Genomic DNA, 143337 nt, shown 5'->3' on the forward strand with positions numbered 1-143337 from the left:
GTTTTTCCTTCCCCAATAAATCAAGTTTAAATTTTCCTCGAATAAATCAGCTGAGGCAGGAGCTGAACTCTGAGCTCCAAGGGGAAGAACTCAGCTACTGTGTATGCATTCTGTATTCATCTTTCTCCTATTTATTCTTGGCAGTTAACCTGGAACGGGTTGTGCTGTCAATTTGGCTGTTGTCTTGACTGTAGCTCTCATCCTAAGGGAAGACTCTTACCAAAGTTGTCATGTTTGGTTCTCGGTGCTGCTGTGGATTTTTCCTTGGAAAAGTTCGTTCAAGCAACGGATACTTTGATGAAGGCAGGGGCAGACTTTGATAATCTTTTGCAATATGGTGCCCTGTGCGAGGCCAAAATTTAGTGCCCCCAAATGAATCTTCTCAAACTTACACCCCCTTGGCTCAATGCCTGGGGGGGGGGGGGGACACCATCCACACTGCCCTAAATCCAGTGCTGGTGAAGAGAAAGTTAAAATGTTAGATGATACAAGTGGTTTAGATATGGGCCCTTCTGTAAACATTAATAGCAGAAAGGAAACACTGTCTACTTATGGGACAAAGGACAAGCCTTTCTGAGCAATTCAAAGCTTATCATTTTCAGACATTGGTTCAGTGGAAGGTTAATCACTTTTTTCCTACTGTTAGGCATCCCTAAAACTCCTGCCTTGGATGTCAGGCTAGACAAACTGAAGTGTGTTTCTCATTCCACAGTCATGGCACTATAGTTGAATTTCGAAAAGCTTAGAAGCTTGAAAGCATCCTCCTCAAAGTGCCTTGCAATATCCTCATCTTGGCTACTATTGAGAAACAACTTACAATGGAGAATGCTCCTCGTTTGACCAGACTGGTGTGCTTATATGCATTTATTAAGCATGCAGCAAGTGTATGTCAATATTCTGACTAGGCAGTAGCTGACTGATCAAATCCACTCTTTTTATATTGGGTGAGCTTCCTAACAGAAGCAGCTCACAGGGTGGGGCAGAGCAGCTGTGCTAGCTTCCTGTCAGATAGGTCCTTGCTGCTCACCTGGAAGGAGGCAGTGAGGTGGTAGAGAGGTTGGCATGATGCAAATGCGCCAGCAGAAGCACTGAATTGGCTCCGCTAGTATGTTTGCACAATGCAGTTCTGCAATTTCTCCCCTTTCCCTCCTGTGACCAACAGTGATCTGCTGGGAAGCTAGTTTACCAAGCAAGCCACTTCTGTTCCCTAATGCACAAAGCTGGCAAAAGGAGAAAAATTGTAGTGTGTTCAGGTTTGCAAGCAACCAGTTTTCCCTGTACGAAAATATCCCTAGCAACGGATCACAAGTGATTTATTCTGGAGGCTCTTGAAGCAATCTAATCAAGAGCTGCAAGAACTAGAACTGGAAATGCGTGGATCTTTCTGTTAGAGATGCAGTAAGTAACACGATGGGACTCTTCAGTTCTGGGACTGAGTCAAGCAGGAACATGTAGAATAGCTTTTATTTTTTACTTTTTTTCTCATCTCAGCATTGTTTGTAACATTATGACAATAACAGTGAGTAAAAGATTAGGCTGTGCCCAATCCGTGTGCGGAGAGAAATTACAGAGTCTGAATATCCGGTTATGGGTTGCTAAACACTTATCTGTGCTGCAGAACATATGTGACAGCAGATTACAGCTAATGAAAATGTGGCCCCATGATCATAGGAGATACAGTAGTACCTCGGGTTAAGAACTTAATTCGTTCCGGAGGTCCGTTCTTAACCTGAAACTGTTCTTAACCTGAGGTACCACTTTAGCTAATGGGGCCTCCTGGTACCGCAGCGCCACCGCCACGCAATTTCTGTTCTCATCCTGAAGCAAAGTTCTTAACCCGAGGTACTATTTCTGGGTTAATGGAGTCTGTAACCTGAAGCGTCTATAACCTGAAGTACCACTGTATGTGGGCCCTGCAAGGTCTCCCCTGTTTGATACAATCTTGGAATTTTGATGGGGATGTGTGTGTTGGGCATACTATTCTCCATGACATTCCTCCTCCATTTAAAATATGTAGTTCAGTGCAGTCTTCTGTATATAAATTTCACCTAGTCCTTAGAGCAGTGGTTCTCAAACTCCCCCGCCCAAACCATTTCCAAATTGCTGGGCATCTTGGCTTTATGATTTTTCTACCTCTTTTAGCATTTTTAATTTGCCGTGCTAGACACTGTATGGTTTTCAATTTTATTTTTACTGCTGATTTTATTACTTAGATATTGTATTGTAATTACAATAAAATAAAATAAAATAAAATACAATTCAAGAAATAAAAGCAATACAAATACAACTAAAAACCATACAGTGTTTTTTTTCCTTATAGGGTGCCTCAGAGAAAGGAATTGTACACTCAGGATTAGCTTTCACCATGGAATGTTCAGCCAAGGTAGGTGTCTATTCACTCAATATTTTTCTCTTTTCACTATTTGCACAGGACAAGCCATCACTATCCTACAGATACCTCTCTAATATCCTTCTCTATGCTTCTATAACATTCATTATAATATCATCAGAATAGTGCTCATTGGCATTAATTCCTTGTAACCCACCATTTTCTAAGTTTTGGCTTAGGACAAGAGTACCGGGACATGCTAATTTCTATTTATGTTTTATCTTCTAGAAAATCATGGGTGCAGCCACAAGGTATAACCTAGACTTGGACTGTTACCTGTTACTGCACCGTTGAAAAAGTATTTTAAGGTTTACAGTGAGTCAAGTTTCACTTCTTGAGACTACCATTCTATTGACCTTCTGTCTGTTGCCTGAAGAGGAAAAAGTGTGTGTTACCTTTGAGAAGTTAGAACAGTGAGTGAGGAGACCTGAGGTGTCGCTGTGAATTTCTGGAAGCTTTCCCTTCTGTTTACATCTTACTCCTCCCTTTCCTGTTCCCAATTTCCTTGATATTTATTTGGAGAGCTGTTCTTTTTTAGACCTGTAGATGGTGCCAGCCGTTTGGAGAAGCTGTTGATTTACTGAATTATACACTGTAGCTGTTCAAATTAACCATCTGTTAGAGTTTAATGTCTTATTCTTTTATTTCATGTGGCTTGCCTTTACCACATGCTTGGAATGCCCTGATCTCCTTGTTTCAGGGTTATGTCCATATTGTAGCTAGCTCAATATTTGATCCTAAACATTTAATTGCTTCTTGGACTGTGGTAATGGTGCTTTTCCGTCTGTTCAGTGGCCTCTCTTGCAGATGAGAACCATCTTTGCAAGTGAATCTCCTTTATTTCTTCCCGCCATAAAGGAGAGATCCTGAGTTTGTGCACATATTTTATTGCAGGCTTGTCCTAGCAAGCATTATCTGCACTATACTCCCCATATACATACTCTATTTAAATGCCACAATAGAAAATCCACACTAATGTTTTCTGTTCTCTCTTGGTTTGCACCCTAGTTGTGGTGTACCCTTCATTGGCATTCCTAGTACCTGAATCTCTTTTTTCCACAGCTATACTAAAGGCTTGCTGTTGCCTGAGTCACAGCATTTTCTCAGAATATGTTAGTAAATCTCCACATACTCTTGCTTGATACAAGATACTGAGCCTACCTTCCTGTTGTCAGAATCTCAATTAGAACAATGAAGTTACTGTTCCTCACCCACTTCCAGCAGAACTCCAGAATCAGTCACACCTTTGGTTTCAGCCTGTGTCCATCCTGATAGCTGGCCAGAGGACATCTTACTGCATTTTTTGTCTTAACGGCATTTGAAGGGTTGGAGAGCTCTTAGTACAGGTTGTATGTGTTGGTGCCCAAAGCTCTGGATAAGAAAAGAAGATCTTAGTCTTGGCTATATGAGCATCAGTACACTTGTGTGGCTGTGGGGTCTTTAACGGCATATTCTTTACTGGTGAGGCTGCTTGCTCAAAAGGATTGAATTTGTTGCAAGTATGCTTGCAAGGCTGAGTGAATAGGTGCCAATGAAGTGTTTGTCCAGAAACAACATCACACATGTGTAGTCTAGTCAGCCTGCTGAAGTTACTATTGTTTGTACAATGATATCCAGTCAGTTTGCCTGTTGGCTGAAGGCTGCTTCTCGTATTGCAGTAGGCTTAGGACACAGCAAAAGCCAGGGGCAGTTATGGCACCCTGTAACTGTGATTCAGGGAGGATGAATGACAAAAAAGAGGAACCTCTGCTTCATGACAGACCTGCTGCTCCTAGGCAATGGGGATTGGATGTTTAGAAAAGATTCACATTGTAACTGTGATATATTGTCTTTTGGTTTACCAGTGATGTGAAGATTATTGGCCCTTTGGAACAGTTCAGCCTTTTAAAAAAAACCTACTTTGAAAGAATGGTGTCCCAGTATTGCTGTTCTAACAAATTTATTGGCTGGAATTTTAACTCACTACTTGCTAATTACTTATGGTGTTTCTGTTCGTCCAGGTTGTTGGTTCAAGTTTAACTTTGTTTTATACTGGATGGGCACTTCTCATCATCACAGTTGTAAATGGTGGCTGATAGGAATGCCACTATGCCATAGGTGATGTCAAATTTGGGCCGTATCGCTTTGAGCTTTACTGTGCTGGACAGCTCCTCCTTTCTCCCAGCTGGCACATAGTTTTTCTGTACCTTGTCACCTGCAGTTATCCAGCTTCAGCCTTACACACTGGATTGAAGAGCTGTTGTTTGTAACAGATTAGCAATATCATATGCTCACTAGAGAGCGAGGGAGGTTATTTTTGAACCATGGAGCTAGTCTTATGAGTGTTTTAGCATCTATGTTATGATTGCAGATTAGCATGATTTGGACAGGCTTGATTCCCCCCCCCCCCCCCATATGGACTTAGGCTGGACTGGGCTGTGATTGGATGTATTGAATAATTCTGAAAACACTGGGATGCCCATTAAAATTCCATTGTGAGATAACTACAAGAATTCACTTCACTGTGGAGGAAAATGTTTGCATATGAATCCTTACTTCTGTACATCTATCCCCAGTTCTTTACTGAATCCTTTCCAATACATCTGCAATCTCTTTGGAACGTGAACATAAGATTGAGTGGCTAGTGGAGACCTTAGTATCAGTTTACTTCATGATTTTACTGAAACGAAGCATTCTGTGCTAATCTGAATTTCAGCAGATTTGGCTGCAAGCCTTGTCACGTTTTAGCAGCTTGGGGCCTATTTAATTGGTAGCAGGTGTGCCAGGTTCTGCTGCTTGCTGAAAAGGTTTGCGCTTGTCTGCTGCGTTTCTTATGGTAAAGCTGGAGGAAGGATCCTTTCCAGCAGATTCAGTGAATGCATCACTGGAAAACAACCAGTGCTTCTGGTGACGTGCAGCCTCCATACAACTTGGAGTGTTGGGAAGAAGTGTTGCTTGCTGTCGCCCTGAGCTTAACTGCTCAGTCATGCTGCAGAAATTCACCCCAGAAAGACATTGCAGTCAGCATGGCAAATGGCTTAGTGCAGGAGGAGGCACTGTTGACTGCCTCACTGCTGCTGGTTTGTGTGCTGGGAATCCACCACACTGGCTGATAAGAAGTTTTTGGCTAATGTGCCAGAACTGGAATCTGAAACCAGAGACGTTCCCTGCATGATTTGTTTTTTTTTAAAAATAATATTTTATTAGAGTTTCCCAAAAAATTAACATCAACAAAAATCAACAGAAATCACAAAAAACAGAAAAAACAAACAACAGACATCAAAAATCTAAACAGAAAAACAGAAAAAAGAAAAATACAAAGGAAAAAAATTTAGCGTAAAAAGAACACTCTTTCATATTAATAACTTTCAAAACCTTATTCTCTTTGCTTCCACCCGCCTTCCCTTCTTGTATTCTACTTTGAAAATTAGTTCAGCAAGATCGTTCATTATTCATTTTAAACCTTTATCCCTCCCTTTATAATCTAATTTATCTTAATCGCTAGAACCCCTTCATTTCATTTTCAGAGCATTCAGCATTCATAAATTTTACAGTATTTTTGTAGATAAGCTTTAAACTTCTTCCAGTCCTCTTCCACCTGCTCCTCTCCTTGATCTCGGATTCTGCCGGTCATTTCTGCCAGTTCCATATAGTCTATTACTATTCCCTGCATGATTTGGACTAAGAACAGCTTTCATGGACTGGAGTCTCTTCATCTTGCTTAGGAACAATACTTTCTAGGATTATTCTCAGCTACCAGGCAACTGTATTAATCGTTTTGAATATTGATATGCATAGTGATGTGATATTTATTTATTTATACAGCAGCATCAGTGGTAGGATGCTTTAAGAGTAATGATCACAAGAGACCTGGAAATAATATTCCAAGAAATGAATGTATAGAATTTCCATTGTTTGAAGTCTTCAAATGAAATATGAATCAATCTATTAATCTTAGGGATGTTTGCAAACCATCACTTTATTCACCTAGTCCCTGTAAAAACATTGGTTAGCTCTTTATGTATGTTTGCATTCTCTCTAATATAGTTCCTTGTTCAAACACCTTCACATTGGCCTTAGAAATCCAGAATTGCTTTTTGAGATGGACTCTGCATATAACCATAGTGAGGCTATACAGTGTGCCTTTTTCCAGCCAAAAAGCGTAGTAGGAAAGCAGACTTGGTAGACTCAACCCTCTTCCCACAATAAACTAATACCGGCTTCATTAGTTCAGACTTTCCTCCTTTGCTTGTGACCTTGCTTTGCAATCTGGGCAGCTTGGCTCTGGTTGCTCTCCAACAGGGATTGCTTTTCTACTAATAGAAGCAAAGTATCAGGCCACTTTCAGTCTGATAGATCAGGCTGTCGTTGCAGATGTCAAATTAGTTAATGCCACTTGAACCTAAACTTTCTTTGGGCTGAAGAAGAAAGCAAACCCTTTCTTCCCTCCAAGTAGACTTCTTTCTAGCAGTGTCCCATCCCAGTTGCCTGTAGAATGGAAAAGGGGAAGCCGCTAGTGTCAGAATAGGCAAGATATGAGGTAGCTTCTCGGCTGTGCATTATGTGTGTCTGAATTTCTGCACTTCTGTGTGCTGGCCGTTCAGTGCACAGGGAGCCAGACTTATATGTAAGTTTGTGCATTCTGTAAAAGTTCTTAATAACTGTGGATTTTCACTGTGCTTGAAGTCATCCATTGGCATGCTAGCAGTGTGCAGTATTAACATGTATTTGTATCTTAGAGCAATTTACAAATGTACTCTATCAAGGCCACGAACTTACTGCCTGTTAGTTAAGAACTCTGCTAATGCTCTTCCTCCTTTCGTGGTACAATGAAATTGTACAGGTACTCTTCTCCGCTGCTTTTTATCCAAGGGTGTTTTTTCTGAACACCTATAGGGCTCAGGAAAAAATCCCAGATCGCATAAATGGACCTCTGTGGCAATGTATCTGGCAGTGACCGTAACATTTTGTTAACATGCTCATTTTCGGCACTACTTGCAGTGTGCATTTTTTGCTGAATAGCTGCAAGCTTGTCTAGACACCGTGCTTGTTAGAAGGATTGGCATTCCCACAGCAACTTTCCCACTCTTATCGTTTAAATTAGAACAACTCACAGCATGAGTCACCACCCTTCACATTGTGAGTTTTCCTACCCTGTGATCTACATCAATGGCCTTCGCTGTGGGCACCAATTTTTTACAATTCTCAGAATGTAGTATTTTTGCTTCATTCCTCTTCCCATACTACATATTATGACCATTGTTAGCAAATCACTAATAAATGGAAAAATATAGGTATTATCTGCACAGATACTGAATGAATAAAGGAAATTATATTTCTGGTCTCTTAGGAGTATTTTATTCAGTGTTTTATCTGATGGTCTTAGAGAAAGACCTTAGGTTAGGGGTTGAGTTATGCAGATAAACTGACTTCATTTGAAAAAATGCATAAAATGCAGTAGTTCTAAGTGTAAAATTACGCATTTGGAAATGTTTACTGGGGACATCACCCAGGTAGCTTGATATTAAATTTCTTTTATGTATGCATGTGTGCCACCACTATGACCCTGGTGTATGTGCATCAGACAAATTTGTTGGTGCTTTACTAAAAACCACAGTTAATAGCTGTGTACTGTTACACAGCACATTAAGCCAATAATCAACATAGCATGTACTAAGTAAAGCCAGGCCTCATTAGCCGACTTGAGTGTTTGAAAGCTCTGAAAAATTGTGGACCGATATATGTCAGGCACTGGTAAAATCAAAATAAGAGGTTGGAACATGGGCCATGGTGGAAGAGACTTAGACATGTTTATCCAGAAGACCTTTGCTATTGATAAGGGGCATAGCGTTAGGTTGGTTCTAATATTTGTGTGTGTTATTTAAAAGGATTTTAATATATATGGCTAGAGGTTTGTGCAACCTCTAATAGACCAAAACAATGCAAAAATTGTCTGCCTCCAGAAGCCTTTTCTAACATTTATTGTAGCAATAATACCAGTGTTGGCTGGGCAGCTTAGCAGAGATTAACCATCACAGAAGAGAGCCCATACTTGAAAAGGATGCATCCAACAAAACTGTGTTATATTAAACATCTTGCAATTTTCAGAAGCACAGAATTTATTCCCTCTGTTGCAGCCTGCCTGAACAACAGCTTTTGAGTGGGCATTTCACTTTTCCCAAATGTACAGAGAGGTACATTGAATACCTTACTCAGCAAGAGTTGTACGTCCTGTCTTCCCTCATCTGCTACATGGACAGCACTGCACTTGAACATGTAGTAATTAGTGCCTGAAACACTCTCAGCAGCTGCCTTAGTGTTAGGTTCACTAGATGTAAAGACTGAAAAGGTTCCTGTATCTTTTTAAGTACTGATGTGTAAGAGAGCAAATTTTGGCAGGTGCAGCTTAAGCTAAGAGCCTTGCAGGTGCAGGGCCTGAGGCAAATTACACCGTGTAGGCTTCGCTTCTGCCTTCATTTCCCAGTATCTCCGACACTCCTCCTCTTCATGGTGATGGTGCAGTGACCTCTCCAGACATACATTTTGCTGCTGCTGTAGCGGTGGCTGTGCCAGCAAGTTCGTCTTCTTCTACCTCCTACCTTCCAATGTTGCTCTTGGGAGGTGGCAGTCCCGGTCTAGGCAATAGGCCTGGGGAGGTTGTCCTGGCCTTGAGACAGCTCTGCCTGGTGCATCAGACTAAAGGTTTATCTATCCAGTATCCTGCAACCTTCAGTGACCAAGTAGACCCCTTGTGGGAACCTACAAGTAGTACACAAAGGCAATAACCCTCTCCCATAGCGGGCGGCACTATGGGTTAAACCACAGAGCCTAGGGCTTGCTGATCAGAAGGTTTGCGGTTCGAATCCCCGTGACGGGGTGAGCTCCCGTTGTTCAGTCCCTGCTCCTGCCAACCTAGCAGTTCGCTCCAGTGGGAAGGTAAATGGCATTTCTGTGTGCTGCTCTGGTTCGCCAGAAGCGGCTTAGTCATGCTGGCCACATGGCCCGGAAGCTGTATGCCGGCTCCCTCGACCAGTAAAGCGAGATGAACGCCACAACCCCAGTGTCGTCCGTGACTAGACCTAATGGTCAGGGGTCCCTTTACCTTTTTATAGTTATTCCCTAACAACTGCTAATTCAAAGGCGTAGACTTTCTGCAACTGGAGGTCACCATGTCTTATAGCCATTGATAAGACTTGTCCTCCACAAATCCCCATTCAAAGCTATAAAGCTAGTAGCCATCTCATCCTGTAGTAGCATATTTCATAAATTAACTATGCACTGTGTGAAGAAGCACATCCTTTCCCCATCCTAAAACTTTGTTGGGTGATCCTGGGTTCTAATGTTAGGAAAGGCTGAAAGTTTGGTCCATTTTCTCCAAACTTTGCATAATTTGATAAATGTTGATCTCCCCTTACTTGCTTTTTTAAAAATAAAAAACCCTCCAAGCTCCAAATGTAGCCTTTCCTTATAGGAGTTCCAGCCCTAGTTATTTCTGTTATGCTTTTCTGCCTGTTTTCTCACTTCACAATATCTTTTTTGAAATGTGTTGACCCAAACTGTACACAGTTTTCTAAGGGTGGCCACATCATAGGTATCTATAAAAGCCTTTATAACACTATCAGTTTTATTTTTTATCTCTTTCCAAGGTTGCATTTGCTGAAATGCCTGTTTCATTTTAAATATTAAAAGGAACCTTGTTGTCCTTTGCATCTGGGTACCTATACGTGAGCCTCCACTGGTGTTGAATCTGTTTTTACTTTTTCCGTGCTAGAAGTGATGCCTCTTCCTAGTCCTAGGATATATTTATTGCACTGTTTCAGAGTAGCTACAGGAGACCTGGTCTATAAAAGCCACCCCTGGTTGCAGCACACAGCAAGGCAACTGCTTTCCTCTTGACTTGTGAACAATGTGGAGGCAGACAAGAAGGTACAGACAAGAGTTGGCTTTATTCATGGACACAGGGGCAGCTGTGTCACTGGCAGTTGCCCCAGGATTGCACACACAGCGACAGTGGGAGGTATATATCCATGCCACAGTCACAACACAGAGCGCTGGGGGCAGGAGAGGGAGGGTATTCCTTTTGTTTGGGACACACAGACACAACTTCTGAACCGTCAAAATCAGGGAGTCTCTGTTACAAGGCCAGGGGCGGGGGCTCAGGAAAGGGACAGATCACAAAGGCGTAAACAATCCATTCAGAGATATAAAAAAAAGTTCCACCAATGGTAATGAAGCGGAGTTGGCGTGATTCACGTGCAAGCAAATGTACAGCAGGCCCAATGCAGGGTCCTGGCCGAGGTGATGGAATGCTCTGCTTAAAAACGGAGAAGATACAACATGCTTCTTACTGACACAAGGAAGCCTGGCCTTACTGCGCTGGGAGGGAGACAGGGCAGTAAGGCTGGGCTCGCAAATGTGCGCGCACACAAACCGCTGCAGCCAGGGTTTGCCTTCAGAATTCTTCTCTTAATGCTAAAGACCACGATACATAAAACACAGATCCCGATGAGGTCCCTTGGAGCAGAACTGGAGGAAGAACTCATGACAGGACGGGGTGTTGGGGCTCCTCTCCATCGCCATCTGCATCAAGGCCTTCCTTTGGAGAGGTGGAGGAGGGATGGGAGGGGGAGGGTCATTATTGTTATTGTGCTGCTGGTGGAAGTGTCGGGAACAGGGGTAGCCATTATGCTTCCGGCTCGTATTCCTGATATTCCTCCTGAAAAGAATAAATGTCATGAAGTGAAACGAGGATGTGAGTCAGAACAACCCAGCACTGGAGGTGACCAGGTAGACCCCACATGGATAAGCTTACCTGAGATACAGGCCCTGGGCTTACTCCTATATTGCCCTTGCTAAGCTCCTGTTAGGTTGGCTGTGCCAGTTGCATTAACTACCATACGTGATAGCTGTCCTCAAGCTGGGCCCTAACCAGCTCAAACATACAGCCTTCCCCCCATTCTGTTCAGTTACATTTATCGGCACAGATTAGACCAGTAAGAGCTTCTGTGAATGCAGCTACTCTTCTCTCCTGCATGACCATACAACCAGTTTGCTTCCTCAAATTCCCAATGAAGCCTCCCAGTACACAAGACCAGTAGTCCATCAAAGCTCAATATTGTCTACATTGGCTTTCAGGTCTCTCCAGGGTTGCAGGCAGGAATCTCTCCCCACCCTACCTAGAGATTCCAGGATTGAACCTGAGACTTTGCATGCAAAATGTTGTGTGTATACTATAGTATTTCCCCTTTCCTCATCACCTGCTTGCCTGTGACCTCTTAATGTAGATCACACCCATCCTGCATCCTTAATGTAGATCACACCCATCAGTTGTTAGGACGTGTGCAGGTCTGTTTCACAGGGGGCTGGTGGGAGGCCAAGATACTTTATTTCCCAGCATTCCCCCCGCCCCATTTGTTCATCAGGTTGCCTTCATTTTTCCACTCACCTGCGGGGGTTCTTCGTAGTTCTCACCCTCAGGTTCCAACAGTGGCTCTATCAGGGGCTCCTCCACGGCTTCCTGACCAACCTCCTCAGGCTGTGGAAGGAATAGCATCTTATTAAGCACTGGCAGTCTCCTTCCCACGTGTCTCTTCTGAAAGCCCAGCAGAGCCAAAATCAGCAGGCTGCAGATGCTGTGGGCGGTGTACTGTAAGATGTGAGCACCTTTTACAGTAATATTTTAGAAAGCTTTTATTAAGAACAAAAAAGAGCAAGTACTTGGTAGCACTGAGCATTCCTGACACTATGGAAAGGAGAGGTAAGTAAGCCCAGTGGCCCCTAACAACCCTAGTTAATCAGTTGAATACTAATATAATTAGTATATTAGTTGAAGAGGAGGAGTCAAGGGCCAGAGTCCACCTCTGCAGTGAAAGGGCCCTAATAGCTTTTCTGACACTCATTCTGACTCTGTTGCAAGTGTTTTTACAGCTGCAGGGAGGCAGGCATTATTTTCTGCAAAGTCCCAGGCAGGTTTATAGGCAGCAGCCCCCAAGATGTTTTTTTCTAACAATTAAGTACCTAGGAGATTTCTTGGAATACCTCTCTGGATTCTCAGGTCTTGTTCTTGCAGGTTTGGCCAGCTGCCTTCGAGACTCACCACCCTGGAGGAATAACTGCCATCATGTTCTGTATTAAAGTAGTCCCATTCTTATAGGCTCCTCTCTCCTCGAACTTTGGGGATTAGAATCGGGTGGCGCTGTGGGTAAAAGCCTCAGCGCCTAGGGCTTGCCGATCGAAAGGTCGGCGGTTCGAATCCCCACGGCGGAGTGCGCTCCCGTTGCTCGGTCCCAGCACCTGCCAACCTAGCAGTTTGAAAGCACCCCCGGGTGCAAGTAGATAAATAGGGACCGCTTTCTAGTGGGAAGGTAAACGACGTTTCCGTGTGCGGCTCTGGCTCGCCAGATGCAGCTTTGTCACACTGGCCACGTGACCCGGAAGTGTCTACGGACAGCGCTGGCCCCTGGCCTCTTAAGTGAGATGGGCACACAACCCCAGAGTCTGTCAAGACTGGCCCGTACGGGCAGGGGTACCTTTACCTTTTACTGTAGGAGGACAGGTAGTACAGGAATAGGTCCCTCTGGGGCTGGGAAGACCATCTCCACTTTTCATTTGGGGAGGAGGAAGGTCCTCTCTTTTCAACCCCCAGGTGACTCCCTGTCTTCATCACAGGCAGACTCCAGCATTTTATGAGAGCCAAGCAGCAGCCGCCACGAAGTGGCAAGTCAAGCATTGGGAGAGTGGAACAGAGAGACCTCTCATAGCTTGTCTTGTTCTGATTCGTAGCTTGGCTGCATTGGCAGGGATAATTTGTCCCCTTACAGCACACTTTGCCTCTTTCCTGCATGACTAACGTCAGTGGGAGTTTGAAGTCTGGACCACTTCCATAGAGTGCCAGATAAGAGGAAGAGATTCAGTACCGCTGTCTATGCTCACTTCCCTCCTAGGCTTTCAAACAAAATGCCATACAGCTCCTCGCTGCAGGAAATATGGTCATGGCAGATCTGCACAGGGACGCCTTGGCGGGACCCCCCCCCCCCCCACAAGTGTTGCCCCAATGGGACAGGGTGGGAGACCACTCAGGCAATCAGTGTCGTCTTCTCCAAGGAAGACCAGAGGGCAACAAGAGTCAAAACACTCCCCTACCCCACTGCAGTGAAGGGAGATAATATCCACCCTCACTTTGAAATTCCTTTGGATTAAAGCCACATTTGGCCACGGCCTCGCCCAAGCATGCTGTAATATTCCCAGAGCAAAGAACAGAGCCTCAAGCAATACATTCCCCACAGGGCTAGAGGGAGATATCCCATGCATAGCAGCTGCAGAGGTTATCACAGCCACGGGTGTCACAATACATCTCACTTCCTCACACTCCAACAAAAGGGACACTGTAGGTCCAGGAGATGCTACTGCTCTCATTCAGAATCCTTGTTTATTTGTATGCTGGTTTCCCACAAAATTGTGCCCACAAAAAGTGGCTCACAATGTATTGAGTGCTCAATAAGTATAACGATTCAAATAACACTTTAGAAGCAATTAGAAATAATCATAAGTAAATAGAAAAAGTAAATATATGAACACAAACTAACTTAATTTAACAGCTTCAGGGTTTCCCAAACTTGAGTCTCCAGCTGTTTTTTGGACTACAACTCCCATCAGCCCTATATAGCACGGCCAATGATCAGGCACAGAGGGAGTTATAGTCTACAACCTCTGGAGTGCCACAGGATCCCCATTCCTGCCCTATGGAATGATTTGGAGGTTCACCCCACACATAAGAGGAAAGATGGTGTGTTATTACTGCATATTTTTATCAATAAATTCATTTTTACTTAAGTCTGTAGTCTGCCCTTCAGAGGCCCAAATTCAATCTGTTGCTGCCTCTGTGGGCTTGTTTGTTCTAATTTAGAGTTGTCATTAGAAATGTTGCCTTGGTTTGAAGTGTCTGGGGGTTGAGGGGAGGGGTCCCTCCTCCGCTAAACATTAAAACTGAAGAATTGCCTTCTTGACCCTGGAGGGGGGGCAATCCCCACACTTATGAAGAACAGAAATTGTCACTGGTACGTATAGAATTTCCATTTTAGTTCCATGCCCAGAACCTAACTTCAGATATGTAGTCCGGCTGACCAAAAATGGCAGGTCAGGTGGCCTGTATTACACATGTTTTGATGTCTGGGTGAAGCCTTAATATATGCTCGATTATTCTATTTCCCCAGTTCAATTGCGAGAGTGGCTGGTTGATCTACAACCTTCCGTTTGAGGAAGGGCTGAGCTGTGATTGGCCTTGCACAGTGCTTCTCATCGAGGGACAGGAGCTGTTCAGTGGGGAGAAGGGGGGACGCTGCACAGCTCCCTTCCCCCATGCTGAGTAGAACAGAGTGCCTGCTCCTGCCTGGCTGCGCTGGCCTCATTTCTTCTTCAGCTGTTGCTATTTTAAGCTAAGCTGGAAGCAAACGGCTCAGCTCGTTGTGGCAGCTCGGCTGCAAGATTCGAGAGACCTTCCTCAGATCGACCAGCCCTGCAGCTGCCAGACCGTTTCAGTGCAGGCTGCCCGCCCACCCACCTACTGTGAGAAACACACTCATTCTCAAACGTGCACGTAGGCAGGCTTCGAAGCACATGCCGGCACAAACGTACATGTTCGCACACAACATGAAGCACATCGATGCACACGGAAGTGAGATGCCGACATAAATGTATGCAAACATCCCTCTGGAATGTGCAGTTGTCACTGGCCTGGAGACTTACACTGTGCCCATGTGGGCATTCATTGCATGTTGTTATGTAGCACACAGTACACATACTCTCATGCAAGGGCATTTGTTCTTCTGCCCGTGCATGCCTGTATCTGTCCACACTGCTTATGTACCCTCAGTCTGAGAGGTGCCAGGACGATGGGCATCCTGGACATGTTCATGTCACCGTCGCACAAGTTTTTTGCCTTTCCATCTTCTGCTGCTCAACCAATTGTGCTTATCTTCTGTCAAGAGCAGGATACAGCAAAACTCCATACCATACCCAAGATTCTGTTTTGTGGGATCTTGCACCAATCCCAAATGCCCATCGTATCTACTGATAGTCTCAGTAGGCTCCAAGGATCACCTGCCTTTCTATGGGAGACTTTTATATGGCCACGGGCTACGGGCTTTTTCTCAAGGTCACCTGTAGAGTGTGGGATGCTCACCTTCAGGTCAGTGGGGAAATCTTCCTTCTTGACCAGGCCTGTGGCAGCTGCGATATTGCCAGCCCCCGAGAAGACAGCTCCACCCAGCTGAGATGCCTGCTCCTTCGTCTTCTCAGCAACTGAAAGCCAGAAGAGAGCGACCAACATATTGAGGCCATGCAGTTAGCTCCTTATTCTAGATTTACAGTTTGTGGCCTTTTGCATCCTGAATGAGGGGCAAAGGATCTTATCATCTGGAAGGGAGTCTAGCAGGGGTCTGGTGAGTGAAGGCTGCTGTAGCAGACGTATGAACTGTATCTCTCTCCTCTGCTATCTATGTACATGTTTCACAAGGCCAAGAAATAATCCTTCTTCGACCATAGGATCCTCCCCCCCCCCCTTTTGGGCCCTCACCCGGCATCACAGTTTCTTCTCCACCAATGTGCGTAAGCTCATTCCTTTACCTGCCCTAGTACTTTGCAAGTTCAAGTTCACCAAGGCTTCCAGGTTTGTATGCCTGCTTCTCTGGAAAGCTGGGGTCAGGTATCTTAGCCAATCCCCACAGCTGGCTCTGCAGACGCGTGAGAAGCAGCTGGAAGGCTTTGTCCTGGGCCCAGTTACATAAGAGGTTTTAATGACAGCGCTTGTCCTGTTAGCCTGTGATCGCTTTAGCACAGCCGCCCACTCAGTGACCAGACAAAGCATGGGAAAGGAGAACACAAGCAGCCAGTACCTGAGGCCACACCTGCAACACCTTCCCGAGTTTTGCTTCCTAAAAAGAGAAAGAGAAAGGATGCATAGTTCAAAAATGTGTGAGAAGAGCAATGTCACCTGAGAAAATGTGCAGTGCAATAAATAGCCACACAAGATAAGGAGAAGCAAATAAAGCTTAGCCAATGCCCTTCAGACCCAGCCCACATTTCCTCGGCATCCCAGCCACAGACTCTTCTCAGAGAAATAATCTTCCTGCAGAATAAAAATTTGTGAGAAGGAACACTTCCAAATATAGTTAATCTTTCATCCATATATTGGATATGGTCAATCCTATTCAAGTTGCCTTCTTCAGAACATGGGAGGAAATTTAGGAGATCAACTCTTTAGGAAGCGGGCAGCATTTCAGACTTTGTGCCTATGTCTCAGAAACATCTGCTTCTGACCAATCTTCAGGTTCTCTGCCAGGAATGCGGCCTTCATATTTGGGTCTTCAACTCCCATCATCCATAAGCAACTGGCTGGGGTTCATGGCAGTGGGGTGCAATAACATCTAGAGAGCCACAGTTTCTCCATCCCTGTATGTTTTACCTCAGCAGGCTTGTTTGCAGAGTCAAAATACCTGAGAAAAATCCTGAAGAGCCAGCTCTTTGTGCACATATTACTCACACACATTTTATGTGAATTACGACTCCATACTGACCTTCCCCCCCCATTGTTCTTTTTTTCTGGTGGTATTACAGTGTTATGTTAGGGTAGGAGTAGCCCATAGTGCTCTCCATATGTTGGGACTACAACTCCCATCATGCCTGGCCATTGGCTATGCTGGCTGGGGTTGATGGAAGTTGTAGTCCAGCAACATCTAGAGGACCACAGGCTACCTGCTCCTGACCTAAGTGCTCACTCAAAGGAAGGCCCCACTAGTACTTCAGCTGACCAAAAGCAAAGATCCTGGGTCTTTAATATTTGAGGAGGGGGAAATGAGGCTGATACAACTTGCCATATAAGGACACAATATGTTCCACATACTGAAATTCTTTTTGAAGGATAGAGGAACACAACTCTCAAAAGGAGAGGAGCTCGCTTGATTTGGATCCCTCTGATCCTTGTTCATTGTTCTGAAACTTATTCCCCACCTCTTTGAGACTACACACCTGCTTTTGGCCCTCTTAGAGAGACAGCCACCTCCCCATCTCCCAGAACTCGATAAGCCAACCAGACTGAGACCAGACAGTCACCCAAATGACTCCATGCCACAAAGAAGAAAGGTTATGGCAATAGAATGTAGTAATAGAATGTAGGAAAAAACCAGAAAGAAATGAATGCCCATATTTAAAATAATTCTATACTGCCTCTCCTGCTCTTGGGCTGGTTCACAACATGGTGGCAGGAAACACAGCCTTTTGTGGGGTATGTAATGAAGAGAAAGGAAAGAGTGATCAAATCGTATCTGTGCAATTATGCCCTTATTGTCATGGCCTTATAGTTTGGAAAGGTAATCATGTGAGGTAGGTAAGGCTGAGAAATAACGACTGGCCCAACATCACTGTTGGGTTTCTATGTGCAAGGGTACATCAAAAGCCCATGTGTCTATGCCCTTGGTCCTTCTCTTCCTTCACACAAAATAGACACAACCACTGGATTGTTTCATTCACGTATTTATTAGGAGCAAGGTGTGCCACCACATTCCGATTCCCCACTGAATACAATCCAGCAGTTCCCTGCTGGGGCACTGATTAGGTGTCATCTGAGGCCTCTCCCTGTGGCCTGCTCCTTCTCTAGTTCCTCTCTAGCACCTTCTTCCTGCTGGGCTTGGCTGGACCCTCACGCCCCTTACCTTCCTCCTCAGTTATAAGGAACCGCCCTGAGATCTATGGATGAAGGGCAGTATACAAATTCAATAAACAACAATAATAACTCTGAACCCTCGCTGTCCACACCTCTGTCTCTCCCAGCTGTTCCTTATCAGGCCTCACTGCAAGGCAGAAAAATGGCATGGCTTGTCTAGCTGCCGGCTTGCCTCTCAGCTACTCTCCACCAGCAAGCCCTACTGACCACCAGGGCCCCCACCCTGCATCTATGCAAGAAGGAAGGAGCAAGGCAGTCCCAGTCACGGAATGAGCTTCATGGCTCTAGCAGTGATTGAAATCTGGATCTTTCAGTCCAACACTCTTAACTACTGCACCACCTATGACCACAAAGTCAGGCTGCAATCCTGAATCCATTGACTGAGACTTAATATAAGAGCAGCCCTGCGGTGGCCAACTAGATGCCTACAAGCAAGACATGACTTTTACTGGTGATAACCAGCAGCTAGCAATCAGAGACATACTGCCTCCAAGACTGGAAGCAATGCAGACATCATGGCTAGGGGTAGCCATTGTGTGGAACGTGTGACTTGAACTCTTCCCCCAGCACTTGCTTTTCTGCTTCCAGCTCCCAACCCATTTCTAAACATTTCTAAACCCCAAAGTAAAGGGTTGGGAATATTTCAAGGCAAGTGGTGTCCAGGTTAAGCACTCCCTTCCAGCCTTCCCCACTCCAAATCACAAGTAGCTCTCAGGGTTTGAATGGACATGTATGGTTACAACAAGCAATTTGTTCCTTAGGGCCTCCAGATGACACTCCACCGCCACACACCATACATCATTGAAGTACACTCCAATGATACTTGACCTTTGGTCTTGCTGGCTGGGGCTGATGGGAACTGGAGGTCATAAACATCTGGGGGGCTACAGGTCCCCCATCCTTTAGACTGATGTTCCTAGGGCTTGGTCCTCTAGTCAGACAAACTTGAGAGCTAGCCAAGAGACAGTGTCTCAGAAGGGAGGCAGGGGGCTGTGAAATACTGTAGAGCGATGTGAGAGAACAGTAGGCAGCAGCTGTGGGGAGGGAAAAGTCCCCAATTCTAAACTTGCTGAGCTATAAAAAGCTGTCTAGCACACCCTGACACTGCACACACATGGTGCGGTGTTAATAAAAGAAGATAAACCTCATTAACAAAACACAAGGCAGGCAGCCGATCAGCTCCCGAAATGTTGCATCGCTCACAAGGTTCTAGGCAAGAAGCTACAACTGGGGAGACTGGGTTTTAAGTTGAACTGTCCATGCCAAGTGCACAGATCTGACATCACAGCTGACTCAGAGGCACCAAGACAAGATCCAAATAAAATGAGGCTGGTTATCTCAAAAAACATGGGTGGTGGCAGCTGCCTATCATTACCATGCAAGATGCCAATAGCAGGGAAATGTGACAGGCAGAATAAAGCAGGAGTTGTTGGCAAGAGTCATACTCATTATGAGGTCTGCAACGAATACTGAAAGGTGGAGCTGCTTATCCCTTGACAGAAGGAACCCTGTGTACCAAATTTATTGGCCTTAAACTCATCTGACATAATGCAAAAGGCCCCCTAGTGGTGAAATCTGGCTTATTCCCAGGACTTCATGACTGAAATTGCTACCCTTCTGGACATTTTTTTTAGTGTGCCTGTACACAATAAATGCACAAATGTTACACAATTGTTGCAGGGAACCCAGGTGTGTCTTTCTTCAAGGCAGAACTAGTGTTGAATGTATATTGCCCAGTTCCAACCTACAAGCGGCAACATTTTGTCACTGAGAAAATAGCCCGACTGGTAGACAAGCAGCAATGATGGTTGTGAATGATGTGGGTGCTATGTAGGTGCATGAATATCACAGGCATTCATTGGCTAATGCCTGTGACATCACTAGGAATGATTGATGCAACTCCCCCTTTCTCCCCACATCTTTTTTAAACCCTAAGGAATCAACTGAGGGTGCATGATGCAGCCACCTGCTGAAACACCAAGCTGTTCTTAGTCTGGTCAGTGCCTGGATGGGATTTTAAATTCTTCCTTGGAGGCAGAGTCTCTACCAATGAAGTGTGTGGGGTCTGCATGCACCCATTAAATTTTTTAAAAAATAACATCGTCAAACCCAACAAGATTCCACTGCCTTTTTAAAAATGGAAGTTTATTACTGGAAGATTGTGTATCCTACCTCAAGGCAGAATAGTGTCTTGCCAATGCTAGCAATAAGTATAGCACTAACAGAAAAGCAGCAATTCTGCTTTTTTTTTTTTTTGGATAAGCCTTTAGCTGTAAATTGCAGCTTGACGCTGAGGAGAATGTGAAAGAGAATACCCTATAACTTTCTGCAGTGTAAATCTTTTGCGAGGGGTGATGATCTTCCACTGACTTCTTGTGGCGGGGTATTCCACAGGTAGAAACAACTATACTGTACTAGCTCAGCGCTTCATTGTTGCGAGCCACCTCTTACATTCCAAGTACCCAAAAGAGCAAAATGGAACCTGCTTTATCACATATACACAGATAAGCCTGAACTTCCTAGCTATCAGATCTTAACAAAGGCCAGATGAAAGGCCAAATATCACAGGGTTCTGCTAGGTTTTCAATTCATGAGGTGCTATCAAAATCAAAGCTACAGTTACATCAGTTTTTGTGCTGTGAGATGATAAAGAAAAGCTAATAAATAATAAATCTTCACCCCCACATTCCAACCAAAGAGGAATGATTGAACAAACTATGCGAATATTTGGAATTAGCAAAGTTAACTGATTTAATAAGACAAAACCCGAAAAGTATAATACAGAAACAATGGAAATGTTTAAACGATAATTTATGTAGACAAGGATCAAATACAAGGTTTTGGTTGTGTTTAGAGTAGATGTGAGAGATCTAGATAATTTATTGAATTGATCATCTATGTGGGATTCTATGGGAGAAAAAAATACGGAATAACAGATATACTGTAACTTTGTTTAAAATGTTTATAGGAAGTGCAGTGTAAGCGGTGGAAGACAATCAATGAAATTTTATTATTATTTACTTATTGAAATAGATGTAGAATAAACTTGGAAGAAACTTCCTATTTTCTTCTTTTTTCTTTTTCTAATTTTCTTTTCCTTTTTATAGATTTATTCCTTCTTTCTTTCCTTTTATCTTTCTTCTATATTTTTCTTTTTTATTAATAACATTATTGAGAACTTTGTACATATGTTATGTAATTGTAATATTTTGTTTTGATTTTGTAATAACTATGCTAAATTAATAAAATGTTTTTTAAAGAAACAATCTACATGTGAGGTGAGTGGCTGAGCTTGCCAAAATCCTAAGGACTCCACGTCTATCTTCTGGCTGTGCTGTGAATTAGCAGCTTGCATGCACGGTACAGTCATGAGGGTGAGCTTATGCAAAGATGCATGCCTATGAAACAATGTGACTTGCAGTGCCATTTGACACAGGCAGGTTTCACCATTAAGTCCTGTGCGGGGCATCCAACAGGCCTTGTGTATGGGGTACAGTGGTATTTGTAGATGAGCCTTCCTCTGTGAAGCGAAACTGCTCTTGGAATACAACTATCACATCAACATCTACCTGAATCTGCAGTGACTCATGCAGGAGGCCATTTTAAGTGTAACTTTCAAGGCTTGCCTGAATATGCAATGAACGTGCTATGATAATTTACAGAAACCGTAGCAGGAGGTGTGTTGCGGCTTGAGCCACGTCTGGAAAGCTCTGCCTGCTCCAAAACCTAGATTTATGGAGGCAAACTGTTGAGTTCTATAACAGAAGGCAAGATAAAAATAAAATAGAAAAGCAGTCAAGTGAATTCAATCTGTACACATTCAAAGGCACTCCGCTTTATTAAAGTTTCACATATGCCAAGGCTGAGGCCTTGTACTAAAAGAAAGCTGAGCCCCCAAAGTATATCACTGCATCTCCATGGAGCTTATATTCCCCCACTCCAACTCCACTGCTTTTCATGGATTCTCCAAAAACCTTCAGGCAGGGGCAGACAGAAGCTCTCCCAACTCTACAACTCTACCCAACATTGTTTTAGTGCTCCTGGTTACACCACCCCCTTGTGGAGCATCCTGAAGCAGCAGCAGGTGGGATCAACTTACCTTGCTAGCCCTTAACTCTGCTCCCCCTGAGCCAGCCCTGTCATGCACCAGGTGAAGCTATCTGCTTCAGGCAACAAAATGGGCAAGTGGGGAGCTGGATGAAGGCAGGAACAGGTGCCTGAGTGGTGCAATAAAACCTTTTAAAATGCTGAACCACCAGGCAGCAAAAACGACTTTGGTCGACACACTGTGCTTTTCACATTGCCTTCTTCCAGGGAAGGGTGGCATTAATCATGCCCCCCTTCCTCCAGCAGTGCTTTCATTGGCCATATTTGTCTGGCCAGCAATCCTTTCCAAGCACTGCTGCATCCAGCATTTCTCCCTGAGGTTCCTCTGCCTCTCTGGAGCATGTGCTAGCAGAATCCATGCTTAAACATATGAGGCCACTGCATCTCCTCCTCTGCAAGCTTCCCTGCTCATGCCTGGGGGCTTTGTTCAAAATAAAGATGTGCGCCTTGCCCTTGCAAGCCCATATGTGCAGGCAAATATAGCCTTCCAGGTCCTGGAAATGCAGCTAACACCACAGCACCCAGCCCTCCCAGCAGGGAATCCCATAATCAGCCATGGGAGAGGGGTGCACAGCATCAGAGAGTGTGGTATGTGACGGCTGGAGGCCGCTGTCAGAGCAGTCACAGTAAGTCATCTCTTAGGCAGCGTAATCTGCTATGATCTGATCTCCCTTAACGGGTCCAATGGGGACATGCTGGGGTCAGGTGTGCATAGCACCTAAAGTATCCCAGACAGTCCTGGGCAGTTGGGGAGGGAGGGCTCCAGCATGCCGGAGGCTCCCGTCCACTACCAATACCTCCTTCCAGCAGTATAATTGGCACAAGGGCTGTTTTACTCCCTTGGAAGCTTTCCAGCAATTGTCCTGCAGATGCTAAATCCCTCCTTGGCAAAGAGCATTATCATGCTGACGGCCAAGAAAGAGGTTAGGCCACAGCCAAAGTTTTCACACCCTGCCTGCCTAGCAATTGAGGTGACCTGAGCTCTTGTAAACAACCTCCATTCCAAAATGGATACTTTGTGGGCATCTGTCCCTTGAGGTCAAATTTACACCTCCAAAGCTTCACCAATTTCAGCAAGTATTTTTTTTCCCTATGGCAAACCTGCCTGAAGGGAGTTGCACAGTTCAGAACAGCAGGGATCAGGCATCAACACCAGCACAGCATTCTAGCCCCTCTTGTCCAGTTCTCCTTGATCCTGGGAAGAGTGGGTCAGGAGAAACTGATGGCTAAATTGGAGCTGAAATTAAATCTTCCTTTGCATTTAACATGCAGGTTTTTTAAAATGTGGAAGTGGTATCAGATTGTGGGGCAGGGAGAAAATGTGATCAGAGTAGGGTGAAGGGCAAATATAGCTCTTTTCTGCTCCTGCTGCAGTTCTGAGGACCTCCTCCCTCATCTCCCTAAAGATGGCATTTGATGGTGGGGGGATCTCCCATTAGCAAAAGTGAGGAGCAAATACACACTTAACATCAAGTATTTTGGGCTCCAGGCATGCCCATAAAATACCTAAAAATCCCTCATCAACCATGCACTTACTGGATGGCTAATAATCTGCAGAATGAGGTATTGATAGCAAAATTCAGCATCCTAAGAATCTCTGTTTTCTCTCCCGACTTTCTTTTAAATAAGTAAGCATGTTTCTAGACCTTATGGTTGTAAAGATAGGCTTGAACTTGTATGGGTAATTCTCAGAAGTCAGAGTTGTTACTGTATAAAAAGCCCAGCGTTCAGGGTGTGAGGCTTCAGTGCCCTACATAGCTCCTTACTACTCCCCATGGTGGGCAGAGCAGCTGAATAAATTGTGCATAATTAAGGGAGGGGGGAAACTGCTAATCTGCGTGAGTTATACAGGTTGCAGAATTCTACTCTTCTTACTGCAAAATCTGGGGGTCCCTTTGCATAGGATTTTCTCTCAAAGCACGCCAAGCCTTGGGTGAGAGACTGTGTCACCATTCACACTGTAAAATGGAGATATTAATGACCTACCTCACTACCACCAGAACATTGAGACAAGAGACAAGGGCAGTGAAGAATGACAGTGTTTCACAAAAGCCTTCAGGCAGGCGGCTTATGAACATACAAAGCAGCCTATATTGATGCAGAACATTGGATCTTCTAACCCAACACCATCTACTCAACTGATAACAGGCTTTTGATGCACGTCAAAAGACTGAATCTTGGGTCTTCACTTTCAAAGCATGACCACTGCCACTGAGCACCTCTGCATCCACATAGCTGTGAGATGAGACCCTTGGGGGGCAATTCCAATGCAGCATGCAGGCAAGACCTAACAGTGCAGCCTCCCTCTGGGAGACATGATCTCCCAGTTCAACTGAAACACTCGCCAGTTTCCAAAGTCTGTAGGGGAAAGACAGTGAAGCACTTTGCAGACTAAGGGTTGTATCCAACTAAGCTCTCCGCAGAGGAAACCCACTGGAATTAATAGACCTAAGTTAGTCATGTCCATTATCAGAATATGATGAACACGGGATAGAACCCTAAAAATTAGAAATCCATTCCTCACACTTAGGGACAGTGGCGGACCTACATTTTTGTGGCCCTGAAGCTTGAACTCTTATGGGGGCCCCTTTGCAACTAGCAACAATGTCTGGGTAACCAGTGTTACCTTCTTCAATTGAGTTGTTCCATGATAGATCAGCACACCTTTACAACATCTGTGCTACTGACTCTCAAACTATGGGATTGTTGAACTATACACAGCCAAAAATAAATAAATAAATTTGAGTTGTGTGACTCAAATTGGGATTACTAGACCCAAAAATTTTAAGCAATGTGTACTAAATTCACTTCTGGGGGCCCTCTGGTAATAGCTTAAGATTCATTAGTTTCACAGTGGATTCTGCCCCTACTTAGGGCCCGGGACTGAAGTGGTGGCTTGCTGCTTCTCCTTTGTGCTCTTGCTCTGATTTCTGTAGCACATCTACATGAGATGGGAGTTCATGATGGCTGGGAGTTTGTTAAGAGGGAGATAGTAAAAGCATAACTTCAGGCAATACCAATGAGACGGAAACATGGAAGGTGCCTAAAGAAGCCAGGGTGGCTATCTAAAGAACTTTTAACTGAGTTAAGATTAAAAAAGGATGTGTACAAAAAATGGAAAAGGGGGGCAACCAAAATGGTCAAAGGCCTGGAAACGATGCCTTATGAGGAATGGCTAAGGGAGCTGGGCATGTTTAGCCCGGAGAAGAGGAGGTTAAGGGGTGATATGATAGCCATGTTCAAATATATAAAAGGATGTCATATAGAGGAGGGAGAAAGGTTGTTTTCTGCTGCTCCAGAGAAGCGGACACGGAGCAATGGATCCAAACTACAAGAAAGAAGATTCCACCTAAACATTAGGAAGAACTTCCTGACAGTAAGAGCTGTTCGACAGTGGAATTTGCTGCCAAGGAGTGTGGTGGAGTCTCCTTCTTTGGAGGTCTTTAAGCAGAGGCTTGACAACCATATGTCAGGAGTGCTCTGATGGTGTTTCCTGCTTGGCAGGGGGTTGGACTCGATGGCCCTTGTGGTCTATTCCAACTCTATGATTCTATGATCTAGCAGGGGGTGGAAAGGGAGTAACTTGGGAATTCCCTGCAGATGCCACTCCTGCCTTTTTCTACTGTGCCCTCCTGGCACAACTGGAGAAGCCAACTGGCCTCCAAGCACTTCCTCCCTCCCTTCTTCCACTTCCCAGACCACATGGTCAGTGTTGCTGCCCAGCATCTTCTGGGATCATTCTTTTTATTATTTACAAGCACTGGTTCATAAGGGTAACCGAGTCATTACAAAAAAACAGCTTCAAGGGACTTGGACTTGCTTCCTTAGGACATTCCAATTAAGAAAGTAGCACCATGCCATATCGATAAAGTGCACAATCCAATGATTAAGTGCGCCGAAACCAGAGATGTCTGCATGAAGATCCCAGAGGGATCGCCTGCAGGCCCAGCGGTCTTCAATATGCTTTTTTAATCAGCAATCTGGAGAAAGGTCTTAAAATCCCTGCCAATAAAGCATGCCCAAGAAACAAAATGGCTAGAGTGGTAATTAATGGGAAGGACCGGGCGCTTCCAGCTCTCTGAATTGCTTGCTATGCTGGGCCTGTTCCAAGAAACATGTTGCTGCAGCCAGATGCAAGGTCATCCCTCTAGGAACAATGAATGCAGGGCATACCTAGGGAACGGGAGACTGCCTGGAAAGCAGAAGCTCTCCCTATTAAACACCCTGCAGTACATGGCATCTGCCCCTCATTTCCCTCTGACATTCCCTGCTTGTGAGAATTAGCCTCCCACCAGTCAAGAACGCTTTACATGGGTTGGTTAGGATTATGAGAAGCTGCCTTATGCTGAGTCAGACCCAATGGCCCATCCTGGTCAGGACTGTCTTAACACTGCCTGGTAGCTGATCTCCAGAGTTTCGAGCAGGAGACATCCCCAGCCTTGCTTGGAGATGTCAGAGAGTGACCATGCAAGTTGGATGCTCTGCCCCTGAGCTGCAGCCCTATCCCAAATAGTTGCACTAGTTAAACCTTAAGCCTGCTAACCAACATTTTCTTCAGACAACCTTCAATATCAAAAGCTTGTAAAATGGTGTTTTACCACTCTGTTCTGTTACTCTGCTTGCATGCAGCAATAATGAAGATAATTAATAACTGTCTTGTGGACTGGTTGGGTTTTCTACCGTGGAACAAGGCTAGATTCTCCTGTCAACCAGATTCTTTAGCCAAATAGAATTCTGTGCATTTGAGACAGTGATAATAGAAGGAAATGAGTAGAACCTGCAACAAAATGTTGCAGCATGGACTGCTCTTGTTCACTCTTCCATTAGTTAAGTCCTTCCCCATGCTGCTCCATTCTGTTCCCCCAGTTAGTCAGCATTCTGTGGCCACTGAGTGTGCTTAGGTGCTATAAAGGGTTTGGTGGTTTTTTTTACTTCTCCAAATCTTAAGGTTCTCCCAACGGACTGATACGACCCTTTTGCATGTGGGAGGTGACAATTTGGCTACATAAGCCACAGAAATCACAGCCTGATATAAAAAACAGAATAATGGACAGCCTGATCCTATGCAGAAAATTGGACAAGACCTCAAAACTCATCTAGTCCAACCCCCTCCCAAGAAACACTCTTGGTACCCAGCCTCTGCTTAAAAACCTCTAACAAAGGAAAGTCCACTGCCTTCTTCCTAATCTTTTTTCTTGTCATTTGAACCCATTGCTCATCAAATATTTCAAGGTGACTATCACATTACCTCTTCTCCAGGCTAAAAATTAAACATTTATCACCTCTTCACCAGGCTAAACATACCAAACACCCTGGAAAAAAAACTCACTGGTACTTACTGGAAATAAGTACTAGTGCATTATACTGTACAGGACTTACTCTCAGGTAGGTGAACATGAGATTGCCACATTAATTACTCCTGTGAGGACCCAGGCTAAGGGTGGAATTCAATGTAGCGCTATGGAGATTGCTCTGTCTGTGCAAAGCGTTTCAGCTTTCCTGATGGAATGACCTCTTCTCCCTTCCCTCTGCATGCAGACCCGGGGGCTCTCCTCAGCCCCCAGATCTGATTGGGGACATGTGGGGCATGGGAAGGAGAAAAGGAATGAGATGGGAGGTGATGCCTAAGGTATCCTAGACCATTTTGGGCTTTAAAAGGTAATCATTAGCACAAAATAGTTGGTAATGTGCAAAATACCCTTAGATTAGTGTAATAAATGTTGCAAAGTTGGACCCAGACCTTCCCTATTTTATTCCTTCCCACACAACCATTTTTTCCACGGAGATCTGTGCACATCATTACATGTATGCAGCAATGGCAGTAGCTCTTATTCTTCCTCTCTATACCTGTAGCCTTCTTCTGCCACCTTGGGGCCCTGCCTCTTTTCTTCAGTGCAGCTGTGGCTACAACAGCACATCTTAGCAGAAAAGGGAGAGAGAGTTCCATCTGCCTCAAATATTTTCTCTCTCTTGGATTGCCAGTAGTACATGTGAAAAGGATCTAGGTGTCTCAGTAGACTACAAACTTAACATGAGTCAACAGTGTGATGCAGCAGCAAAAAAAGCTGGTGCTCTTCTAGGCTACATCAGCAGAAGTATAGTATCCTGGTCAAGGGAAATAATAGTCCTGCTCTACTCTGCCTTGGTCAGACCGCACTTGGAGTACTGTGTCCAGTTCTGGGCATAACAATTTAAGGAGGATATTGACAAGCCGGAATGTATGCGGAAGAGGCTGACTAAGATGATCAAGGATCTGGAAACCATGCCTTATGAGGAACAGTTGAGGGAATTGAGTATGTTTAGCCAGGTAAAGAGGAAACTGAGAGGAGAGATGATAGCCATCTTCAAATGTATCAAGGGCTGTCACATGGAAAATGGAGTAAGCTTGTTTTCTCCGGCTCCATAGGCTAGAACCCAAACCAATGACTACAAGTTACAAGAAAGGAGATTCTGACTAAACATCAGGAAGAACTTTCTGATGGTATGAGCTGCTGAACACTGGAACCGACTCCTACAAGATGTGGTGGACTCTCCTTCCTTGGAGGTTTTTAAGCAGAGGTTGGAAGGCCATCTGTCATGTATGATCTAGCTGAGATTTCTTCATTGCAGTGGGTTGGACCAGATCCAACTCTACAATTCTATGATTCTATTTATTTCAGGTTTTTCTCCATGTCACCATGCAACCATTAGGCTGCCCCACCATTTGATAACATGGGGTGAGGAAACTGTAGGAGATATACTTAGGGTCAGTGGGGGTTGAAGTCAAACAACATTTGGGGGGCCACAAGTTCCTCATCCCTGAACTGAATTATTACAGCTGGCTACTGTGAACCCAAGATCCACAAGTTTATAACAGCAGCAGGAGAGGCAGACTGCTTGGGTACTCTCTATGTAGTTCTTCAATAGAGATAAGATTCCATATTTGTGCACTATTTTTTTGTAATTTAGATACCCTCCTGCCGATTGTCTCTTCCCTTATTTTTATGGTGTTGCTGTATTTTATTATATATTTTAATTACTATTATTATATATACCATATTTTTTGCCCTATAGGACGCAATTTTTCCCCTCCAAAAATGAAGGGGAAGTGTGTGTGCGTCCTATGGGGTGAATGCAGGCTTTCGCTGAAGCCTGGAGAGCGAGAGGGGTCGGTTTCGCACCGACCCCCCTCGCTCTCCAGGCTTCGCGCAGCTCTCCGCTAGCCGTGGAAGTCGTGCAGCTCTCCCACGGCTAGCGGGGAGCTTCCCTGCACCCAGAAGCTTGGGGCGCGCTGAGCTCAGCACACCCCAGGCTTCCGGCTTCGCACAGCTCTCCCACGGCTTGCGGATAGCAGCCTTTTCTGTTGGCTGGGGTCGGGGGAAGCTTGGGCTTCCCCCACCCCAGCCCTGCACCTGGGAGGGAAATATTTTTTTTTCTTTATTTCTCCCCCAAAAAACTAGGTGCGTCCTATGGGCCGGTGCGTCCTATGGGGCGAAAAATACGGTAACTCTTTCACTTTTGATATTGTATAGAATTTTTACACTGTATAGATATTATCTAAGAATATTTGTGTTCTATGTTATAAACTACACGGCAGTCTTCTGACAAAGGGTTTTACTCAGAGTAGACCCATTACAATTAATGAACATGACTGAATTTAGGTCCATTCATTTCAGTAGCTCCACTCTGAGTAACTGTTGCATACCACCCACAAATTCAGTGATCTCCTAGCACCACCAAAACGTTTGGTACTTCCAAACAACCTGTTTGTTGAGCACTCATCCAGGTTTGTTTGCAGGGAAGTGACAGTGGCTATTTAATGAGCATTCATTCTTGCTTGCTTGTGAGGAGGTGTGATGACACTGCATCAAAGCAAGGCTTACCCCCACACTTCCAGTGCATTTTCCTGTCACTTTCCTTCTCACCAAAAAAGGCTGTGGAGTTGTTGCTGGGGTTCTTTCATGTGGGTTTGTTTGTACAACACCTCCCAATCAGCTATAATGTCATATCCTGTATTTGCGGTATGAGATTGAATCCCACTCAAGACCTTCTGCATGCAAAGCAGATGCTCTAGCGCTGAGCCACGGCCCCTTCCTAATGAAGGAGGTTTGGGCATCCATTGTTCACTTAACATGTCAGCCCCAACCTTTAACCTCCAATAAACATCTCCCCATCCTTACAACTCCTATCCTCTTCCCCAGGTCTTTTCTATATGTTCTTTCTTCTATTGTTAAAAGGGGAAGGAAAGACCTGTAAATACTAAATAGAAATTTTATATCCATGCATGCAACTATGGGTGGGATTCAATCAAGTTATCATGTGCATGCAATGAAGCCTGCTCAAGCAATGGGACTTCCCATTCCCCGTCACTGTGAACCACTTTAATCTGGTCTGGAGGATTAGGGGAACCCCAAGAACAAGTTTAGGAGCAGGCAGGGGCATGTCTTGTTGCACAACTAGACCTCATTCCATGCATGCACACCCCACTTAGTGCTAGATTTAATCCACCCTATGCATGCACATGTCAAAATCCGCATAATCTATTTCAGATGCAGAATTGATTTTGTAGTTGCAAAAGAGTGCTTTTTTTAAAAGCATGCCATTCCACAGCCCCTAATATTTGTATTTAAAGACATAAGCAGAGAGATAAAGAAAATGAGGCAAAGAAAGACTGGGTGATACAGGCAGCAAAGTCTGAAGCAGGAAGATCTTTTGGACTACAGCTCCCATTAACCACAAGGTAACAAATGCTATCTAAGGCTGATGGGAGTTGTAGTCTGAGGCAGTGGCGTCTTACCCATAGAGGCTAGTGGCACAGGGCGCCAAGTTCTGGAGGGTGCCAGAGAAGAGGCGGAGGTTGGAAGCGGCGCCTCCCAGCATCAGCTCGCCGCCCTTGCCCACCTCCGCCATGCTGCACAGAAGCAGCGCCGCGCCCGGAGCCTCCGTCTGCTGTGGTCACCGCAGCACGAAGCATCCAGCTGAACTGGGAGGGACCGTGTCCAGCCTCCGCCTCTTCCCCGCTGGAGGAGCCGCCCTCCAGCTGCTGCACACTTCCTCCAGCCCCGCTGTCCTCCTCCCTAAAAAAAGGTAGACAACTCAGGGAAACGGTGGGGGGGGGGGTGCCAGAGGGAGCTATGCACCACGGCACCAGATATGCTTAAGACGGCCCTGGTCTGAGGACATCTGGTGGGCCTATACAGTAGTACCTCGGGTTACATACGCTTCAGGTTACACACACTTCAGGTTACAGACTCTGCTAACCCAGAAATAGTACCTCGGGTTAAGAACTTTGCTTCAGGATGAGAACAGAAATCGTGCTCCGACGGCACAGCGGCAGCAGGAGGCCCCATTAGCTAAAGTGGTGCTTCAGGTTGAGAACAGTTTCAGGTTAAGAACGGACCTCCAGAACAAATTAAGTACTTAACCCGAGGTACCACTGTACTGTAATATCTGCCCACAACAATATTCAAGGAAGGGTGGGTTCCCAAGTTTTCTGCTGTGAAGAGCCTGTCCAGACTGACATATAAATAACATGATGTGATGTGGACAATGCCATCACAATGTATAGAATTTTCCCCATAAAAGTTTGGACCTCACTAGTGGACAGAAGTCTTACCCTCATCTCACTTTCTCACTCTTGCTCTATCAGAATCTCTCCCTTTTTCTCCCAAGAGCAAATTTGTGCCATTGCACCTGTGCACTTAAATCTATTGCCTATGTTTCAGCAATGGCTAAATATTTCCTTCTTCCCATTTCCTCTCTTTCGAGTCCCCTTCCTGATCTACTCTTCCTGATCTCACCCAGGATTTCTGTTGCTACCTTGTATTTTTGGGGGGTGGGAGGTGGAATGCATCAAATGAATTACAGTGGATGCCTGCAATTGTACATACATTCACATTCACATTTTATTTTAACTGAACCTACAATTCTAGGAGGAAGAAACTCATATGTACAAGAGGACCGCCAACAATGAAGACCAGCGCAGTGAGGAACAAAGTGAAATAAAAGTGACAGCTGACAAAAGTGTCAGTGAGAAGATGGTAGATGAAGTCCTGGAAGGAGAAGCACTCTGGATATGCATCTCATTGTCCTGGCTAGAGGGAGTGGTATGACAGAAGAAGATCTGACTTGCCCATGCTGATTGGGGCCGTTTTGCTGATGAATCTGTAAGAGGCAAGGTAGGTCCTGAATGCAGAGCAGGCATTTATGAATATTCATCCATCTGGCTCTCATGCAGAGCCAGACACAAAAGCAGCAGACAGAGAGCCATCCCCATGCCTTTTCCCTACCATGTTGCCCAATAAACTGCAGTGGTACACCCCACTTGTGCCCTGGCAGAAGGTTCCCCAGAAACACCAGCCTCAAGGTTGGGCTGGCATCTGCACATATCTCATCCAGAACCTAAGCAAGCCTTAAATTATTGGGGGCAGGGAGAGGAAAGGAGGACCATAAATGCATTTCACTATTCTGAGGTCCTTCTGCTTTAGCCACATTATGGCCCCTTTATTACATCCGAAGGAGAGAAACTAAGAAGATTGTCCTCCTCTGTTCCCTGAAATACAGATCGCTGTATATCTATGGGCAGCAGCTTTCGTGTTAAAAGAAATTGCCTAGGGCAACACTGAGCCAAAGGCTTGGGCCTCATCGTTCTACATGCAGGAGCAGGCAGAAATAAATTAACATTTATTTATTTTATTGGACCAACCCGTTAAAAAAGATAAAGAAGACTTCCTAGCTCACAATCTTCATTAGGCCATGCTACATCATAATGTTCATCTAAGGTACATTTGTTTTGCATTCTGGGAAACTAGAAAGCTTGCACGCCCATTTAAAACTACTATTTCATTTATTTTACATCCAGCTTGCACCTTGTGCCTGCTTTTTCACATGAGACCAAGAAGGCCAGGAACTTGAGAAGGAACAAAACAGAATTAAGGAATAACCACGCAGTGTTGGGTCTCATAGAGTTCCAATCAGCAGCCAGTCCATCAGGCTACAGGAGAGGGAGAGATGGGACTACAGGGCTTCTGCATTGGCTCTAAGAGACCAGCTTCAACAGGTCACTCCCTTAACTGTCATCTTATCAGCAGATGTTCCATCAGGCTATAAGAGAGGAAGCAATGTTTCCTCCATTGGCTTCTCTTCTCCAAATATTTCCATCCCAGCTAGTCACTACAAAAACTCTGAAACTTAGATCTAGTACATGAGGTGGTTTCCCCCCTTCTCCCTACGCATTCCTTTTCCTTTTGTGTCATGTCTTTAAAATTGTGAGCTTGCAGGCAGGTACTGTTTTGTCACTATTTATAAACCACTCTGGGATGCTTTTTGGCTGAAGAGCAGGATAAAACTATCATCATCATCATCCTATGGGTATCCCTAGTTGTGTCATAGACCCCATATGCCACTATGGGCATGCCATTCATTCTGTATGCCTTGGTTAGAATAGGATTACAGTTCAGGTCTACCTGCTAGCAGTGCTTTAAATACAGTAAACGTGAGATTCTTGGATCACCCAAGGACTGTGCAGATATCTGAAAAACAAACAGAACCCCACAGGTATGCCTAAGAAGGTGATACCTTTTGCACGTTGAGGGACATGACATCAGAACCCTAGGGGATGGTGGTGCTCAGGAAAGAGGATGCAGAGCATTGCTTTGCAGATACTGCCCCACAGAATCAGACTCCAGTTTTCTAGGTCGCTGTCACCCTGTAAATTGTGTCCCTTCACCATTGAGGGGAAGAGGGAGAAATCAAACTGGGGAAGGGATGCCAATTTGCCAGCTTTGAAGGCCTGGCCAGAATGATACAAAAACCCAAGCAACGGGAACAATCTCCCCTCCTTCCCTCCCTCCCTCTAGCAGATTTGTTTCCTCCTGCGAAAGGCGGGCACAGCTAGCAGGGCAGCTCTGCAGCTGTGCCTGCAGCAGCCTTACCGACATAGAGCACGCCTTCCTTGGTCTTCTCCGCTGCCACCGCTACCCCTTCCTTAGTCTTCTCTGCTGCAGCAACGACCCCTTCCTTTGCCTTGGACAAGCCCTTCATAAACGCATCCATCCCGGCACTGAGCTCTGTGTGGGGGAGACAAGAGACCAGGCAAGATGACTTCAGCAGAGGGCTCTGCTGCTTCCAAGGAAGGGGAATGGTTACATGGACTGCTGGGGAGAAGGAGCAGGAGGGATATGGGCTTTGGAGAGAGATGGAGGAAATCGGGTATGGTTCCGAGGAGGGACCTCCCTAGGCTGGAGCCACAGCGTTCCCAACAGCAAAGCATGAGGGCTGCCCCCTAACTCAACAGCCTCAGGCTGTATCTTACTGCAGCCACAACATCTTAGCTTGCTGTTGAAACAGGCAGGAGATTTCCACTGCCCAGAGGGCTCTCCCAAGGTGGAAGGCTGGGGGAGCAGGTGCAGAGCCCAGCTCGGTGCCATGCAAAAGCAACCTTCTGCCCCAGATTCAACAAGTCTGATGACAGCTGTTAGTGCTGCAAAGGCCGCCGTCACCCTCCATCCTCTTCCTCGGCTGCTGCCATGACCATCCCCATCCTCCCGGCCTACCTCGCCTGCTCTAATGGCTGCAGCTGCTCCCTTCCTGGGCATTTTAACGCGGGGGTGGAAAGCGCCGCTCCTCTTCAGCCCCGTTCCTCAAAAGCATCCGCTCCCGCATCCCCCGAGAGACAGGAAGAGGGAAGAGAGGCTGGGATTTAGCCAGGATTAAAGCCGTCAAAACAGGGATGACTCCGTGTCCTTGAAACCGGGGAGGGGAAGGGAAGGGTGAGGACAGGAGACGCTGCTGCGCTCTCCTTTTCTGCCAATTATTTGGGGTGGGGATTTTCTGGGGTGTGGTGTTCCTATCCAGGAATATAAGCCATCTCTTTTCTCCATCAGTATTCCAATTCCCGTGGGGGGGGGGGGCACGCTTGCGGAGATGGTGTGGGGGTATATATATATCCCACCCCTCCTCCCGAAAAGAGAGATAGCGGCACCGTCGCCCTGCGCACTGATGGAGGGGGGAATTCACCTCCAGGCCAAACCTTATGCCACCGCCCGCCGCCCCCAACCCGATCTCCAGAGGATGCCTCCGATCCCGCGCTCTCCAAAGGGGCGAGCGAGTCGAGCGAGAGGAGCGCGCCCAGGCGCTGCTCACCTGCGATCGGCGATAGCGCTGGACTCGGGTGCGTCTCCGCTAAGGGGGTTCAGATCATTCCGGGCCAGAGCGAGCGAGCCGGCTGGGCAGGGTCAGTGGAGCAGGCGGCGAGGTGCAGCGGGGCAGTCAGGGCAGCTCTGCCATGGAGCAGCTCGGCGGGGAGGAGGAGGAGGAGGAGGTGGAGAGGAGGAGAGCCGAGGAGACGCCGGCGCCTTCGCCCTGCTGCTGCTGCTGCTGCTGCTGCCGCCGCCGCCGCCGCCGCTGAATATTGCAATGAGCCGCCGCGCGCCCTATACCCGCTCGGCGAGGGGATTTCATCATAGCGCGCAACTCGCGCTCCCCGCCCCTCGGCCCTGCCCGGATGCAGCGGCGGGAGCCCTGGCGCGGAGAGGCCGCCGGCCCGCTGACCTGGGGCGGGGCATCCGATAAGAAGGCGCCAAAGGAGCCTACCTGCCCCGACACATAGGAGGAGCTGTGGAGCCTGCCGCGTGGCTGATGGCGGCGGTGATTTGGGGAGGAGGGGAGCAGAGAGGAGTCGAGGGCTGGCATGTACAGAGAGAGAGCGAGAGAGGCACGTAGTCAGTGGCTCGCAGCTAAGAAGGCAGAAGGATGCAGAATCGCAGACCACGGATGATGCCACTTTTCTGGGTTGCCACACAAGATGCGATGTGCCCTTGCTTAGATCGTGGCTTTTGGAAGGGATTTGATACATGGAGGAAGGGCAGCATTAGGCACTAGTTCACAGGGAGCGTGATGGGGAAAACGGTAGTGGGAGGGCTGTGTCCCCCCCCCCCCAGTGTTTGGACAAAGCATATTAGTTATGTATTTATTCCTTAAAGACTAAAATATTCGCCCAATCAAGTGAAAGAGCAAAAGAACAAAACAAGATTGAGGACTCAGGAACAATGTAGTACGTAGGACAGACTGAGAAGAGAAAGTGATAAGGCACTACCTGTTACCACCTTAATTCCCAGCTAAAGCCACTGCATGTTATCATCAATGAATTACAGCCCATCCTGGATAAGGACACTTTCTTCTCTCAGATGACAACATCAGGGGTTCATTCACCTGCTCATCTAATGTGACTTATGCCATCACCTGCCAATAACTCTACCTGGGACAAACAGGTCTATGCACATAATTAAAGGGGCACAAATCTGACATCAGGAAGGACACTACCCTGATTTCAGTCTATTTAGACGCTTGGTACTAACCTAAGTAATCATCCTTGAATAAAAAACTTCAAAGGGAGGTCACTGAATTACAGTTTACCAGGCAGTTAAATTCTATCCCCTCTAGCCTGAATTGAACTATAATCCCACTACAGGTGCTTTAATCCCACTACAAGTGTTCATTAGTTTACCAGTGCCAAGATCTTTGTGTTACCATCAAGACTGATTTATGAACGGTCATTGTAAATAATTTTATGTGCATGTAAGCTTTAACATGCTTATCATTATGTGTATGTATGTGTGTGTATAGGCTCCCTTCCCACTCTGTGATGCCACTCTATATAATGTATATATGCATTTAATTTCTCTAAGGCATTATTGCTTATATCCTGCTCACTTGTCTTTCTGCTAAGCTAAAAAAGCCCCAAACATTGCAACCCTTCATCATAGGGAAGTTGCTCCAGCCCTTTGATGATTTTGGTTGTCCTTTTCTGCAACTTTCCCAGCTCTACAGTACCCTTTTTGTGGTGTGGTTGTATCAGAGCTATAGACAGAATTCCAAGGTTACTGCACAGATCTAAGTCGTACTATAGATTTGCTAAAGATCTCTCCCCCACCCTCCACCCACACACCAAAAAACCCTGAGGGCAACACTAACAAAACCTAGAATGGCACACTTGGAAAATTATCTCCTCTTACAAGCTAAGATTTTTAAGGCCTGATTAGTAAGGTGGAGCCAAGCCAAGCGCACCTGGTTGCAATCTTCAGCAACAGTTGTCCCTTACATTACACAGGCTTTGGAACCACCTATTTCAAAGCAGCCTTGGTTACCTATTGGAGGCTGAGCTTTTCACGATACCTTAGTTCCATGGAGACAATATCTCTGATGGCCCTATATTGTTTGCCTTTTAATTTTGACATGAACACAGTGATCTTGTACTGGGATGGGAAACCTGTGGCCACCAGTTGTGGTGCTCTTAACTCCTGTCCAACATGGCCAATGAACAAGGATGATGAAGTTATAGTCCAGCAACATCTGGAGGACAAAAGGCTCCCCACCTCTGATCTAGTGTCTTGAACGCAGTGACTTTTAAGTGACCCCATTGGCCTAAATCAAGGATAGGAAAGTCCTCCAGTTGTTGCTGGACTAAAACTCCCGCTATCCCCAACCTTTGGTCATGCTGACTTGGGATGATGGGAACTGGCCTCCAGCAACATCCAGAGGGCCATGGGTCCCTATTGTGTTCCAGCCAAAAAAGAGGGACAGGGGTTACAGTTTCTACAATGGCAGCATTTGAAGGAATGACCAAAAAAAGAGGCCTGGCTCTTTAACAAAACCATTTTCTAGGTTAAAGGCGGTGCTCAAAGGTGCTTTCTATATAAAAAGGAAGCCTGGAGAGGTAGGCTCAGTTATTTTCTTGGAAAGGTGGTGGCCGTAGCACTAATGATGGTGAGTAGTAGTTTTCTTTCTGCTGAGGTCTTTCTCTTCTTTCTCCCTAGGGTATAACCCTGCAACTGTGAGGCTGTTGTGTTCCTGAAATATAGTTCTACCTCCAAAGCTCCTTGTTTAGCTTTCAGGGACCTTATTGCTCTTGAAGGGTAGGAAAAGCTAGGCTGGATGTAGCCAAGTGTTTGTTCTGTATGTTGAACATCTTGTCTGATGCAAATTCTGCAGTTCTGTGCATGCTTATGTCAGCAAGGGTATATTGAATTCAATGAACCTGACTTCTCTGAGCAAGTGTGCACAGTACTGAGCTTTATGCTGGGATGTGTTCCAGAGTGTCTATCCCCAGTAGTGACCACTTTACTTTGGTATTGTGGTGAGTCCCTGCTATAAAACTTGTAGGAGGCCTAGCCATGGCTTGCAGGGCTGCTTCGTCCAGGGCTCCTGTACCTTTAGCAGTAGTCTGAGATGCTCTTCCCATAATGCATTGCATGTTGGGGGGGAAAGGGAGTGTCTCCTACAGAATTTCTGCTTGTCATGCAGCTATTAAAGGTACACAGTCCCTGCCAGAAAAAAAAGGTGGGGAGTTGTCAATCCTTGGTCTGCCATGTATTGATCTTGGTGACTCTAGTCCCTGGAGAGCCTAAATGTGTCTGCTTATGTATGCAATTTTCACCCAGTTGCTCGAGGGCACTGCAAGTATGGCCAGGACTGGCCTGGCTTTAATGCACTTGGCTGTGAAAAAGCTAGGCAATAATTTGCCTAGTTCTCTTAAGGACCCAAAAGCTTTTTTTGGTTGCTCTACTTGGCTTGGCAAGGTCTTCCTCCTTCAAGTTCTTCTTCTAAATGTAATGCTGTATAGCATTCTTTCTTTGCCCTGAGAGAGGGCTGTGTGAAACCAATGTGGACAGGAAGTTTTGGAGCTGGCAGGGGTGCCCATTTCACCATCACTGCCATCTAGAGTGCGGTAAAGGGCAGAAAATAACATCAGCAGCGCTTGATCTCTCTGATCCCGTTTATCAGGCAGCAAACAAGTGCCCTTTTGAATGCTCTGTCCTGTACCCTAGAGCAGGCTGGAGGAGGAGGAGGCAGCAGCTGGTGGCCTGTCCTTTTGTGTGTAGGGTTTTGATCCCTTTGCCCCAGGTACTGTCAACTATTTACTGGGCCCTAGGGAAGCTGGCTATGTTCCTCCTTGAAGCCAGAATAAAGCTGGGAGCAGCTCCTCTTTGTCCTGTGAAGCGTTTTTTCCTGAAAGTTGTGTAAGAATACACTCACTTTCTTAATTCTTGGCAAAACACAGACAATATATGTAACATGAATTTCCTTTATAGAAGCGTGTTTCAGATGAAAAAAATAATAATTTCCCAGATTTTATTGCTGTCCTGGGAGAGACCAAGAGCTCAAACAAAACACATAGCTGCCCCAACTTATCTGGCTTTGCTGTTTGTCCAGCCAGTTGTAGCCTATACAGGGGACCCCATGCCTGGGGCTGAATGTGTACAAGGAGCTTGTAGTGCCAGTTGTAATGAATTGTCCACTTTTCCAAACGTCAGGCAAGTCCTCAGGAGGAGCAGTGGATGTGCAAGGCCAAGAGAGAAGAGGGGGCTGTGGAATGCTTTAGCAAGCACCCCCTGCAGAACAGGTAAGTACATCGGGCCAATGGTCCATCTGGTTCAGCATCTTGCTCTTATGGTGGTCAAACAGATGCCTGTAGGAAGCCTGCAAGCTGGGCACGAGCACCGCAGCACTCGACCTACCTGCGATTCCCAGCAATTGGTAATCAGAGGCAGAATGTTAGCAGAACGCCAAAATGCTTGGATCTCCCAGTGTGTCCAGATCTCCCCTCCAGTGCAATGATGTTAATGCTCACTTTCTCCCTCCTTGTTGATGGCTGCTAACCAAAAAGATCCTGGCAAGGTGCATCCAAATGTGGCCAAGGGAGCTGTGCTATGATACAGCAGATACTCATTGCCAAGAAATCCTTGCTATTTTTGGTTTCAAGGAACACTTCCGATGCTACTGTGTGCTTCCATAAATCACTGTTAAACATGAAAAATCATTTACTTTCACCCTGTTCCTGCTTCCTCCTTTTCAAAGGAGGGAGGAGTGGGGAATGCTCTTAAAGAGTCCTCCTGGATCAGATGAAAGGCCCATCTAGCTCAGAATCTTGTTTCCCACACTAGTTAACTAAGATGCCTATAGAGAAGCCCATAAGTTGAGCATGGAGGCAACAGCATCCTCCTTCTGTTGTTGCCTAGCACATGATTTTCAGGGGGCACATACAGCTTCTGATACTGGAGGTAATGTGTAGCCATCATGAGTAGTCACCATCAACCACCTTATTGTCCATGGATCTGCCTAATCCTCTTTTAAAGCTGTCCAAGTTGGTAGCCATCACCTCTTATGGCAGCAAATCCTATGTATTTGCTGTTATTCCATTCTTCTGTCCTGAATTTCCTACCATTCATCTCTTGAAACCACTCCTATTTTATATTCCCTTGCCCCTTCACTGGGAGAAGGAGAGAGAACCTGCATCTGTGTCTCTGGAGAAGTTCAAGAAAATATTCGTTTTACTAATTTATATACTGCTGTTCATACAAAAAAAAAATCAGAATGGTTTACAAAACCACATTGTTTATCAGCACAACCCACACCCCACCTTAAGGTTGCCTTATTACAGTGGGTCTAATCAAATGTGAAATGAGAAGACTGTGACACAGCACCTTCCACTCCAAACAGGCAGCAAACAGGCAGCATTCAAGCACAACACATGTGGCAAGATGTGCTGGGTGCTTTGTGTGTACTGTACATAGAGCCTCACGCAGGGGAGTGTTGATGTTCATAGCTAGTGGCTTAATTTTGCCTTCCATTCATCTCCATAGGTGGGCCCTTTGGTTCTTCAAAAATGACAAGAGTAAGACCTGGCAGGATAACTTGCGGCTTATCACCAAATTTGACACCGTGGAAGACTTCTGGGCGTGAGTGCATTCCAGTCCTTCCTCTGACAGCTAGAAACCTTGGAACAGCCTTGCCAGTAGAAGGAAGGCCATTGTGGGATTAAACCAACAGTGGGGAATATTGTGGCCCTCTGGATGTTGCTGGACTCCTCACTTGCATCAGACCCAGCTGGCATGGTCAGGGATGATGGGAGCTGGGTTCTCCAGTCCATTCACTTTTGAAAACCATGTACTTGTATCTGCAGGCTACACAAGTCCTAAGCAGCACTTGAAAGTTAAAAGTGGTTGAGAGAGATGTGTGCTACAGGGAGCTCCGAATGAACCATAGTTTCCTGTGGTATTTGCCTGGATTTAGTGGAAACTTAAGGGACGCGGGTGGCGCTGTGGGTAAAAGCCTCAGCGCCTAGGGCTTGCCAATCGAAAGGTCGGCGGTTCGAATCCCCGCGGCGGGGTGCGCTCCCGTCGTTCGGTCCCAGTGCCTGCCAACCTAGCAGTTCGAAAGCACTCCCGGATGCAAGTAGATAAATAGGGACCGCTTACTAGCGGGAAGGTAAACGGCGTTTCTGTGTGCGGCTCTGGCTCGCCAGAGCAGCAATGTCACGCTGGCCACGTGACCCGGAAGTGTCTCCGGACAGCGCTGGCCCCCGGCCTCTTGAGTGAGATGGGCGCACAACCCCAGAGTCTGTCAAGACTGGCCCATACGGGCAGGGGTACCTTTACCTTTACCTAGTGGAAACTTCTCTCAAGGCAGTTTCCAGGGTGGGCCACCTGCTTTGGGACTATTCACGCAAGATACCTTGCATCAACATCAGGAGCAGTAGGTTCCTTACACAAGTCCACCCATTCTGCTCTCCTGACATATCTGTCTTCTCTCCTTGAGACTGCAGGCTGTATAGCAACATCCAACTGGCCAGCAAGTTGACATCAGGCTGCGACTATTCCCTTTTCAAGGTAAGTCCTGCTGGTTATTCCTGGTCTGTTCCTGGTCTGTTAACGCTGCGTGCCTCCTATAGGGAGGCGAAACAGGCTCTCAAGTGGTAGTCTTGGGGTCTCTTGTTGTATGGGCTTTCCCACACACCGTAGGGCTACACGTGGTTTGCTGTGGATCTAAGTGCATTGTGGTGGACTAAGAAAGCCTTGCAACTTCATGTAGGGGTGTGTGTGTGTGTGTGTGTGTGTGTGTGTGTGTGTGTGTGTGTGTGTGTAAGAGCTGTATATACTGAGATCCTGCATTTCCTCTAGGATGGCATTGAACCGATGTGGGAAGATAACAGGAATAAGCGTGGTGGGCGTTGGCTTATCACATTGTCCAAGCAGCAGCGGCATGCAGAGCTTGACCGTTTCTGGCTGGAGACTGTAAGTAGGCAGAACGCTGTGTGGGTGCTTCTCCTTTATGAAATGTGGAATTTGCCCTGCTTTCTGGCCATGTTTCTGGGCGGGGCATCAGTGGCAGAGCTTCATGCACCAGCACCGGGTGCAGAGAACAGGCAGGGGCGGGGCTGGCGCTTGTCCTGGGGACGTGGTGTGCCTCCTGCAGGGGTGTGGTCACGTTCTGGGGGCAGGGCGTACAGCCTGTGGGGGCGGGGCACCCAGAGGGCGGCAGCAACGATGGCACCCTGGGGATCGTGCTGCTGGGGCGGTGCACTCCTCCCCCCACTCTTCCTCCGCCAGTGCTGGGCATACAGTACTTCCCATTCTCTCTTGGGCAGGTGGAAGCTGCTCCCCAAAGTGACCCTCCTTTGTTAGTTCCCCTTCTCAGCCCAAGGTCTTTGCCCGCCTGCTGCTCTCCAGGTGTTTTGGACTACCAATGCCCATCACCTGTTCTGCTGGCTGGGGCTGATGGGATTGGTATCATTGTTAGAAACTGAGATATGAAATCTAGGAGCTAAATGGCACCTTAAACCTAGGTTATGGGCACAACAACTGAATATCTAGGCACGTTTTTTGTTTAATAACAAGAATACAAAGCTGGAAATGAATGAACTGCAGCTAAAATATTATGTCATTTTTCACATGGTCTTAGCCCTTCCCCTGTCCACCCCTCTAATATTCTTAAGAGGGTCTCTTCTCCAGTCTGCAGAGAGGAGCTGGAGGTGGGGAGGCAGAAAAAGGTCTTCCTTTTCTTCCATTCTTCAGTTTTAATCTGAAATCTTAGGCACAGTACTATGGCCAGAGGTCAGAAACTGCTCGCGCTAATGAAATTCCCTGTCGCAAAATGCGCCTAGAACAATGGGAGTTTTGAACACTGATTGGTAGGCCAAAGCATATGGAGAATGTCAGGGTGGTGAAGGCTGGCTTACTGCGTTCAGGCAACTTGCACCACATGGCGGCATGAGATGAAGGGGAAGAGGAAAGGATGCTTGGCGTTTATCTACTCAGATGGACTTTCCTATCTACACAACACACACACACTCATCCCCAATCCCTCTGATGCCTGCTGGATTTCTGAGCTGAGCCAGCTATTCTGATCTTCCCCGAATAGTGTAGCTCTTTTGTTTGGGCAGGAAAACAGCTTAAAGACCCTTATGAGGCAAGAAATATTCCCCACTGTATTTAACCATGGTACATCAAGCAGTAGCTTGCATCTGGTTCCCTGTTTGCTTCATGGGTTTTCCTTTTCTGTGTAGCTGCTGTGCCTGATTGGAGAGATGTTTGATGACTACAGCGAAGATGTCTGTGGGGCCGTCATCAACATCCGTGCTAAGGGGGACAAGATCGCAATCTGGACCCAGGAGGCAGAGAACCGGGATGGCGTAACACATATCGGGTAGCTGACAGACAGTTCCCTTTGTTGAGATGTGTGTGTGAAATGCTGAGCAACACACAGGAGGGCTAATGCCAACCACCTTATGTAAGGCAGAGCGTGTTTGTATAATTAAACACCAACAGGATTACTAAAGTGCTTGTGTGTGTGTGTGTGTGTGTGTGTGTGTGTGTTATAAGAGTTTGAAGCCTTTATGCATGAAGAATGCCAGCTATACCATGCAATGAGTTTGTAGGTGTCTATAGCAGCCTAGGGAAAGGACTCTTTGGTGGAAATGGATGATATGTGCGTACACACTACAGAAGAGAGATGAGCTAAGATAGGCAGCTTTCTTGAGTACAACTTAATTATTAATTTTTTTTCTTTCAGGCGTGTTTACAAGGAACGCCTCGGCCTGTCTTCCAAAGTGGTGATTGGTTATCAGGCTCATGCAGACACTGCCACCAAGAGTGGCTCCCTCATGAAGAACAAGTTTGTGGTGTGAAGCCACTACAATAGGCCCTTGAAGTTGGCAGGATCTCTGGGGAAGCAGGATGGATGAGTATATCATGCCATAATACTCCCATGGCTTTTGTTGGCTCTCAACCTTATTAAAGAATTGAGGCTAAACAGGTTGTATTCTTTTGGTCCTGAGTTGGAACTTTGGAGGAAGCCACCCACTCTTGAGAGTCAACATCCATCTTCTAAGTTTTGTTTCCCTTCCTCTGCGCTGAGAGGATTTGCCTGGAACTGAACTTCGTTACTAAGTGTGCCATTTGCACACAAGTCTGCTGTTCTTACATGCACCCCTGACACATGGTTGGGATCTTTTTTGACACTGAGATAGAGGCATGTCTGAAAACCTGAAGATTTTTAGAGCCAAAAAATACCAATCACAAATTCTCTCCCCCCACCCCCAGTAGTTGGAGCCTTCCTAGCCTTTCAGGTTTCTGAATAAAACAAATGGATTTCTTGGATCACCCAGGTTTTGATGGAAGGAAGGCTGACTTCTGCTGCCCCCATAAGGAGAAACGTAGAAAGAGTGGCCTACCCATGCTCAGTTATTCCATATGAGCAACTATGCATTTGCTAAATGCAGGAAGACTCAGAGTCAGTTCTAGTATAAATACTTGTATTGCGGTAGTTTTTAGGTGGGTATAGTCCGCAGCATGGGCATAGCCAGGATTTTTGTGGAGGGGGCAGGACCGATGTGATTGGTCAATTAAGTATTTCTATTGTTTTACTGCCCCCTGCCCCCCCTCAGTATGCCCAGGGTCTGCAGTAGAGGCTGGTCTGTTAAGGCAGATGCAGCCATGCCCCTCCAGCCTCAGTCTGCCCTTAGCGAGTCACTTCCCTGCTTGCTTCCTTACAAACCAGTCTAGGGGGTAGCAGTGCATGCCAATTCCTTCCTGCTTATACTCAGTGCTGTCCTTTATTAAACTCAGCAGGAAGGAGATGGGGGCAAAATTAGCTGACTGTCTGTCATTGACTCTGGTTCCACCTGCTGTTGCTTTCCCCTCCTGACCCAATGGGCAACAACCATCACTGATCTTGATGGAGTCTAATCTGCTGCTGCCAGACTTCAGCCACCAGTCCTTTAGACCTCCCTGCAGCCTGGTGCCAACGGGCTGGCCTCTGCTGCAAGCAGGAGCTGCTGAATTAAAAGGATTGCTGGGCCCGCTTCCTGTTCTGAAGCAGCTTGTATGACTCTTAAGGAGGTAGCAGAGCTGACTTGAAAGGCAATGAGGTTGCTTCCTGGGATTAGCCTCTGTAATAAGAGATATCAGGCTTGCTCTTGCAACTCAGAGCTGCGGCTACCACAGCACTATCCCATTCATGGCAACTGACAAAGTGAGCAGCAGGATGTCTGGTCATAACAACTACGGTAGCTCTGGATGGTTCTCTTCAGTGAAAATACCAAGAGCCCAAGTACTTCAACAAAACTATGATGCCTTTGTGTGTTTGATGAGGGGCACTGGGTAGGAGGCCCCTTGTTGTGTGTTGTTACTGAGCAATGAGTGTCAATGCAAGAGCAGCTTTATCTTCTGCAGAGGCAGCCTTTGTTAATCCTCTGAATATAGAGGTGTGTGAGTAAGGACAGTGGAGGCTGGTGCATTTGGGTGAATGGGTCAATGTCCCACCAACCTTTATCTAACTCCTTTTCCTTATTCTTATTTGCAGTCAGTGCATAGAGGGCCACTCTGTGTGTTACAAAGCTATTATTGCTCAATAGGCATCATAGCAAGTTATAAAATATACTTTAACTGAGTGCTTTTGCCTTAATTGTTGGCCACCCAAATTCTGTATGAATGATCAATTAAAAAACACCACCACCCATGATCCATAGGCAGCAGGAGTTTGTTGGGTTTATTAGGTTGGATCTAGGCAGGCATGCTTTGAGTGGATCTACTGAAACCAGTGGAAGTTGAGTTGGTAATTATTTGTGTCCTGTTGACTTCAATGGGTTTACTCAGAGAATGACTAAGCCTGAATCCAACCCATAAAAAAATACAAGAAGTTGCTTAAAAGGTTCAGTGATGGCTCCATGTGCATTCTTCCTCATAAGAAGGAATGTCTCTAAGATGCATCTACAAACAAATCATGTTTTTTGCTTCAAAATTACTGCTTTGCTCATGCACAAATTTAATTGAGTAAAACCTACACAACCAATCAACTAATGCTTCTCTAAGTTGGCCCATGCTAAGGTTGACAACAACTGAATGTTAGCACAGTACATAAAGAAATTGGGAGAGGCAGCAAAAGCATGTATTATGGGCAACTTCAGTTACCAGCAGGCTTAAATGTCAATTCAGGTCATGACATGGATACAATTTCTAGATTCAAAAGGAGATTGTGCTTTGTCACAGTTAATTATAGAAGCAGCAAAAGGAGACGGAATTTGATTCAACTAACAATGGATTCCTGCATGTCAACTCAGAAATGAGCCCCATTTGGTTCAATGGGTCTTACTCTCTCAGGTAAGTGTGATAGGATTTGCACATTGTGGCGGGCAAAACATGGTACACAAGATTTGTGCTAACACACACAAAGAGAGAGAAAAATAAAAGCTGTGCTGTGTTTCTGAAAACAGAGCACACTTATATTTAGTGTTGTGAGAGAATTTATCCAATAAGAGGATTATGTAATAAGAGATGAAATGATACAGTTAGTGTCACATTCTTTAGGCAGCAAAGCAACAGCATAATAGAGCCTGAACACTTAGGCTAATCAAATAGAAATCTGCCAACAGGCAAGCTAAGTAGAATTTGGAAGACCAAATTGGTGGTAATAAAGTAACAAAATAAAAACCCTTTTAGTTAAGGAGGAAGAAGCTGGCCAGAGCTGTTAGATGACAAACATGTAAAAGGGAGTGCTCAAAACAGAAAGATTGGAATAGCAGCCCCTGGTTTTTAGCTTCAGCTAGGGAACTGGGTCTGTATACAGTATTTGCATCTTATCCTTTTTCTGCCGACCCCTCTCCTTGTTCAAAGACAAGGGTGTAACTTGCTGGATTTTGAAACAGGACATTGTAATATGACTGTATGCTCTTTAAGGACAGCTGCAGAAAGAGCACAGAGAGTTCTTCAAATAACTAACCAAAAGAAGAAAATCAAAACCAAGGGAATCACTAAACAGGAGGGGGTTGGTTTTGAGGGCCAAGACAAAAACCCTAAATGAGGCACTTCTGAACTGGAGGCCTTGAGCTTCTCAAGCAGCCTTGCAATTTGCCATGGCAGAATGTGTGAGTGCAAATGGTGGCAGCCTCCATACCAGAACGCTTTGTGTTTAGGACAGAGCCTGGTCTTGGAGATTCTGTATGTTTGGCTTTCTCATCTGTTCCCTAGTATTTTATTTTTTTAAAGTCAGCACATCTTTAACACTGCAGGCAATGGAACAGCTACGCACACATTCAGACCCTGTGCCTCAGTTGTGAGTTAAATGCAAGGTTCAACAATGTCTGTTAAAACATAAATGGAGGTAGCTTTGTTTCATGTCAAAGTGCCAGGTGTTATTCAATGACAGAAGAGAAGGATCTGGGTGAGTCCAGTTGTGAAGTTCTGAGGCTGGGCTTCTACTCCCAGTCCTTTTTTAAGAGAAGCAAATGTAAATAAAAAATAAACTTAACCTAGGATGTGGATACAGAGAAGTACTTAAAACGACTACTATCTCAGATAGTGTCTGGCCACATTGGTAAATGTGCAATGGATATGTGTCCCAGGGAAAAGCCTTATGCCTCTGCTCCCCCATTACAAAATTATGCATTTTTGCATGCTTGAAAAATCCTATCACTGGTACAGAAGTGCTAACTAGACTAAGGGTGTTTGAATTTCATGCAACAAGTAGCTAACATTTATTAAGATTGATTGCATATTTTATCATCTAGACAGGAGAATGCTGAGTGATTCCAGCAGAACTTCAATAGCTTTCACTTTATCATCAACCTGAGCCTTGATCAGTCCATGCAAAAGGTTGACTTTTTGGACACTGCAGTGTAATTTCCTAGTAGACATATAAGCACCACCTTATATTGATCACGATACATACCTACATGCTTTCAGCTTTCACCCAGACCAAAATCCACTATATACAGTCAAGGCCTATGATACAATTGTATCTGTTCAGATGCACAAGATTCTATTTTTGATACAATTGTATCTGTTCAGATGCACAAGATTCTATTCAATGAAGAGGTAAATCAGAACAACAAGGGCAGACATAGGAATAACTTAATATAAAACCCAGAAGAGAAAATGCCAGGACACCAGTTCTTATCTCTGACAGTTCTTAGCTGAAACCACTCAAATGTATAATTGATGATCTGCAGCCCATTCTAGAAAATGACACTCTCCTCTCACAGGCCTGAGGTGGGAAGCCTGTACTTGCTTATATGAAGTGTTAGAAACTAAGATATGAAAGCTAGGAGCTAAATGGCACCTTAAACCTAGGTTATGGGCGCAACAACAGGATGTCTAGACGCACTTTTTTAAATAACAAGAATACAAAGCTGAAAATGAATGAACTGTTGCTAAAATATTATGTTCATTTTTCACATGGTCTAGTCCTTCCCCTGCCCCACCCCCTAGTAGTCTTAAGAAGGTCTCATCCATTCTTAAGAGAGTACTGGAAGTGAGGATGTAGAAAAGGGTCCTATTTCCTTCCATTCTGCAATGTTAATCTGAAATCAGTACTGTGCCCAGAGCTCAGAAACTGCTCGTGCTAATGAAATTCCCTGTCACAAAATGCACCGAGAACAATAGGAATTTTGAACACTGCTTATATACAGACCCCTGCAGAGGAGCCAAGTCCTAGGGGCCATGGGGGCTTCAGCCCCCACAATAAAATATTTGATGGGACCAGGCCCCCACAAAGTTGATGGACATTTACATTCAAATGGTGTGCGCGCACTGCATCATGTGATCGATTATGCAGGGTGGGGCTTACCTGAGCCTCCACAATATTTTATACAAGTTGGCACCCCGGTCCCCTGATTTAAAAGAGCTACTTGCCAGCAACAACAGGCCATGTGACATATGAACACAGGGACCAGCTCTTGTAGCAGACCCAGATGCTAATTCTGTCCCCATGTGTTTACTCTGGCAACACCATTAGAGCAGGTAATAATGTAATCGGGGGTTTATTTACCTGTTCCTGTTCTTATGTTACAATTGCCATTGCCAGCAATGTTCTTCTGCATTCTACAGAGGGCAAGCAGGTCCGTCTCTGTGCAAAAGAACAGATGGGAAGAAATCTAACATCACAAATGTCAACATTTAAAAAATAAATAAATGGTGGACCAACATTTCAGCATTCCAGGACACTCTCTGTAAGTGACTCTTAGAATGGCCATCCTGGAGCAAAGAAACTTCAAAAGGAGAATGAAACATGAAGCTGCTGAAATGCAATACAGCAAGTTGTTCAGTGCTATCACTTGTGGACTGAACCGAGACAAAGGATTCTTAACACAATTTTTGTGCTAATTGGCTTACCAATGCGACAATGCATGTGTTATCAACAACACAATTGTGACCAGAAAGTAAATAAGAAGAAAAAGGAAATAGGTTATGTGGAAAGGGGAGCTGCTGAAAAGGAACATACCAACCACTGACAACACAGCGCTGCACTGCGCCTGCCACCTTGGTTTGGACAATTTTGAAGTTAATAGTACAGTGGATTTAAAATGTGTTTTTTGTTGTTGTTGTTTGTTTTGCATTTTCTGGTTGGTGAAAGAACAACTTTACTGAACCAAGCGAGCAGAATGCCACTTGGACGAGGAAGATGTCATATAAAGGTAAAGGTACCCCTGACCATTAGGTTCAGTCATGGACAACTCTAGGGTTGCGGCGCTCATCTCGCTCTATAGGCCGAGGGAGCTGGTGTTTGTCCACAGACAGTTTTTCCAGGTCATGTGGCCAGCATGGCAAACCAGAGCAGCGCACGGAAATGCCGTTTACCTTCCCGCCAGAGCAGTACCTATTTAACTACTTGCACTTGACGTGCTTTTGAACTGCTAGGTTGGCAGGAGCAGGGACCGAGCAACGGGAGCTCACCCCGTCGTGAGGATTTGAACCGCTGACCTTCCAATCGGCAAGCCACCCGTGTCCTACTTAGATGTCATGTAGATGTCATATAGATGACACTAAATCAGCTGACGTACACATAGATTCAAAGCTACATTAAAGGCTTTAATTTAAAGCCGGGGTGGGCAAGCCTGTATTCTTACCTCATGTGCTGCAGCAGTGTCGAGCGTCCTTTTACAGTAAATGGCGCATAGTATCTAAGGCCAGCCAAGTTATTTTACCTGAGGAGGGAAATCCCACAAGCGCCTTTCTCTCCTCCCTGGCACTAGAGGTGCAGCAACAATAAATTTAATAACCCATAATTTGCTGCCCTTCCTTCCATGACACCCCAAATCAGCTTGCGTGAGGCACTGCCGCCTCTCTATGCCCAAGGGCAGGGCCAGCCTTGTTACTGAGGTAATGTGTGTGAAATGTGTGGAGCACTTATACCGCGCTACGTTAAGTATTTATTACCAAAAAACCCCCAACAACCCAGGTCATGCGAGTCTAGGTTCCTGTTCCCTCCAAGTCAGGTGTGTGTGTGTATGTCTGCCTGCCTGTCTCTTTCTCTGTCTCTGTCTGCCAATTCTGCATGCGCGCGCACAAGCAGCAGCCTACCCGCCGCTCCCGGAGCCTGGCTCTGCAAGCGACAGCGGCCTCTCCTTTCCTCTAGGGGGCGGGCTAGACGGGGCGGAGCGGCGGCGGCGGAGCTGCTGGGCCGCTGGCTGGCGGGCGGCATGGGGCTGTGAGCCGGCCGGGCAGCGCCCAGGCCCCGCGCCCGCCATGCCAGGCAAAGCCCAGCACTTCCAAGGTCCCCAGGTCAGCTGCTGCACCAAGTACCTGCTCTTCGCCTCCAATGTGCTCTTCTGGGTGGGTGAGCGAGCGGGCGCGCGCGCGCGCGGGACGCGGCCCGCCTCGAGGCGTCGGGGGCGCGGTGGGGCGCGCGGTGGGGAGGGGGCTTGCGCCGCCCGCTTCCCGCGGGGGTGCCGAACTAGGAGTGGGGCGTGGGGAGAGACGGATGGGTCTCCCCTTATTTTCGGCTGCAAGTCCGGGCCTGGCTCGGGGGTCGCTGGCCTGCCGGGAAGCAGAGGGGGCTCTCCCCTCACCCTCCTTGCGGCGGAAATAATGGAGAGCCGTCTCTCATTTTAAGGGTGCTCCGGTGGAGAGTCTGCAAGAAACTGAGCTTGGGGTGGGGGTGGGGTGGGGTGGGGAAGGTTCCTTATTAGGAGCGCCCTTTCCCTGGGACGAAGACGCTTCCAGCTAGGATGGTCATTATACCTGGTTTGGTACATGAATGTGGGAAGCTAGACTGTGATCCGTGTAATCCGGTATTGTCTGAGGGGCAGCATTATACACTTGGGGCAGAGCAGCGGTTTCCCCCACCGCTTACTACCTGAGCTTTTTGTATGCAGAGTATGTGCTCTTCCCAGATTCTTCCTGCTGGTAATGCTCAGCTGTATTTATTGCCAATAGAGTGTCATTCCCTTGCCCCCACGCAAAAAAAGTTATTCTCTGGCTCAGAAGGTTGAAAGAAATTCTGCGCATGTGTGAACAGTGTGCAGCAAACCAGGTGCCCAAAGTCAGCTGCTTTGAAGGCACGTGCGCCAATGTTCTTTAACTACTTACTGTTGGTGAAACTCCTGCTGAGGGCTTCTTGCATTGGTAGGTTGCCCCTCATCCAACTTAACCCCCCCCCCCTTTCTTGTTCTCAGGTGTGTTTGTTGGGAAGGGTAGTTGCCTTTGCAAGCTGCCATCCAACAAAACTACAGTTCCCAGGGAGCAATAGGATGATCTGAGTGCACCCAGTGCCATCAGGTCACACGTGCCACCATTGTGAGCTTGACTAGGAAAGAACTTGCATGTAATGCCTTGGTTCTCTTCCATGAGCGGAAAAGCATCTTCCAGTCAAAGAAGGGCTCTTTATGTCATGATGGCCAACATGGATGGCTTTAAAACAGAAGCAGACAAGTTCAGAGAGAATAAGACTGTCGATAGTAACTACTCAGAACCGCAGTTGGGGAAGAGTTTTGTTGGGCTCAGATGGGCTTCCCGTAAGGATTTGCACAGCCACTGTAAGAACAGGATGCTGGACTTGATAGGCCATTGGTCTGGTTCAGCAGAGCTCCAAATCTGATGAGCTTTCCCTAAGCGTTCTCTGAGAAATCTTGTAAATACCGTGGCCATTTGAGACAAGGGGAACTTAGCCACCACTGCTTTCAGCCTCCACTGTTCTTGCGTGCTTCACCACCCTCGGCAAAGGAAGTTGTGCTATGGGAAGGTGCGTCCATCTGCCTGTTTGGTTGTATCATATGCTTGTGGTTTACCAGTTGCAGCACTGAGAATCCCTGCATCTGTTTGTTTGTGGCTTTTGCCATTGACTGACATAACCCTCAGAAGGCATTGTGGTAAAGATGGGAGTGGCCTGCGATACTAGACACCAGACTTGCCCTCTGACTCATTTACCACAATATTGTGCTAACAAGTGTGTTTTTCTATATAAGACGATGTTGTGGGTTTAGTTATGGTAGTGTTTGTCTGATTATGACAATACCTATGTATGTTTGTTGTAAAATTGTTCTTAACAGGGGGAATAGGCTCAGAAGGGAAGCCATTTTGCAGCAAGACTGTTGTTTTTTACAGGGAAGTTATCCCAAATCCCTGATACACATCATGGTGGTGCAAGCAAGTTACTCCTTTGGAAATGCAAAAGAACTTTGCTTCCAGCTATAATCTACAATGAGATTTGGGTATGCTTCAAAAGTTTCAAAACTCTTACACAGAAAATACTTCCATGCAGGAGACATTGTGAAACTATCCCCAGGATGCGTACGCTGCATATACATCATACTGAAGAGCTGCATATGTGCATATTCACATGTGATGGTCTATCCCATGGGTAGGCAAACTAAGGCCCGGAGGCTGGATCTGGCCCAATCACTTTCTCAATCCGGCCTTCGGACGGTCCAGGAATCAGTGTGTTTTTACATTAGTAGAATGTGTGCTTATATTTAAAATGCATCTCTGGGTTATTTGTGGGGCATAGGAATTCGTTCATCCCCCCCCCAAAAAAATATAGTCTGGCCCCCCACAAGGTCTGAGGGACAGTGGACCAGTCCCCTACTGAAAATGTTTGCTGACCCCTGGTCTACCCATAGATTGCATTGCCTTCTGTTTTGCCCACAAGACAGCTTTCCATGTTGTCACATTTGAAGCTGGCTTGTTTTGACCCACTGTGATTGTTCCAACCTCTACCAGTCACATTTGGGAGTGAAAATAAACACAGTGTTAGTAAGTATGCCTACAGTTTCCAGGGAAGCTGGGATTAGCTAGAGTTACTTCCCTTAACATATTGCCTGCCCTGATGGGCATTGGACTCCTGCACTTCCTGTACAGTGAATGTTGCTGTTTGTGAAATATTTATTTATTTTTAAAATGTCTCTGGAATAGTACTCTCTGGGCAAGGCCACACGATGCAATTGAAGATGAAAACCTGCATAAATAATAAAATCACAAAAGCAACTATTAAGTCAAGATCATAGGGTGGAGAAAGATGTGAACCCAAGATTTCTCCAGATTAAAAATTCCTTCAAGCTTATCTGAAGGGAAAATTGTATTGTCTTGACACGTTTTCTGAAAACCAGTAAGAAGGATGACAGATAAACCTCTTGGGGTGGGGAGTTCTACACTTGGGGTGGGGAACCTTTCGACCTCCAGGTATTGCTGAACTACAGTTCTCACCAGCCCTAGCAAGCACAGCCAGTGGTCAGGGATGATAGGAGTTGTGGTCCAGCAACATTTGGATGGCCACACATTCCGCATTACTGATCTAGATCTTGCAGGTGGCTAGAGCTACCTCAGGTGGCTGGGGGCATTCACAACTGATTCTCCTTGGATGATCTATATGTGCAAGGTGGTAGGAAGCATTCCTTCAGATAAGAACATCTGGTTCATGCAACAGCCGGGACTTGTTTCAACCTGTTGAAGGATGAGGGTGAGTCATCTCTGATATTTTGATAAGGCAGACAACCTGACAGAGTGATCCAGAAATGGGCTGTGCAAAGGTACAGATGCTGTTGTTTAGAAATAAGTTTCCTTGGGTTTTGTGAGTGCTTTGCTTATCCAGAGTTTACTTAAATCCTGGTGTGTTTACAAACCTGTAAGTTTGCCAGATACTGAGTTGGACTGCTGTTCCATTTAGCCCAGTACAGTACTGTCTACTGTGACGGGCAATGGCTCTCCAAGGGTGAAGAGAAGTATTTTCCAGCCTTGGTACCTGAGATCCTTTCATCTGGAGAAGCCACGGATTGACTTACTGTTTACAAAGCATGCACTCAGCCACTGAGTTATGCTTTCTTTTCAGGTGTCCTCCAGATAACTTGTTTATTGAGCATTCATCCTGATTTGTTTGCACAAAGCTTATGCGGAGGTTAGATCATACCTTGTTTTTTACGGGGCGGTTATACAACAAGGAACATTCATCTTGATTTGCTTGTGGGTTGTTTACATGTCTTCCTGTGCTTCATTCATCCCTTACGTTTCGGTGCATTTTCCTGCCAACCAACCACAAAGTCCATTTTTTTAATTTCCAAAGTGGATTTGCTCTGCAAGGGACAGCAGCCTTTTAATCCACTTTAATGGCACAAACCCAAAGTTCCGGTATCCACCTGAATCCCTTTCACAGAATAGTAACCATTTGGAAGCCACGTCAGTTAATTCAATTTCTTTTAGTTAATTGACTTTTCTGCTCTTGGCCCCTTCCATTTTGAACTGTGGGTTTTGCAGGTCATTGTGTACCATGGCCAATTCCAGCTCTCTCACGCCATTTCCATGTTTCTGGAATATGACTGCCTGTATACAACAAGGTTAGCCAACAGAGTGCTTTTAAATGTTTTGGATTGCAATTTCCATCAGCCCCAGCCAGCATGACCAATGGCCAGGAGTAATGATAGATGTAATTTAAAAGCATCTGGATGGCATCATGTTGGCTAGCCCTGTTGTATACAAACAGTTCTTTTCCAGAGACAGTGTGGTAGCTTGTATTGTCCATGGTACACAATGACCTCCAAAACACATGGAGACTAGCTGAAGAGGGGGAAATGCAGCACAGGACACTCTCAACTTACTTCCAGAAATAGTGTGTAAAGCCAAAATTGAGTTCAATGTCAGGTGGGATTGCTAAAGTACTTTTTCCTGGATGCCTGCTCCCTTTCTATTTTTTATTTTTGCCAAGCACGTAAAGCTGAATAGACACATGCTAATGGCACATAAGCTGTGAGTTACCAGTACTTTTACGTTACCTTCTGTGTGTACACAACCCTAATCAGTGTCCCCTCTAGGTAGGCTGATGTCTTAACTATCTCCATTATACACCGCTAGAATTTTGGTGCTGGCTGCTGCATTTTGGGGGCACACAACAAAATGCCTGGCAAAGTTCCAAATGCAATAGCCCCTGGTCCTGAAAACTTTTCTTGGCTTTTCATGAAGTCAGATCAAGGGGTACTCACGCTGGGTCAAAACAGAGAGCCAAATACTTCAGTGGAATTTTTCTTTGAGTTCCCAGCTGAAGTGCTTATTTTGCATTAGGAGATTGTGGGGTGTGTGTAAGCAGCGGGTGTGTGGGTTGGGACTGAGAGGTTTTATTGGCACGACAGGACCTCCCAGCTGTGTATTATGCAAGTTTGATTTGTGTTGCTTCCAGAACTTTGATCTTTTTCTCTAGGAAGGGTTTACTTTTCTATCACAATACCTTGTTTGATCTGTCTCCCACCCCCTTTTCTTCTCTCCAGAAGAAAAAGCATAAAAAACTAGAGAGGGAGGGGAAATCACCATAAATGAGACACAAAGAGGATCACCTGGGTATGAGTATTGCATCAGCAAAAATGGTTCAATAGAGAGGGTTGGCATGGGAGAATCAGATTCACTCCATACATCAGTTAATGCAGGATTTGGGGAAATTGTATTTCCTCAGACCTTTTTGTCTGCATTAGCTTGCCTGATGGAATTGAGAGATAAAGGTAACTAAAGATGAATGCTTATCCTTTCAGAGTCCTAGTTTATTTGGAAAATTTTTGCTCCCCTCTTTAGCCAAAGAGGCTCCCCAAGTGGCTTACAAAAAACTGTAGTAAGACATTTGCTTGCCTCAGACTTTTAATCTAAAAGGCAAAACACACAAAGAAAAAGGGATGGGGAGGGAGGAGGCCTTGGGCACCAGTTCTTAAAGTTATTGTTCTTATAACACAGTTATTTAGTTCTATTTGTGTGGATTTTAGCTGTCTAAGAGAGCAACTGCTCTCTGGAAAAAACTCTTTTCCTTCCCCACCACCCATCAAATCTGGCAGCTAAGCAGGTAACACACATTTCACCCAAGTTTAGCTCTCGGAACTCAGTGGCAGCTGAAATCTGCATTGAGGGCAGGACTTGATGGAGTTGCCCTCCCTTGCTCATGTAATGGTGATGAAAGAAGCCATACTTCATTATATTATTACCTAGTCCTAGTGGGTGGCAAATTGATCTTCTGAACAGGATTTGTTGCTGGCATCAATCTTTGCTTTGGAGATCTTTAAGCTATAGCATCCATCATCTTAGGTCAGAAGGTGGTAGAAATAGCAAGATTGAAGTGTCCAGGTTGACATTGAGGGATAAGGTTGTCCAGGATTGTAGGGTGAACCATAAGCAGCACCCTGGAAGGCCTTGTGGCTACAGGCCAGGATGCTATTTTTTAACAAGCTAAAGTCATTATTACAGTCGTACCTTGGGTTGTCCAACAGAATCCATTCCAGAAGTCCATTAGACTTCTAAAATGTTCGCAAACCAAAGCACGGCTTCCGATTGGCTCATTGGCCCCAGAAAAATGCCAACAGCCAAAACAAACGTTTGGCTTCCAAAAAACATTCACAAACCGGAACACTTACTTCCGGGTTTGTGGCGTTCGGGAGCCAAAATGTCCGTGTTCCAAGGCATTCGACAACCAAGGTACGACTATTGGCTTTTGTGTAGTCAGTAGTGTATTTGCATGAGTCCCAAAGTAGTGACAATTAGCATTACCAAACCAGGGCAAAGTTTTTACAACAGTGACTTGATTTTCGAAAGTCACTTTGTAATGCTTTTACTGTGCCAAAAATGTGTCAGGAATTGGGCCTTAGCCGAGATGGATCTGAATAGCCCTAGCTTTGCCCAAACTCTGCTTGTCTTTGTCTGAGGCATGCAAAATCATTGAGAGACTTTGGCAGGCCAGATGTGAGGCTGGCTTTAGGCAGAGGGCTGGTTCAGATGTAATGATCACAGCTTAATAAATCATGATTTATTAAGCCAAGAATGAGTGCTCTGCTTCCTCCACCTTTAGTTCACAGGCTACACTTATCCTGTCCTGATTTGTTTAAGATTTAAACATTGAGCCACAGGATATGATCCTAGTTGTTGCGATTAAACCACAGTTTCCCTGTTCACATGCAACAGGAAACTGCAGTTTAAACAAAGCATGATAAAAAGGTGAAGTCCTCATGCAGGGTTGGTGGGCTCAGGCATGATGCTTGTTCTTGGCTTAACACACCTTGTTTTATTAAGCCAAAATCTTTCCGTCTGAATGGGCACAATGTTAAACAGTACTCTGTGTACTGATGTTGCTTCTTTTGCATATCATCACCTCCATGTTGGAGCATCCCCGGAGCTCCTGAGCCCCTTGTCTCCCATCACATAAATTTCCTTTGTGGCACCTACATGCGGCTCCCCACAGACAGTGGGGTAAGCATGCAGCAATTGCCCTAGGAAAGGGGCAGGGCCTTATTTGTGGGCAAGGGGAGAGCTCTGATCAATGCTGCTGCTGTTTCAGGAACGTTCCAACTCCTACCACGGGAACAGAGCAGCCATTGTCTGCACTGTGCCAGGCTTTGAATTGCTCCAGACGCTGTGTCTCCAGCCTTCTGTTTTCCAAGACTGGCAAGCCAGGACCCATATCGGGGGTGGGGGTGGGGAGTGGCCTGTTAGTGTCAGTGGGACTGGAAAAGTGTGGCAGTTCAGTGCGTTCTATCCTGCAGTGGTGTAAAGTTGGCCTTGTAAGATCTCTCCCAGAAAGAGAAGTTGATCCCCTTTATTAAGAGTCTCGATTAGGTGTTGGCTCCAAGGGTGCAGGGCTGGGAGATATTCTACATGAGGGGTGGGAAACCCTTCTCAGCCTCTCATGCACAAAGCATCAGTGGGAGGTCCCAGAAGCAAACATTGGCAGAGCAGATCATGTACATTTTACCTTTATTTGGCTAGACTAGTTTCTACAGGCATTCTACATGCCCCATCTCTATCCTCCATCCGGACAAGCAAGAGGATTTATCAGAGTTCAGGGACACATTGCAGCCAGGAAAAAACCCTCAGGGTGTGAAGTAGGCCCAGTGAGGGGGGTGGGCTGAGGGGAGGGAAAGCCAGATAGAGAGACCTAGAAGGCCGCATTCAACCCTGAGCCCTGAGGTTCCCCATCCCTGGCCTAGATGTCTCATTCAGAGTGGGCCTCCTCTTAGCTGGGGAGATGGTGGTCTTGGGATCTAAACAGCTCCATGCCTTTGATTGAGGCACACAGGAAGTAGCTGCTGCTCCATAACAAATTCATGGAGGAGAAGGCTATCAATGGCTACTAGCCATAAGGGCTATATTCTGCCCCCTCTGTCAGAGGTAGGCGGCTTCTAAATACCATTTGCTGGACCACAGTAGTGGGAAGAGGGCTGTTGCCTTTATGTCCTGCTTATGAGATTCCTGAATTTGATTGGTGAATGTGAGGACAAAGATGATGGACAGATGGCATTTCGTATCATCCAGAAGGCCTGTTCTTAATTGTGTGAATTTTGTGCCCTCCAATTGCTCCTACTTAATAGGTACAGCAATTGCTTTCTTGCTGCGTGTTCTGAATGGGTACCTAATGCTGTAATATATCCATCAGACATCCGGATCCAAGGATATAACAGTGGACAGTGTAAAACTGTACATCCTGCGTTCCATGTTTGGAAGTTGCATTTCAGAAATATGCAAGGAAGCATGTGGTGCCCCTGTCTTCCTCTGTTACATTCTGAAGTTTGGGAAATCAAAAAGTAATTTTTTGAAAAGGATCTTTAAAAAACAAAACAAAAACGGAGGATGTTTTGAGTTGAGCTTCTCTCACTCAAAGTTCCAGTCTGCTAGTCGTGACCTCCATACCTCTTCCTCTTTGTGCCTGACTCACCCTCCCCTGTCTCAAGATGTGGCAGTGAGCTGAAATGAAACCTAATTCCTTACCCAAAACCACAAATCAACTGCTGTCCTAAACACCCACTAGGGAGTAAATCCCTCTGGACAAAGTGAGGTCTACTTTAGAATAAAGATCCATAGGGTTGTGTTGTCAATTATGAAATGGAAATAAAAATGCTGAGAGTGTGTGTGAGAGGGAATATGAAATGTTTCCACTTTCAAAATTTAGGTTTTTAGAATTTTTTTCCAGGCAGGATATAGGCCTATCTGATTGCTAGGTTCTGGGACTCGGATCAGAAGAGGATACGCACTGTTTTGTTCCTGCTGATCCTCTAACCAAAGTCCAGTGAAAGGCACTATCATTCCTAGGGATGGATTCAGTTAAGTTCATGCACCCGTAGGAGCCAGCACAACAGAGTCCTGCTAGTGCAACGGGACTTCCTCCTTGCACTTCCACCCCACCCGCCATTGGCTCTGGAGAACCACCAGAACAGCACAAAGCGGGAGGAGAGGGGGAATCGTTCTGTCGGGCAAGCTGAGATGCTTGCGCTGATGGAACAATTAGAAGAGCACAGCGCTGAATTCTTCCCTCAGTCTCAATCATGCTGCCATGCCTGGGAAATGCCATGCCTTGCTAATGAGTTGCAGGTGGCTGCAGTGCTTAGAAGTGGGCATGCATTGGGGAGTAGGTGCTGGAGAGACTGGAGGTCCCGTTGGGATGGAGTGCAGTTCCTTGGCAACATCTTCACCTAGCCTGGTCCTCACTGATCCCCTGCATCTAGGGGAACTTGAACATACCTTGTCAGGTCTTAACTGACTCTAAAAGCTTCAAGCTGTGTGGAAGATGATAGAAGATGAATACTTCTTTATGCTATTTCTCAGCAGTTTGTGCAGCACATGGGAGATTGCTGTGTGTTTTGCATGGAAGGCAAATGGTGAAGTGGATCCTGGTAGACTTATTACCCACTGCATTGCACGACATCTTTAGGAGAAGAAAAGGCTAAGGAGTAAACCCTACACAAATCCAGAATGGGGTCCCTAAAGTGGTTGGATGGCTCCATGTACACCTCTTTCCGGCAACTCCTGCAGCCAGGCTGGTACCAAACACATTGCTCTGCTTTTCTTTGGACTGCATCAGCGAGGCCAAGAGGGGGGTCTTGTCATCTGGGCAGTCCAGGACCTCCATACACACTGCCCAAGGGAGGCCACTTCAGTGCTGCTAATGCAGCAGGAAGCAGCCATTATGAGTTACTGGTCTCTGCAGCCGCAGCAGGCACTGTAATTCTCCAGTGGTTTGGCATCACCCCCAGAGGTGCACTCCATTGTCTCTCAAGACAGATGGATGCCAACAATGCAACAGATTTGGTGCAAAGATTCCTGTAATGTGTGTTAGGGTGTGCTCCTCCTGCTTGCTGTGTTCTCCATAACACTGTGCTCTTTCCTCTTTTTCAGTTGCTGGGGGCTGCCTTCCTGGCCATTGGTCTGTGGGCCTGGGCAGAAAAGGTAAGTGTGGCTGCTGCCTTGGACCATAGTAATGATGAATTTTCTGGCTGGCGCTTTTTAATGTTCTCACTGGTGTTCGGGATTATAGATGGCTCTGGTGCTCTTAGCCGTGGCGTTAGGTTCCTGAAACGAACATGCCTGTAAACTAACCCAGGTTCTGGAAGTAAGTAGCTTATCCCCTCTGACTAGGTGCAAAGGACAAGTGATTGACAGGCCTCTGCCTCTGAGCACTTTGTGGTACATAGCTGTGCTGCCAGCTCTTGACAAGTGAGCTGAGGTAACCAATCATTTTCTTCTAGCCGGCAAGGATACTCTAGTTCACCAGTGAGCGACGTTCATTAGAAACACCAAGGAAGGGATTCAACATTGCAACTTCTCTGATGCTTCTGTCAGCACAAGCATTTGTGGTTGCTGGGTGAAATTTATCTCCCGTCTCTTCCATGCAGTGTTCTGGGGACCCTGACCCTCCAGAATGGATCTGGGGGAGGTGAAGGTGGGGGGAGGGAGAAACCCCATTGCACTCTTGTAAGCCCTTGCTCTGACTTCTGCTAGCATGCCAGGCTAGTTGGATCCAGGCCCCAGATCCTCTATTTCAGTTTATTAAAGACTCAGTGTTGGAATGAAAATACAGACTTGTGCAATGATCTTAAAACACACTTCTGGATGTAAGTTTCATAGGATCATAGAACTGTAGAGTTGGAAGGTATTTCTAGGATCATCTAGTTCAACTCCCTACAATGCAGGAATCTTTCTCCTAACATGGGGCTTGAATCCTTTTGAAATAAGTGTTCCTGTTTTCCAGGTAAAGTGGGTGGTATTCAGCCACGTTTTACTAAAAGTAGGCCCACTGAAATTAATGAACATGACTAAGTTGCGCCTATAAATTTTAGGAGGTTGACTGAGTAAAACTTAGCTGAATACCACCATAGATGTATGGAATTCACCATAGATCTATGGCAATCATTCTGCATGGTCTCTCAACACCCCCTTGAGCCATTTTTTGGGGGGGTAGAGTAGGGGTGAAGCCCCAAAGCACTAGAAGGAGCGCATGTGCTGGCTTCCACTAACGAGACTTGTTAGTTGAATCCTGCCCAGTATATTTGTGGTGCCAGCTTATACATCAACTTGAATTTCCAAGTTTCAAGTCCTTATCAGGTATACAGCAGGCCTATGTGCAAACTGAGGACTTCAATACCAGGTGACAGGTTGCATGTTTGAAATGAGCTGTCTGCCAGAGTTTATGACCACAGATGGGCCTTTCATATGACATGACATCGCCTCAAATATGGTGCTTTTCAGTTGAGTCGGCTCAGGCTGCCCACTGTTGAAAAATCAAGGGCTGTGCCTGCATGTGTTTACTAGTCCTTTGTGAAGGTGATTGATTTAGGGTACACTGCAGTAATGCCTACTTCCATTCTGAACCCTGGTCCCTTGTGTTACAAGCTGTTTTACCCACGTACAGCAGAGCTCCCCGAAACATCACTTTTATTGTACTTGGCTCTGCAGGATAACTCCCCTGGGATTTACAGCAAATCCCTTCCTCTCCCTAGAGTCACTGCACATTTATACTGAGAGCCTCGTTTTCTTCCCACCTCCCCTTCTAACCCCAGTAAATCATCCTAAACAGAATGTGTGGTGTCCTATCAATAAAGAAGAAATATTGAGTCCTGTGACTTGTGAATTTCAGGTCCTAATGCTCAAAGAAGGATGCTGCTGTTACTTGCAGTGCTGGGAAAGGGTTGTGGGTAGCAGATTCTGAATCCCAGTGGTGGATGACCTTTTTTTCTTTTTGGTTCAATGGCCACATTTACCCTTGGCCAATCCATCATGGAACTTTGAAGTGTCAGGCATAGCCCTATTGGCTTTAGCCCAAACGTAGCAGAGTTTTCCTGCACAGCGAAGAAGCTAGTTGCGGCAGTAATGACTAGTCAGCTAGACTCAGAATAACTATTTACAGGATTTATTAAAAAGGAAAAATAAAACCAGCAGAGTTTCTGCATACAAATAAAAGCAAAATAAACCCTCTCTTTCTCTCTCTCAAAACCATACACAGCACTTCTACTCCTAACACACCTCACATCAAACTGAGCTAGCAATCCCTTGATAACAGAGTTGAGTGCTGGTCGTTAACCAATCAGAGTGAGTAGTTTCTAGGTCAAGCAGACCTGGGCTTTCTGCCAAGAGTAAATTGACACTGCCCTGAGTTAATTGTGCGAAGCTAGAATCTGCAAGTTTCCCACGAGAACCAATTAACAGAAACTGAACACCCCCTCACAGATTCTGCTGAACAATTAACACCAAATACACCTATGTAGGAGATCATTTTTCCAGCAAACCTAAACCCTTGCACATTCGCTTGTTCTTTATCTTTGCCAATGGTTTAGTTAACACATCTGCTACATTTTCTTCACTTGATACATAAGTACAGGTGATTACATTGTCTTGTACACAGCAACGTACATTTTGGTATTTTACAGAGATATGTTTGGAACGCGATTTGAAACCCTCTGTTTTACTTAATGTTATACAAGCTTGATTGTCAATGTAAACTTGTACTGGTTCTCCACAATTTACATTTAAATCTGCTAACAAATGCTTGAAATAAATCACCTCGTTGCACAATTCACTCAATGCGGCGTACTCTGATTCCGTTGATGACACACTTACAACGTCTTGCTTGCGTGACCGCCAGCTGATTAAAGCTCCACCGACCATTATGACTAGTCCTGTGACAGATTTTCTATCCGGCAAATTTCCCCAGTCACTATCACAGTAGCAACTCAACATTTCATCCTCTGAAGAATTTAATTGTAACATATAGCCAATTGTCTGTTTGAGATACCTCAGAACTTGTTTTACCCCTTTCCAGGCATTTAGTGTGGGTTTTGAGACCAATCTACTTAATATGCCTGCTAGATACAATAAACTTCCAATTACAGAGTGATATACATCAGGATGTTCAAATTCAGGACTCTCATCTATGTGAAGTGTTTTTATGAAACCTGGATCCATAGGCACCACTGCCCCTTTGCAATCCTGCATCCTGTATGTAGTCAGTAGTTGTTTAACTTTGTTCTGCTGACTAATTAGGCAGCTGCCATCTTGGGCCCAGCACACTTCCAACCCTAGATATGTCCTAACCAGGCCTAAGTCTCGTCATAATCTTTTCCAGGCCTCTGAGAGTATCCTTGAGCCACTAAACGAGCTTTGTATTTGTACTCTCCTGTCACCAGAGGTTTAAGTTTGTACACCCACCTGCAGCCTACAATCTTTGCCCCCTCAGGCGCTGCTACTGGTGTAAAAACCTTGTGCTCATTCAGAGAGGACATCTCTTCCTCCATTGCCTGTTTCCAGAGGTCTGCCTCCTCTTTTGGTAACTTTAACACCTCCTGAAAACTCTTGGGTTCTGCACTTACACTAAACACATTTGCAGTATCTGGGGAAAAACGCACTGGAGGCACTCCTTTGTTTTGTCTTTTAGATCTTCTGGGAGAAAATTTTTCTTCTGACCCACTTTCCTCCTCAGAACTGCGACCTCTCTTTTGTTGCTTAGCCACTGGTCTCTGGCTAACTTCACTTTCCTGAGAGCTCTTATCTGAACTTTCCTCCCCCTCAGACTCTGACTCCCTGTGTCTACCTTCAGAGTCATGAAGCTCCTGGGAAGGTTCAAACCAAACCTCAGTATTGGCATGTAGTCTCTCCCAGCCACTATGTTCACAAAAACTGGCATTCCTGGAGATCACAATGCCATTTGTCCCTTCAGCAAAGCGGAAACCTTTTCCCAGCTCCTGGTAACCCACAAACACTAACTGTTTGGTCTTAGGATCTCCCTTCTTCCTCATTTGTTTCGGAATTAATACCCAGGCTTTTGATCCAAACACATGCAAATGGTCAATTTTGGGTTTTTTCTGAAACAATTTAAAGTACGGAGTTGTACCTATTGTTTGATGAAAGAGCCTATTTTGGAGATAACACGCGGTGAGCATGCTCTCCCCCCAATAAGACATGGGCAAATCAGCATCATCAAGCATGGCAAACATCATGTCTTGTAAAGATCTGTTTTTTTGTTCTGCCACGCCATTCTCCTCTGGGGGAAAAACGTTCGTTTTTCTATGCCCAATGCCACGCTTCTGTAACCAATCTCTAAAGGCATTTGACATAAATTCGCCACCTCTGTCCGTCTGAATCCTTTTGAGTTTAATGGACAGAAATCTTTCCACAGATGCCACCCAGCCTTTAAACTTAGTGAACACGTCACCCTTATTCTTCATGGGAAAAACCCAGGAATAACGTGTGGCGTCATCCACAATTGTTAATGAAAAGCGTGATCCACCCCTGCTTACAGCAAATGGACCAATTACGTCCATGTGAACCAGCTGTAGCGGTGACTCACTAACTCTGTCACTTCTGGGGTAAGAGACTCTGTGGGTTTTAACCTTTTTACAAACATTACAATCAAGGTACTTGTTACAACTCTTTAAATTACCCCCATCAGCCAATTCAGACATTTTTAGTACACTTTTCCAGCAAGCATGCCCCATTTTCCTATGCAATAAGTGCACACAGTTGTCATGTATAGCTTTGTTATTCACTGCAGGCTGAGATTTACTGACTACTGCTGCAACTTGAGATCCTGCTTTAAGCCAAAACAAGCCTCCCTCTGACTTAGCAGTGCCTAAAATCTCACCAGCCTTCTTAATAATGCAACTGTCTCCTTCAAAATACACTTTAAACCCAGCTTTTAGCAAACAATCTACAGACATCAGATTGCTCCTTAATGACGGCACACAAAGTACATTTTGCAGGCATTCACGAAGACAAGGAACAAAAACTGCACCCCCCGAAATCACTTCGGAAGTACTTCCGTCTGCTAGAGCCACCTGGCTGCGCTGTGCTGAGTTCTTGGAAACAAACAATTCATCTGAATTCACGATGTGGCGAGATGCTCCCGAATCGACCACCCAGACCGCTTGTTTCTCATCAGCAATCTTGACCTCGCCGGTCACCAGCTGAGCCGACTGTTTTCGTTTGAAGAATTTCTTTTTACGCTGCTGCTGCTGCTGATCTCGTCTCTGCTCCTGCACCGGCAACTGAGACTTGACCAACTCCGGACATTGTCGTTTTAGATGCGCTGAGGACCCACATTGGAAACAACGCCTAACAGCAAACGCTGACTCCTCACCGGTACGCTGCTCTTGCTTCACCTCTGGCACGGCATGAGAACTCCTTCCAAACCGCCCGCCTGTAGAAGCCTCTGCAGCCAACGACCTTTCTTGCCTCTTCTGCCATTCTTCAATCAAACGCCCAGTAACGTAACTGACTGATAAATCATGCTCCTGCATGCCTTCTAGAGACAAAACTAAATTATCCCAGCTTTCCGGGAGAGAACTCAAAATAATAGCCACCTTCTCCTGCTGGTCTAACGCACAGTCTCTTTCCTGTAGCGCTGCAAACTTTAACTGTAAACTGTGTAGGTGTTCCTGCATTGTAACCCCAGGCTGTAACATTGCCTTGTACAATGCCTTGCGAATGAACAGCTTGGAAACCGCTGTCTCACGCACATGGAGTTCTTTAAGTGCTTGCCACACACCTCTAGCTGTCTTGATTCCCCTCACATACGGCAACTGGGAATCTTCCAGCCCCAAGACAATTGTGGCCCTTGCTCTTTGGTCTTTATCGAGGTCTTCATCATCAGGCTTCACAGGAAACTTACTCACCACTTGCCAGAGACCATCCCTCTGCAGCACTGCCTGCATGCGTTCCGACCACAGTAAGTAATTGGAGTCATTCAGACGCTCAAAAGCCATCTGAACTGGTTGTGAGGCCATCTTGAGAGCGATGTCCCTGGAACCCGGAACCAGCTACTCACGACCACCGAGAGAGAAAACAGGAACCACAGCACCCAGCACTCACACGCTGCAGCTGTTGTCCTTGTGTCCGCTGCGTCACCAGCTCACAACAGTCAGGAACCAGCCAGAGAACAACAACTTCTGGAACTACTGGAACCAACGCCGTTGATGCTGACACCACCGCAACTCAGGCTGGCAGCACAATGCCCATAACCTCATGGAACTTTGAAGTGTCAGGCATAGCCCTATTGGCTTTAGCCCAAACGTAGCAGAGTTTTCCTGCACAGCGAAGAAGCTAGTTGCGGCAGTAATGACTAGTCAGCTAGACTCAGAATAACTATTTACAGGATTTATTAAAAAGGAAAAATAAAACCAGCAGAGTTTCTGCATACAAATAAAAGCAAAATAAACCCTCTCTTTCTCTCTCTCAAAACCATACACAGCACTTCTACTCCTAACACACCTCACATCAAACTGAGCTAGCAATCCCTTGATAACAGAGTTGAGTGCTGGTCGTTAACCAATCAGAGTGAGTAGTTTCTAGGTCAAGCAGACCTGGGCTTTCTGCCAAGAGTAAATTGACACTGCCCTGAGTTAATTGTGCGAAGCTAGAATCTGCAAGTTTCCCACGAGAACCAATTAACAGAAACTGAACAATCCAGTGGTGGAGGCGACCAGAACAGGGTTGGCCACTCCCTCTCGCACACACACTTTCACATTCACACTCACATGCAGGAGACTGAGAGGCACACAGTATCCCTCCTTAGCTGATCCAGGCAGAGCAGCTGAAGATGAGGGTTTACTGCCCTGTACTGTGTCCTTAATCCCCCCATTTTTTTACTTCTGCCAGTGTGGTGTAGTGGTTAAGAGTGGTGGACTCGTAATCTGGGGAACCAGGTTCGCGTCTCCGCTCCTCCACATGCAGCTGCTGGGTGACCTTGGGCCAGTCACACTTCTGTGAAGTCTCTCAGCCCCACTCACCTCACAGAATGTTTGTTGTGGGGGTGGAAGGGAAAGGAGAATGTTAGCTGCTTTGAGACTCCTTCGGGTAGTGATAAAGTGGGATATCAGATCCAAACTCCTCTTCTTCAAATTGGCCACATCAGCCCCTTGAACTGGGGGTTAGCTGCTTCTGCTGTATCCCAAAGATGTAGGGTGATGTTAGAGCAAAAGCATCAAGAGGTTGGAATCACCCAGCACCCTTTGAGTCTAGTTTAGACATAATTAGTAAACCATGGTTTGTTGTTACATCTAAGCAGGGACTCATGTCTCTTGTAGCCAGTGGCTTTTGGGAAGTGCCAGCTTCTCTGAATCTAAATATGGACATGAGAATGTAATAATTCTTTTGATACGTCAAACCCAAAGGTCCATCTAGCCAAGTAGCATCCTATTTCCTTCCAGCAGTGGCCAGCCAGGTGCTTCTGGGAGCTCCCCAGCCTTCAGCTGTTGTCCTTAGCACCTGCTGTTCAGAGGTATGCTGCTGCTGTCCATGGAGGCTCCATTTGTCTATAAGAACTAATATCCAACACTATGCTTATCTCCCATGAATCTGTCTAATCGTTTTAATACTGTCTCAGCGAGTCATTGCCACACACCCTAACCCTGTTGCTGTCCCTGGCCTGCAAGGTAGCTTCCATATAAGCCACAGGAGTAGCAGTGTTGGTGCATTACCACTAATATTACTATAAATTGCAATAAAACTCCTATTCCATGTGTGTCCATGGTGATGCGCTCCCTTGGAAACAGACTCCTGTCTTCCCCTGCTCTGCTCTTGGAACATGGCAAGACAAGAGATGGTCTCCTTTCTGCTACCTACTCCTCCATCTTCTCAGAGAGTATTTAGCTCTTCAGAGCAGGTACCACACCTGCCTTTCTCAACCTGGTGCCCCCTGCAGCTGTGATGGCTGGGGGTGCTGGGAGCTGGAGTCTGAAAGCATCCTGAGTTCACTGCATTGGGGAAGGCTGTGTTACATGATTCACAAAAGTGGGCTTAAATCAGCCACTTCCGCTTTGAAGAAAAAGCAGCCAGTTCCTTCCTGAGATTAGTCTCTCTTCCCACTCCTACTGTTTGACCCCAAAGGGGCAGTTTACTGCGCACAGCTCGTATTTTTTTAAAGCCTCAATAACATAACAGGTAGTTTGACCTTCACTCTGTTACGATTATTACTGCTTGTAGTTAACCAGTGAGTCATTTGCTGTAATAAATGTTGTGATTTACATGATCGTAGCATTAAAAATGTTACACCATCAATGCTGTGAACTTGGGAGTCATCCATCCCTTCTCCCCCCAGGGCGTGCTTTCCAACCTGTCGTCCATCACAGACCTGGGTGGCTTTGACCCTGTCTGGCTCTTCCTTGTGGTCGGAGGGGTGATGTTCGTCCTGGGGTTTGCTGGCTGCATTGGAGCCTTGAGGGAAAACACTTTCCTGCTCAAATTTGTAAGTATTTGGGTCTTCCTGCTTTCCCATTCCGGGTGGTGGGAGCTGAGTAACGTGAGCTGGGCGCCTCTTGCATTCAGACCTTGGCAAAATGCAGCGCATCAATACCTAGGAGTGGGGTCCTTTCTGTCTCAGCCTCCTTGGGCCTTAGGAACTAATGCTGGAGCCTGGAGGGAGGCTGAGTGCAGGCATTGCTGCACATGGAGGGCCAACTGCAATCAGGGGTTTCCCTAGATAGTACAAGGAAGATCCCAGGGCAAGCTGGGGAAGGAACACTGGATCTACTACTTGGAATTGAAGGACTGAGCAGGGAGCCAACATTTTTTGGGTGGGCTGTGGAGGTTAGAATGAGAAGTACGGTTGGGAATGAAACTGGAGTACATGCACTATGTTCCTAGTGCTGCTGCTGCATTTTAACCTCTGTTACCTTCCTTTGGGGGAAATATCGTAATAACACCTTGATTTCCTTCTACTTCAGAAGTTTCAGAGGAAGTGGGAAGCACTAGTATTGAGTATTAGCACAGCATTTTTAGGTTTTTGATATCTTAAAGGTCAAGGTAAAGGGAACCCTGACCATTAGGTCCAGTAGTGGCTGACTATGGGGTTGCGGCGCTCTTTTCGCTTTCTTGGCCGAGGGAGCCAGCGTACAGCTTCCGGGTCATGTGGCCAGCATGACTAAGCCGCTTCTGGCGAACCAGAGCAGTGCACGGAAACACCGTTTACCTTCCCGCCAGAGTGGTACCTATTTATCTACTTGCACTTTGGTGTGCTAGGTTGGCAGGAGCAAGGACCAAGCAACGGAAGCTCACCCAGTCACAGGGATTCAAACTGCCGACCTTCTGATCAGCAAGTCCTAGGCTCTGTGGTTTAACCCACAGCACCACCTGCTTCCCTTTTGATATCTTAGTGTGATTTAAGAGACACTTACTGTCTTTCTTACTCTTCTGTATTTATAATCTGCCTTAACAAACAAGTTCTCGGAGCATCTTACTTCCCCTGTGACTGTCTGAGAAGTGTGAGGGCGATCCTTATCCTGCAGCCATGCGCTGCCTGGACATCCCCAGGATCCCCCTGCCTTACTATCTGACCTGCCTCTGCTTTGCCCTCAGTTCTCTGTGTTCCTGGGGCTCATTTTTTTCCTGGAGCTGACGGCTGGTGTCCTGGCCTTCATCTTCAAGGACTGGATCAAAGATCAGCTCAATTTCTTCATCAACAATAACGTCAAGGCCTACCGCGATGACATCGACCTGCAGAACCTCATAGACTTTGCTCAGGAATATGTGAGTCGTACGATCGCCCTGAGCGATCTGTTTGTTCTGGGGCTGGTGGAGTGTGAGGCACCGTACTGTGGAAAGACCCTGCTTGCGCACATGATAGTTTGGGGAGCCATTCTGGCTACCTGTGCAGATTGTGCTGCTGGTTGGCCTGTTTTTTCTCCCCAAAGTTGTATTTTCTGCAGTCAGAAGAGAGATGGAAGAAACATAGGGAAAATGAAGGAGAACTGTGATGTGATGACAGTGTTAAAATAGATACCTATGACAAGCGAGTGAGCAATGCATGGTGTTTCCAGATTAATAGGTACCCAGTGTAAAAGCATCCTTTGCACTCCGTGGGATTAGAGTGGTAATGGTTACCAAGTGCACACCAGAGCTGACTCTGCCATCTGGTGGCAGCTGATGAAGCTGCAGGGTTGCAGAAATGCTTCCTGCAGCCTGTATCCTAAAGTGACAGGAACTCTGTGCTGTCTTCCGTGAAAGGCCTCATCTTCTATAGCCGGGGTTGGAAACCTCCTGCCCGTGGGCCTAATTAGATCAGCTGGGTCTCCCAATTTGGTCTGCTACACTATTTTGCCCAAGTGAAGCTTAGGTTTCCTACACCTGACCTCGTGTACAGAGCATGTAAAGACGCAGCTGGGCCCAAGGAGGTTTGCAAGTGCTGCAAAGCCCTGTGCACAATGCTACGTTTAGACTTATAAAGTGCAGTGCACTGATCAGCTGATCGTAAACATGGGCAAAAGCAGGTCACATGACACCATTGGGCTATCAGATGATTGGCAGGTGGACAGTCCTACCCACCTTTCAAATTTAGGCTGCTGGGATGCGGAAGATAAGGATTCAGCCCATGGGTCAGATCCATTTCCCCACTCCTGCTGTGTAATATTTTGCCTTCCTTCTTTGTGACCACATCTGTCCATTTTGTCCATTTTTGCACCTTACCCAATCTAGTTGTTGATGGACTTCCAACTCCCATCGATCCCCAGCCAGCATGACCAAGTAGTCAAGAATGGCTGTAGCTGTAGTTCAAAACATATGGAGGGCACCCATTTGAGGAAGGTAGCATTGGTATTTTTGGGGTAATTGGTTGCTGGACACTTACGCTGGTTAAAACTGTCTCCCTGTACAGTGGTCTTGCTGTGGGGCTCATGGCCCTAATGACTGGAACCTCAACATTTATTTCAACTGCACTGACTCCAACCCCAGCAGGGAGCGCTGCGGGGTGCCCTTCTCCTGCTGTGTCAAGGACCCTGCGGTAAGGAGCTAAAAGGAGAGGGGTGGTGAATAGGCCTTAAACCTCAGGAACAAGGGGCTACAGGATAGGGTGAATTCTTTGCTGCTCATTCTCTCAAGACCTATGGAGAGCACGCTTAAGCTGAGACATTAATAGAGCAATTGCTCAAGTGTATGAATCATTGCCTAATGGAAGAGATGAGGAACCTGTGACCTTCGAGATGTTGTTGGACTCCCATCAGCCCCCACTTTTGGCCATTCTGGCTGGGGCTGATGGGAGCTGGAGTCCAAGAACATTTGCACCTAGTGTATATAGGAGGCCAGGTTAAAAATACAATGATCTGGACGGGCACAACTTTCTGTTTCATGAGCTATATTGGGTTGGGTTGTGGGGGGTAGATGGCGGAACCAAGGGCTGCAGCTGAGGTATTTGGGAAGGTGGGTCATGCAAAGCCAAGTGTTGGAGAGATTTAGGGGGCAAAGTAGTGAGACCTTTCTCAGGGAAGTGGTTAGAGAGCTTCCCAGTATGGTTTGATTAGCTTTGGGTCTGTTGTTTCTGCAGGAGGATGTTCTCAACACGCAGTGTGGCTATGATGTCCGCCTTAAACTGGTGAGAGCTGGCTTGGTATGTCTGGGCCCTGGGTGGGAGGAGCCAGGCAGATGTGCTTCCTAGAAGGCACATCATGGGACCAGGCACAACTGGCACAGAGCAAGTTAGCATTCTGGGTTAAGCGCAGAAATAATAAAGCAAGGGGTGGGCCTGTGCATGTTCTAAATGGGGGACTGCAGAAGTGGGGCCAAGTGGCTAGGTTGGGGTGGGCTGGGACTAGTGGCCACAGAGCAAATATTATTTTTGCCACTGGGCACAGAGGATTGTAGCATTTCGGCTGAAGTGGTTCCCTTGTCTCTGGGCAGAAGATGGTTCTATGCATCCCTACTTCCAGAGCTGTTCACCTGCTTGCCTTTGCCTTCTCTGCAGGAGCTGGAGCAGCAGAGCTTCATCCATACCAAAGGATGTGCTGGCCAGTTTGAGAAATGGCTCCAGGACAATCTTATTGTGGTAGCCGGGACTTTTGTAGGCGTTGCGCTGCTCCAGGTATATAAGCTGCTGCTGCTGCTGTGAAGCTGAGGTGGTGGTTGTTTTTGCAGGATAAAATGCCTCTGAACTCCATATTGTAAACCAATAACCGGCAAAAAAGGCAACCCAAACCCAAGCCCATTCAAGCCTTGTTCAGATACTTAAACTCACATGTTCTCTATTGTGCAAAGGGGCAGGGCAGGCAGGGTTGCGCTTGTTAGCTCTGTCCCCTCTGTCGCATCCCCATTGCCAGCCCCTTTGTCTTCCACACATTGGAAGGCAAACGTCTGCAATGGGGATCCTGCACTCAGTCCACCTCGAACTGCCTTTTCTCTCTTCTGTGCCTGCCTCTCGTTCTATTTGTCATTTTACTGCAAAGGCTAAGCTGGGCAAGACTTCCCCCTCGCCCCTGTGAGTGGCAGTAATAATACTGAGTTGAGAACTGTGAAAAGATGGAATCAATATCCTTCCTGATAGTCCCAGCTTTGTATAGTTCTTGTGTGCATGTGTACAAGTGCTTCTCATTCTCTTTAACGTGCACCATCCTCAACCTTGTATTTCAGATCTTTGGTATCTGCATGGCACAGAACCTCGTGAGTGACATCAATGCCGTGAAAGCCAACTGGTGACACCAGAGCAAGGCCTGTGCTGCCTTCCCCAGGCCCACAGCGCCCTCCGCAGGACTGAAGCCGCAATCCTAGCCACAGCCACAGGATGCCGCTGTGCCATTAGCCAGCTGTTTTTGTGTGGGTAGCCAGCGCTACCGGTATTAATGGCTCCCCGGCGCCCTTCCATATCGTCCTCTTCCTGGTTGGGGTGCACATGGCGTATGAGCTGCGGGTGGCCAATGTAAATAGTATTTATTATAGGACATTCTGGACAGGACTCCTTCCACCGCTACCCTCACTGCAATATTTGTGGAGCCAGGCAGCCTGTTGCACCTGCAGGCCAGAGACTCTGAAGGCCAAATGACACAGGGAGCTCTGGGGCTGAGTAGGTGCCACAGGAACCCCAGGCGGATAAGGCCCAGCTCCTGCGGCTTCTCTTTGGGAAGCTGGTTGGAACCACCGTCTTGTTTCTGCTGCCTGGTGCAGCCCTGACATTTGTACCCTCCCTTAAGCCTCTACTTCCGGGAGGGGAAGTCTGTGGCTCATCTGACATTGTTGGACTCCAGCTCCCATCGGCCCTAGGGGGTGGGCAAGGGATGATGGGAGTTGTAGTCCAGCAACAGTAGGAGTGCCATGGGATCCTTGTCCCTGCTGTACTTGAATTTTCTGTGCTCCCCTCTCTCTCTCCATCTGCTCAGGTCTCCTCTCTGTTGGGGGATTGGATTAGGAGAACACGAGGTTATGTACCCTGCTCTCCCCCCCCCCCCCATGCAAACCAATATGACTCTTGGCTTATGTGGGTCACACTGTTGGTCTCTGCCCTCTCTCTCTCTCTCTTAGGATCAGAATCCAGCCCAAAGTATTAAGCATAAGACAAAACCCGCTGCCGCATCCCCTTTCCCATCACAACTCAGCCCTACCTGCTTTGTTTTCCAAAGGGTCTTCAGAGGCCCCGTTTCGACAGCTATGCACACACAGGCAAAGCTGGACATGGGTTCAGCTGCTTCACCCAAGAGAGAGAGCCAATCTGTACAAAAGCTGTGTTGGGTTTAAAACACACAAAGAGTAAGACTCCCTTGTGTATCAGAGAGAGAGAGAGAGAGAGAGAAACTACATGTTTCTTTATCTCCAGGCTTAGCTGGATTCACTTGTGTAAGAAATATGCAAACCTTTGTATGCAATTCCATCTCCTTTCACGTATTTGTCTGTGGGACCCACAGGGAGCACTCCTGGCTAAGATGAACAAAGTTTTGGCCTTGCCTGCACCTCGTGCTCTGTCCACCCCACAAGCCCTGCAGGACCCCCACCCCCAGTGCTTCTTTGGGGGCCGGCTGGTGGCACTTCTGAGAGGGCACATGGTCGGGAAGGTGCATTTTGTTCTGCGCTTGGATTTATTGTCATTTTCTTGCTCTCTTTCGGTTGGCATTCTTCCCTAATCCCCCTGGACTCTGCTGCTAACAGGACTGATCCGACCGTCTGGGATTTTGCTGTACCCAATAATAAAGCAACCCCTACCAAATGATTGTTATGCTCTTTTTACTCTAACCCCCACCCCCAAAAAACAGGATGGTCTTTGTGCTTAAGTAGTGATTTCTCTGCTGTTTTTAGGAGCATACAAAGCTGCCATATACTGAACCAGACCTTTGGTCCATCTAGCTCAGTATAGTCTACATCAGTTTCCCAAACTTGGGTCTCTGGCTGTTTTTGGACTACAGTTCCCATCATACCTGACCACTGAGTCCTGGTAGCTAGGGATGATGGGAGTTGTAGTTCCAAAACAGCCCAAGGCCCAAGTTTGGGAAACTCTGGTCTACACTGACTGGCAGTGGCTCCCCAGGGTTTCAGGCAGGATCTACTCCCAGCCTTATCTGGAGATGCCGGGGATCGAACCTGCGAAAGCAGATGCCCTACCACTGAGTTGTGGCCCGGTTTGTCGTGCTCTTGGCAAGGTTTCCCTGCTGTGTGAAGTGGGTGGCAGTGTCTCCTTGTCTTCCTCTCTACAGAAGACCTGGTGCTTTTTCAGTTGCAGTGTCAGCTTCTCTCCACGTGGGGGTGCTCCTGGCTAGCTTTCCCCCAACAATTCCAAACACCACAGCTCTTGTGCTTATTGCTTGCGGCATAGGCAAATGTATGCTTTATGCAAAAGTTGGGGGGGGGGGGGAGAGGGAGGTGCTGGTGGAAGCCTGATGCTCAGGCGGTTGCTGCCTGCTAGGGGTTTCCTGGTTACTGTCACCTTTGGCAGTGACAGTGGAACGGAAGGTTAGCAACGCTAAGAGAGAATTTGCAGAACTCAGTTAAAACAAGGGTGAAGCACTAAAACTGCTAGCACATTTGCAAAGCTAAACTGGTTTCAAATTGGATGGGGGGCCATGTGTTGAGATTCCTGCATTGCAGGGGTTTGGGCTAGATGACCCTCACGGTCCCTTCCGACTCTACAGTTCTGAGAGTCTATGTATGCATGATTATGTACTTCTCAGTAGCATCATCCCCCCCAACCACGCACCCAGCCCTCTGAAAAAAGGGAAAAAGCTATTATGAAGCTGTCAGCGTTTATGAAAAGGAAAACTAACTACTGCATATGCAAAAGCTACAACCTATCCATCTTAATCTAGGGGGAAAGGATAACTTGCTAAGCAGATTTACTTTCAACTCAGAAAGTCTACGGCATGCTTGACTGTTTCAACACTTCTAAGGCATAGTAATACAAATATGCTTCTAGTCAAACTACAGGCTGCCATGTCAGATCACATCCGACTGCTCTTTCTACTTAGGATTTCTCACTCCATTCATTTGCATCTTGCTGCTTTTTTCCAGTTTATTCTTTCTGCACTTGGTTATTTATGCTCTTTTCAGGTGAACTCTTACTCATTCCCTTATCTCCTTCAGCCCTGCTGCCAGTTGTACTCGGTTTTGCAATGCGGGATTGTCATCTGCAGTTATTTGGTGGCCCAAATAGGCAGGGGATTAAAATAAATTAATAAACCCACTTCTGCTGATGAACTGTTTTGGGGGGTGCATCTTTGTTTGGTACAGACTCTTCCTTCTCAGTAATGTTTTTCTACATGCATAGCTTTATCAACCACCCACCCATTTTTTTAAAGCCTTTTGTAGTAGCTCACATTGTGCAGCACTCACTTTATACTGTGGCATCTGCAGTTGTTCTTTATATCTGAAAAGTTTTAAACTGTAGATTGGTTTGGTTGTCCTCTGTCCCATCTGCTGCTGCCCTATCTCATTCTGCTTAAAGGAGAATAGTGTGCAGTGACAACTTGTATATTAGTCCATAGAAGTATAAATAATTATATATACGTACGTGTGTGTGTGTGTGTGTGTGTGTACTGTATAGAGAGAGAGAGAGAGGAAAAATATATTCTCATTTGGGCTGCCAAGTAATAGCAGATGACAATTGCATGCTCCTGCTTTTACAAGTCACTGTTGTAAGCCACCCAGAGATCCTTTTTAGTTGTCAGATGGCCTATTATTTTATCTGCATAAACTAATACAAACCCCAGCAGGCTGCAAGCATATTTTAAGGCAACCTTCCCTAATCTGGTGTCTTTCAGATGTTTTGGACTCAGGGCCATCTTAAGCATATCCGGTGCCATGGTGCAAAGATCCCTCTGGTGCCCCCCCCCCCCATTTTCCAGAGTTGTCGACTTGTCGCCTCTGTGGGGATCGCTCTCCTCCCACGGAGGCTTGGGGGGCAAGCTGCACGCCCGCCAGCCATATAGTTGACAGGGCACAGCTGGCGGGCGTGCAGTTACAGGGGAGGCTGCCGGCAATGCCCGCAGCTCCCCCACTCTCTGGGGCGCCCCTGAGAGGCCAGCGCCCTGGCGCAACACACCAGTAAGTCCAATAGGAAAGACGGTTCTGTTTGGACTACATCTCCCATCAGCCTCAGCCAGCATGGGGGACAGCTGACTTAAAGAAATAATACAAAGCGTAGTTGAAAATTAAATTCTAGAGCGATGGCCGTGTTAGTCTGTGGCAGCACCAGAGTCTTGTGGCACCTTAAAGACAAAAGCTGCTATCCTGCCCTGTTTCCCAAGGGAAAGTGCTGCTGAACTCAATGGGGCTTGCTTTTGAGTATGTAGAGCCTGCTATTGTAGGCGGGAATTAACTTCATTAGATGCCTTATCCTTTTATACATCCAGGTGTATATCAGAAAAAGCGCACTTACAATGAAATGTAAAATATATGGTAATAATTCACATAAAGCTTTAAAATATGCAAAATAAGCATTCACCTTTCACAACAGCAGTAATTGATGGGACATTGTCAAGTATGTAATGGGTAGTTTGCTATCGATAATTCTGAGCTCAGAAAGCAACCTTCACCTCCTCCACCCCTCCAAAAATCTGAAGCCACCCAAGTTGCAAAATATAAATGGAGCAGAGAAAAAAGCAGGGAGGATGAAAAATGGTTTGATAAAGACCACACATGACACACACTAAGGAAGCATCTCTAATTTATAAATCTGATACAGTCATTGTCCACAGCGAAATACGGCATCTTCACGACTCTATCCTGTACCAGGAAAGAGAGAAGATAAGCACATCAGGTGAAAGTTGGTGTTTGGAAGAAGTCCCGTGATACAAAGGAAGAATCAACCAGGAATAAATCCACAAACAATTTAAACTGAGCTCAAGCTCATTCAGCGTCTCCAGAACTGTCAATAGATTTGGGGGAGGTGGGGAGGGAATGGTCTTTTAAATAAATATTTGTGTTAATCCAGTTGAAGAATGGAATTCAATAAAAGTTTAATGCACTCCACTAATGCAATATAGTGGAGTGCGTACAGCTGGTTATATGTTGGTAACAATCTGTCATAGGCAGCAGTCATCAGGACTGTTTCTGGTCCATCTTGGGAAGGGCCTTAGCTCTGCTTTTCATGCAGAAGCTCCCGGGTTCAAGCCCCAAGATTTCTTGGTAGGGCTGGGAGGGACTCCTGCCTGAAATCCACTGCCTCTATGTTGACAATACTGGGATGGATGAATCAATGGTCTGACTCAGTATAAGGCAGCTCCTTGTATTCCTAACCACATGTAGGAAGAATAAACTATGACGAGTTAAACTAATATATCACGCCAAGTAAACATGCTTTCAGATAAGCACTGTTTTAGACAAGGCTTAATTAAGCCTATCTGCTTAAATGATGACACGTACATGCTGAGGAAATACAGGCAGGATTGTGAGATACAAAATTGGGATGCTGGAATAATGTAGCAGGTTACCTTGGGTTACTCCACTCCCAGTTTTAGGATTCTGGGGCCCATCTACACTATAAATGTCTCTTGGTTTTGTACCAGCCTGAACTTCCATGGCTTCTGGCAAGGAACCTTAGCTGTTGCATACCTGCAACTCGGGATAACACTGCGTGGTGGTTGCTATGTGTGTCTAATGAAAGAATCATGCATACTGGTGGCCCCTTTCCATTTCTGGAAGACAGTGCTTTTCAGATAGTGTGATGAAATCAATATAATTGTGTTCCAATAAATCCAAGCGGACTCATTCTACACCATGGCTGTAAGACAATTCTTTTACACACATGCTTTCTCCCTGATTTCCCAGCCATATGCGTGTGTGTGTGTGTGTGTGTGTGCATGCACTATTCATTAGCATTTCCAAGTGGTGTATGTAAAAATAAACCATACGAAGAATAAAAAAATAAAAAGTCATTATCAAACCAAAAACCACTTTAAAATGCCCACTGCAACAAGAAAGTCTTTGTAATTCCCCTTCCTTTTGCTGCATTGTAAATGGTACTTGCAGAGTATAAAAGTATCTTGTGATGCAGCAAAAGGAGGATGGGGCGCTTTTGGAAGTGGGGGTCCACTGCACACATGCACCCCTTGTAGAAGTGCCAGGTTCATTCCCTGGCAACTCCATGGATCTTAAGCTGAAAGATGGAAGAACTGAGCCTGTGCCTCCAGAAAGCTGTGGCCAGTTGTGGTTGACTGTTTTGGGCCTGAGTCCATGGCAGCTCCTGGTACTCCCTGGTCCTCTGACACACACATCTCTTGAGTCAAAAGTCCAAGCGTTTAGAACCAAAGCATTAAAAACAAACACATCTGCTTAGTCTAAGCTGATTTTTCTACAGACACATTTAGAAGAGAAGATCAGCTGGGTTTTGTGGATATATATATATATATATATATATATATATATATATATATATGAAGGTGATTTCATCTGCACCAAATGATTTTGCTCTCTCTGTGATGAGGCAAATGATGTTGGCTCCTGCTGCTCAGCTACTGCTCTGAGCTGTTTTCTTCCTCTTCTCACATGGCCGGTGCTTCTGAACTTAGGGCTGCTGCAATTTAAGAGCCTGGGGACTCCCATGAGTCACTCATATGTCTCAAAAGATGTGCAGTGTTTTATTAAAAGAAGTAATGCACGTGACTGACTCCCGACCGTAAGCTCCTAGGCTCCAGGAACTCCCTTTTACCAAGGAAAATCCAGATTTTGTGTTTCTGGCAAATCTTTGTTCTGCCTGTGCGAAGATGGTGGTGAGCTATGGGGTGGGTGGTGGGTGGGGAGGGCTTCTTACAATCTTGCTAATATGAATGCTTTTTTTTTCCAGATTCCTGCTTGCCAGAAAATCTGAAGGGCAGATGAATCTTGTCTCTACTGCACATGCAAGCAAATGCACACACATATTCACTTCACACTTAGCAGGAGGTAACATTTATTTTGAACTGCTGGTAACATGATGGGACAGGTTACCCCTGCATATACGTTTAACTAAAAGAAGAACTGTTTGTTTAAATCAAGATGGGCTATTTGCAAAACAAAAGAATGCAATATAAGCATTGCTCTCCAGATGTTGGTCTACAGCTCCCATCATTCCTAACCTTTGGTCATGGAATGGGCTGATGGGAATTGGGAGTCCAACAGCACATTGAGGGCCACAGCCCCCCCCCCCAACCCTACAATACTCAATAGGATGAGATCAGGAAGGCAGTGTGTTGTGGGTACCCCATTTTCATATTTGAAATGCTGGAGGAAATTAATAATAATAATAATAATAATAATAATAATAATAATAATAATATCCTGCCCATCTGGCAGCTTATAGCATATATAAAGTATAGAAAAGGAAAAGAAACAGTCTGGCTAGAAAAGCTAACCAATAGACTGAAACTGACACAGGGAGAAATAGAAGACGACTTCACTCTGGTATGGCTCCCCTTTATCACACATAGGATACAATTCAATATGGCTAACTTTACCCAACAACACCCCACCACCCCACCTCACACATGCACAACAAAGCCCACTGCAGCCCACTAAAGAATCAACCACACCCTAGGCCACCCCACCCTCTCTCACCACCAAGGAAACATAATAAGTGAATAGAAAGAGAACCTACCCCAGTGACACTGACACAAAAACCCTATGCATACACTAAGTAAAAGAATATAAGCTTTGCCCCCCCCACTCCGGCCCCCCCTTTCTTCCCAACCTATATTGCATATAACACCAACGTCTCACAACAAATATAATGGATCTGTAGAATACACAACCTGAAGAAAAAGACAATGTTTTTGCTTTTGTAAACAAGAAAAATCTTTAATAAATAATTAATAAATCAAACATAGAAAAACATCAATATATCCAGCCCTGCTGTTTCTGAAGCATAATGCTTCACAGGTCTCCTTGTGTGGTGGTGAGATGACGGGCTATCTCATGGAAGGTGGAGCAGCCCTGGTCTCTGTAACTCAAGGGTGGCAGGAATAGAACTAAAGGGCAGAAATGGCAAGGGGGCAGACTTTGACAAATGCTAGGAGAAATGTCCTCTAATGGAAAGGGCTGCTCAACAGTGGGCTCTCCTTTGCTCAAGGCAGTTAAGCAGAGACTGGGTGCTGGAGTCAGCACCGCAGATCCTTTACTGAGCAGGGGTTGAACTGGAATACCTCCAAAGTCCCTCCCAATCCCGTGATCGCGAGCCTGCAGGCAAGGTCCATAGACTACAGCTCTGTTTGGTACTATGCCTAGATCGTTTGGATGTTAAGAAACAATAACCATGATTATTGTTATTCTGTGTTTCCAACAGCACACTGATTTGCCTGTCCCATCTTTTCAGCGTGGGAGGGACTAACTGGGCATCACCTGGAGCATTGAATTTTTAAGATAAGGAGCAGCCCATTCTCCCCCTCCCACAAGACGAATGGCTGGGAGCAGAAGCTGCATGGTGCCGCTAGCTGTTCAAATGCAATTGTGTGGCGTGCAGTAAAGGGGCTGTGAGGCAGAGATAGGCTCAGGTGTCTTGGTGCCCAGAGCTGAACATCCAAAATGGCGTCCGATAAATCTAAAATAAAAGAAATGGCGAGCGGTATTCCTTCATGGGAAACCTTCCAGGGCCCAAAGGCCAGGTGTGAGTGAGACCAGAGGCAAAAGTGAGCGGAGAAACAAGTGTGACTCTTACTTTTGAATCACGTAAGTGAAATGTCCCTACACCCCCCCCCCTCGCTCCACACCCATCTCTCTGTCCTCCATCCAGGCAAGAGGCATCCTCACAGTTCCAGAACACCTGGAAATGTGCTTGAGGAAGATGCAGAACAGGGCCAACCTGGGTAGGGTCCCAGCAGAAGTGGCTTTAGGGCACTGCAACAGACTCAGCTGCCCTGGGCAGCACAACACCACTGTAGAACAACGCGTGAGAGGCGGGGGACATGCCAGATTTTAGCATCACATAGCAAGCTGCTATAGTTTGAGAGCCCAAAGTCCGTCACTGGTCCCGGAAGAAAGACACGAGGGTCCAAATTCAGGCCCTGGACCTGAGGTTCCCCCCTCACAGACAAAAATAAGACAAACTATATAATTGGCACTTTGCTCTCCTCCATTGTATTCCCAATGGTCTATCCTCAGGCCTCCTTGCCCTGCCCAGCAGTAGGTCAACCCTGTTGTGAAGAGACGGCTCTGAGGCTTCCAGCTGCCCATTGAACCCCGGAGGTTCTCCTTCCTCAGGTGGCAGAGCAGAGAGCTTTGGCTGGGATTAGCTCTCAGATCAAAGACTCTAGGGACTGGTGACCCCATGGAGTTACAGAGGTCAGGTGCTGAACTGGAGTCCCAGTCCTGAGCCGTACAGTTCATTCCCACAAGTGTATTCAGAAGGGGAACTCTTTACTTCGTGCCATGACTGGGTTTATGGTGTCCTGCTAAATCTAAAGTGTGATCCGTGCAATGTGACTGTGTCTCATGGCAACAGCTTTTAACCACCCTTTTTATAGATCTGAACCTTCACTTAACGTTCCTTACCATTTCAAAGACTGCAATTATTTTCATAATCTCTGTTCTGTTTGCCACACGGCATTTGTTGTCTTGGAACCTGAAAAGTGAGGGGTTTCAGAACTGGGATCCGGAATCCTGCAGCAATTCTGAAATGTTTTATCTTCTCTGTCTAACAAGCCTCTTCACTTCTCTGGCTTTAAATGTCCACAGAAAGTATATTGAAAGGGAGGGACTATCAGCCACGCCCATGCTTTTTTGTGTTTTTTTTAAAGGCAATATCATCCTAGGGAGATATTTATGTGTTGCTTAGGCAGAGATTCATCTGGACTGGACTTCCTAGCTCTATCAGATGCAGATGGAGAAATTGCCCAGTAAGAAATATGCAATAAAGCATGACAAAAACTGGACTGGGGCATCTCTGTTTAATATAGACACAATTTACATGCGCATATAGTTAAAAGGTAATGGAGGTAGAGCACTCTACATTTACAGTGCAATTCTATACGTGTCTGCTCTGAAGTAAGCCTTATTCAGAGGAGACCCATTGAAATTAAAGGAGCTAAGTTAGTAATCGAATCATAGAACTATAGAGCTGGAAGGGACCACAAGGGTCATCTGGTTCAAGCCCCTGCAATATCTATTGATTTCAATGTGTCTGTGTATGGATGCATACACATTGGATGCAACCCATAGAGTTCAAAGAGAGTTACTCCCAGGTAAGTATGTATAGGGCTGCAGCCTTAGGGATGCTACAGTCCTGAACCTCATGGTACATCACAAGTTTGAACCTTTGCTACTGCTTTTGGCCTATCAAATATTCACAACTGAATTCACAGCCAAAAGAATGTTCTGAGAATATTTGCCATCAAAATCCACAAAGGGGAATGTTGGGAATTGTGTGGGTCAATTTTGCACCACTCCTAAAACATCCCGACACTCCATTTAAAACCAAAATAAATACTGCAGAATAGAATGGCTCTACGGTAGACATTTCGTTCAAGAGTGTAAAATGATTTAAACTTGAAAAGTGGGGGGTTTAAAAGTACTGAAACCTCATAGAGGCTCACGGTGGCTCCAATAAAAGGGAAGAAAACAGCTTAAATCACAAGCTACACCCCACTCCAAATATTTGAATGTTCCCACTGATAATGCAGTGGTATAGCATCGACCTTGTGTGAGTCCTAGGTCCAATCCCTTTTGTCTCCAGTTAGGGCAGGGAACAGCTGCTGCCAGCCAGAGTAAACGATACTAAGCTAGATGGACCAACAGTCTGACTGACTGTAAGGCAACTTCCTATGTGCCTCTAAGACTCTGTTGCCTAACCACTCAAAGGATGCTTCCTTGAGATTGGCTGGGCTGAATAGGACGATAATCCCAAACTCAGCAATCTACCTGCGCCCTGCAGCCAAGTAACTGCAGAGCCACACTGTGTTATCGGTGGACGCAGCAGCCAGCCCTACAGCTTCCCCAACAGAATAATAATCCAGCACCTGAGGAACTGTTGCTGTTATAATTTGTGACTGCCAAATTGGTTTCCTCTTTGGCAAGCCAACTACCAGCCATGTCTTCACACTACACATGCTCATTAGCAAACATGTAAGTAAATAAACAACAAAGAAGGGAAACATATCTGCTTGTTCCGCTGTCAAAAAAGGAAAGGGAAAGCCTTTTGGTTTCCACCTGATGCCCAGGTTTGAATGCTAAATTGCTGCAACTTAGAGCAATTGCTGTGAACACCTACAGAGAGATCATGGAAGGCAGCATGCAAACAAATGGGCAAAGGGTTTATTTAAACTTGGAAGAATAAAGCAGGGCTTCTTTTCCCCAAGGAATTCATCCTATCCCTTGGAGACCAGCCCACCCTCCTCCTGTACCTTTAACAGTTGGGTAGAAGAGGGTATTTGCCAAATATTTACAAAACTACCTTCTTCTATGCAGCTATTAAAAGGCACAGAGGTATCCTGTGACTCTTGTTTTCTCTCTAGCCAGCATACACAGAGCGAAACCTATTTTGAGAAGCTAAACTTTGGCTACAGTGCTGTGCATGCTTATGCAGGAAATGGCCTGCTGAATTTAGTGCAATTTACTTCTACTGGGACGCGGGTGGCGCTGTGGGTAAAACCTCAGCGCCTAGGACTTGCCGATCGCATGGTCGGCGGTTCGAATCCCCGTGGTGGGGTGCGCTCCCGTCATTCGGTCCCAGCGCCTGCCAACCTAGCAGTTCGAAAGCACCCCCAGGTGCAAGTAGATAAATAGGGACCGCTTACCAGCGGGAAGGTAAACAGCGTTCCGTGTGCTGCGCTGGCTTGCCAGATGCAGCTTGTCACGCTGGCCACGTGACCCGGAAGTGTCTCCGGACAGCGCTGGCTCCCGGCCTATAGAGTGAGATGAGCGCACAACCCTAGAGTCTGGCAAGACTGGCCCGTACGGGCAGGGGTACCTTTACCTTTACCTTACTTCTAATCAATTTACTTCTAAGCAAGCACAGTCCTGCTTATGGGCTTCTCATGATTCCTGCTTGCAGGATAGGCATCCAGTTGGCCACTGAGAGGCCAGGGTGAAGGATTCGATGGGGCTTTGAACCCATCCAGCAGGGCTCTTCTTATGTAGACAACTGGGCTGTCAATCTGCATTTCTGGCTGCTGGAAGATCTTGCTCTGTCTCTTCCAAAAGCTAGACATTTTTGCAGAGGGATAATTGCCAATCACTTCCAGATTCCTGATAGCTGATTTGCCCTGCCAAGTGCTGGACTACCTGAAGTGGGAAAAATCTCCTTTAGAACAGAAACCTGGCCTTCATTAGCTGGAATCAGAAGAATGGTTACCTCTGTGATTTTCCAAGCAATGGAAAGGGCATACAGGGCACTCCAGTGATCGCGCTGCTGGCAGAGAGAACTAGGGCACACAGCCGGAGGCAAACGAGGCCAGAACTACTTACTGTTACCTTTAATAGTTATGCAGAACAGTGGTGTGCTTAGGACACTTTAGATTCTGGACTTAATGGTCTTCCAGGAGTGGGGGCTCTTTAGATCAGGAATGTAGCTCAGGATCTACTAGCAGACCTCTGCAGGTCAGCAAGGGTTGTTTAACTGCAGCAGCAGCAGCAGCAGCAGCAGCAGCAGCAGCAGCAACAACAACAACAACAACAACAACAACAAAACAGACACTTTTCGCACCTGGTGAGGTGAAGAGAGCCAAGAAGGACTGGACTTTTGTGTAAAAGGATTGTGAGCTCAGTTCGGTTCAGACATTGAAAACAAATATCTAAGCTCAGAGGCAACCTGGTCTATAACTGCACGTCTTTTGTACCTGGCTCTGGTTGGAAGTTTCTAGTGAAAAGCAAAGTAATGCGTCTTACCAGGGAATTGTGTATTAATTCTAAATGTGCTCTGCCAGCCCTGCTGTGTTTGAGAACCCTCCTGCTCATTGTCCTGAGTGGGCCATGGACATCAGATGCTGCCCTGATAGGACCATTGATGCAGAAGAGGGGCTTTCAGTAGAAACACAGGGAGGCCCTAGTATTTGTCCTTTTAGGCCTGAATTGTCTGCTCTGAGTGGCTGTGAATGTCCTGGGCCTCAATCAGGGAAACCTTTTCACCACCTGCTTCCTGAGCAATTAACTAGAGATGTCAAGGGTTGAGATGCCAGGATCTGCAGCCTCTTATATATGATCCCAGCCCAATCCAACCCCAAAACACACACACAAAAACCAAGCTGCCACTGTCAGGATCCCTTCTCCTACAAAACTTATAAAAGCACAGGAATTCTGACTTCTCTTCTCCTCTCGCCACATCCCAGCAACTCAGGTTATTTCAGTAACATTTCAGCTGCTAATACTCTTGCCACACTTAAATTTAGGTACATAAGCACAAAGCTTAGTTGAACTTTAGACACTAAACATAATAATAACTTTGGGAGAGAAAAAACTAATATAAATTCCCTCCTACATCATGTACTATCACTGTTTGGCTAAGCGCACTCCTCCCACCAGCAACAGCAATGAAAAATAAGCAATCAAATATAAAAGATGTTCCAGTGAATGGACCTAAAAAAGAGAGAGAGCAAAGTTTGAGCTGCTGAGAAAAGCAAATCGAGAAAGAAAACTAAAGGTTCCTCAGCAACAATTCTATTTAGAGTTCACTCATCATGGTGACATGGGGAAAACTAAGCCAGACCCTCACCATAAGGGCGATCAGTAGCAGACCACACAACAATAAGGGATTTTTGAAGTTATGTAATGTACGCGCAACAAAGACTCAACAGAGAGACAACCAGCTTGTTTCAAAAGCATTCTCCTTTGCTTGCTCCAGTGCTGGTCACCTGCCCATGATTTATGTTACCGTTGCTTAACTATTTCATGTGTGGATGCTGCTGTCAGCGAGGAAGCCCAGCTTGTGCCGCTGCCTCAGATTCATGCATGGAGAAGCCTAGCGCCTGGTTCTTCCCACAAACGTCTCATTCCTAGTGACCACTAGGGGGCAAACATGCTCTAACCTTGAGTGTCCCGTCTCCTCCCCACCCCCGCTCCCCCAGCATCAGTACGGCCCATGCTGGGAGAAGTCCTGTTCTTTGGCACAAGGGTTCATTTGCTAGAGATCTCAGACACACCAGACATGAGGGCCAGGACCCCCTTTCATTATACGTGTATATGGTGCCTCACTCGCATCTTGCCTGCAAATATCCTTTTTGGCACTGTCCCCAAATAAATGCCTGTGTGCTTTCTCTCTCTCCCTCTCTCCCTCTCACTGTTATCAATGAACTCTGCTTTCTCTCATTATAACTGCGATGTGTCACACAACTCAGAGTTATTGTCTCACCTGAAAACATGACATTACCGAGGAGCATTACCAGAAAGAATGTGGGATATTAATGGCTGTCAGCAGGGGCAGCCAACCTGCTGCCTTCCGGATGCTGCTAGACTACAGCTCCCATCAGCCCCTGGGCCAGCATGGATGAGGGGAGTCGTCCAACAACATGAGAGTCAGTGTGGCATAGTGGTTAGAGCAGGCACGGGCAAACTCGGCCCTCCAGATGTTTTGGGACTACAACTCCCAACATCCCTAGCTAACAGGACCAGTGGTCAGGGATGATGGGAGTTGTAGTCCCAAAACATCTGGAGGGCCGAGTTTGCTTATGCCTGGGTTAGAGTGTTGGACTGGGACCTGGGAGACCCTTGGGCAGGGACAAAACTAGGCATTATTTCACCCAGGTTAAAGAATCAGACTCAGGCTGGGAGCCTCAATGGCACCCCTCTGGAGGCTTCACCTGGGAGGGAAAAAAAAAAACCCTGGCTAGCCCTGCTGTAGCTACAGCTCTGCCTTGGGTCTCTTTCTCTCTGCCATGGGTCTCTTTCTCTCTGCCTAACCTACCTCACAGGGTTGTTGTGAGGATAAAATGGAGAGGGGAGAAACTTGTGTGATATCTTGGATGAAAGGTGAGGTATAAATATGGTAAACAAACAAACAAACATTGAGAGGGCACCCAATGGCTACCTCTGGCCTATAGAGTTGGTGTTTTCCATGGGCCGCTGCAGGACAGACTGCCTCAACTTGGCCTATCCTATGGCATTATTATTATTATTATTATTATTATTATTATTATTCAAATTTTTTAATTGCTTTATCTTGCCCAGGGCAACCAAAACAGCTTACAACCAAACAGATAACAGATAACCCCGCAGCCCCCCCCCCCGAGATACATTAAAGCCAAGAGGAAAAAGAACTATATTAAAAACGTTCCACCCACATCTAAAAGGTCACAGATAGTTAAATGCTGAAGGAAAGTTTTTACCTGACGCCTAAAGAGATGTAATGAAGATGCCAAGCAAGCCTCCTTGGGGAGAGCAATCCACAAGCGGCAGGGGGGTGGGGCACCACACCAAAGGCCCATTCCCATGTCGCCACTCTCCGGACATCAACACAAAGAAGGGCATCAGATGATGATCGCAGGGTCTGGGTCAGTTTATATGGGTAGAAGTGGTCCATGCCGTATTGTGGTTCTGAGCCGCTTACGGCTTTATAGGTCAAAACCAGCACTTTGAAGCAGGCTCATAAACTAATTGGCAACCAGTGCAGTCGGACTTGGATTGGTGTTATATGCTCATTCCATCTTGCCCTGGCTGCCAAATTCTGCACAAGCTAACCTGGGCATGCCCCCAATCTCCAGCAATATGTCTGCCTTAAATGTGGTCCGTGCAGTCAAGCCTAAGCAGGACAGTCACTAGTTAATTTCGAAAAAGAGAGGTGTTGAGGCTTAGGGCTGGCTGGAAGCCGCACTGTCTGTCTTGGAAGCCTGAGTCCTCAATTGCAGAGATATCAAATTGTGAGCTCTGCTCTCTGGTTGCTAAGGAAATGCACTTGGGGCCTACTCACAGGCACTGTCCTTTAGTATTATTATTATTTCTTTACATGCACCAGGCACTGAAAATAGGTTTTAGAACTGATTCCCGATTACACAAGTTAAAACCTACTCTTTATCCTCAACACACACACAGCCCTCCCTCTCTTCAGTAGGGACAAGGGAGTCAGGAGGTCAGGAATTAAGTGCTCCCCACAAAGTGAACACTGGAAGCCAGATTGCTGGCAAACAAAGAGGTTCTCCAAGGCAAGTTAAAGACCTTCAGGTAGACAAGAGATATTATTTCCTGCCCCCCCACCAACAAAATGTCCCTAGACTAACATCAGCCCACGATACCCCCTTTCTTTCCTCCCTTGCAATGCTCCTGTCCTCATAACAGCAGCATGGCAGGGTAGAAATTCAACAGGTGCAGCTCCCCTCCTAGGAGTGAACATGGACAATAAAAACCATAGAAAATCAATAGACTAGACCCAGCAAAACAGCAGCAAAACATATTGATTTTCTATGGTTTTTAATGCTTTTCTGATTTTATATTGTGCTTTACAATTTTTATAAGTCGCTCAGAGACTCTTCATATAGCAAGCGACTAATAAATTAACAACAACAACAACAACAACAACAACAACAACAACAACAACAACAAAATTAACACTGGCTTCTGGACTCCATCTCCCTACTACACACTGCGGAAGGCCCCTAGGTGCCCACAGGGAAGCGTCGTAGCTCAATGGTAGAGCATCAGTCTTACATGCATATGGTCCCTGATTCAATCCCAGGCTGGAAGAGAATGCTGCCTGAAACCCTGGACAGCAGCTGCCAGTCAGTGTAGACGATATTGAGCGAGAAGGACCAGTGGGCTGACTCATGATAAGGCAGCTTCCCGTGTGACACTGTACAGGGCAGGGGCAGTGAGCCTGTGGTCCAGCCAGAACAGCCAATAGTCAGAGGTGGTGTAAGCCGAAGGACCCAAGCAGAGACAGCGCAGAGGAGCCTGAGGGGAAATGTCCGCCATCTGTGGAGAGGGAGAACCAGAGTAGTCCGCTCTAAGGGGTTAGCCCTAACGAGAGAGCAGCCACGCAGTCCTTTTCTGCGCACGGCCTACAAAACCTTTGCCCGGGTCCACAGAGCAAAGCGAGGAGGGAGACTTGCTGAGTTGAAGGCGGCAGGCTAGATGCTGGCAAACAGGATTGTCTTCTGTCATCCATGGCTTCTCCCACACACACCCTCAGCCCATTCGCTATGCCAGCTCCTTCACACTGACCCCGATGAGTGAGGCTGGCGCTGTCAGAGTTAATTTGCTGCTGGCCCCTCTCAGATGTGCTAAGGAGTCCCCCCCCTCTCCCTCCCAGCCCTTTTCGCTTTGCTTGTCATTTCTGTGTCCCAGCAGTGAGGCTTTTAAGGCTCAGCCTCCATTTCAGGATGTTTCGGCGAACGCCTGTGCATGAGGAATTCTTTGGCCGTAACCAGTCTGTTTCTTGGGAGGCCAAAGAGGGAAGGACTGTTGATGGAATTCCCATGGGAGAAAGGGCAGAGGCCAAAGGAATTGGTTCCCTGAAGGAGGACTACTGCTCCACGCCAAAAGAGGAGACAAAAGGGTGAGGGTACGTAATAATAAGAAGTTCTGTCAGGCACAAAGCAAAGCTCGCTGGCTGAAACATGACATTCAAAACACAGGATGCCTGGGCCTCCTTTGGAGCAAACTAAGAACATATTCATCTGCTGAGAGGCTTCCCACAGTTCTTCCTACGCCATCCATCTCAAGTTACTGCCACTCTTGCCTCACAGACCCCACCTCACATCAGTCCAAGCAGCAGTTCCCGCCCAACGCGACCGCATGAATAGGATGCAGAAATGCAAAGAAATGGGACCCTTAGACAGTACAAGAGGGAATCAGGATAACTGATAGAAAGAACAGTGCAATAGACCCTGCTCCTCAATTGTCCCAATAGAATTGGGCTGTGTGTTTTGGGGGGCCACCATCTCAGCACCCAAAAAGTGCTTTTGGGGTAGCCACAACCTTGCGCAGATCTTGTGACTCACTCAGGAGTGCAGCTCCAGAAGATGTGTGGCCTGGTTTTTCACCTCAACATATTGGAGGGAACGAAATATATGACAACAAAAGCACATAAAACCGCTTATGAAATAGACACATGTTATAACGTATGCAAAATAGACTCAAATCATAGCTTAAAAAACTAAATAGACTGACCCAACATGATGGCAGTGGAGTGCATGCGTGCTCTCTCTCTCTCTCTCTGCCTAAAACCCTCCAGCTGCTGCCATCATCCCTCACTATTGGCTGTGCCTGATGGGAGTTGTAGTCCAGCAACACCTGGAGGTCCATAGTTCCCTGTTGCTAACCTAAAACAAAGCATATTTTCTTTTGTAAATGGGCTTTTTATAGCCTTTGTAGTAATAATAATTAAAAAATGGTGTGTGCTGATAGTGGCTGAATGAACTTCTGCTGGGAGGAATTATCTCTCCATTTGAAGTGGGGGGTGGGCAGCTGGGGGAATAGCAGGACTACTGTTAAACTATTTTTAATAGTTGCAGAGAAGAGGGGATTTCAGCTGTTGTCAGGTAAGCAAAGAACACAAGCTGAAATTCCCTTTCCCTGCCCTCCTCCTCGCCTGGCCACCCCTGATTCAGAGGCTCCAGAATTTGTTTTTCTGCCTCTGGCACTTTGTGAGGGGGCAGCCTTTGTCCTTGGCTGGCAAGCCTTCCCCCACCCGCCCTGCCCGTAACTATAGTGAGTGAGACTGATTGGATTGTTACTGGGGCAACACCTTCACCTGTTTCCATTACTACAGGTGGAGGCTGCGTACTGAAACACTGCCTGCTGTGGCCCATCTGGAGGCATTTGGGTTCTCTTGTCTGTGCCTGGAGAAACCAAGTCTTTGATGATCTATATTGTCCTTGGCTTATGCGTGCATTTGGAAATTGCTTGGAATGTCCTCATAGGTGTATTGGAACTCACATGGTTTTGTTGTGTGTGATTACTGAGGGGTATTTAATAATAATAAAAAATTGCATTGTGTGGGTTGAATAATAACTCAAATGTTGAAAGGTAGTCTAATTGTATTGTGACCTGGATTAGCTTGTTTTGTTTAAGGAGACAATTTGCATGTGGTGGTTGGTGCTCCTTGTGGCTGCTGGGGCAGCAGGCAGGCTAGTTAAAAATAGGTGGATCCAGCTAGAACAATAGGCAGAGCACTGCTAGAAGAAGGAAGGGTTTATTAAACTAAATAATAATAATAATAATAATAATAATAATAATAATAATAATAGTTTCCTAGTTAAACTATAGAATTTGCTACCACAAGAAGTAGTGATGGCCATTGACTTGGATGGCTTTCAAAAGGTGATTGGACAAATTCAAGGATCCTAAGGCTATCAATGGCTGCTGTTCATAATGGCTGTGTTCTGCTTCCATTGCTGGAGGCAGTGTCCCTCTAGATTCCAGCTGCTGGAAATTCGAAGTGGCGAAAAGTGATATCGCATTAAGATCCTGCTTTCAGGCTTCCCAAAGGCCTCTGGGTGGCCACTGTGAGAACAGAATGCTGGACTAGAAGGGCCATAGCTGTCAACGTTTCCCCTTTTTTAAGGGAAATCCCCTTATTCCGAATAGGATTCCTCGCAAGAAAAGGGAAAAGTTGTCAGCTATGAGAGGGGCTGATGGCCTGATCCAGCAGGCTAGTCTTACATTCTTACGATGGAGCCAGTGTTCAGACTGCAATCCAATTATACTGGTCCCAGTAAATATCCCAGACACATTCTTCTGACGCTTTTGTTTGACAATGACTGGAATAATTTAATCAAATTTATTGTATGGCAGGGACCTGACTTGATGGTTGGTCAATCCTTAATTAATTTCCCAAATGCTAAAAAAGCAAAATCAAGTGAGCTTTGCAACAGAAACAATATTAATTATCCATGGGGTTTCCCCTTTAAATTAATTGACTATTTTATCCAGGAGTGAGATAGTAATGAGAGGAAGAATGCTTTTTTAAAAAAAGAAAAGAATTAATGTGTCAAATAAAGTACCCAAAAGTAGATCTGATTTTAACTAATGTTGCTATTCTTTTCTTTTAGCTGTCCTGAATCTTTCAACATTTAGTGTTCAGAGAGAGGGAGAAAAACTTTTCTCTATCCACATTTCCCAAAATATGTGTGTGTGTGTGGAATTTGCCAAAAGTAGCATATTGCTGTAGAGAAGGGAATAGTCAGGCGAGCGCTTTCAGATACGTGTTTGGCACAGCAACTTCCAGGAAATTTGCTGAACATGTGCTTCAGCTGTGTGCACCATCTGACTATTTGCAAGTGACAAAGGAACATCTTCAAGGCCTTCCTTGCACGCATTCTTAAGAATGCATTTTGACAAAAGTAACTTGAAGAAGTGCCTTTTTCAGGCCAGTTCCAAAGCTACAGCCATCGGCCTTGTTAGCCTTTAGAAATCCTTCCATGTGAAAAACTCCAGTCATTGCATGGAGAATATTCATTCCTGCGCAAGGAGTGTGCAACAGGAGATATTCCAGGGAAATCTGATGTAGGGAACAGCGCTCAAGTATGACCATGTAAGGCACGTTGTGTCGTGTGGCATTGTGGGCAGTGTCCTCCCAGTAGCGATGCTGTTTGTACAGCCCAGTAGTGCTCAACCCTGCATGGTCTGAAAAATGGGGCAATTTAGGGCTTATGGGAAGGGCACTAGTAATCTCGAGGACTGGACTTCCGGGTTAGCGCCATCGACTAATGGCGGATTCCCTCCGAGCTCCGCAGGGAATCGGCTCTATAGGACAGTGTTTCCCAACCTTGTGCCTCCAGCTGTTTTTGAACTACAACTCCCATCATCCCTGACTAGCAAGACCAGTGGCAAGGGATGATGGGAATTGTAGTCCAAAAACAGCTGGAGGCACAAGGTTGGGAAACACTGCTATAGGAGACGGGTCCAGCCGCCGCGGCGACGCAGGGACCATCAGAAACCACAGGCGCTGAAGCCTGTGGACCTGGTGACTCGGCGGGCACCATTTGCACCCCCCCGACCCGCGAAGGAGCCTTTTTAAAGGCTTCGGAACGGGGGACGGGGAGCAGCGCGGTGCTGAGAGTCGACTGCTTCTCCTACGGAGTGAAGCCACGTGCCATGGTCAGAGAGCGCTGACTTCTTTCTTTGAACATTTGGACTAAAAGTAACAACCCGTGAGTAATACGGAAATCGGATTTATAAAAGGAAAATTTTTTGTTTGGATTAGGCACGATCGGGGAAGGCGCAAAGAGGAAGTCCGTCTCCCCGCCTTGTAAACAACTTAAAGCTGTTGGGAAACTGCCAGGGAGATATTGTCCATCATGGCCCCAAGCCGGCTGCCGAACGTCCATCGATCTCCCGTAGCCAGGCAGATCCAGCAGTTAGCGACACAAAGCCTCAGAAATAGATTGCCACATTCCAGGCTTGTGCACACTGTTCTTTATCAGCAGAAACCACAGCCAGAAAGCTTGCACCGCAGAAGAGAGCATAATTTACAGACTTTATTTAGCGTTGAACAGAACAAAGAGAAAACATGACCGTTCTGTGTCAGTGTCTCTGACCGACTGAAATCGAAAGGAAACAGCAAACATAAACATCCTCAACAGGAAATACGCAGACTCTGTGACTCACAAGCCTGCTCTCTCTTAAGGTGGAACGGAAATATCCTAACATCCTCCCCCTTTCCGTGTAACCTGTTGTACCTGTGGTTCACTCAATTGCAACCTTTGTACATAAACCTTATGTTGTTCTCTGTTAACAACCTTAGACAACAGATCAGCAGGAATTTCATTTCCTGCCATGTAGGACACCCGAATCAGTCCTTTCTGAATACACTCTCTTGCACGATGTAGCTTAATCTGCAAGTACTTGGTTCTTTGCTTGCAACTCTCAGAGTTCAGCAAAGCCAAACACGATCTATTGTCTTGATACACTTGTATAGGACATTTCACAGAAACCCCGATGTCCTTAAACAGTTGCATCAACCATTCACAATCCATGAGTGAAAATGACAGAGCATTGAGTTCTGCTTCACAGGAACTTAGGCTCACTGTTGTTTGCTTCTTGCACAACCAGTCAAACAGGCAGTGGTTGTACATGTAGCATACTCCAGAAGTGCTTGTACCATCTGTGGTGTCACTTCCAAAACTTGCATCTGCAAAGATTTCAAGACCTCCAGTCTTCTGACTGGTGAACCTCAGCCTGTAGTGCATAGTCCCTTTCAAATAGCGGGCTATGCGCTTCAGAGCTTTCCAATCCTGAATCGTAGGATTGTTGGCATGTCTGCTAAGCAGATTACAGCTTACAGCTATGTCAGGTCTCGAACATCTGGCAATGAAATTCAGCTTGCCTAGAATGCATCTGTATAGCGTTGTGTCAGAAAACGCTTCAGCAGTACTGTCTACCTGGTAACCTGTCACCATCGGTGTGTCTGCTGGGTTTGCATCAACCAAATTCAACCTGGTTAATACATCAGCAATTTTCTGTGTTTGGTGTACCAGAAAATTACCTGCTTGGTCCTTCTCCACCTGCAGAGAAAGATAGTTGGATACCTCACCAAGATCCTTCATGTCAAAGTGCTCCTTCAGCTGAGCTAGGGTGCTTTGATAGAAAGCCTGATTCTTCCAAAACATCAGAAGATCATCAACAAAACATAAACAATATAGTTTGTTTTGCCCCTCCTCCTTGACAAACACACATGGATCAGCTTTGCCCTGGTGAAAACCTAGAGAAAGCAACGTTTCAGTGAGTTTTGTGTTCCAACACCTAGCACTCTGCTTGAGACCATATAAGGATTTCCGCAGTTTACAGACCATTCCCTTCTGTATCTGCATCCCGTCAGGTGGAAGCATAAACAGCTCCTCGTTCAAAATCCCGTACAAAAAAACTGTATTAATGTCATGATGAGAAACATGCAGTTTCTCCTCCGCAGCGATCTTGAGCATCAGCCGAATGCTCTCATATTTGACAGTGGGAGAGTAGGTCTCGTGGTAATCCTGTCCTGGTACCTGTGAAAAACCTCTGGCAACCAATCTGGCTTTGTGTCTGACAACCTTGCCATTCTGGTCTGTCTTGGCCTTGAAGACCCATTTGCTGCCAACCAGTCTCATACCTGGGACTACCGGTACCAGCTCCCAAGTTTGGTTCCTGTTCAAGGAATCAACTTCAGCCTTCATGGCATTAAGCCAAGGCTCAGCATCTTTAGAGGTTAACTCCTGAACCTCTTTGAAGCTTGAAGGTTCCCACACCTTCTCTGAGCTACTAAGAACAGCAGTTGCAGTCTTAGCAAACTCATCAGCAAATCTCTTTGGAGGTCTGCCTTTGGTCGCCCTTTCAGACCTACGTACTAGACGCAAGTCTTCTGGACTCATCTCCTCTTTCTTAGGAGAAAAATGACCAATGGTGAACAGTGGTTCTTCCAGTTCATTGTCAGACGCATCAGATGGTCTGACTGAGGCCTTTGCACTCTTGTAGTCTGCTGTGTCATCACTCTCACTGACATCAGCAGCAGCGCCGCCCAATGAACTGGAATCCGAACTCTGATCATCATCATCATCATCATCCTCATCATCATCATCCTCAGCAGCTTCCTCAGCTTTAGCTGCTTGCTTGACATCACCTTCATCCTCCTCTGGGTAACTCTGGAAAATTCCCACATTTTCCCCCCACTTAGGATTGTACTCAACACTCCTTGTGAACTTTATGGACTTAGAGTCAGTCATCCATACCCTGTATGCACCTTTTTCGTACCCCATGAACAAACCATGTGCCCCACGCTTCCCAAGCTTGTTGGTTTGTGGGGTGCGTACCCACATGTCAGAACCAAATATTCTCATGTGTTTGGTGTTGGGTTTCTTGCCAAACATCTTCTCATAGGGGGTACAACCAATGGGTGATGACAATCTGCGATTAACGGAGTAAACCAGATTCCCTAAAGCCTCCCCCCAAAACTTATCAGGGAGATTGGCATCATGCAACAAGGTTTTCATTCCTTGCAGCAATGTTTGATTTGCTCTCTCCGCAAGCCCATTCATCCATGGCGATCTGGGGGTTGACATGTCATGCTGGATTCCCTTCTCAGTCAGGAAAGCTTCAAACTGCTGAGAAGTGAATTCCCCGCCCCGATCGGTAAAAAGACAGGAAATACGTTTACCGTGAGCATTCTCCAACCAAGCACAGAATGCCTTAAACTTCGGAAACGCTTGCGATTTCTGTTCGAGCAAAAACACATGAATGTACCTAGAAAAAGAATCAATTAGAACCATGAAGAACCTTGCTTCTCCTAAAGAGGGCGTAAGTGGCCCAACCAGGTCTGCGTGCACTAGCTGGTAGGGCTTGGAAGCCTGCCTGCTAGACTCTTTGCCTTTTGGAGCAACCTTCACCTTGTTCTCTGCACAAGATACACATTTCATATGAAATTTACAGGGTTTGATGTTCAAGCCCTCAACCACCTCTGGCATCTTGGCCAGTGCCTTCCAAGAGAGGTGACCAAACCTTCGATGCGCTTCATGAATGCAACCTGCATGAAGAACTTTGTTAGTTTGTGCAACACAACAAGAATCAGCATTAGATACAACAGCAGTGTCCTCATAAGTTATATGGAACAAACCATCCATAAACTTTGCATGCAAATAGTCCTCTTTGCCTTTACTGATGACACAGACGCTCCTCTTGAAGGAAATCAGAAAACCACGTCCAGTAAGCTGCGGGACGCTCAACAAATTGCTTGCAGCTCCAGGAACATACAGTACATTACTGATGGTTGTATGCAAACTTGCAAGTTTCACAGTCCCTTCTCCTGCAATTTGCAACGTCCTTCCATCAGCCAGGTGGATCTCACCTTCCTGAGGCTTGAAGGAGATAAAGAGGTGGCGATCCTTCGAAATATGGCGGCTGGCACCTGAATCGATAATAAACCTGCCTTTGGCTGTTGGAGCAGTCTTTACAGCAAGCAAACCCTTGTTTTCCACTGGCTTGGGCTTTTGCAGCTTGCCCCCCTGCTGCTCCTGGCCAGCAGACGTGCCTTTAGCCTTTGGTGAAGCTGTGCCAGCAGACATAGCCTTGTCTTCCACTGGCGTGGGCTTTTGCAGCTTGCCCCCCTGCTTCTGGTCAGCAGACGTGCCTTTAGCCTTTGGTGAAGCAGTGCCAGCTAACATAGCCTTGTTTTCCACTGGCGTGGGCTCTTCACCCTCCTTCTGCTTCGGGCCATCTGCAGACGCCTGTTTACCTTTGCCTTTCCGGCCTCTGCAAAGGCGATGACCTTGGTTCTCACGAGAAACAGAGCTCTCAGCTGCCGACTCCTTGGCTCCCCCTGGAGGCTGGAATGCTGCCTGGGATGACATCACAGTCTGCTCCCCCTGCAGCTTGCAACCGGTGCCCTCAGCATCCCTGCATTCACTCGCATTCTGGGAAACAGCCAGGACCTCCGATGCAGTCAAACTCTGGGCTGGGATGACTGACTTGTGAGCTTTCATCAAAGCATACCACATTCCACGTGCAGTGGTGTTGCCAGCCAGCGTCTTAATTTCCTCAAGAGATACGGATAAGACTATTACGTCAATCGCCTTCGAATCATCGGCTTTCCATCTCTCTGTCAGAGGAACTGGGGGGGCCTCACTCACGGTATGCCACACCCTAAACTGACGCAGCAAACTCTCACACCATTTTGCCCAGGTTTCATAATTCTGCCCATGTAACTTAAGGCATTCAGCATTTGCCTCAGAAGCTTGGAAAAACCCCATTTCCAGCTTTCTGCTTTAGCCGTGAGTCTTTTTTTAACTTCAGAGACTCCTTATCTTGGCAGCCATTAATCACGATGCCTTTTGGCTCGGCTCCCAGGCCAATTAAGCCTTGCCGGAGTTCAAAGGCTCCGTCCGAGGTAAAACAGAAAAGCCTCCCTTTCTTTCGCTTTTCCCACTTCATACCTCTCAAACGCAGTCTGTTGCAGCTTTACTCTCCTGTAGGTGCTGTGAATCTGGGCCCGAAACCTTGTTGTTGGGAAACTGCCAGGGAGATATTGTCCATCATGGCCCCAAGCCGGCTGCCGAACGTCCATCGATCTCCCGTAGCCAGGCAGATCCAGCAGTTAGCGACACAAAGCCTCAGAAATAGATTGCCACATTCCAGGCTTGTGCACACTGTTCTTTATCAGCAGAAACCACAGCCAGAAAGCTTGCACCGCAGAAGAGAGCATAATTTACAGACTTTATTTAGCGTTGAACAGAACAAAGAGAAAACATGACCGTTCTGTGTCAGTGTCTCTGACCGACTGAAATCGAAAGGAAACAGCAAACATAAACATCCTCAACAGGAAATACGCAGACTCTGTGACTCACAAGCCTGCTCTCTCTTAAGGTGGAACGGAAATATCCTAACAAAAGCAAGGACTAGATAACTAAGGTCGAGAGAACATCTTCTTCTTTGGTGGATAAAAGTTATTAATGTCACGTTTTGGCAGTACAAGCAATCTTGCTGGAGGATAAGAGTTAATTTTGAGAGCTGAAGTGCCACCTCCCCCGGGACCCGGGAGTGATCCGTGAGAGAGCCTGTTGAGGAGATATAGAAGATTTTGACAGCTGTCAAACTAGCTGTCAAAGCTGGGGGGAAAAGAGAACTTTGTTTCTGTTGTCTTTGCTGGTTATATTTGTTACAATTTGGTTATAAATTGTTGAAAACAAAGAAGAACTGAAACAAGTTAACTTGACTTTTGGGTTGGAATTGGAAGGAATACTAAGTAACCAGAATCCCTCTAGAGGGGGTTCAGGGACATTACAAGAATGGCTGCAGGTGGAAAAATACAGGCTGAACTGGACAGGGCTTTTTTTCTCTTGGGAAAGTTACAAGGTCAAAGTGATGTTTTGGCTACAAGTGTTACAACCCTGAATGCAACAGTAAATAAACTCACTGAACTTGGAAAGGACTTGACTCAAAAAGCCCATGCAGCTGAACAAGAAAAGAAATCTGAGAAACTTGAGAAAGTGGAGAAAGAGATACATGCTGATCTGGAGGAAAAGGAAGGAGGAGTTGCAATGCTGCAGATGACAAAGGAGAGCCAGAGGCCTGTCAAGATGGATACAAAGGAAAATAAGAACTGGATGATGAAAATCTGGTTTGAATTGGAGAATGAAGAATGGAGAGATCTCCTTATGTGGAGATCTGAAGACCTATGGATTACAAATCTGATCAAGGTGGAAGTTGGAGCTTTTGGGACATTTGGACTTAAAAGGATTAAGAAACAAGATTTGAGCTCCACTTTTAATATGGAGGTCTGGCTGGAAGAAAAATGGACATTATTGGGACAGAGCTTCTCCGAGATTTGATGTTTGTTACAAAGGACTATCAAAAAAACCGGCAGAGAGGAATTGAGAGAGAATTAAGAGCCTCGGACGTGAGGTCTCCAGGCTGATAGCAGATAGACTGATGGACATTCGTTGGGGATCGAAACCAGGAAAGGGGGGGTGGGGTTTGGGAATCCAAAGGGTGTACAATTATATTCTGATTCTTTTTATTCTGTTTTGTCATGAGTATAAAAATGGGGAATTCGTGGAAGGGAATTGGGGTCGACCTTAGAAAAAGATTTTAAGAATGAGTACTGATGTATAAAGACTGATGTTTATAAGTTAAAATTGGTTATATAAAATGAACTAAATATAATAATGAACTAAATATAATAAGGTTAAAAATTGGGGACAAGAACTTGTTGAACTAATAATTGGAATTGGAATACAAGAAGGGGAGGTGTGGGGAAGTCATGGAAATATGGTATTGAAAATAAGGATTGTAAACTGTGAATGTTTTTAATTTTTTTGTTTTTTCTTTTTTCTGGATTTTTTTAAAAATTTAAATAAATTTTTTTAAAAAAAGTAATCTCGAGGACCACTCAGGGCTGACTCCAGTAACATAGGAAATCTGCCTTCTACCTATTCTATCTAGTATCGCCAGCACTGACTGCCAGCCGTTCAGCAAAGTTTTGAGCAGAAGTCTTTACAGGGTTGGGTGGCCTTAGCTAAGTGCAGTCTAGTGGATTGCTTCCTCTGTTGGGCTGTCACACCAGCTGCAAGCTTACTTGGTGGCAGCAATTAATGGATGTCTGGGAAGCTGCTATTGCAAATTTCCCATAACACACCAGGGCATTTGGGCAACTTTTTAAAATGGTGGGAGCAACCCCACGGTAGGTGTCAGTGCTGTTGGGCCCTACTGGGACACTGACATCCCTAGCAGCTGCCTGAAGGCCTGCGGCCACAGAAGACATGGCAACATGCACATCCATGTGCTCCTTCCTCTTCTTTTATCAGAGACTAAGAGAATGTAGCTCAAGGAACTCCACTGTGGCTTCTCTCACTTACCCTTTGTGCTAGAATGCTTGTGCAACAGCCATTAAGGCAGCAACCATTTACACCTCCTCCAAAGCCATTAATACTTCATTAACACCACCCGTTTCTGTGGCTTCCTTCAAAGTGCATTAGAGTTTATTGAACAAATTTGAAGTACATTGTCTGGTTACTTTTTTTTAACTGTCAGCAGGTGCAGCTGCTGCTTTTTAGTTCACTCTGCTGTAAGGAATTTGTTGGTTAAAGAAAAGCAATGCTGGCACTTTTTCCTTCTAAAGTTGTAGAGAAATAGCAGAGGAGAGGAGGAGAGGCTGAGACATTGCTCCATTGTGCCATATGGGCCTAACGGCGGATGTTTTCATGCTTAGTACGGGCACCTAAGCACCCTCTCCTATAGTTACTGATATCCCTATATTCCATAAACGTGTCTATTTTTTTATTTTTAAAAATACTGTTATTTTTCAACAATTCCTACTTCTAGAGGCAAATTCCTACTTCTAGAGCACAAAATACATTACTGACTTAAAATATGTGGCATGTTGGCATAGCCAAATGCCCTCTGGTTCTACCTTTACGACATCTAAGAATACTGAGGAACATAAGAGGCTGCCTTATAGCAAGTCTGTACTGGCCTATCTAGCTCAGAATTGTCTGCTTGGTCTGGCAGTGTCTCTCTAGGGCTTCAGACAGCGGCCTTTTCCAGCACTACCTACGGATGCTGGGGGTGGACCCAGGGGCCTTCTGCACATGCTCTGCCCGTGAGCTGAGGCTCTCATCATTTCAAAACTTGTCTTGATTTACGGAATACGCAAGGACGTGGCATGGGTGGCAACGAGAGTGCATAGTGTGCAAGTTAGCATAGTTAGCTAAATAGGTGTGGATGTGATGTTGCACAGTTGTGATTGAAAGGCCAAGCGGTATGTGTGGGTCATATAAGAGAGAGAGATAGAAAGCGAGCATGACTAGGTATGTGATTTGGGGTGGCACGGAACAGTGCTTGCTTAAGAACGTTTGTGAGATTTCTGTGTATATAAATGTGGCACCACCACCCCCCGGATCCCAAGGAATGGTTTCTTTCATTGTGCTCTACTCCTAACGTATTCCAACATAATGGGATGCTATCCTCACCTTGCTTAACACCAGAAATGGATGGCATGGCCAGGGTGCTCTTTCATTGCCTGTTCCAACCATGTTTCAATTAAAGGCTAAGTTGAGTTAGATGTTAAGTCATTGTACTTAACTGCATTGCTTAAGTGTCCGCAGTATCTTTGAGGATGGGGAGAGTTCATAAAACTTAGAGCTGCTGGTAGCCTTTTCACCCTGTTGTCCCAAGGCCCCAACTGAATGACTTTCCCCCAGTCCTGAGAAATCAGATAGAGGTTGTGCCCTACTCAGAGCAGTCAGACCTCCTTTTCTGATTTGCCTTGTGGTTTTGGGCATTCTGCCACATGTCCTCCAACCTACCACTCGTCATAGGCACAGGTCTGTAACAGAAACCAAACTTGGAAAGGTAAGTTCCAACCAAGCCTGCATTATACTGGGACGGGGAGGCTGGAGGATGAACTGCTGACTTGGCACTTCGAGGGGTTAAAAGTAGTCTTGAGCTGGGGCTCAGAGTTGGTGGGAAGGCAATGAGCTCTGCAGCTCAAGGTTACCTTGGTATGCAGGCATGGACCAGTGCTGACACGAGCACTAAGTGCTTGTTTGTTTTGCCTTATTATAATTCATATAAAGTCATAGACAGGGATTTCAAGTGAGTGGGAACATAACAGCCACTACCTGCTCCACCAGTTTCATAGCCATGTTTTTGAGGGAAGACCACGTGGCTACAGAGAGCCCAACTTTTTTTTTCTTGAAGAGGCTAGTGTAGATGAGTAGACACTTTGATTAAATTCCACTACACACACCCTAGGGTTGAAAGACGTGAGTTTAGCTAGCAGATATCCCCTGTAATTTGAGGGCACTTCCATAATTCCATTAAACTTCTTGCATTAGGAAGAATAGGAGCAAAGGAAGCTGTCTTACACCACAACAGAACATTGATCGGTTAATATAGAGAGCTCAGTATTGTTGACACTGTGTGGCTGCAGATTTTAGAGTTTCAGGCAGTGGCTCTCAAAGCAACTCCATCAAAGTCATAAGAACATAAGAAGAGCCCTCTGGATCAGGCCAGTGGCCCATCCAGCATAGCATCCTGTTCTCACAGTGGCCAACTGGATGCTTGCAGAAAGCTCACAGAAACAGGACCTGAACACAACAGCACCCCCCTCACTTGTAGTTCCTAGGAACTGACATTCAGAGATTCTGCCTGGAGATCCCAAGGGTTTAACCTGAGACCTTCTGCGTACCCATTGAGCTAAGACCCTTTCCATTATGGACATGGGGTCTGTAATGCCCCTTGATGCAGGAATGAGTGAGAACTGGGGCAACAGGGGGCGGGGAGGGAGAAAACCTGTGGTGGTCCCAACCCTCCATGATATCCTTAAGAAGCACAGCATTTGAATACTGAATTCCTTCACCTTCTCCATAGTTGCTGCACTTCCAGTATATTGCACCAGTCAAGAGCATCCACACAAGACCTCAAGTTCATGTACCTAAAACTATAAACCTTTCTTCCATTATGGAACCCAGAGCAGCATGTATGCGGTTCCAGCTGGTCTCCCATCCAGGCATTGACCAAACCCAGGGCTGCTTAGCTTCAGCAAGGTGCATTGTAAGGCATCAGCTCCTCCCGTGGGGGACAACATTTGTTCTATAGCAAGCCAAAGAGTATGTACATGCACACCCTCCAATCCACACACCAGGAGGCCCATACAACTCAAGTCTATTCCCATTGTGTTGCAATATCTTTGCCTGCCTGTCCCCAAGGCATGCGGGTGCACAGCAAGCAAGTCGCTTTCAAGCGTTTCAGCCATTCCCACCACACATTGAGCATTTGACTTTAGTATGTTGTAAATGGTTTTTACATCTGTGCTTTATAGAATCACTAAGTGGGAACACTTACTGGCACTGAGGCACCACCGGCTAAAGTGGTGCCACGGTCCTAGGGGTGTAAACGTGACCTTTGCAGCACACCTCCCTCTGTGGAAATGGAGCTCTTTAGGAACCCAGTAACTGCAGTGATATTGCTGGACTCTGCTTACGTAGAAGGGCCAAGGGATGCTGGATGCTACTGAGTAGGTCAGGGCAAGATGTCCTATTTTGCCTGCCCTGGGCGCTCAGTGGCATTCATTTGAGATGCATGAGCTCTGCTCCGTGGAAGCATTCCAGACCTGGGCATGAAAGCTGTTGCTGAACAGGCAAGATTATCCAGCTGCAGTTCCAGGCTCAATCTGTTTTGGCCACTGCAGTGCTATGGTGCTTCTTCTAGTCTCTCCCCCCCAACCCCCCCAACCTGTTCTCAGCCAACAAAGCCAGGGTGTCTTGCGCCAGCCTGTTCCCCACATGCTCCACCATGAACTGCAGGATGCAGTGGGTTAGAAGGTCCCATTACAATGCAGTTCATCAAAATGCAGTCCCACAGGCCACTGAACATCATCTGCCACAGTCTCTGGCTGGCCTGCGCTTGGGTGGGTGGGGAGACTCCGAACTAATGTTTCTGACTTGCTCGTCCCCATAAATTTCCCAGCCTGTTTCTGGGGAATAGAAAGTGCTGAGCATGAATGCAGCAGCCCATCCATCTCAGAGCCAACTCCTTGCCTAGCATGGCACAGGGAAGTGGGTTGTAAGGAGGGAGATGAAGGGAAGGGAGCAGAGCAAGGAAAGGCATCCACATTCAGGTTTATGCCAAGGCCTGGACATTGGGCCCCCTGCAGAGCTCTTTATGGAATAGAAGCCCACAAAGCAGGGGCGACAGGATGCTACAAAGCTCCAGCAAAACATTTTCCTCCATTTTCATTTCTGTGTGAAGATTTGCATGCAACGTCGTTTGCGTTTGAGGCACTGGACACAACCGCCTGTTTTTACACTGTGAGTTCCTCACACTGCAGCGTGTCTTGGGGAGACTGCAGTCTGCTGTGGCTGTGGGTGTGGCTGGCTACGCATGTTGAGCATAGAGACCCTGCACAAAGGAGGCCTTGAAGAAAGGAGAGTCAAGGGATGAACACGGCACTCTTACCTCTTTGGTCCTTGGACTAAAGGTCTGGTAGGCACAGGGAAGGCAGGTCCAATAGGCTAAATGGGGCACTGTCCCACCAGCCTCAGCTTTCCCTCAGCCAGCCCCCACCTGCCTGCCTTCTTACTTACAACCAGTCCAGGGGGTAGCCAGCTCCATCCTCTTGTTTGTCTCAGGGTTGCCATTGTAGAACTCAGCTGGGGAGAAATCTGGAATGGGTTGGCTCTCTCTTTCATTGGCTCTGGCTCCACCTCTTGACTGTCTCCTTGCTTTCCACCCTACCCATCCCATTGGGCACCGGACGCTACTAGAAGTGGGATGCTAGTGCCATTTCTAGACCATTGGCCATAAAGTTCTGCAATGGCTTCTGCTACAGCCGGGACCATTTACTCCTTGAGACTTCCATGCAGCATGCAGGACACATGCACACACCCCAATCTGCCTATCTGCCTTCCCCCACGCTACCCTGCAGGCTCAGATGGTATGGGGTCCTACATCGTTACCGTAGGCTTGCCTGGAGTTGGTTAAGTCCTGCTGCCGCACAAGCTGCAGAGATTCAGTCTTGTCAATAACAATAATAATGAAGATCTTCTCCTAATGAAAGAGCAAAGCAGATGGTGTCGTGTGTGGCTAGCCTGGCACAGGAAGTCAGTGGTGCGGGTGGGCGCTTTGCGCGGCAGGCAATGTGCCGAGACCAGACCACGCTGCATGCACCTACTGGGAAGGGAGTTATTGGCATCTTGAAGAAGAAGAACAGGCAGCAAATGGTGGGGAGGGGGGCACCCCCCCCCTTGCTGGAGTTGTTCTTCCCTGTTCTGGCATCAGAGGACACAGACTTGGTTGGGCTTTGCAGAGTTCTTCCAATGAGGATTGTGTGGGCACAACAGCCCTAGCCCCAAGCAGAAGTGAATGGGAAATGGGTACCACTGAACAGAAGCTGGGCAGTGCAGGGGGCCGAGCAACAGGAGCCCCCAGCACAAGTGAGCAATAAGGTCTCAGCAGCTACAGAAATGGCTATAGCAGGAGCCAGATCAGCCTCTCACAGCAGCCCTTTGAGGGGTGTGGGCAGAGCTAGCCTGTCAAAATGGTAAGACTGGGATTGTGGCTACAATGAATAGAGCCCTGCCACTCTCTGTGGTGCTGAAGTGACAGGCTCTGCCCCAAGAAGCTTACAAATTGATAGTTTGGCTGCAGCAGAGAAATCAGAGAGCGTGGGGAGGCAAAGATAACAAGAAATTGACGTCATGAAGTGCAGTTATATGTATTTATGTTTATTGCTGTGCGCTGTACCTGCACACAACACCAACACACACACACACACACACACACACACACACACACACACACACACACTCCACAGGGTGGGAGTGAGGTGCCTTGTGAGAGGAATTTGAAGGAAAAGAGAAAAGGGGAGGGAAGGGAAGTGATGTTGTCATCCAGGCTCTTTTTGGTACATTATTCCTTAAGGATGGAGCACCCTCTGCAATGAGTTGGGGGTTCAGCGAATTCCCACCTGAATGCAAATATGGGCTGGCAATAATGTGCGTGCATGCCTTTCGATATCTCACAGCAGCAGTCAGCGCAGGGCCATTTTGCCAGCCCTGTCAAGCGGCTGCTGTCAGCATCCACGCTGAAAGGACTGGTCAGTCGTCAGCATTAAGCTAAGGTGTAGGACTGCACAGGCGAGACTGACAAGAATTTGAAGGGTCTTTTCTCAGTGTTCCCGACCAGGTGGTCTGTAGCCAGTGCTTGGCTGACCGCTCCAGCCATTGCCTTTCCTTCTCCTCCTCGCCCCCGCCCTGATGGGGGTCACCTTGGTTGGTTGCCGGCAGCCAGTGAGAAGCTGGCTCGTGGCCAAGACTGGGAATGCTTCTCTGGCCTCCCCCCACCCTCCGTTGCTGCCTTCTTGCTTGCCTGTTCATTAGGAACACTGCCAGTGCACCCTCCCACTGCCTTATCCCTGGCTGCATGCTCTTTCTTGCTGCCTGTGATTGATGGGTGGAAGAGCTGCAGAAAGGACACCCCCCAACCCCCCACCCCGCATAGCTCTGTGAGAATCACACACACAATGAGGAAAGGCACACTGTTTGTGGACTGGGCTTCACCCTGGCATCATTCCGGGTCATGCAGCTGATGGCATGGCATGCTCTATGCATGGGACCAGGCTGGGGATTTGATGGTGCAGTGGTGGCTGAGCATGAGGTTATAGCAGGGGTGCTGGGAAAGGGCATATGGAACACAGCAACGGGTTTAGCGGCAAAACCATAGCAACTGGTGACTACTAACAGCAGTGGCTCTGCACAGGACCAGGGTGGAAAGGAGTGTGGCCCTTTGTTATTTGAGCAGTATTGGGAGTGTCTGATATCTATGCTGCTTATGCACATGCCTGGGCTTGGCTTCACCCCAGAGGCACACTCCATTCTCTCTTGAGACAAATGGGTGCCAACAATACATGCGTGCAGTGCTTTTTTTCTAAAAAAAATGTTTGGGGGTACTCTCATTTTGACTCAAGAAAATCACCATTTTATAGTTCAAATTGGGAAAATAAATACAGTAAATGGACAAAAGTACAAAGATTCACAGGAAGAAAGCACTGCATACATGTAGGCATAAATGGAAGGGTGCTGCACTCCAGGTTTCAGATTGACCCTGCCCTTCTTGTTGAGCACTTCTTGCGTGAGACATATTACTTTGCAAAGCTAGAACAAGAGGTTGGTGTGCCATGGCTCAATGGCACAGTGCATGAACACAGCGCACATAATATGCCCCAGGTTCAGAATCTGGCAAGTCCAGTCAAACGACTGGGCTGTAGAAGCCCTCTGTCAGACACCTTGGAAAGCTGCTTCCAGTCCCTTCCCCAAGCTGGTGCCTTCAAGAAGTTTGGGACTACAAGGCCCATCAGCCCCAGCCCAGCATGGGGCGAAAAGAGTTGCAGTCCAACAGCATCCGGAGGGCACCAGTTTGAAGAAGGTTGCTATGGATGGTGTTGGCCGAGACAGGCCAAAGAAATTCCTTGTTCCCTGCCAGGTACGAAAGAGGAGCGGCAGGTGCAGCTTTTAATACTGCAGGAGGGAAGAGCGCTGCAGAAGTTGTCCTCCTTGTGGAGCCAGCATGGGCATTGTCAGCCGGGTGTGCTGTGATCCTGGAGATGATCTGGAGAAGCAGCCAGCTTAGTGTGAAAAGATGAAAGACAAACATTTGGATGTAGCTTAATCTTTCTGAGCTGAGGTCTGTGCTAGGTCTGCTGCTCCTCCAGTCCTAGTCCCCGGTCTCAGCAGCATGAGGCGTACACACCTGGTCTGGGAGGGCCGTGCAGGGCTGCTGCGGCTATGCTTCATGCTAAACCCTTTGGCAGCCGCAATGCTGTAGAAAGCTTTGGTACAGTTAAGCGCTCTGGATATCTGCTCCCCCTCCAGAGGGAGGGGGCAGTACCAGCCTCTCCTGCCTGCCCAGTTACTGACATCTCCCCGCTTGTCTTGCCCCTGCCTATGGCCATGCAGCTTTTCCCAACCTAGGCTGGCATGCATGAGCAGCTGGTTGATTTTGCCTGTGCCAAATCGATGGCTAAGCTGCGGCAATCGTTTACAAACATCTATTGACAAAATATGAGCAAATCCATTAAAGCAGCGTCTCTGTAACAAGCGCCCACCTGATAATTTGATTCTCCCCTCCCTTCTCCCCAAAGCTGGAGTGACACAATCAATCCTGCCGTTTGCAGGCTGCCTCATTACAGCTAAGCCCAGTTTTGCTGTAGCCCCTGATGGCTCCAATCAACACACTCAGCGAGGGAGCTGGTACTGGCCTAAAGAAGGCCACATGCCAGCAGGAACCCTCTCGCGGGCCGGTTTATCCAGAGGCACGAAATCTGACTACCAAAACCTGTGTATAAAACCAGTGTGCAGTTGTACATATGGGTACATCAGAGAGCATGCATGCATGCGCACCCCACACCTGTGCTCCAAAGAGGCACTCCATGTGGACATAACAACCCTAATCAAAGGTGCATGGGGGCAGTAAAGTTCAATTAAAGCTCCACCTCGGTTTGTAGGCCACTATGCTTGGACTACTTCTGACCCAGGTGCTGTGCCTGTGAGAAAGAGACTGCCATTATCATGCTAATCCCTAGCTTGGCGACTGTAATGACCCAACTTCTCCATACTTTCTAGAACTAGGAGAGAAATTCTATAAAATCTTCAGAACCTGTGAAGCCATCTATAACTAGTGTTACCTATTGTCTAGTTGAAAGATTTACACCGATGTTATTGTCACGTTGTGGGAAGGAGACTCTGTTCCAAATTGAAGAGTTCTGTATAATTAGTTGTTGCAATTAGTTGATGTTTATCAAATAGACATGTCTGGCAAAGGAACTCTGCCTCCTCGCTGCCCCCTCTGCTGCCCTCCCCTCCTCATCAACTGCTTATTTGTAGTCGTTAGCGGTTGTTATCAAGCAGAAAGAGCCTCTTTTAATTAATGAAATACCTAATCTCTTTTCTCCATCTGCATGCCTTGGGGAGACCTGACCCAGCTTCCTAGGTGTGGCAGCCCATTTGGGGGCTTCCAGGAGGGCAGTCAGGTATTTGGAATATTTCTGAAAAATAATAACTAGCCTGTTCAGAGGGCTTGATGTATAGTGTCACTGCAATCCTTACAGTTGTAAGGTAAGTCAGTGTCATTGAGTATGGCAGGGCTGAGAAGAGAAGAAGAGTTTGGATTTGATATCCTGCTTTATCACTACCTGAAGCGGCTAACATTCTCCTTTCCCTTCCTCCCCCACAACAAACACTCTGTGAGGTGAGTGGGGCTGAGAGACTTCAGAGAAGTGTGACTAGCCCAACGTCACCCAGCAGCTGCATGCGGAGGAGCGGAGACACGAACCTGGTTCCCCAGATTACAAGACTATCGCTCTTAACCACCACACCACACTGGCTCTCAGGAACTTTTTTGGCCCAATGGGTCAGATCTTTACTTCCACCCACTGCATGGGCCATGCTGACTGGCTGAGGGTCCTGCTCCTGCCCCTCTCCACCTAGGGCAGGGCCTGACAGCATACAAAAGGACTGCTGCTGCCCAGCTGAGAGTACTGTTTACATTCTTTTAAACTGCTTTTTATTGTGTTTTTCATTTTTTAAAAACATTAATTGTTTTTAAATGTTCTTATGTTTTTTGGGGGGGTGTTATTTGGCTATTTCTGTTTACATTTAGGTTCTGTATTTTGTGTTCTTATATTGTAATTTTATCTTGTTAACCACCCTGCGATCTGCGGGTATAGGGCAGTATATAAATTTTAAAAATAATAATAATAATAATAATAATAATAATAATAATAATAATAATAAAAAAACAGCAGCAGCAGCAACTTTGAAGGGTGGGCAGGATCACCCACCTGTCAGTCATTTGACATCATAATGACACCATGTGACTGACAGGTGGGTTGCCCCACCCACCGATCAAAGTTGGCCTGAGGGAGTGGAGGGAGATAGCCATAAAGCAGGACTGAGCTCGCCATGCATCAGCTGATGTGTGGGAAGTTTGGTCCTGCTTGCTGCAGGATTTGGGTGTGCCAGCAAGCTCTTTGGAAGTCATCTAGTCCAGCCCCCTGCTCAATGCAAGAATCTTGCACATCCAGCATCCCTGAGAGAGAGAGCTGCCCAGCCTCTGCTTTACCTCTAGCAAATAAGAGAAATAATTACCTCTAGCAAATAAGAGATCCCACCCCACCCCCCAAGGCAGAGGCAACCAGAAACTTCTGCCTGTTTGACAGCTGCTGGAGCATAGAGGCAATGTTGCTCATTTCCCTTAGTAAACATGTTCTTAAACAAACAAGACGCAGCACCCAGTGTGAATCTCAATGTGCTCCCTCTTTTTGTTTCTGGCCACCTGAACGACTTGATGATTGCTGCTGTGATGCGTGATGCAAGACTAGCATTAATGAATGACACCTTCTATAAATAAAGTTAACCCAGAGGCTTCTAAAAAGCTAGTTTGTGTGTGTGTGTGCATGCATGCACAGTAATGGTTTCTGGAACTTCTGAATTGAAAAAAAGGGTGGTGGGTGCCCCTTTGAAGGGCCATCTCTTGTCAGGCCAAGAAACACAAAAATTCATAGTTAGCCATTACTGAAGCTCTGGGTTTGGGGATGTGAATGGTTGGGGTGGGGGGAAAGAATCTGCGTATGCCTTCAGGGGGTGGCTGTTTCCACCTGCCCCTTGCCCCACCTTCATAAGGGAGCTGCTGCTGGAGGAACTGTGAGGGGGCTTCCTGACCTCTTGCGTCTAAAAGTTGGGTGGAGGTTGCTTGGCACTCATGCCACCAGCTTTGGCTCCGCTTTGGAATGTGGATCTTCTGAACTGGCCCATAGATAAGCTTGATGCTCGCTTACATTTTCTTGTATATATTAACTGTTCCTTATTCCACTGCCTCCCTTTCATGGTACTGATATTATGATAGTTATTTGTGTACTATGATTATTGTATTTGGCTGTTCATTTTCTGTGAGCCCATGCGCGCACAAATGCTATTTGCAGACCATGCGGCATATAAATGATCTGACTTCTGTGATCAAGAGATGCGCTGAATCTGCTAAGGGCTGGCTGAGTGCATTGGTTTCAGGTGTCTTTTTGCCTCCTGCGTTGTTCCCAGCCCCCCCTCCCCACCCACCCCTCTTTGGCCGCGGAAAGGAAAAGGGACAGAGAAAGCACTAAGCCCCAGGCACCTGCTCTGGCATTTTGAAATGTTAAGATTTGCTTGTGAATGCCATGTTACACACCGTCTCTGGTATGTTATTGAAAGATGTCCTTTAAGACCCACTGAAGTAGGCAGGCATTGCCTTGTCATTACAGAGTTTATTCTAGCATGCTGGAGTAGAGAAAGACACTGCTCTGTTATTGTATGGCTGCTTCGGGGATAGCAGCTGCTATATTACTCTAGGTCTCTTCAGGGAAATGGATGTTGCCCTCTTTCAATAGGGCTTGCTCCAAAGTGCTGGAGTAGGCAGGGCTCCATTATTGTTTGTGCTGCAGGTGAAGGGGCGGGTGGGGGTGATAATCTGTAATTATACGCGCGATCAGGGAGGGGTAGTGCCTGGCGATGCCTTCTCTTTGCAGTCTGCTCCGGCAACAGCTACTGGAGGGGATGGAGGAGTGGAGGGCTTGCATGCTCTGCTCTCATACAATAGCTTTTCGGGTGGGCAGCGCTACGACCAGCATTGCTACTGCTAAGTGGGCAAATGGATGTATTTGTGTGGAGTGGATGGAAGGAACAGGGTGTAGGAGGAAGAGGATAGGAAAATAGAGCTGGAGTGATAGTTGGAATGGAGAGAGTGGTCAGCAAGGAGAGTGGGGCAAGGAGAAGTCTGGACAGGAAGTGACTGGGAGTCGCTGCAGCTGCTATAGCATCTTCCCAACCAGACTGCCAGTTTGTAACTCATCAATACTAGATGGGCCAATGGTCTGACTCAGAATAAGGCCACTCCCCGTGTTCATATGCCGCTGTGCCTTCCTGCTCCCTGCCTGCTTGACCTGCATCTTTGCACATAGGCATTGAAAAACACCATCCAAGTCTCTGGAGCTCTTTCCTCCAGCAGAAACAAAAAACACCTGCCACCCTGCAGCCTCTTACAGAAATGCAGGACTCCCCCTGGCATAGGAACATAGAACACTGCACGGGGAAGGGCCATAGCTCAGTGGCAGTGCATCTGCTTGGCATGCAGAAAGTCCCATGTCCAATCCCTGGCATCTCCAGGTAGGGCTGGGAATGTCTCCCTCCTCCTCTTCCTCCTCCTAATTCTATTATTTGCACACTGCCCATCTGACTGGGTTGCCCCAGCCATTCTGGGCAGCTTCCAACATATATAAAAACACAATAAAGCTTCAGCCATTAAAAACTCTCCTGAACAGGCCTGCCTTCAGGTGTCTTCTAAAAGATAGTTGTTTATCTCCTTGACATCTGATGGGAGGGCATTCCACAGAGTGGGTGCTACTACTGAAAAGGCCCTCTGTCTGGTCCCCTGTAACTTCACTTCTCACAGTGAGGGAACTGCCACAAGGCCCTTGGAGCTTGACTTCAGTGTGCAGCCTAGACGATGGAGGTGGAGACGCTCCTTCAGGTTTACAGGGCCGAAGCTGTTTAGGGCCTTAAAGGTCAGCACCAACACCTGGAATTGTGCTAAAAAAGGCAGCTTAAAGCACTACCTTGGAGAGCTCCTGCTGTCCAGGCCCAGCAATACTCAGCTGGATGTCCTCAGAAGAAGACAGCTTCCTAGGGTCCAATAGTGCTGCCTTGCAGAAGCCCATATAGCCCAATATTGTTAACAGCAGCACCGCCAGTCTTTTGAGCAGCAGCCCTTCCCCAGTCCTTCTTGGAGATGCCAGGGAATTGAACCCAAGACCTCTTGCACGCAAAGCCCTAGCTCTGCCCCTGAGTTTGGATCCTTCCTCCTCATCCCATGACGAGCCACGAGCTGCCGCCCCTGCCAAACTGATGGGCACAGCCAACGGAAGCAAGGAAGGGGCTGAAGGCTGCTCTGCAAACATTGTACTTTGTTGGGTACTTAATAGCTCTGGATGGATGATGCTGGCTGCCTGGCAAGCAGGCTGCCTCCCTCCCCCCTCCACCCCATCTGGGACAGAACAGGTGGCAAGGCACACACAGAGCAGGGGAGGGGAGGGGAACGGGGCTGCAGCGCTGACGACTGTGCAGTGGTACCCATTCATCAGCCAAGCTATTTATAGGCAATATAACTCCACATGTGCTACCTGGCCCAGCACGGCAGCTGCAACAGAGAAGCAGCCATGAGAACGGGGAGAGCGGGGAGCTGAGCAAAGCTCGCAGCCACCTCTCCCTCCTCCTTCTCCTGTGGCTTTCCACTATGCAGAACAATGAGTTGAAACCTCTTATTGCTCTCCTGCCTCTTGTTTCCTGCATTTGCTTCTAAGGAAATAAGGAGACTGGGCTTATCTGTGTGCTCCATGAAAGTCTTCAGCTGAAGGGATTCCTTTTGGTGGCATTATCGGCATCGCCAGAGCTACCGCACAGTCGCATGTTGAGTTGGAGTCTTAGAGGGCTCTCTGGCCCTTGCCAGCAGGTTCCATGTAGGCGAGAAGGACAGAGCATGGCTTTACCTGCTCCCAGTTCAATCCCCAGCAACTTGAGGAGTTGCCTGGAACCCTGGAGAGCTGCTGCTAGTCAGAGCAGACAATGCTCAGCTGGCTGGAGCAATGGTCTGACTCGGTATAAGGCAGCTCCCCCTGTTCCTGGCTGTAGGATTTATGAGCTTTCCCTTCTGCCCAGGTTTCTCTCAAATCCTTTAGTAATGCCAGTTACATGTAGGGAGGGAGCAATATTGCTGATTCGGTTTAATGTGCTGAATTTTTAAATTGCTCATTGCCTAGCCAGGCAGAACTGTGCATGTTGCAACACAAGGCTCCCACCCGAAACGGCATCCCTGTGCCAAGTCCTTGGCCCTCTTCCTGAAACATTTGGCCACATGTACCCATGCAGTGATGTCATCATGCTGTGCATTCCCACACTTCACTGGCTGGCTTATTGATCTTTAAAGTTGTTTTCCCCCCAACCCCCTTTAAAAAGGAATTCCTTCCCAGAACCCAGCTGCAAAGAATAAACCCCAGACAGGACAGTTTTAATGTGGCACTGGAAAGGTTTTTCATTTTCACCATAGAGGGAAATGACAGTTCTGGGGGTATCCTAAGTACACCATATGCAAAACTTGGTAGTTGATTCCCTTCTGCTAAATATATTTATTTATGAACTTATAAGCTGCATTTTCATAAAAGATAATAACAGCAGCAAAGCAGAGTACAACATATAAACACAAAATCAACAGCAATATCCATAAAAATGTCATTAAAAACATCAATAGATACTGGCCGGACTAAAAAGAAAATTCATGTTGCAAAGGCCTGTCCAAACAAGAATCTGAAAGATGGGAGGGATAGTTCCTACTGAAGTTCTACTAGCAGGGAGTTCCACAGGGCAGGGCCTGCCAACCAGATCTCAGGGGCATTGGGAACCACCAGAAGTGCCCCCCCAGAGCATCGCAGTGATCAAGGTGGAGCATAAAGAATTTTGGGCCTGAGTAGTTTAGCGCTTTGTACTTTGAACCTGACCTGGTAGCAAACTGGCAACCAATGCAGCTCTTTCAGCAATTAGGTAACATGTTGCTAGTAATCTGCTCCTATGAGTGGTCTGGCTGCTGCAACATGAAGCTTGAAGAGCAGCCCCACAGAAAACATGTTGCAAGAAACAAGCCCTGAGGAAATAGATGACACCTTGCTCCAAAACTCCTAATGACCACTCCCAAGGGCTTCATATAGATGTGAAATACCACTGGGGACAAAATGGTGCCTTGAGACAGTCTCTGGACACAACCCTGCAGGTAGGACTGGAGCCATGCAGCATGGGGCCATCAACACCCATCCTGCAGAGTCAATCCAGAAGGTATCAAAAGTCGATGAGAGATCAAGCAGGGTTGCACCCTCCATCCTTCTATCTATAAAGGTCATCCATCAGGGCAACCAAGGCTGATTCAGTCCCAAACCCAGACTGGAATGGATCCAGATAGACAGTCTCATCCAGGAATGTCTGTGCTTGTTCCACCACAACCCTCTCAATCACCTTCCCCAGAAACTGGCCAGTGTTTCAACTGGCCAATAGCTGCTCCAATTCATTGGGTCCAGGGCTAGTTTTTTCCCGTAGTGGTTGCACAACTGTCTCCTTTAAAGTGGCAAGCCCTCCCACCCCACTAATGCAAGACATATTTACTGCTCCCTGGACCCACCTGATCAACCCCCCTCCTGGCTCAATTTCACCTGTCATAATGGGCATTTAGTTGGACATGTCCCTGCGAGCACCCAGTCCATATCCTCAGGCCCCGTAAAGAGAAATGGTTCCCACAGCCACAAAGGCATAGCACTGGAGTGTGGCCAGAACAGTAGCATCTAAATTTCTGCGGAGTCGAGTGACTCAATCCTCAAATTAACCACAAGCCTTTTTTTAAAAAAAGCAACAACGACACACTATAAAATGGGGATCTGGGAACCAGGGTGAGTGTGTACCTGTGGCTCTGCTGCAGGCGCTTCCTCTGCTCCCCCCCCCCCCATCCCACCCACAATGCAAATACAACATCTCCCCCCAACTCCACAAACACACATTTTCTCGGTTCCCTCCAGGATAGCACTCTGTTTGGTCACTGCAGATGATGCCGCTGGAGCTGTCAATAAAAGAGGCACATCCCTGCAAACGGCACAATTGTCTGCGACATTAATTAACTTCGGAGCCAGTCCTTCGTCTCCAGAGATACAGGTGAAGAGCTGGGATTTAGGTCACCCGTGAGATGAGTTTGGTGGCCTCTGCTGCATTTTCTTTTTCAGATGTGGCTGTTAGAGGGTTTCCCCCTAGAATTTAACATCGCAAGGCATCCTGATGCAGGGTCGTAGTCAGTGGTAGGCTCTTCGCTGGCACCAGAATAAGCACAGAAAGGTGTGTGTGCGCACGCACGCGCACACACACACACACACACACTGGGTTCAAGAAGCAAGGGCAGCCCTTGATGTGGCGAGAGGAACATCAGAACTAGGACAGCCATGGCCCATAGGTGCTGAGCCACTAGTGGAAGGTGTCAGCAGTGCAGCCCTGCAAGGGGAGAGAGCCTGAGGGTAAGGGGGGGGAGCATTGGCACTGAGCTCAAGATGAAGCAGCTTAGCTCTAGGTGCTCTCACACTAGAAGAGATAAAAAATTACGAGCAGGGCTGCCATCTGCATTTGAAAAATACACCATTGGTACTGGGCACAGAAGTCAGGACCCAAAGAAGCTCAGCTTTTTATTTTTAAAAAAGCCAGTTTCTAACACTGAAGGCTGTGAAATTAGGCTGGAAAGCCTAATTACATTTCAGAAGGGGGAGAGGAGCATTTCCAGAAACCAGAGAACAGGACCTCAGTCTCTCTACAGCCCCTTGTCCTTCCCCCGTGATGTGCAGAAGCAGAATCAATGCTACAAAACGCCTGCAGATTGGCTTAACTTGCGTCATTTATTGAAGTCCCAGAACTCACATTTCCCCCCCTGCACCTTTTTTTTTTAAAGTTCAAAATATGCAAAGCCCAGGAGTGAGGGAATCAGAAAGCAGAAGAAGAATGACCCAACGGGGTGAATATTGAGCATAGCACCAGAATCTGCCTATTGGTCACTGGCTGAAATGAGCACCTGGGGGAAGCCACGTCTGGGGCAGCTGAAGAGAAGAGGGCAGGAAAGGGCTGGGGGTGGTCACTGGGGGTGCAAGCGTGTGATCCTAGCAGGGGTGCTGGAAGAGGCACAGCAAGCCGGGATTGATGTGCTGAAGCAGAGCCGTTTCTGTATGTTTGGAGATGGCAAGACTGGAATAGTAAAAAGTGCTGCATTGAGAAGTGCATTGGCAAAGCTGCTTTAGGGAGGGGCTGGAGTGTGACAAGGTGTAGCAGCAGGTCATGGCGCAGACGGAGCCGTGTGTGGGCTGCAGCTGCCAGGGTCCTGCCCTCAGGAATGTTCAGCCTCCTGCCCTCCTGGCCGCTTTTCCTTGGAGCTGGGGGACTTCTCGAAAGCGGCATCTTTCTCCATCTCTTCCCCACTCCCAGCCTTTCTCTTTTGCATACCACTCTGTTATCAATAGGGTTGCCCTCGGAAGGTGCCAGGCAGTGAGTGCCACTTTGTGTTTGTCAAAAAATAAAGCTTCTGCACAGCGCAGAGGAAAGCAGTTAAGGCTGCTGGGGAGCCAGGAGGGGGATAGTTGAGGTAGCTACCTCTGATGAAGGAGGCACCAAATGCTCTAGGTGTTGTTGGACTACAACTCCCATTAGCGCCAGGCAGCATGGCCAGTTGTTGAGGATGATGGGAGTCATAGTCCCATGACACCTGTGGGAGGCGGGCACACAGGGTCCCTTGTCCCTGTTGTACGGGATACTGCCCTCCATCGATCTAAAAACTGACTGAGCCAGTGACTCCTGAATCCTTCCTCATGCACTTACCAAGTTATTTAGGCCTCTTTAAAGGGTGCCTTTAAAGGGAGAGCCATCACAAGGCAGTTTACATAAAATGCGTGGTACAATATAAATAATCACAAAATGCTATATTGCATTACAGTAAAGCAACCACTTCAAACAGCAGTAAAAACCAACAACAAGCTTGCAAAATACTGCTGTAGATCAGCTAAAAATGCTTAAAAACCATTTCAAAGCAGCAGTGCTCTGAAACGTTTAAGAGAAAGCAACCTGAAAGAAACAGGTTTTTAAAACTTTTTTAAAAGTCTGTATTGATGAGCCCATATGTACATTGATTGAGAGGGAGGGCTCCACAAATGTTGGGCCACCACTGAAAAGTACCTGTCTCTAGAGCTTGCCAAGCTCATTGATCTGGTGGGCAGGCTTACAAGCAGGACCTCTGAACTGATCTTCAAGCACAGGTAGGTTCATACATGTGAAGGTGACCCTTCAAGTAAATTGGCCTTACAGCACTTTGAACCAGTCAGGAAATGCATTGGCAATCACAAACCAGCCAGCCTCATTCCTTTCTCCTGTGTGAGAAACTCACACTGAGGGAACCGCCAGAAGGTCCTCAGAGCTAGAACTGCGTCTGGGCTGAATGACGGGGATGGAGACGCTCCTTCAGGTATACTGGGCTGAGGCCATTTAGGGCTTTAAAGGTCAGCACCAATACTTTGAATTGTGCTTGGAAACGTACTGGGAGCCAGCGAAGATCTCTTAGGACCAGTGTTATATGGTCCTGGCAGCCACTCCCAGTCACCAGCCACATTCTGGATTAGTTGTAGCTTCTGAGTCACCTTCAAAGGTAGGCCCACATAGATTGCAGGTAGCCAGAGCATGTACCACTCTGGCGAGATGGTGTGTGGGAAGGCAGAGTCTCAGCCACAGTACCAAATGGAGATGGTAGGCAGCTGCCCTAAACTTCCTGACAGTACAAGCTATTCAACATCAGAGCAGACCTGCTTTGGAAGATTCTCTTTTGCTAGGTTTTCAAGCAGGGGGCTGGGCGGCCACCTATCATCAGGGATGCTATAATAGTGGATCTCCCGCATCAGCCTGCAGAGTGAGACTGGACTTTGTAGTCTCTCTCAAGAGCAAGATTAGAGAGAATGTCGGAAGGGGAAAGCCAGCAGGATTGAAATGTGCCAGGTGAGCGCTGCATATCAAGAAAGCACCAAGACTCCAAAGTGAATAGATCCAAGTGGGGAGAGATGGAGGGCAGCAGACCCAACAAGTTCTCCTAGTAGGCACTGAGCCACTTATTGTGCCTGGGAGCTGTCTGTCATGGCAACAGCAGTTTCCCTGCTAAGCCCACCCCCTCTTTCGTACGCACAGCCCACCACTTCAAAATCGAGATCATCACCCTTGATGGGCACTTGCCTCGCCTCACTGTTAGGGGAGTGAAGCAAGCTGCACTCTGCCCTGGGATGTGTACTTTTCCTGATGTTCATTTGAACTCAGAGCCTCTGGGTCCTCCTCAGATTTCCTGAGTGATTCAAGCCAGCTTTGTTAATCACTTTGCATTCAAGTTTAAGTGGGGTAGTATGCCATGTTCCCATGGCAACCTCCCCAAGCCATATGAGAGATGAGGAGCTGAGTGGTTTTGCAGAGAGTGTGTGAGAGAGAATTATGCCAAGCCTGCAACAAGGAAGTCTAGGGAGAGTGTGGGGAGGGCCAGGACAGAAGCATAACACTCTGTACAAAGGTTGGGAACAGAATGTGCAGGAACTTCAGTTTCTTCTGTTCACATCTGGCATCTACACGGAGCAGGGAGGGAGGAAAGAGCCTGCAAACCGAAACAGGAGTGGAGTACAGGGCAAAGTAGGTAATAGAGGAGAACGTGCGGGTCCCATATCAGGACCATGGACAGTGCATTGCATGACCCAGAGAGAAGAGTCTTTGGTGATCACTCGTAGCTGAGTAAGAATGTCTTCCATGAACATGGTTTTAAGTGACTGTGGAAGCCAATTCTGGATCCTCATGTCCTTCCACAGTGGGGACATAGGTTTCCGGGCGCAAGTGGATCACGGTGAGGGTTTGCCAAACATGCCTTCCTTAATTTGTTTCTCCTCTCCACTGAATGATTTCAGCCAGTTTACAGGGCTGTGAGTTTTAGGGGCAGTGTTTGCAGGCAGATGAAAAATTCAAAGCAACTTGCCATGCAGAGGTGGATGGTTTGAAGGGTGCCCTCCCTGAAATACTTAAGCAGAGCAATGATACAGAAGTTGGAATGAGCTCGGGGAGTCAAGCCTGTGGTCAAAGACTCTTCCTGGCTCACTTCATTTTCACCCATGGAAAAAAAGAGAGGCAAGATTGCTTCCTCCAGTTGATGAGAGTACAGTGTACAGTTCCATGGAGAAACACAATGGCTTGTGAGTGACCAGAAAGCGATAGCAAGAGTTATGGGTTGAACCCCCGAAATTCCTTCTTTCTATTGACAGGGTTTTGTTATCCAAGGCTAACAACCCTGGGAGAGTAAATCTAAGATAGCAAGCCTATATCTTTGTAGAGTAAACAAGCCCCTCCCAAGTCAATTCTTTCTCTTTGCAAGCCCTCATGAAAACAATTGTGTGTGTGTGTGTGTGTGTGTGTGTGTGCGCGCGTGTGTGTGTGCGTGTGCGCGCGCACACACACACACAGGGAGAGAGAGAGAACAATTCCACAGGGATCATAGACAGTACCCCTGGCATGGATATATTATCAAGCTGAATTACTGGGATCTCTTTGTGTGTGTGTGCATATTTATTTCTAACCTTCCCACATCTACATGCCAGACAACTCACACACAATATTTCAGACATATATTGTTTTTATTTTTTAAACATTATAATGTAGAAACATTTACCTCCTGTTAGAACCCTGTTCAGTTCCTAAACGCCTTCCTAAAAAGACGTCCGTGTTGTGCGCGTGCTGTGGCCAATCTAACCGCACACAATGGGGGGTAACTCAAAGCAGGGCGCCCAAACTAGAACTTCATTGGTGGTGAGTGGATAAATAGGGGGAGACGATAACTCTGGGGTTTGCAGAATTTTGACACCAAAACCATAGCAGGCAGATTTGGGCCTGGAAACTAACCAGCAGCCAGTGCAGTTGCCACAAAACTAGTTGCATATGCTCCCTGTTCTCAAGAGGATGGGCCTCTGCTCACTTTTCCATGCCAGCTTCAGCCTGTGTGGCATTCAAAAGCCAAGTGGCAGCCCTCCTGCCATAGCATCCCACCTGTGTGGAACTCTCAAATTGCTGCATCATCCATACACGACATCCCCGCCTTCCTTTTCCACCTTTTCTTCCTTGTATGCAGGCCCCAAGTCTCCAATCCTTGGCTCAGCATTAGGTATGGCAAATCGCCATTTCCCTTAAGAAGGTAGGAGATTTATCCAAAGGACATTTCCCAGTTTGCGACCGTGAATCCATCAGCTGCCTTCGCTGGCCCACTCAATCTTTCATAACTCCCAGTTAAGGACGTGGCATGACAGGTGGATAAAGGATGAAATAAGAGGATGATAAGTGGGATTTACAGGGATCTCTCTGTGTGTGGCTAGGGCAAAGTTGTTTTTATGCATTGAGGAAATGTACTGCACCCACAACATACTTTTCCATGGGCAGAATCACAGCAGGTGGGTTGACCTGGATTAAATATGGAACCAGGGCCTTCCTCATTTAGCCCTCTCCACAGGTTCTACCCACCAGTCCCAAATCTCAGTGGGGAGGCTCCAACCCCTCTTTCCCAGCCCTATAAGGAACATGGCCAAATACCCCCTATCTAGGGGCCACCAGCCCTTTGGAATGCTGAGCCTGAAACCATTTGCTTTGACACAAACCCAAGTGAGGCATTTGTTTGTTTGTTTGTTTGTTTGTTTGTTTGTTTGTTTGTTTGTTTGTTTTTAGCAGGAAGAACAGTGCAGGCCTAGAGTTGGACACCTCATGCACTGCACAAGTGTCTTACCTCTGCCCTGCAGAAGGGGCAAAACCTTGGGCATTGTGGAAACCAGGGAGTCTGACTGTTCCACCCAACTGCCTTTCCTGGCTCCCACTCAGATCATGACAACAGAGGCTCTTACTTGAGAGAAAGGAAGAGATATTTACCGAAGCTTGGGAGAGACACTTATCTACAATCCTGGAGAGCCACTCTCAGTCACTGTAGACAATACTGAGCTGCTATGATGATGATGATTTATTAATTAAAATTTCTATACCACCCTTCACCCAAGGATCACAGGGTGGTTTACAATGTAAAAACACAAAAATACATGCATACTGTAGTGACAAACAAAAATACCCCCCCACAGTTTCATTGGCCTGACAGTTATATGAATGCAGCCCAAGGGAAGCAAATTTAAAATCCTAACTCTCGACGTGGAGAGTTGCCATTGACAACTTCCATCTCCCCTGTTTTTCTGATGCTTCTTCAAAATCACATGGTCATCAATAAATCCTGCATCAGTGAATTCCATAGGTTATGTGTTGGGTGAAGATGTTATTTTGTCTAATGTCTGAATTGGTGGCTGCCAGTCAATTTCATTGAATTACCCTAAGTTCAAGGAGAGAGAGAGAGAGAGAGAGAGAGAGAGAGAGAGAGAGAGAGAGAGAGATCTCCCTGTCCAGTAAAGTCAGGACCCCACCTTTGCGGTCCCATTCTTTTTATCCACTCTTCATATCCAGCTGCACGATGTAGTGTAGCCTTTGACTGCCTCCGATGTTTCTCTTCCTTCCCTCAGGATCAGACACAATCCTTAACCCCTTCCCTTTCAATGTGAAATCTTGTACAACCACCGATAGCATCTCCTGGCTTTTTCATACATGGGACATTGTGGCAGACAATGCCTCTGTGTTTCAATCTCCTCTCAGTCACGCTGATTGCACAGCCTCTTCTCTCTGGGTATGCTCTGTGTCTGCGCTCGTCTGGCTTCTGTCAATGGATTGCATTCCGAGTCTGTTAATCATTTATCCTGTGTTTCCAGAATGTCTGTCTAAAGGACGTTCAGGTACGTGGCACACTCACAGAGTTCCCCAACTCTTCAGTGAATTGTGTGTGAATAATATTTCCTACTGTATTCCCTTCTTAGCAAAACAGCTTGGGTTTCACATTTCACAGGAGTGCACTTCCAGAACCCGGATCAATTTCCTCTGTAAGATCCAGTGCTTGGCATTCTTAATTAAATCTCCATTTTATTAGACAACTGGCCCTCTCTTTTATTAACAGCTTGGCTCTATGCAGTTTTATTTAGGAGGAAGTCCTACTGAGGTCAGCAGGGCTGACTCCTCAGCATGTCTGCATGGTGCAGCCTAAAGCAAGTGCAATGATATAGCAAGACCTTTATAGATCAAGGGAGGGGTCTGGGTGTGGATAGTGCCAATGACCACAGTGGAGGAAAAAAACAACAACCCTGAAAGTGAATAGGCTTGTTCAGGGATGGAGTTGCTCTGCCAAATATGCACAGCACAGGTTGGGTGGTGGTGTGAGGCCTTGGTGCTCCACAGACCTGCAAAATAAGTGTATGTTGTATTGGACTTTTTGTTCCCTTGGCCAGCTCGTATCTGGGTCCCATGCAGGTAAGACCAAATAGTATGGAATAATACACTAAAAACCAAACAACACAAATCAGATGTGATTTACCCACTGCTATTCTGAACCACTTCAAACTGCAGGTGCAAGTCTGCTGTTTCTCCTATCCTGAATGCGGTGGCTCAAAGATTACTCAAAGTCTGCTGCACCCCTCACCAATAAGTAATGACTGTTTTGGTGAGCTACAAGGGCTCACTTCCTCTCAAGCAGCATCAGTGCTGCCTGTACCTTTAAGACAGCATCCATTGCTCCCGCCAGATCCAATGGGGTTGGCCACATTGGGGTGTCACCAAGAGACATCACCCACAATCAAACACCAGGCAGTAGGGTGCTTTCTCACATGCCTGCCTGCCTGCTGGGCAAGTACAGTCTCAGCTGGTGATTATGGGCTTGATGAAGGGGGAGGAAGCTGGTTTAAGCAGCCCTGAGTTAATCAGGAAGGGGGAGAGCTGAGTCGAACATAGCCTACAACTAGTGGCTGAACTCCCTCCAGGAGAGAAAGCTGCCCTTCAAGACTAGCCCTCACCTTATAGACCTCCCCAGGGAAGACTGAAGGCAGGCACCCTCCCTATCCAGAGGGATCTGGTCTATTCCCTCCAGTGCCCCCATGGCCACACCTGGACTGCCAGGGAACAATGAGAGGCAGTGCTGGATCTCTCCCTGAGGAAACCCTGGGATCAGTGTTGCCCTGCCTCTGGCTGAGGTGGAAAGGGACACCCAGGCGCCATCGCTCACAGCTAGGGGAAAACCAGCCTCACCTCCCCAAATCCCAAAGAGGAGTATGAGATGCAGACTTTAAATACCTCCAGCTGGTGGGCCTTAGACCCAGGTGCCAACTGGGAAGGAAACTGTGTGATGAGAGCAGGGCTAGAATTGACTCAAAAGCACTGGTGGACCTACATTTCAGGGCCCTGAAGCTTGAACTCTTATGGGGGTCCCTTTGCAATGAGGTCTGGGTAACCACTGTTATCTTCTTCAATGGGGTTGTTCCATGACAGATCACCACACCTTTACAAGATCTGTGCTACTGACTCTCAAACTTTGGGATTGTTGAAATATATACAACAAAAAATTAATCAATTTTAACCATGTGACTCAAATTGGGCCTACTAGACCCAACATTTTTAAGTAATGTGGACTTAAGTCGCTTCTGGGGCCCCTCCAGGATTAGGGACCAAGAAGTTTAAGCTTCATTAGTTTCATAGTAGATCTGCCCCTGCTGAAATGGAGCTATCATCTGAAATTACCCGGCTGCTCTGGACCTTTTACTCACCCAGGCTTCTGTTCCAAGCACAGAGAATGATTTTATGGAGCTCTGGGGCTTATGTACAAGGAACACAGGAAGCTGCCTTGTACGTTGGTCTATTTTGCTCAGTATTGTCTACCTCAACAAGCAGTGGCTCTTCAGTGTAATCTAACCCTAACAAAAGAGGCTTTCTTTGAGCAAGCCTGGTCTTTTGGTATGGATCTGAAGAAGTGGGTAATGGAACTGAAGGGTCAAGGGGCGTATCTGAAAACTGCACATCCGAACAGCTGTCTGGAGAAACCTTAAGCTGAAATCCTCAACCCATGTACTAGCAGGCAGGTCCCATTAAACGCCGTGGGGCTTAGCCCTGAGTAAACATGGCTCTGATGGTTCTGTCTGGCTCCTAACGATCGCTTCCCCTGTGCACACTCCATCCCCAACTCCTTGTGGAACGAAAGCAGCTGCTGCTGCAGAGTGGCATAATTAAATGCTGCCATTAATCCCGGCTCCGGGCTGGAGATTGCTGCTGTTCTTTTCTGCTAAGACAAGGTGGGGGAGCTCAAACATGTGGGGTGCATGACAACCATTGCTTTTGTTTGCCGAGCAAAACAAGTGCCTGCTTTCCCTTGGCTTGTAAGGCTCTCGCTGCAGACAAGTGTGTTTAATGGCACTCCATACTGCGGCAAGAGTGTCCAGCCTCTGTTGTTTTCCCCAGCAGAAAGCGCCATGGGGGGCACTCATCCACACCACAACAGAGTGTGTCTGCTTCAAAGGATGAGTTTGCCCCTGACGGGAGCCAAGTGTGGCTTGCTAGCCCAGTATTTCCGTGGTCCCTGCACAGGCTTTCCTGTATTGAGATACCCAGTTCTGGTGACAACTGGGGTGTCTTTTAAAACCTCCAATTTACAGAGCTACCTGACCTTCTAGAGGCAGCTGCCTCGATTGTAGCAGAGAGCTGAAACCAATATGCTCCCTACAAAGAATGAATATCACAGGTTTGGTTGCAAAGGGTAGAGTTTTCTGTGGAGGCTAGCACTACACATGCAGGGGATGACGTAGGAAGGATGCCGTTGGAATGCTAAGTACCGCTTCAGATTGCAGGGGGCAGAATGCCAATCTGAATGCTCCCCAATTTGAAAACAGCCTTTGCTTCAAGTAGGAAACTAGCATGTAAAGCAGGAAGTTTCTAGTCAAGGCTCAAGCCTGTTGTGCTGGTTTCTGTTTCAAGGGAAGACTGGAAAAAATGGGGCCACTCACCTTCCGTCTACGATGATCCAGTTTGTTCTTTTTCTTCTGCAGCATCTCACATCTGAATTTGGATAAACGCCTCTTTGGGTTCTCTCCATCATTTCCTGTTGCATGCTTCTTGCATCCACATAAGCCCCACTGCATGCATAAGCCAGGCCTTGGCGGACCACAATTTGAAGAACAACTTTAAAACAACAAAAAGAATTTGTCAGCTTTTACAGAAAATAAAAGTATGGGGGAAATTTCAGGTCTCTCTGGCCTTCAGGACATATCGCTTGTTAGTCCGACTCTCCACACACTCTTGCCTGGAATACAGGTATGTCCTTATGATAATAATAATTTATTATTTGTACCCTGCCCATCTGACTGGGTTGCCCTAGCCACTCTGGGCAGCTTGAATTGAATTATGCTAAGAGCACAGTCCCTCCCCAGAGCGGCTGCATCCCACAGTTTTGGCCAACAGCAACTGCCTACTCTTGGCAAACAAGCTCCGTGACTCACCTGCCATGAGCAGAAGTTGCCATGTTGCTCTGCATGGATCAGATGCTCATGCTGAGGTTTGCTGTCATGCTGCCACAACCGCAAGCTGCTTGTCGCAAGTGGGAAGCCACTTTGAGGAAAGGAGGGGGAAAGGTGGCTGTGCGAGCAAGACCACAGTGTATTTGTTGGCCTTGTGTGTTTTCCCTATTGCTTTTGGCACAAAGTGTTGCCTGATCTGAGCAGGGAGCCCATTTTTCTGTCACCCAGAGAACAAGGGGTTTCTAAGCCAGCTGCCTCTGAAGCCCATAATAAGATGTCTGCAAAACCAAAGAGGCGTTTCCAAGCACACACTCGTTCGAAGTTAGAGTGGACCCTTCTCCCACAAGCAGGACACAAGCGCAACGGAATTCCCTCGCTCGTGATCACCAGTGTGTTCCTCAAGCGTCTTCTGTCACTGAGCTATAGTTCTTCCCGTTCAAATGGTTGCCAAATACTGCTTCCAGAATGCAATACGCCCATTCCTTGCTTAGACTTAGGTCACCAAGGCTGCAGTCCTAAACACACCTCGTCAAGCTAAGTCACTAAGTGCACTTCTGAGAAAACATGGAGATAAAAACTGGTAGCAGGACAGGAGAATCATATACCTAACCATTGTTAAGAGAGAGTACCCAAGCATGGTACTCTTGGTTTTAATCATATGGTCTGACTTGGCATGAGGCAGTTTTTTATGTTCCTTCATGGTCAGCCATGACAGTGCCAGGCAGTAAGTCAACTGAATGTCTGTCTGTCTGTCTGTCTGTCTGTCTGTCTATCTATCTATCTATCATCTATCTATATCTATCTATCTATCTATCTATCTATCTATCTATCTATCTATCTATCTATCTATCTATCTATCTATCATCTATCTATCTATCTATCTATCTATCTATCTATCTATATCTATCTATCTATCTATCTATCTATCATCTATCTATCTATCTATCTATCTATCTATATCTCTATCTATCTAATGGATATCCTACCTTTTCCTCCAGGGAGCTCAAGGTGGTGAACTTGGTTCTCCCCCTCCTCATTTAATTCCCACAACAACCTTGTGAGGTAGGTTAGGCAGAGAGGCAGTGACTAGCCCAAGGCCACCCAGTGAGCTCCATGGCCAGGTGGGGATTTGAACCCTGGTCTCCCAGGCCCTGGCCCTACACTCCAAGCACTATGCCATCCTGGCTCTCAGTATAAGGAACAGAAAGACAGGGGAAATGTATTGGTTACACAGTCGCTTTGTAAATCAAATCTGCATAACCCTTGGAGATTCCCTTACCATCGATCAGCATTCAGATTCCTCACAATAGCTCATGTCCTCCCTGGTGCTAATCAAACACCTTTGCAGGTTACTTTCTCCAACCCCTAGCACATTCACAGAGAGGAGCCTTATGGATTTCCTCTCTCTTGCTTTGTCACTTGCAGTCGCATTGTTCTTCCCAAGCTGGGGACTCAGCATTGATTCTTCTTTGTATTTTTAGGCTGAGTAGTTAATGCTCTGTTGGTCCCACAAAAGGAGATGGAAGAACAGCCCAAAATGATTCTTTTTAAATGGGCATACTCTCTGTTATATTCAGATGATTGTTAACAAAGCCCTGACATTTTTCAAAATGAAAAGCATTCTTGGGAAGCCGCAATTTTGAGTGGAAGAGCAGCAGCAGGGAAGGGTGCTTAACCATTTCCCGTTAGCCATTTTCCCTTCCAAATTGCCCCACTAAACAGCTTTTCTTCCTATGGCAGAAAAAAAAGCAGCTTGGGGAGGGAGACGAGCGGAAAAACAGTTGGTGGGGAAAGGGTTAAGTGCCCCTTCCCCCATTGCTCCTGACCTTAAAATTAAAGCCTTCTGGTGTTGCTTTTCATTAAAACAAAAAACAGGGCTTTTTTATTTGCATTTGCATGTAGTTTCTCTCTAAATTCCCTAATCCAAATGTATTTTATTGTATCTGCACAGTCAAATACCAGTCAGCTTGCTGCGTAGGAGGACTTGGGAGAATTCCTAGACTTATGAGTAACTTTGGCTAAATTTAACTGTATAATCTTTGCTTGGCCACCATGGACTTTCAAAGGAAACTGGTTGAGCAGTTTGGGAAGCTTTCCATAAAAAGAAAAAAACACTTGTCCCCCCCCCCATATGTGATTCTGAGTAAGAATCAACTCCTATCATTACAGCAGTGTCCACAGCCTCATTTCCTGTCTAATGATGTCACAGGTGTCTCTCTTCTTGCGTTTTATAGTTTGACTATGGGCAATTACACACAAACAGCTGCCCTGTAGTGCAAGCGCTAAACTCTGTTGTGTAAGACTGTGCAGTATAGCAGCTGCCTTGTGGTGGGGAGCCTTTCTTCTGGTACAGTCCACCTCCCAGAAAGACCCCCAGTTGCCACCGCTCCACCCCCAGTCCACCTGTATGCATACCTTTGTGGATCACTTGGGGAGAATGGCTTGCAACGCAGTGATTTAAAGTGGCCACACACGCAGCGTCTGCTCAACATGTGTAGCCATCCAAGTGAACAACCAGGCCACACTTGGCAGAGCAGCAGGCCGTAATCTCCACAGAGCTCTGCACTGGGTCCTGCTGCGTTTCCATCCCTTTCCACCCCACAACATTGCACGCACCGTGCACTGGGAAATGCACTGGCGCGGCTCTGACACAACCCGCCTGCCTGCTCCTCCGGCTTCTGTGGTGTGAAAACACAAATGAGTAATTGGTATCACTCTGGAAACAGCCATTGCCCTCTGACGCTTCCCTAATGACAGTCCTGAGTGGCACTCCAGCCTGTGCCAAAGAGGGCTTTTTGTGTCCACATTCCTGCTTGCAAGGAGCTAAGTGGAACTCTCCACCATGCCAACAATTCTTAATCCCACTGGGATTTCTCTTGACATTTGGTCATCCATCCTTGTCATCGCTCATGTGCTCAAACTCCTTGGCGTTCAGTTCCCTGCTCCCACCTTCCTCTTTGGGAGTATCTAGGATACGGTAATGCTCTTGGGCATTCCTACCCCAAAAGAAGACCCTCTTGCATCTCTCATGAATTTATCCCATCCCATCCCTTCCAAGCAGAGTTTTGTCTCTGGATATTCCCTCACTGCGCTAGCATTCAGTCTCATGTGTTGGTGGAATTCCCCTTTCTGTGGGGGGGGGGGGGTGAGGAACACTCTGTTAGCGACTTATAAGACTGCCCTGCGTTCCAAAGCATAGCCCAGCCCAGCTCCAGGACGCAGTTCCTACAGCCAGAAGCTGGTCCTGTATCTCTACGTAAGGTCCTCCAACCAATAATATCACCACGTAATAATCAGTCATCCTGGGGACCCCGCACCAACAATGAGCAACAACATGGCAGAAATCTTGCTAAATTAAACCTGCTCCCTGCTCCAGTGGGATGATCTGGCTGCTCTGAAATAGTCATCTATCTATCTCTCTCCACCAAGCAGGAGCCGAATGCCCCACGGGAATGACACAGATAGTACCTAACTGCGTCATTTCTCAATTTCATCAAACTCAGGAGAGGCAGTGGATGTGCTAGATCAGCGGCAATCGACTGAACAGGACCAATACACTGGACAAGATGGGATACTGTGCCGAGGGTGAGGGATTGTCAGTCTGGCCAGGTGGTTTTGATGGTGGTTGCACTCTCCCTAAATTCACTGTTCAGGGGTGCTCGTTGATCCAGCACTGGCACTAGAGCCACCGGCTATTTTTATTGTAAGCTGCTCGACAGTGGAATTTGCTGCCAAGGAGTGTGGTGGAGTCTCCTTCTTTGGAGGTCTTTAAGCAGAGGCTTGACAACCATATGTCAGGAGTGCTCTGATGGTGTTTCCTGCTTGGCAGGGGGTTGGACTCGATGGCCCTTGTGGTCTCTTCCAACTCTATGATTCTATGATTCTATGATTCTATGCCCAGAGTACCTAGTTGTTGTGCAGCATATAAAGATTGTAAGTAAAATAGATATAGGCCCTGCCTTTGTAGATAACAATCTCCTCTCCCAAGAGGATAGAATCTGTTGGAGGGTCTCCTTGGACAATCTAAGAGCTCTGCAGTGTCATTGGAGAGAAGGCTGCATAGGATCAGGCTATGCAGGGTCTAAAGGACAAAAGCAGAATGTTACATTGCACCTCAAAATGAACTGGCAGCCAGTGCAGATGTTTCAAAATAGGTGTAATATGTTCTCTCTGACTTTCCCACTTAGCCTTGCATCCAGTTAGAGGCTGAAAGGTTTTCTTTGGGCATATACCACAGCCCTGTTCAGATATTCATCTGGAAGGGAGGCAGGGTAGGGTCTCAGTTGCTGGCCTCTCCCTTATGTGACTGTGCCTTGAAAAAGCCGCCCTTGTCTTTGCCAGCACAATCCTGACCCTGGCTATTCAAGGATCTGAGACTGCACAGGCAGAATGCACATGTGTAGGATCTCTGCTGAACATGAGAAAGGAGGCACTGGATTAGTGGGCAAAGAGGAATGCCTAAACAGGGCTTGCATCTTTTCTGCTTCACAAATAAGCTGCTTATTCTGCTGACTTGCTCTGCACTGATGTTGTCACAGTGACTTTTTGTTAGGGGCAGCGTTGCTGGTTTTCTCTGGCCAGTAGTGAGGAGTCTGATTGGCATCCCTCCCCCGTCTTCATCACCACAGCCTGCTCACTTTTTAGAGTTCTTCCTGGATGCATAGAACCAACCTGATCAGCATCCTGCACAGCCGTCTGCCTCCCAAACCGAGTCCCCTGCTGTGTCTCTGCCTGGCTGCACTCAGTGCTGGAGCTGTGCATATTCCTGCTGGCTCCCTGGTTATGTCGCACAGCTGGCACCTGTCCTCCTTCCCCATTCCATATGCCTGTCATGGTCTGAGATGAGCCTGTGACAAGTGGCTGTGTGTGCAAATGTCTCCCTGCCCACACTCCACAAACACACACAAACAGCCATGCCCTATCATGTGTAATCTCTGTATTCCTTTACCCATTCTGGGAGCAGCTCATGCCCAAGAGAATTCAGTTCTGAGTGGGCTCCTCTCCAGATCACGTCATCTCATCAGGCCAGAGATTTGACCCTGGTTCCTAGACCAGAACAGCTATTTTTACACATGCACACACTGTGTAAGGAGAAACCTCCCCCAAATTAATGAAAGCAACCCCACACAACAATATGAGGTGCAGAGATATTTCTACAAACATTAACCAAAGCAACAAACTGGTCCTCTCTATTTCTGTCTACAAATACTCAGTGACATGTTCACTAGCTGGACCAAGTGAGGGTTTGTCCACGCTTCTGCTTGTCCCCTGCCTGGAAAGCATGGGTCTGAGTAGTTCTGCATTTTCCCCACTGCTTTCCCATGGAAAGCATACTCTTTTCTGCTGAATTGGAACAAACAGCAATCCATGGAAAACCTGACTGCTGTTTGGTCCGATTCAGCAGCAAACCGTGGATTTTCCCGGGGTTAAGCGGTGAGGCAAACAGAGATTAGACAAAACATGCATCTCTTCACCAGCACAATGATGACCCTGCCAATTCATTGATCTGAGATTGCATGGACGTAGTCTACATGTGGACAGTATGAACATGCGCCGGTTTTTCTGCTGAACTGCTCCTCTCTATTTCTTTCCATATATACTCAATGATAAACGTTCACTGTCTGGACCAAATGAGACAAGACACCAAAGATTGTGTATTTTTAAAAAGCATCTAGAAAATTGCGGGAAAGTGGGGGAAATTGGATCAGGACTCTGGTGTGGTGCTGGGATAAAGGAAGATTTAGCCCTTTCCTCCCCTATCATTGTCTCAATTTAAACCAACCTTTTAACCTGCTAGATGCCTGGAGGGGGAATGTACAGGTACCAAATGAATAGAGATGTTTCCTCCTTCTCATGGGGTAAATAGCAAATCATGGGGGTGTGGAAGAGGACTAATCCTAGATATGTTGGTGTCTGAAGTGGAGCACAGATGGTGCTGTGCCCACACAAGGGTTATCTCTTCAGACAGATATGCTGTACCATTCAGACACCAATCCCAGTCTTTATCTATGACACAAACCTTTGTACCACCTAAAGCAGGTCATATCATCCTGCTCCATTGTAGAACTGGCCCTGAACAGTGCATTTTGAATGGGGAATATGGCTAACACCTCTTCCCCCAGCACTATTGTCCCAACCATATGAAGTTGGGGTCAAAAGAATCATAGAATTGTAGAGTTGGAAGGGACCACGAGGATCATTTAGTCCAACCCCCTGCAATGCAGGACTCCTTTTGCCCAACAGGGGCTCAAACCCACAACCCTGAGATTAAGAGTCTCACGCTTTACCAGCTGAGCTAGTTGCTATTAACTTCTTTTGAAGGAAAAAAGACAGCAATCAGGAGTCTCCTCACACCCAAAGGATTTCTTATCTGGTTACTAAGTCAGCAGTTTGTTATTCAGGTGTGTCATTTTCACTTTATATTAATGAACAAGACAGTCAGGCATGGAGCATAGCTTCCTAAGATCACTAAGTAAATTCCGCTTCAGAAACAGCTAACCATTTTTTTGCTACTTAGGACCCATTTGTAGAATAAACAAAGAGGAGTTTCAGGTCTTGCTCGACGTAAGTGGAACAGACTCCCTCACAAGATGGTGGTCTCCTTCATTGGAGGTTTTTGGGCAGAGGTTGGATGGCCATCTGTCACAGATGAATAAGCTGAGATCCTGCCTTGCAAGGAGCTGGACTAGGGAACCCGCAAGGTTGTATAATTCTATGTTGTCCCTTGGACCATTCCCCATTGCTGGGGTTGCTAATGCGCCACCAGTGGGTGCTCCGACACTCTTGAGGACCTATCCTCAGGTGCATGAAGCCTATGAGCCCCTCCCCTGCTCCCCACATATACACTGCCCCCTTTGTCATGAGATGGCAAGGGTGATTACCACCGGCCCCGGGCCCAAAACTACATAGAGCTGAAGGAGGAAGTCAGAAGAGCAATACTCTTTTCACACTTCCTCTTCCATCTCAATGTGCTTTTCCCAGGCTCAGATCAGCACCTAGGCTGGCGAAAAAGGGCATACAGTGGTACCTCGCATTAAGTACTTAATTCGTTCCGCAGGTCCGTACTTAACCTGAAACTGTTCTTAACCTGAAGCACCACTTTAGCTAATGGGGCCTCCTCCTGCTGCCGCGCCCCCGGAGCACGATTTCTGTTCTCATCCTGAAGCAAAGTTCTTAACCTGAAGCACTATTCTGGGTTAGCGGAGTCTGTAACCTGAAGTGTATGTAACCTGAAGCGTATGTAACCCGAGGTACCACTGTATTGGACTCCAACTCCCTATCAGTCCTAGCCAGCATGACTAGTGGCCAGGGATGGTAGGAAATGGGAGTCCTATGGAGGGTCACAGGTTCCCCATCCCAGATGTCATGTTTTGCTTACTTCTCTTCCTGTCCTGTCTCACAGTTTCAGCCTATTATCTTTATCCTCAACATTTTTGCTTGTGTATCTTTTATTCTCTGCACTTTAAACATGTTACGTGTCTCTGTTTCCCTTCGCTGACTTCCTCTATTGTTCCATTTTAAATTTAAACTTTTGACCTTTAAGCCTCCTCGAGGTCTTGCTCCTTCTTCTTTATCTATCTTCATTGCTTTCTGCCTCTCCACCTTCTTAGCTGCTCAGTCTATCAAATACGCATCTTACTAACCCTCCTTTAAGCGTCCCCACTTCTGTGGCTTGGGGTTTTCTTGGCCCCTTGTGCACTGAATTCTCTCACTTCAGATACTCAGCTGGCCTCTTTGCCTTGCTTGAGGATATTATTAAAACACTCGCCGTGCTCTCTCTGGCATTTTTGTGTGTTTTCTTCTTTTCTTATTGTTACGATTATTAGAATCATAGAATCATAGAGTTGGAAGAGACCACAAGGGCCATCGAGTCCAACCCCCTGCCAAGCAGGAAACACCATCAGAGCACTCCTGACATATGGTTGTCAAGCCTCTGCTTAAAGACCTCCAAAGAAGGAGACTCCACCACACTCCTTGGCAGCAAATTCCACTGTCGAACAGCTCTTACTGTCAGGAAGTTCTTCCTAATGTTTAGGTGGAATCTTCTTTCTTGTAGTTTGGATCCATTGCTCCGTGTCCGCTTCTCTGGAGCAATTAATTGAATAGTTTTTAACTCTGTCTTGCTTCCTTTTGCTTTCATCCAGCAAAGTTCTTTCTTCCCCCTCCTTACAACTCCCCTCTCCTTTGGTCTCATGTATTTTAAATTGTGAGCCTCGGGGAAGGAGCTCTGCTCAGGTACAGTTCTTAGTATATATTAGGCATTTTATAAATAATAAACAATCACGATGCTATGTGAGCACTCGGAGAACTTCGATGCAAATGGCTGTAACGGTACAAAGTGGGGTTGGGGCAGAGGGGGTGACTTGTTCCAGGATCACAAAGCCCATATGCACAAACCTCTTTGCTTGAACATGGGGTATTCTTCTAGGTGTGCAATGGAAATGAGGCTGTGTGCCCTTAGAAGTATCAAGCGGCAAAGTCCCAAACCCAGTGCAGAGCTCTTTGGTGGGGTCTTCCAGCTGGAGGCTCCTAGACACAGGGCCACCAACCGAGTGCTGTTACACTGAGACAGAGGTCCCTGTTTTTCCCTGCTCCGAGGCTAGGCGTTTCCTCTGCACCCCCTTTTCCCTGGCAGGGACTTCTTTCCAAGCCTGTCAGAATTATTTTGTCTGATTGTACCTGCTGCAGAAAATCAACCTGATTACCTTCCTTGATGTAGATCTATCTGAACAGCTGGGGGCGGGGGGACTCCATTATCACCAGCCCAGCTCTCCCAGAGTGCATGTAGCTCCTGACAGGTGAGAAGCTGTGCACTGCACAGCGCCTGCAATGGCTGGGAGCCAAAGCCCAGCAGCGCATACAGAAAGACGGAGAGGGAGCTGCATGTGAGAGCTGGAGCCATCAAGGCACGCAAAGGCCAAAATGCTGCTGGAGAGGAGCCGGTCTTGGGAGAGCTTCCACTGGGCACACCGCATGCTGGCATGGACACCACGCAGCCTGCTTTTTGCACACCATCTCTCTTTTTCTGGCCCTATAGCCCATCAGAGGTTCCATGTGGATAGCTACATCTGAGCAAGGGTCCAACACATGTTGGGAGCACCACCTGGCTAACTCTTGACTATTTAGCATTGTTAAATGGTAATGAGCTGGTAGCAAAGCCCCGCCATGACAGCCAGTAGTTAATTGTGCTACTTAATACCGAAGCAATGCCATTGAAAGAATCCCCAGCCTCTGAGTGAGTAGAGGAAGGCATTCTGTAGGATCGGGGGTCTTCTAGTAGGCAGGGCACTTCCAGGGGTGACAGCTGAGTGTGATGTGTTCTGTCATGCCTTTGGATGTGGGACACCAGTGTGGCTGCCCCATGGATGAACATCTGCTTACAGAGGCTTTCTCTGGAGTTCTAGCCTTCCCAGTGTGGAAATTAAATTTTAAAGAAGACTTCATTAGCCAAGAGAATGCTTTTCATGAGCCTAATTGTGGTGCAGGGAGCAATGGGGTGCAGGTGGGGAGGGGAAAGCTGTGACTCACTTGTGGTGCCCACAACAGTTCCTCCAGGTTGCAGATGCACCCATGGGTCCAAAGGGGTTAAAGATGCCTGTTTTAGGGGTAGGAGTGTCCTCTCCCCCCGCCTTCTTCCTACCACCAAGAGTCAGGGTTTGCCTTCTCTGGGTCATCTGAAGGGCTTCTGTAAGATAAGTTGGGATTTTTTTGGGGGGGGGGCAGGAGAGCTTACTGCTTGAAGTGGGGCAGGGAGGTATGAGTATTTATCATAGAGCCACAGGCAGGCATTTAATCGTGTTACAAGAGCAGACAGCAGCACTTTATGGGGTAGGTGTTGCATAGCCAGTTGTCCCCCTGGGAAACAAGCTGCAGTTGGTCTTTATCCCAAGCATGACCTGCTTCTTATCCCAGCCAGAGACAAAAGCCTGGGAGGGAGGGAAGAGTGTGTGTTTGTGGTAGGCAGTGAGGGACAGGGACTGGGGTTAAGCTGGATGGAAACAGGCCAGCTTTGGACTCTGTTAAATGGAAGGAAGGTGCGAAAGAGAAGGGAGGAGGAGTGGAGCACAAAGGGGTACTAGCATCCAGCTGAAAGCACAAAGTGGGGAGGGTGGTATGGTTTGGGCTGGAACAACCCTTTCGCTAGCCTCATTTGCACTCCTGAAATCCTTCCCTTCTGCTGCTCTGCATCTGTATGTTTCCCTCCACCTCTTCCCTGCCACCTCCTGCAAGATCAGGTGCACTTGCTTCAGGGATGGAGTCTTTGTGTTGAACTGTAATGAGATTTCTGCTTGGCTGAGTGGAGAGACGATCCAAAGCAGACGTCTTGCACTGTCTCCCCAAGCCATGCTGCAAGCCTGCCCATTGTAACTCTCCCTCACAAGCGGTGGCCCAGCTTCTGTGAGATGAAAAACCATCCTTTCTGATACTGATGTCGATTGGGGTCAGGAGCATAAGGATGGCTACCCTAAAAACCTATCAGAAACACTAATATGTTTCAGACGTGATGCTACACCATAGTTTACCATTACCTGCATGAAGCTGCTCCTTCCTCGCACGGCACAGGCACGAGGGGGAATCATCCATTTCCATTTTTCACTAACCACAGGTTCTTGTTGCATCCACACTGCAAACTGCCTTAAGTTTTAACTGGTTTATTGAACAAACCAGGGCCATAAACCAACATTTGAAGGTGGCTTGTTTGAACCAATCACAGTGAAAACTAACTAGCTTGACCTGGTTCACACCAAACAAGACAATGGGTGGTATTTATCTAAGTTACTGTCAGAGCGCAGGCTGGTCAGTAAATCACACAAAGTTCAAAGCTGGAGTTAACTCTTTATTAGCAAAACCATGATCTTGGCAGACTTGGCGGAGAATCACGCCTAATGAACACAACAGCTCATTCCCTGTGGGTCTTACTCCAGGAAATCAGTTGCTGAGGCTCAAAGTCCCTGCCTTCCCACAGCTTGTGTCTCCTCCTCTCCAGGGCTTTTTCCAAGCAGTCAGAGACCATGCCTTCATGCAGCCTATCATTGTTCTGCTCTTTTCAGCCCTCTTCTTGTTCTGGGAGACAGGGGGGAAGGGAGCTTCTTACAGCAGGAGGGGGAGACATCTGTGACCCTAGCCTGACTCATCTCTTCCTCTTGCCTCTTGGCCTCCCTCCTTCCACTCTCTTGCTTCAGCATCTGCCTCTGATTCTGGACTTATCTCTGCCACCGACTCTCCCAACTCACTCTCCCAAGCCCTGCTACCTCTTCAGCTTCTGAACCCTCCTCTTCCCAGTCTTCTCCCTTTTCTCCTTCTGACCATTCATGGCTGTCCCACCACCACTCCCAGGACTCTGAACCTTCTTCCTTTGGGTGTTCCCCAGCTGGCTCCTCTCACCATTCCTCTGTGTCCAACCAGTCCATGACAATTACTGTGTGCACAGATTGAAGTCTAGTCATGCAATGGTGCTTCCCTTCCTCCCCTCTCTCACCTTCTAAATCTGTTCTGGGGAGGTGGGGTTGGGGAAACACCAAGAACAGATTTAGGAGGTGCACAGGGGGAGCAAATCTCACTTTGTGAGTGGACTTCATTCTGTGCACCCATATCCCACTGAGCACGACCCCGAATTTCACCCAATGTGGTTAGCTGAAAATGGAAGAACTTGCCTCTGATTTCTTCACAGGAACCCGGAGGCAATATATATCTAGCCTTTGTGACTAGCAGCCGTTGATAACCTTATCCTCTGTGAATGTGTGTAATTCCCTTTTAAACTATGAAATTCATTACCAAAAGATGTAGTGATAGATGCCATCAGTATAACTTGTGGTGGCAAATTCCATGATTTAACTATGCATTATGCGAAAAAGCTCTTCCTTAATCAAATTTTGACAATATGCTCTGTCAGGGCCTGCATGTTGCAATGCACACACAAATTCCCATTGCTTGGATGTAGCTGCAAGAATGGGGGTGAGTGGGTGGGGGGAGGTCCTGGTGAACTCCTGCCTGTAATCAAGCATGACATGCAGACTACTATGACTACTCAGCAAACTTAATGGCAGAATCGGGATCTGAACTCTGACCTTCCTGTTCAAAGTTTAACACTATCCACACTGGCACAGTTTGTCCTTCACTGGAGGCTGAGCAGGGACAGCAATGGTCAGGGATATATTAAGTCAATGTGACAGACAGCGGTATATCTCACCTCCATGTAGTGGATTGGACAGATGACCTGGGATCACTTGCAGCCTCACAATGCTTTGATTCTGCTGTGACTCAGTGCTTGTTAAACTAAAGGGCAATTTATATGGCCATGGTTATGGCTTAATTCAATCTGTGCAGCCACTGTTTTCTCCTAGCACGAATGGAACACGCGCATGGCAAACTGGTCATGTGCATCAGACCTCCATAAGCACAAACTGACAGCATGCCATCGATAAGCTGTGGGAGAAAATCCACATAGCTCATTGTGAGCACGCCAGCGATTTGTGCTTGTGCCAGGCCAATGCACATGACCAGTTTGCCACAAGCACATTCATTCAGCTTATGCAGGATTGGGATGGCAGGGAAGGTGGTCTGCACAGTTTGCAAAACAAGCCCCCAAAGACTTGAGCAAATATGTGTAAAGATTGTTTCTCCCTGCACAGTGCTCTGCTGAATTTTGTACAGCGATAAGCAACATGGATTCCCTCTGTCACAATATAATTTCTTTTCTGACAGCCCCCAGGGAGGCCCTTCCATCTGCATGCCTGCCCAATAGGCTTAGGGTGTTCTCACAACTGATGCTAAAAATGGCTTCCAGTCTGGAATATGTCATTTGTGAATGTTATTAATGTGGAATACGGGGGGAGAGAACCATTTTAAAAATCAACGTACATTCTAGCCATTGTACGCTTTATATTTGTGTTACGGGAGCTTAAACTAAATGAAGTGAATAGCATCTGTTTTTTTTTAAAAAATTAGCAAAGAGGATGGATTTTTGCAGATACCAAGGAAGAGATTGTAATCATCACTGTGTGTGAGCATGCATGCGATTTGAATTTAGGGATCTGCTCAGATGTGTTTGTGTACTTGTGCGCACATTTATCATTTTCACCCTTTCACTAATTTCCCTTCAATAGAAGCTAAACCAGATTATTTATGAACTGTCAGTCCAGCTACTGCATGATCTCCCCTCCCCAGCTGCTTCCTTCTTCTTTTGGGGTTGGGCAGGAGACACAGGCGTGCACAGGTACATTTGCACAAATTCATAGAATCATAGATATGGCACTGACCTGCTGGTAGTGGGTCTTTCCCCCACCCTCCTTTTTGCTCACCTCCTGTCTGCAGGGACCTTACCTGTTCTCCAAGAATTCTCAAAGAATATAGACAGAGGCTTTGAGATTACACCTGCAAGCTCCTTTAGTACCCTTGGATGCAGCTCATCAGGCCCTGGAGATCTGAATTCATTTAAAGTAGCTAGGTGTTCACTTACCACCTCTTTTCCTGACTTTGGCTGCAGTTCCCTCTTTGCATTATTCTGTTATCACCAGGTTGGTCACTGCTTTCCTTTTGGGTAAAAACAGAGGCAAAGTAGGTGTTGAGCAGTTCTCTTTGTCCCCCAACAGCATTTCTCCATCTTCTCCATGCAGAGGACAGCTTGCTCTTGCTTTTGAACATAGCCAAAGAATCCTTTTAACTTTATTTTTAACCTCTCTTGCAAGCCTGAATTCATTCTGAGCTGTGGCCCACCTGACCTTCCTGAAACTGTTGGCTACTTGTGTATACTCTTCCTTTGTGATTTTCCCTTTCACCCATTTCTTGTACATGCGCCTCTTACATCTGAGCTCATATGCAAGTTCCTTAAGCAACCACACCACTTTATTTAGATGCCGTCCACTTCTGTTTCTTGTTGGAATTGTCTGCATTTGAGCCTTCAATAGTTCACCTTTAAGAAACTCCCATCCATCTTGGACTCCCTTCTCTTTTGAGTATTTCTGAGTATAGGATCTCATCCAGTAGTTCCTTAAGCTTTTTGAAACCAGCCTCACTAAAGTCCAAAGTACAAAGAGAAGATCCAACACCTTTGATTCAGGAAGGAGGCAGATCATAGGGATAGATTGCACTCTTTATTACTAAACTGGCATCCTTGGTGAATTTTACCTCATTTCTGCATTACCTCTGTATATTCAGTAGAGGGATACAAAACTAAAATGAAGTGAAGGAAGCACTCTTAGTAATAGGAGTGCAGTGCTGGCTGCAGACTCAAGTGCAAAATCTGAAGTGGGGAAACAGGGCCTAGAGAAAAGACACCAAAAAATGCTGGGGGTTGCACAACAAAATCTTGCCTGGACTTTTCCACAAACACGGACCCTGCTAATTGTACCATTGGGACAAGGAAGTCAGTAGCACTGGGGCTGACTTATGTGCTTGGACACCCACATCCAGCCAGCTGGATGTCAGCAAAAGCCTTCACCTGGAAATGACTCCACATCCCAACCCACCCAAAAAGAACTGCAGGCATTGAGTCAGTGGTTCAAGCATTCATGAACATCCTTTGATTACTCACCAGGATGATTTGCAGCTGAAAGTGAGAACCAGCTCCATAAAAATGCAGAACAACTGATGTGAAAATTCTATGTGGCTCATTCACATGAGCAAGTCCTCATTTGATGCTGCAGTAATGAAGAATAACCATATCTATGTGAACTGGCCCTTAGTTTGCATTTTATGGCTTCATTCATCCAATATTCACCTTCCTGCTATCATTGCAAGGAGCCACTAACAACAAATAAAAGGGCATTGCTTCTAGCTGCTCTTTACACTGCTCTCTGGATTTCTCTATACACAATCTCTGACCTCAGCGCACAACCTTCCACTGCTCGCTCACATTTCGGATGCAGCTGAGGCAGGTCCAACGTAGGATTTCCTCCAAAGAGGTCAAAATAGTTTTCAAGGTCCCTACTCCACCTCCTTCAGCCTCACAAGTCTGGGAGAGAGTCAGAGAGTGACGGGTTCAGGGTCACTAGCAGATTTTACAAGTGCTGGGATTTGAACTCGGGTTATCCCTCCAGTACCACCCCTGCGCAAAGCCAAGGGCACTGCATGGCTGGCTCAGCCAGCAAAGCATGAGACGTTTAATCTCAGGGTTGTGGGTGTTGGGCAAAAAGATCCCTGCATTGCACGAGGGTTGGGCTGGATGCCCCTTGCAGTCCCTTCCAGCTCTGACATTCTATGATGCCAACCCCAGCATCACACATGCCAAGCAAGGTATACCACTCCTCTGCAGAAGTACCGGCAGTGGCGCAGTTAGGTACTTTTAAACTCTGGACGCAACTGGGCTTTTTCAGATGTTAATGATGTGTTCCTTCAAGTTGCTTCAGAAAGTGACCTACAACGTTTTGGGTCCCTCAGGAGTGAGGCTATGGACCAGAGCCAGATTTAGGCTGCTGTTGCTGCTTGTGTGAGTGTTGGGAAGACTGCTCCCTCCTTTGCCAACTCCATCCGGCCTAGGGGGCAGGACCTGCACTCACTGCCAGGGCCTCCATCAAGACCTCCGGGACACGGCTGCTGTTGTTGCTTGTGTGAGTGTTGGGAGGACCGCTCCCTTTTCTGCCAACTCCATCTGGCCTAGGGGCGGGGCCTGCACTCACTGCCACAGCATAAGAGGCCTGAGAGAGGCCCCCGGGACACGGCTGCTGTTGCTGCTTGTGTGAGTGTTGGGAAGACTGCTCCCTCCTTTGCCAACTCCATCCGGCCTAGGGGGCAGGACCTGCACTCACTGCCAGGGCCTCCATCAAGACCTCCGGGACACGGCTGCTGTTGCTGCTTGCGTGAGTGTTGGGAGGACCGCTCCCTTTTCTGCCAACTCCATCTGGCCTAGGGGCGGGGCCTGCACTCACTGCCACAGCATAAGAGGCCTGAGAGAGGCCCCCGGGACACGGCTGCTGTTGCTGCTTGTGTGAGTGTTGGGAAGACTGCTCCCTCCTTTGCCAACTCCATCCGGCCTAGGGGGCAGGACCTGCACTCACTGCCAGGGCCTCCATCAAGACCTCCGGGACACGGCTGCTGTTGTTGCTTGTGTGAGTGTTGGGAGGACCGCTCCCTTTTCTGCCAACTCCATCTGGCCTAGGGGCGGGGCCTGCACTCACTGCCACAGCATAAGAGGCCTGAGAGAGGCCCCCGGGACACGGCTGCTGTTGCTGCTTGTGTGAGTGTTGGGAAGACTGCTCCCTCCTTTGCCAACTCCATCCGGCCTAGGGGGCAGGACCTGCACTCACTGCCAGGGCCTCCATCAAGACCTCCGGGACACGGCTGCTGTTGCTGCTTGCGT

The 143337-nt window shown here is 46.8% G+C and overlaps 3 protein-coding genes across 7 annotated transcripts; 2 read left to right on the forward strand and 1 right to left on the reverse strand.

Annotated features, from left to right (window-relative positions):
• Positions 1–10295: 10295 nt before the first annotated feature.
• SNCB (synuclein beta) lies at positions 10296–49352 on the reverse strand. Of its 3 annotated transcripts, none has more exons than XM_028718443.2 (6): positions 49275–49352; positions 34106–34240; positions 16261–16299; positions 15549–15667; positions 11814–11903; positions 10296–11084 (listed from the first exon to the last, which is right to left on the reverse strand). In XM_028718443.2, the coding sequence occupies exons 1-6, from the start codon at positions 49324–49326 to the stop codon at positions 11052–11054; spliced, it is 468 nt and encodes a 155-aa protein (XP_028574276.1). In that variant the 5' UTR covers positions 49327–49352; the 3' UTR covers positions 10296–11051. The 3 variants fall into 3 exon arrangements, with proteins under 3 accessions (XP_028574276.1, XP_028574277.1, XP_028574278.1); XM_028718444.2 differs by lacking the exon at positions 49275–49352 and adding an exon at positions 35316–35695; XM_028718445.2 differs by lacking the exon at positions 49275–49352 and adding an exon at positions 34727–34923.
• EIF4E1B (eukaryotic translation initiation factor 4E family member 1B) lies at positions 39386–44208 on the forward strand. Its single transcript, XM_028718446.2, has 6 exons — positions 39386–39573; positions 40814–40909; positions 41776–41839; positions 42131–42244; positions 43516–43655; positions 44022–44208. Exons 1-6 carry the CDS (start codon positions 39509–39511, stop codon positions 44134–44136), a joined length of 594 nt encoding a protein of 197 aa, XP_028574279.1. The 5' UTR covers positions 39386–39508; the 3' UTR covers positions 44137–44208.
• A 1513-nt stretch (positions 49353–50865) lies between the features above and the next one.
• Positions 50866–74897, forward strand: TSPAN17 (tetraspanin 17). 3 transcript variants are annotated; one of them, XM_028718440.2, is made up of 8 exons: positions 50866–51007; positions 60848–60898; positions 69039–69185; positions 70295–70465; positions 71589–71714; positions 72255–72302; positions 72672–72788; positions 73334–74897. In XM_028718440.2, exons 1-8 carry the CDS (start codon positions 50972–50974, stop codon positions 73397–73399), a joined length of 762 nt encoding a protein of 253 aa, XP_028574273.1. In that variant the 5' UTR covers positions 50866–50971; the 3' UTR covers positions 73400–74897. The 3 variants fall into 3 exon arrangements, with proteins under 3 accessions (XP_028574273.1, XP_028574275.2, XP_028574272.1); XM_028718442.2 differs by having other exon boundaries at positions 50871–51058; positions 72637–72788; XM_028718439.2 differs by having other exon boundaries at positions 50872–51058.
• The last annotated feature ends 68440 nt before the right edge of the window (positions 74898–143337 follow it).

This window comes from Podarcis muralis, chromosome 2, assembly GCF_964188315.1.
Source record: "Podarcis muralis chromosome 2, rPodMur119.hap1.1, whole genome shotgun sequence".
NCBI classification, from domain to species: domain Eukaryota; kingdom Metazoa; phylum Chordata; class Lepidosauria; order Squamata; family Lacertidae; genus Podarcis; species Podarcis muralis.

Bases quoted from the DNA above. Each gene is read 5' to 3' on its own strand.
- EIF4E1B (XM_028718446.2), top strand. From the start codon at position 39,509: ATGTGCAAGGCCAAGAGAGAAGAGGGGGCTGTGGAATGCTTTAGCAAG. The intron at 39,574-40,813 runs GTAAGTACATCG...TCATCTCCATAG, and splicing joins AAGCACCCCCTGCAGAACAG to GTGGGCCCTTTGGTTCTTCA. The intron at 41,840-42,130 runs GTAAGTCCTGCT...CATTTCCTCTAG, and splicing joins GCGACTATTCCCTTTTCAAG to GATGGCATTGAACCGATGTG.
- SNCB (XM_028718443.2), bottom strand. From the start codon at position 49,326: ATGCAGAAGAACATTGCTGGCAATGGCAATTGTAACATAAGAACAGGA. The intron at 16,300-34,105 runs GTAAGGCTGCTG...TTCTCTTTTTAG, and splicing joins GGAAGGCGTGCTCTATGTCG to GAAGCAAAACTCGGGAAGGT. The intron at 11,904-15,548 runs GTGAGCATCCCA...TTCCTTCCACAG, and splicing joins ATTTCCCCACTGACCTGAAG to CCTGAGGAGGTTGGTCAGGA.
- TSPAN17 (XM_028718439.2), top strand. From the start codon at position 50,972: ATGCCAGGCAAAGCCCAGCACTTCCAAGGTCCCCAGGTCAGCTGCTGC. The intron at 71,715-72,254 runs GTAAGGAGCTAA...TTGTTTCTGCAG, and splicing joins GCTGTGTCAAGGACCCTGCG to GAGGATGTTCTCAACACGCA. The intron at 72,789-73,333 runs GTATATAAGCTG...CTTGTATTTCAG, and splicing joins TAGGCGTTGCGCTGCTCCAG to ATCTTTGGTATCTGCATGGC.